Source organism: Symsagittifera roscoffensis, chromosome 2 (genome assembly GCF_963678635.1).
Source record: "Symsagittifera roscoffensis chromosome 2, txSymRosc1.1, whole genome shotgun sequence".
NCBI classification, from domain to species: Eukaryota; Metazoa; Xenacoelomorpha; order Acoela; family Convolutidae; genus Symsagittifera; species Symsagittifera roscoffensis.
Genome location: NC_087063.1, coordinates 17,810,237 through 17,954,415, shown reverse-complemented (window position 1 = coordinate 17,954,415; position 144,179 = coordinate 17,810,237). Strand labels below are relative to the sequence as shown.

The 144,179-nt window shown below is 33.3% G+C and overlaps 2 protein-coding genes across 2 annotated transcripts; one reads left to right on the top strand and one right to left on the bottom strand.

The window, feature by feature from the left end:
- The first annotated feature begins 12,054 nt into the window (after positions 1-12,054).
- Positions 12,055-34,100, top strand: LOC134840584 (uncharacterized). Its single transcript, XM_063856495.1, has 4 exons — positions 12,055-12,235; positions 12,689-12,861; positions 33,179-33,290; positions 33,792-34,100. Exons 1-4 carry the CDS (start codon positions 12,117-12,119, stop codon positions 34,090-34,092), a joined length of 705 nt encoding a protein of 234 aa, XP_063712565.1. The 5' UTR covers positions 12,055-12,116; the 3' UTR covers positions 34,093-34,100.
- Positions 34,101-72,312: 38,212 nt separating this feature from the next.
- LOC134839029 (Na(+)/citrate cotransporter-like) lies at positions 72,313-126,964 on the bottom strand. Its single transcript, XM_063854425.1, has 11 exons — positions 126,753-126,964; positions 126,421-126,530; positions 125,947-126,088; positions 116,354-116,545; positions 115,924-116,071; positions 115,054-115,204; positions 113,862-114,177; positions 112,485-112,611; positions 80,082-80,254; positions 79,556-79,738; positions 72,313-72,530 (listed from the first exon to the last, which is right to left on the bottom strand). Exons 1-11 carry the CDS (start codon positions 126,832-126,834, stop codon positions 72,397-72,399), a joined length of 1,758 nt encoding a protein of 585 aa, XP_063710495.1. The 5' UTR covers positions 126,835-126,964; the 3' UTR covers positions 72,313-72,396.
- Positions 126,965-144,179: the final 17,215 nt, after the last annotated feature.

Sequence of the window (144,179 nt, the reverse complement as noted above, 5' to 3'; positions counted from 1 at the left end):
TTGGATATGGTTTGTTTAATTGGCATGTTTTGCAATCATTGCATAATACTTTAAATCAAATTGGTGCATTTGGAAAGTAAAAACTTTGTATGAAAATGGAGTTTGTTTTTTTTCTGATCCTGAGTGTCCTTTAGTGTGTAATGAGTGGGAGGTATGAAAAGCTATAAGCTTCATACTTAAAGGTAGACAATATACTGTGAGATCAGATGTTTGGTATTCTAAAATATCTGTATTCTCGTTGATAGAGGTATTATTAATTTTTCTGAAATATCTAAGAAGGGTTTTATTTCCTAGAATAGCGATATCGGATTTAATTGGTTTGGTTTTATATTTGTTCCAAAATTTTAATTGTCTAATGACTGGTTCAAGACTTTGATGTTTCTGTAATAATTCGAGTGTTGTTTTTTGAGTTATTCTGAGGAAAATGTTTTCAATTTCTATTTTTGTAGAGGTATTGTATCTAGATGGCCATGGAGGTTAAAGACTTGGTTTATTGTATATTTTGAGTCATTATTTGGTGGGCCTGATAAATTTCTATTAGCAGTTAGGTTTTCTTTTTCTATTAAAGGGAATAGATCTGTTTTGTATAATTTTTGTTTGATTGGTTTTTGCTGTGTGTTGTTTTGTTCCATGATGAATATGGTATCGGTTTAAATGTAGATTTTCTTAGTAGATCTACTTCGTAGTTATTGTTTTGACAATCTAAACATAGTGGAAAATGTTGTAGATTAAGAATCTGTGATTGGTCTATGTCAGTTTTTACTGCATATTTGCATTGTAATCTTGGTGAAGTTTCATTTTTTGCAAAGAAAAACTTAATAATTTGTGGTATTTCGACTGTTGTTTTGCTTGTTAACAATTCAGGTGGTGTATTTTTACTTAGAGTATTGGGTACGCTATTACGGATATGCACTATTCATATCTGCTGTTGTGAAATATTGACCGTTTATTTTTGTGAGAATTAATTGAATTAGTTCAATAGACCAACTACATTTAGATTCTTCAATGACTGAATTGAGGTCTATTGCATCTAGAAGTATTTTTAATGATTCTTCCTTTGCTAAAATGATAACGGGGCTTATAAATATGTTACCTTTTGGCTGTTCTTCTTTCTTTACTGGAGAAATTATTTCATATTGTTCTAGTATGTCAAGTAATTGGAGGATAACTTTGTCTTGTAAGTGAATTGGGACTTTACTTGCTCGTTGTTTTTTGAAAACTGCATCAGGTTTCAGAGGTAAAATTAGTGGTGAATTTACTTTTCCAACATCAAATTTAGATGTTGCGTAAACTTTTGGGTATTTTAATAGTAGATCCGCTAATTGTTCAAATTCTTTTTGTCTTATCTGAGAGTGTTGAAAATTGAACATTGTTAAAAATTTTTGTTGTTCTTACGTGTATTTTGATTAAATGAAATGATGGTTTAAAGTAAGGTTTTTTCGTAAAATAGTCATTGCAAATTATGTTATTAATCGATAATTTTTCATCACGAATTGTTGATTGACGTATATCTAATAGTTGTAAAACATTATTTACTCTATACGCTACTTCCTTTGTGGGAGAATTTGTTCCGTTAGTTTCACAATAACCTAAGAGTCCTGGAGGTAGGGTTGTTTTATATGGAGAATTGTTATTTATATGTAAGGAAATCATGTCTGAGTTTGAGTTTTTCATGAATTTGATAAATGAAATTGTTACTCGGAAAAATTTATGACTTGGTCTGAATTCAAGGTCAGACATATAGAGAAGTTGCTTATTTTGTTCTTTATTGTAGTGATGAACTTGTTTGATTGAAAAATTATAAATATAACATGCTAGTGGCTTAAGTGTTTTCGTTACTGATTGTATGTAGGGTAAAATTTGGAGAAAAATGGTGGTTGTTTGTTTATTCTTTGAAAAATGTTAAGCTGTGTTTTTCATTCTTGGGTATTTATCTTTTATATGAATTTTGCTGTTTAAGATATTTATAGTTGGTATATATTTAGTAATAAATGGTATTCCACTGATATTATGTTCTATATCTGTGATGTGGAAGGTTTGTTTAAATGGTTTGCTCAAAAGTTTATTCTGTTCCATTGTTCGAGTGGGAACAAGGAAAAGTTTGATTTTTCCATAATTTGATCAGGTTGATCCTTGTGCTGTTGCTAGCCTGCTTGTTGTTTTGAAGGTATTAATTTTGAATGTAAATTTTTACTTCGTTCCAAGTCTGGATGTTGACAATATTTGATTCCGCTCCGGAATCTATTAAAAAATCAATTTCAAGGTCTTGTGTTTGATGTTCTTTACATTTTGAACTCTAAAAGGAGTGGGATTGTTCAATTTTTTTCTTTTGATAATTGCGTTTCTTCAGGTGTATTTTGATAAATGTTATTTGTGCTTGAACATTCTGTGGGTTTTTCTTCTGTTATTTTTCTACTATTTTTTCTACTGTTTTGTTAATTTTTATAGGTCTTGTATAATAATTTAAGAGGAAGTGATCATGATTTTGATAGATATGGGATTGTATTGGTTGTTCGTAATAGGTTCGTAGTCATTTCAACATGAATCATGTTAATTGAAATTGCATTGTCTGTGTCACTTTCACTGTCTGTGGATTCGCAATTTATGTGACTTAATTGCAATTCTGTGCTTTCGTTATTATCAATGCCAGGGGGGTTTGGTTGAATTTCTTCAGTTGTTTGTACTTGATTGATTTGCCTTTGATGTTTAGGTGTGCTACTTCTATAATTTTGTTGTGAATTTTGATAACGTGTGTTATTCCTATGTGGTGATTGAGAGTAGTTTTTTTGTCGGTTGTTATAACTTGAATTTCTGTTCTGCGAATTATCGCGTGATCTATTTTGATAGTTATTATATTTTGATCTTTGATAGTTTGATCTGTTGTTAGAATAATCGCGTGATCGATTGTTTTGATATCTATGACTTCGATTACTTGAATAGTTCCTATTCCTATCGTTGGAATAATTTTTTTTCTACTATATGAAGAGTTTCTAGATCGATCAATTGAAAAACATCTATTTCTAAAATTTGAGTGGGAACTAGCCTTGAACGAAAATTCAGGTCGGTTTGAATTTGATTTCGAATAGTTATTTCGATTCTGATTATTTCGACTGCTTGATCGAATATATCTGATTGGTGAGAATTTTCGTGAATTTCTTTGGTTTGGTGATCGTCCTCGATAATTAGGATTATAAGGTGAGTGTTGTCTAGAGTAATTTGAGTTATTTGGAAGTGGTTTTCTTGAACTATTATTACTATTAATGTTTTCGTCGGGTAAATTTTGATCTTTTTTCATGTACTGATGAAATGATTTTTTTGATTCTCTATATTTTTGTGGTTTATTTTGATTGTCTTGTTGTTTTTGTCTGCAATTGGCCATGCTGTTTCCGTATCTTCGGCAACAATTGCACCATTTTTTGAAGATGGTTTACCTTTAAATTTAGGGTTTTTCTAGTAGATGTTTAAAATTTCAGTGATTTTATCAGATAACTCTGAATCGGAGTCATGAATATGATTTATTTGTGAAGTAGTGGTTTGGATGTTGTTGACATATTGTAGCTTTAGGTTTTCTGTTTCTTCTAGTTTCATAGTGATTTCTGCTTGTTCTGATTTATCTACTAGTTTTCTAAAGTCTAAATCTGGTTCTCGGATTGAGGAAGGATGTGATGCTCTCTTTTTTATTGCTATTTTTCGCAATTGAGGTGTTAGAGTCATCATTAAGATTTCTGTCATGTTTGTGTTGTTATAATCATGGGTATTGAGTGAATATGCTTTTCGGACTAATGTTTCAATTCTTACTGAAACTTGTTTAATTGTTTCGTTTGGTAGTCTACAAATTTCCTTGCATAAAACTCTTTGATGTTGTTTGTTTCTTTCAGAATCAAACATTTTGAAATTCCTTTTGTGAATCTTTTCCAATCTGATTTTATTTCTATAGATAAAACTGAAAACCTTTTTTGGGCTGCGCCGTCAAGTGTGGTTTGGATTAAACTGTGCGTCTATGTATCAAATTTTGATGAAGCGGTGTATTTACTGGTTCAGTTCCTATATTTAAAATTAAATTTGCTGTGACTGCATTTAGGTAAGTTCTACAGAGTATTCAGGATCTGTGCCTGTAAAAACCATTAGTGGTTTTTTCGATGATATTGATGATCCTCCCATTAGATATGGATTCATATTCATTTGCTGTGATTCTGCGGCATTTAGCATTTGAGAAAACTTATAAGTTGACTTTTTGTGATTTTAGGTTGTAAATAATATGGCAATGGGATTTCGTTCTGCATTTTAATTGGTTGGTAAGATTGTGTACTAGATTTTGAGGTTGAAAATTATTATTGTATGATGTTGGATTATTTCTAGGTTGTCGTATTTGTTAATCTCTTGTGTATGGTTTGAAAATATCTGGTTGATCAAAACTGTAAGAACGAGGTCTTTCGCTTGAAAAAATTTTTTGATGATTTTGATTATAGTATTCTTTATCATCTGATGGAAAATAGTTAGTTGTAGAATAAGGAGGCTGATTTCTAGTCTGGTATCTATTTGTATTATTTTTGTTTGGTTGAAAAAATGAGTAATTTTCACTTTGATCTTGTGAGGATCGTGGTTGATCATTAAAATTTACTGAACTTGAAGTTGGTTGTGGTATATTGTGAATATGAGTAGTTCTGAAAATTCATATTAGAAGGTTTTGTTGTTTTTGACCTATTTACATAGTTATACTTCTATGTGATGTTTTTTGTTTTTATGATGGTTTTGTTTTGGTTGAAACGTTGGGTAATCCCTTTGTGAGTATTTTTGAGCAACAGAGGGTTTTACTGTGGGTTGTATAACTGTTTGTTGTAGCGTTTTGGAGTTGTAAAATTGTGTTGAATAGGTGAAATGCTTCGTTGTGCTTCTGTTGTTGTTATTGTTTCAACTATTTCTTTGTTTACGAAACGTGATGGGGTTTGTATATCTTGTTGTGTAAGATTTCTTGTTCCGTTTAAGTTGTCTGGTTTTATAAAAGTAGTGTTTTAGTTTTATTCTCCAGCTTTTTCAGGAAAGATTGATTTATAGTTCCAAGGTGTTGCGTCAATTGTAAGTGCGTATACTCTAACATAATCTTTATGATTAGAGATAATGTTAATTGCTTGACTTGATATGTCTGTTGGGATATTAAAAAAAATTATGAGACCATTCAGGGTCCCAAACATAATCTGATTGTTCTGCTAATACAGTTTCGTCATCTGTATTTTGTGGTCGAAAATTTTTTCTTGCTTTTTCAATAAAATCAAGATTGTGACTAAAATAATCGATTATGAACCATGCTAAGATTTTTTGTAAATCGGGTTTTACATGTTGTGTTATTTCATTTTTTTTGGATCTTCATGTATTGCATTTAAAAATTTTGAAAATATGTGTATTTCCTGTCGTACAATTGTATGTCGAGATGTTTGAGTTGGTGAATCGCCTTAGGTTCTTCCAATTCTAATAAAGATAAATAGCTATAGATAAGTGAAAATACTTCGTTCGTGAAAATTGAGTTTGCTCTTTGTGAGTTTTGATGTTGTATAGTTTTTATGTATTTTGTAAAAACTTTTGAAAATTCAATATCTACATTATCAGTTTTCGTAAAATGCGTTTGGTGATCTGATTTCTATTGTGTAGATTCCATATTGTGATGTGAGACTACATATGCCTTTGAGATAGTGATCAAGAAGTTGTCTTTTGATTTTTACATCAAGAAATTCTTTTTTGCATGGACTATCTCCTTTTTCGAATAAATTTGCGATTAAATTTTGACAACATTGTACCTCTCCTCGAGCTTCAGCTAGTGGATGAATTAAAATGGGAGAACTGAATCTTCTAGTTTATCTTCATTTCGAATCATTTTTGGGTTGTATCACTGGTAGCGTGTAATTTTCAATGTGTCTTATTGGTTGATTTCAATTGCCCAGACGTATTGGTTTGTTTTTGTAACAATTTTTTTATTCTACGTTTTCCTTTTATTGATGCTGGCGACGTGGTTTCTGAGTCAGTAAAATATATTTGATCATCAATTTGATGGTTTTTATTTATTGAGTCTTTTAGATTGTGGAGTTCTTGTATTGCGCTGAATTCTGATTCTGAGACTGCGTTTCTTCGCTTTGAAAATCGTTTCTTAATAATTTGTTTTTGTTTGTTAATAATTTTCTTTCTTAGTGTTTGTCTTTTTGTTCTTATGTATCTTATTAATTGTCTGTGTGGTTTGATTACGAGGTCGTATCTTTCGTCGTTAATTAAACAGTTGTGTAATGTAATTGTTTGTTTGTTTCCTAAATGGTCTCTTGACATAAAGCTTGCGATGATGGATGCAATATTTGGGTTAGTGATTTCTAATGTCTTAAACTGTTAGTTCTTACGGTTTTTTGTGGTTAGCTTAACTTGGGGCGTTTTTGTCGGGTTGGAGAGAAAAGCATATATCAATTCGTGAGAATGATTTTTACTTTCTCGTGAACAATTCTAAGTTAAGATAGACTTACCTAATCTTACTTAGGGGTTGTGATTTGTGATCACGCGTTGGAGGATAGTAAATCGATCCACAAGGTTCAGGTATAATTAGAACGCAAGTAATTTGTTAGATACTATTTTATGACTTACTAAATTTAAGTGTTTAAGCCTGGGTCATTCAAGAGAAAGACGATCAAGTGAAAGATGAGTAGCCGAAGTTCTTCACTGTTTATCCTAATTATAATGGTTAGCTATTTGAAAAATTTCTGTGAATTCCGAATCTTTAATAAGGGTTGGGTAGTGAATCGACGTTTGAGGTCGTTAGACACTTATTAATGTGGGAGGGGAGAACAAAATTGTTCTATTTGATCCAAGGATAAGCCTTGAGGATCAGAAATTTAGATATAGTTCAATTTAATTTGAAGTTCTAAGGGAAGCCTTGATGATCTTGTTATTTTAAATGAAATTAATTTAAGTGAAAACAAGGATAAACCCTTGATAGTTTATCGATAAAAGGTTAAGTTAAAAAGGTTCAGTTTTTAGTTTTGATGATTGTTAGTTTTTGAGATTTGCTGTTATGTTTTAGGTGATGAAGCTGGGATGAATGGATGATTTATATATACTAATAATTTATGATTTATACTTACTTGTTTTTGTATTTATATATTCATTTAACATATTCAATTAACAAGATGTTATTTAGCTTACAGCTGATTTAAAAAAACGACTTGTGTTGTTTTTATCGTTGGTTATTGTATACTTATTAGGTTTAGCGCCATGAAAGGTTATTGAGGATGTTTCTCCAAAATTCTATGTCAGTAAATGAAACTTTAAATTTACTGGTAGCAAAAATCTAAAATAAAAGTTTGATCTGGTTTTTGTCGTACGATCATGAAATCGATTGGTAGATTTCTCCTTAGTCGTATGTCGTCTCTTATTCGAGGTCTTCTTCCAATACCGTGTAGTTCTCGTATTGTTCGGAATATTGGATCTGATCTATTGAATCGTAGAGACATATCTTTTAAGTTTCGTCATGTAACATTTTTGAAATGTTGTATTTGTCTAATTCTAATCTAATTTTTGTCTAAGTCTACGTTAGTTAAGGTCTGTTCGAGACTTTTGGTCGCACCAGATGAGTAATGTATGATATACTATACTCATAGAGTAATTTCAGATAAGGTACACCGTCTGCTCGTCACGCTATCTTATTTTCGGCCGGATATATTCGTGCAACTTCTTAGTCTAATACCAATCTTAATCTTACTCTTATATCTCTCAGTCTCAGTAGATCTAGTGTACACCGGTTTGAACACTTACAATACCAATTTCTAGTACCAATCATAATCTTACTCTTATATCTCCTAGTCTCAATAGATCTAGTGTACACCGGTTTCAACACTTACAAATAAGTGGGTTGTTAGTTTGATGGAGTATGATTGGTTAGTATTCAATATTTTATAGAGATAAGATATCAGAATAATATCCAATAATAAATTCTAGTTTAGATCTCGTTCTACAACAGAGGGACTCTCCGTGTTACAACCGAGCATCGGGATCAGTATTCTTTGACCAATTGAAACATGATAGGTCTATACGTCAATTTTTTGGGACTTTTGGGATAGCTTTGTGTTTTGAAACCTTTGGGGCTGATTTTAATTTTTGGGACTCATGTGACCTGCCCGCTTTTACTTTTGAGACCAATTTGTACGCACTCTAGTTTGTAGTTCAGCTTATCAGGTTACTACAAACCAGTGCTATACAAGCTTGTTCAGCACAAATTGCAGTGAAAAAGCAATTTACGCCAAAAACATTGAACCAGCAATTGAACCAGAACCAATAGTTTTCGCGTAGCTTTTAATCGACTAAAAAAGCCGAAAATGTTCGTTTTTGGAGTGCCATTTTGGACCCCAATTTCGCAACTTAAATTGCTCCGAAATAATTCTACTGAATTTCCAATCAAGTTCTGTGTTAATGATTTTTTCTGAAGTTAACTAGTTTGAAAACAAGCGTGATTCAAATTTCAAGTTTTTTTTTCGTTTTATCCGGATAATTTAAATCAGCACTGTTCAAACTTAAGCAGTTTAGGCAAGATGCAAAATGCTAAATTCTGATTGTCGGTAAATTGAATGCTTTCATCCAATTGCATTGTTTTCACCCTAAATAGGTGGTTTTTTAAGGCCCAAATTATTTGCTCTCAGTAAAAAGGACAAAGTTTTAAAGAAATTTGTAAAAGAAAAAAGTTTTAGTTTTTTTGGTTTTCTCGGGAAATCTGTCGGTAGATTCTGTTCAAACCTTTGCAGCAACACTGGCTAACCTTGTTGAATGATCCAGGTTGCCGATACAGCAATACAAACGCTGGAATTAATCCAGTTGCCAAAATAGCTATATTGTAAGGCGCATTAACTGTATGGTCCCATAAAACTTACAAAATCATTCACTAGTCTTTTGTTCACAATCAGTGAACCGTGTATAACATTCCTCTGAAGAATCAAAATCTCATTTTAAAAACTTACAGACTAAGGTTATAAAAGATTTTGATGGAAAACCGCTTTTTAGTATGTATCGTTATCGCTTTCCTTTTCGAGTTTTTTGCATTAATTATTTACTGGAAAAATTGTCCATCGCAAATTAATACACCTTCCATAAGTGGGTTGTTAGTTTGATGGAGTATGATTGGTTAGTATTCAATATTTTATAGAGATAAAATATCAGAATAATATCCAATAATAAATTCTAGTTTAGATCTCGTTCTACAACAGAGGGACTCTCCGTGTTACAACCGAGCATCGGGATCAGTATTCTTTGACCAATTGAAACATGAAAGGTCTATACGTCAATTTTTTGGGACTTTTGGGATAGCTTTGTGTTTTGAAACCTTTGGGGCTGATTTTAATTTTTGGGACTCATGTGACCTGCCCGCTTTTACTTTTGAGACCAATTTGTACGCACTCTAGTTTGTAGTTCAGCTTATCAGGTTACTACAAACCAGTGCTATACAAGCTTGTTCAGCACAAATTGCAGTGAAAAAGCAATTTACGCCAAAAACATTGAACCAGCAATTGAACCAGAACCAATAGTTTTCGCGTAGCTTTTAATCGACTAAAAAAGCCGAAAATGTTCGTTTTTGGAGTGCCATTTTGGACCCCAATTTCGCAACTTAAATTGCTCCGAAATAATTCTACTGAATTTCCAATCAAGTTCTGTGTTAATGATTTTTTCTGAAGTTAACTAGTTTGAAAACAAGCGTGATTCAAATTTCAAGTTTTTTTTTCGTTTTATCCGGATAATTTAAATCAGCACTGTTCAAACTTAAGCAGTTTAGGCAAGATGCAAAAGGCTAAATTCTGATTGTCGGTAAATTGAATGCTTTCATCCAATTGCATTGTTTTCACCCTAAATAGGTGCTTTTTTAAGGCCCAAATTATTTGCTCTCAGTAAAAAGGACAAAGTTTTAAAGAAATTTGTAAAAGAAAAAAGTTTTAGTTTTTTTTGGTTTTCTCGGGAAATCTGTCGGTAGATTCTGTTCAAACCTTTGCAGCAACACTGGCTAACCTTGTTGAATGATCCAGGTTGCCGATACAGCAATACAAACGCTGGAATTAATCCAGTTGCCAAAATAGCTATATTGTAAGGCGCATTAACTGTATGGTCCCATAAAACTTACAAAATCATTCACTAGTCTTTTGTTCACAATCAGTGAACCGTGTATAACATTCCTCTGAAGAATCAAAATCTCATTTTAAAAACTTACAGACTAAGGTTATAAAAGGTTTTGATGGAAAACCGCTTTTTAGTATGTATCGTTATCGCTTTCCTTTTCGAGTTTTTTGCATTAATTATTTACTGGAAAAATTGTCCATCGCAAATTAATACACCTTCCATAAGTGGGTTGTTAGTTTGATGGAGTATGATTGGTTAGTATTCAATATTTTATAGAGATAAAATATCAGAATAATATCCAATAATAAATTCTAGTTTAGATCTCGTTCTACAACAGAGGGACTCTCCGTGTTACAACCGAGCATCGGGATCAGTATTCTTTGACCAATTGAAACATGAAAGGTCTATACGTCAATTTTTTGGGACTTTTGGGATAGCTTTGTGTTTTGAAACCTTTGGGGCTGATTTTAATTTTTGGGACTCATGTGACCTGCCCGCTTTTACTTTTGAGACCAATTTGTACGCACTCTAGTTTGTAGTTCAGCTTATCAGGTTACTACAAACCAGTGCTATACAAGCTTGTTCAGCACAAATTGCAGTGAAAAAGCAATTTACGCCAAAAACATTGAACCAGCAATTGAACCAGAACCAATAGTTTTCGCGTAGCTTTTAATCGACTAAAAAAGCCGAAAATGTTCGTTTTTGGAGTGCCATTTTGGACCCCAATTTCGCAACTTAAATTGCTCCGAAATAATTCTACTGAATTTCCAATCAAGTTCTGTGTTAATGATTTTTTCTGAAGTTAACTAGTTTGAAAACAAGCGTGATTCAAATTTCAAGTTTTTTTTTCGTTTTATCCGGATAATTTAAATCAGCACTGTTCAAACTTAAGCAGTTTAGGCAAGATGCAAAATGCTAAATTCTGATTGTCGGTAAATTGAATGCTTTCATCCAATTGCATTGTTTTCACCCTAAATAGGTGGTTTTTTAAGGCCCAAATTATTTGCTCTCAGTAAAAAGGACAAAGTTTTAAAGAAATTTGTAAAAGAAAAAAGTTTTAGTTTTTTTTGGTTTTCTCGGGAAATCTGTCGGTAGATTCTGTTCAAACCTTTGCAGCAACACTGGCTAACCTTGTTGAATGATCCAGGTTGCCGATACAGCAATACAAACGCTGGAATTAATCCAGTTGCCAAAATAGCTATATTGTAAGGCGCATTAACTGTATGGTCCCATAAAACTTACAAAATCATTCACTAGTCTTTTGTTCACAATCAGTGAACCGTGTATAACATTCCTCTGAAGAATCAAAATCTCATTTTAAAAACTTACAGACTAAGGTTATAAAAGATTTTGATGGAAAACCGCTTTTTAGTATGTATCGTTATCGCTTTCCTTTTCGAGTTTTTTGCATTAATTATTTACTGGAAAAATTGTCCACCGCAAATTAATACACCTTCCATTGATTTTGAATCTGAAACTGAGAACAGAACTGAGTTTCACGCTGAGGTGGACCACGATTATCTGCAATTAAACAAAATTTGTAGTAATTGGTCCAGCGAAACTATCAAAAATGTGACGAAATTTGTATTTTTCTTCGGTTTCAACCGATGTGGATCAACTATAACAGGAAATATAATAGACGCTCATCCGAATGCTTTAATAGCAAATGAGTACCTGCTCTGGAACAAGATGCATAATATTCAATTTTCAGTCATCGCAGCGGCAGAAAAGGGACTTTTTTCTGATTCTTTTTTTTGCTACCCAAAATTATTGCATTTCCAGTATCGGTTTTTAAGTTCGAATTTCTGCTCAGATTTAATTTTCATTTTTTATAGTTGTAATTAATAACCTCGAAAATCAAACGTGGAAAATCGGAATCAAAATTTACTCAGATTTGAAACTTAAGAAAAAAGTCCCTAGAACAGATATGTTCAACTTCAGTGCGGAGTTCGAGTAATCTTGGGAATCAAAAGGGGTTTTGGCATAGTATGGGTCGCTTTCAAGGAAATTTCCGACATCCTTTGAAAATCATTGGAACTCGGAAGTCTTATGAGACTATCGAATGGTTCAAAAACTGGCCTCGCTGGTTCGACGACGGCATAAACAGGTACGTTATTTTTGTTTGCAGACCATTAACAAAACAGTTACTGGGATTTTTTATTCCTGTTTTTTTTTCTGAAATTTGGTTATGTTTTTAATACATATTTTGTAGATTATTGGAAAGTGTGGCAACATTGATATTGACAACTATATCTGTGGTTAAAACTGTTCCATACTGAGCAAGAGTGCCATTTGAACCTTAAATTTTTTTTGATAAATTCGATTCATTTAAAATGATTAACATTCATATCCTTAAAAAACCATTTTGTCATAAGCTTTGACCTGCTTATTCCTGTAGATTCCGTTGATTCCGTTGACTGCTCTTTCCGAGTTTCTTCCAATAAATTTTCGATTGAGAAATCTCAGATTGTGATTAATTTATTTGAAAGAATTGATTCTTTCTTTCTTTCTTTCTTTCTTTCTTTCTTTCTTTCTTTCTTTCTTTCTTTCTTTCTTTCAGGTTACAGTTGTATGGCTTAGGAATCGTGGGCGTCATGGTAGTTAGAAACCCATTCGACATGATTGCGACGAGGTCCTCCAGGTACTATGTCCTTCAGTTTAGACACATTCGTACTGGTCAGATGACCTGGATCAACAGACAGAACTGCTCTAACGTCAAACCAAAAATAGAAGGCAAGTTAAAAGTGACCGGATAAGTTTAACAAACTGATCTGAACAAAAATTAAAAGAAAATAGAACCAGAACGATTTTTTTTCAGATTCGTGAACCGTGAATTTAAAAAAATACTCATCAAAATGAATATAAAAATCAAAAAACCGTCATTATCTGCTTACCTATTTTCCTGCCGAGCTCTGGAAAAGTTCTTGATTTTTATCTGCTTGACATTTAGTCAGTAGTTCTGTTTCGACTTTGCTTGTGCTCGGGGTGGCTTTTGTGAAAGTGAAGGAATGTTTGTGCTCGGGGTGGCTTTTTTTCTCAAGTGAGTTATGTCTGGAGTGTATAACTCATAGAGTAATTTCGGATAGGGTACACCGTCTGCTCGTCACGCTATCTTATTTTCGGCCGGATAGATTCGTGCAACTTCTTAGTCTAATACCGATCCTAATCTTACTCTTATACTATCTAGTCTCAGGTTGTTTAACTAGTCTCTGCTAGGCTCAATAGATCTAGGGTATACTGGTTTATTGCGGCTGCTGAAGTGCTCGGGAGAGTCCAACTAATTTCTAAGTTAAATTCAAATCTCTCTGGTGCTGAAATTACAAGTAACTTCAGCACTTACAAATAAGTGGGTTGTTAGTTAGATGGATCATGATTGGTTAATATTAAATACTTTACATTGGTAAAACATTTAATTTATCCAATCATAATATATAGTTTAGATCAGGTTCCACCCATCCGGGTTTTACAGAGTTTTTTAGAACAGTTCTTCTGTAATTCAAGGGTGGATGATGGACGTTGGTATTTGGCGAACATCATATTTTTCTTCCGCTTCTTCTTGTGACAACGACTGAGTCTTTGCAACAAAATCAATTCTGATTTCAGAATGGTTGGCTATGTCAGGTTTTTCTGTTCTTCGTGGAGAACTTCTTTTGTGTCTGATCTAGCTTGGGAATGGCGTGGAGATTGTGCGTGGAGGGGATGCCTGGTTACTCGGATCTGTACATACACTTGGGTCATCGAGGTGGTCATTGGTCTGATTCAATGAAGTCCTTTTCTGCGAGGTCAAGTCGTACTCTAAATCCTTTGAGTTGTGATTGTGAGCGGCATATCGATTGTAGTTGGTCATTCTCTCTCGAGTGTAGTGGGGTCGTCTTGTCTTTTGATGTTCGTCCTTGGTGTTGTATTCTGATCTATATATTGCATCATGTGATTTTACATTTTATAAAACTTTTATTAGTTTAATATTTTTTAATAATGATTTTAGTTAATTGTTTTCACAAAAGCTTTTTGTTTTAGTTCGGTTATTTTGAAGAGTTACTCACCCTTGAGTAGCTCTTATTAAAAATAAAGGTGTGGTCACAAAGCGTGGATGTAGCGCGGTGGGTTAGGCCGGCTATAGAGCATGCTCAGGACCTCCTTTCCTGGTGGGTTAGGCCAGGTGTGGGAGTATGATTTCATGCGGTTTTTGTGAGGGGTCCTGTTATGTGACAACGTTTTATGTTGGGTTTGTTGTGGTTTTACTTATGTCTTGTTGGTTATGTACTTTTTCCAAAAAGCAAATTGTTTGTGGTATGGGTTTGTCTTTCGACTTTTTTGTGTTTTATTATTTCTTTCTAAGACTTTGTAATAGTCTTCAAAAGAATAATTTATCCAGTTTTAAACTGGGTTAATCCGGTTTGGGTACCGTTGGTTTCCTTTTCTTAGTCATGCTGTTATTCTATGATTTGTGGTGTTTAGTAAGCTGCGTTGGTTAGTTTTGTTTAGTATATGATTCCTTTCCAACCGGGTTAAAGGAAAGTTTGAAACATGTTATTATATGTTAGAGTTGTTGAGTGTGAAAACTTGAAACTGAAATTCATTATTTTAAACAATTCTTCGTGGGCGAGCTGTGCGAGTGTGGATAGAATTTCTGTGCGAATGAATGAAAATATCAAAAGGTTAGTACTGCAATTGCATTTTATTAATTTACTGCATAGAATTTGGAAATTTACTGCTAGTAATGGGGGAATTTTAAGATACAAATTTTCATTATAATTAGATTTACTGCTTTTTGGGGGAAAATTTTATAAATTAATTTACTGCATTGGTATTATATTTATTTAATTGTTGGTGCAAAAGTTTAATAGAGTCTTAAACAGTTTTGAAGAAGTTTGCTATTTTTTATTTTTCTTTTGTGAATTTTTCAGATGATCTAGGATGAAGGCTAAAAATCTAAAGAAAACATGAATAAAGAATGGTGAGTTTTTCAATATTTTAATTAGTTGGTACTATTTACTTAATTCATACTTACCTGTTAGTCGTCGGGGAAAAAACCGTGGGGGAAGATGTCGTGAATTAGTTCTGAAGTTGTTAGTAGTTTAGCTAAGATGCGGATGATATTTTTAGTTTGAAGCAGTGGCCAAAGCAATTGAAGTGCCTTAATGGTGGTTAGTTCTTCAGTGCCTACTGCAAACTCATAAGGTGTGTTTTGGATTAAGTTATATAATTTGTGGTTAAATTTAGTGTTGTGGATGAATTCTAAAATGGGGATTTCTATAGGCTGTACAAACTCGTGCGGGATAATGAAGGGTCGGGATTCTTCGGCGTTGAAGGTCTTGGTGATGGGGCAGAAAATATACATTTGGGTTATGGGGTCATAATTACGAAGAATACCATGGAGGTTAGTGTCTTTAATACAATATGTGAAATTTAGGAAATACGGTGAAGTGTATTTTGAATTGATGAATTGAAAACGATGGTGTGGTTGTCTAGAGGGTGTGTGGAGGTCAAAGTGATTTTGGATGAAACGATAGTAACTGTATGTATGTGTTTGTTTAGTTCGCAACATAATATCGTGTGAGCAGTGTAAATCTCTTTCGTGTGGTGCAAGGAAATGAAAGGTTAGTGAAAAGATTTGGAAGCGTTCTTTAAAACTTTCGTATGCCTGTGTGTTTGTTAGTGCTTCTGAAATAATGTGATCAAACTTTCGGTCAAAGATGTTTAGTGTAAATACATATGGTGTCTTGATGAAAAATTTCTCGGTGATTTGTGGGTTAGCGAAGCGATCTTCGTCTAAGAATTGATCTTGGTTAGCTCTGATGATGTTGTGATCGTAGTATTCTAGTGTATATTCATTAGCTCTAGGTGCAGTGTGTATTTTTAGTGATTTTTTATATCCAACGTAAGTAAACTGTCTAGCGGTTAGTGGTGTAGTTAGTCGATATAGCATGTCTTTGTTTCGTTCTATATCGATGGAAGTGTTGGATAAAGGTAAGCAAAGAGGGTTAGTGAAATGATAATATGAGGTCCAAGAGAGAGTGGGCATTAAAACGTATTCATCTACAAAGTTGCGTGTTTCGTTAGCGTCGTGAGGGGTGTTTAAGGTGTATTGTGGAAATGAGGGTAAAGTGATAGCTAAAAATTCTTTAGTGTTAGTATGCTGGGGGTGGTTGATGTATTCACGGGCTGTTCCTGGTTTTGCTGGGAAAGGATGGTTGGGGAATTTTCTTTTAAAAGTGCGGTAAGCTCTATTAGTGTTTAGTGAAGATATAGTGGATGTGGATGATGGTGTTAATGATTCAGTATAATTTGAAGAGGGTGTAGGGGGATTGGATGAATTTGGAGTGGAGGAGATGTGGTTTATGGTCGGGGTGTTAAGGTGGTAGGGTTGTTGTTGGAGGGTAATAAAATTATCTAGCTCTGGGGAGATTCGGGGGGTGTCTGGAGAATGAGATGATTGGTCAGAATGGTATGAGGAGTAGGTTGGGGTAACTTGGGAAGCATAAGAGGGTGTGGGAGTGATGGGGTCAGGGTTATTGGATAATATGGGTTGAAAAGGGGGTTGAGAAAAATTAGAAGGGTTATGAAAATTATTGGATGGAGATGGTTCTGAGTCGGCAAATTCATCGGGGGTTTCAATATTCGGGTTATTGAGCTGTGAGATGGAGTATAAAACTGAAATTTGTGAGTTAGTGTCGGAATTCATGCCTGATGTTACATTGCTAGATGGAAAATCGGGTGGCGGAAAAGCGAAAAGTGGTATGATTGGGATTGGAGAGGTAAGATTGGTTGGATGGGAATTTGATCGATGTAGTGATCCAAGTTGGCGGCTCATCGTGGGCTAAAAAAATGATTATTTTGAGATTGAAAAGCGGTGGTATGGGGCTGTTCAATAATTTGTTCATAAGTATTATCATCTTGTGATTGATGTGTCATTATATGTTGGATGGGGCTTTGCGATGTGGTGAGTCGAAAATTTGGATTATGTGTGATTGCTAAATTTCGAAAATTTCGTGGGACTAGGGATAGTGGATGGTTATTTGGTAGGGGTGGTAATTGTGGTGCCGTTGGCTGTGTGTCGACATTGTTGTGTTCTTCGTCGTATGTATTTTGTCGTGTTGTTATTTTTGTGTTATATTCTTTTATTTGTGCGTCTAAAAGAATTTTGTTTATAGATGTAAAAAAAATTCCAAAAAATCCTGCAAAGAGTATGCGTGCTACGCTTGCTTGTCTTGTCTGTTTACTTGTGTGTGTATAGCACATGTATTGTAGATTCCTTTTAAGAGTGAGAAAAGAAATCCAATAAAGTTAAACATTGCGTATAAAATAGTCAATTTTTCTAAGATGTAGTAGGGCCATCCTAGAAAATCAAGGATTTCATTCTTGAGTGTAACAAAGCTAAAAATGTTGATTGGTGATATATCTTGGGGACGGTATTTTTCGCCGTTTAGATATATATAATCTTTAATGTCTTTAAAATATCCGCTATAGTCTTGCGTGTAGATATCGGCAAATCCTGCGGTTTCTGCAAGTTTGCGTAAATTTTGGTCTATTGATTGTCTTTGTATAGTGTCCATTTGTGTTAATAATTCTTGGAATTGTTGTGTTCTAATGTGATGTTGAATATCTGATTTTGAATAGATTCCTATTGATTGTAAGTCTATATTTGGGTTTCGAGCGATAGCGCGAATGCTTTCTGGTGAAAATTTTTTGAGTGATTGCATTAATGTGGGATATGGAGTGAGAAGATAATATTTATTTTCATCAGGGTCTAGTTGTACTACATTGTGGCTATTTTCTGATCCACATGGGACTGCGGTATCCCAGAAATAGGTTCTTCGTGAAAGTGTATCCACGAAATGTACTTTATTCTTATAAAAGATAGGGATTCTTTTATAACATCGTTTATCTTCAAAAACGTAGAGTGGTGATACTTTTTTGGTACAAGTATAAAACCATAAGATGTTTCCTTCGTAGTCTAAAAAATTTGATCTATTTCCTGATAATAAGTATCCTGCGTAGGGTATTTTTAATACTGCTAGTGCAAGTGATTGTAATATTTGTGTTCGTTCTAATTCGCATAGTTGGTGTAGTGTTTCTAATTCGGAGAGTGACATTTCTTGAAAAATGCGGCTAATTGTATAGTCTAGTTTCATATCCAAATGAATATCATAGTGGATATTACCGAAATATGTAGTATTCATTAGTGATAATTCTTGTAAGCGTGTGCTTCTGGTGTCATAAGGTTTTAGATGTCCACCAGGTTGTCCGTTGCTTTTTTGAAAATTTACTGGTATATAGGATGTTCCTTCGTTTGGAGGATGACCTGTGGCATATGGGTCGATTTTTACTTTTCCAGTGGTCATGTCGAATCCTTTTTCGTATTCAACTAATATTTCAGAGTATTGTGTTCTGTGAAGTGGATTCCTGTATTTACATGCAAGTTCTGTTTCTTGATATATTTGAAAACGTGTCAATTTATTTTCTATATTGTCTATGTTTCTAAAATCGGAACTTAGTTTGCGTGATGGATGGACTTGTTCATAAGGAATTGATTGTATGAAATATTTTTCGTGAAATTTTATCATACGAGCGTGTATTTTTGCTACTTGAAATGTTGTACATGTATCTTCGGGGAACCAAACAATTGTTGCTTGTGTTCTCGTTGTAGGGTCGCAATATCCTTGATCATTTTTACAAGGTAGTCGGATTCCTTGATAGATCATTGTATTATCAGATAAATCTCGTGTGAGTTGTATTTTTTCAAGTTGTATTTTCCAATCGAAAAACATTATTTCTTGGTATCCTTTATTTTTCGTGTCTGCTTTGCAGTTTGATGGGTTATTTATACCAATGTGTGGTATCCAATGTTTATCATGTAGGTCATAGGTTAATCGTCCGTGTGCGCCGTTATACGGGTATTTTTCGTCTAGTTTTATATGTCCTTGGTGTCTTTCAAGTTGTGATTGATGTACAGAGTCTGAAAAAACTTGAAAATTAACTAATTTTCTTTGGGAGTTTTTATTTTGTGTGATGTTTAGTCTAAGTAATTCATTTTTACAATCGTCGGGATTGAGATGTAAAAGACGTTCTATATTACTTTGATAGAATGATTCATGGTCAAGTCGGTTTTTGTTTCCGTTCGAGACTTGTGAACAATGTACTTTCTTTTCGGAAAATGTCGCTGTGAATTTATAACCTGTAACTGTTGTTGCTCGGGCTTTTGAATAGAGTGTTGCTATTATATCTGTGGTTTCTATAGCTTGTGGTTCTGTTTCACATTGTGATACTTGATTTATTGCATATTTATGTAGTGTTTTTTGTTCATTTTCTTCGCAATCGTAATGTGTTACTAATAAATCTTGTGGTCCTGTACGAGGAGAAGGGTTTATGTTTTGATTTGAGATTACTAGAAAAAGGAGTTGGAGAAAAATTAATAATTTTAGAATATACATGTGTATGATAATCCTGAGTATGGGTTATAAAATGTAATGTAACCAATTGTGTTTTTGGTGTATCTGTCGTATTTATATATTACTTCAGTAGTTATAAACGGTGGTGGTAGTGATTGAGCTGTTATGTTTGGTGGATTTAATGGGTAGGGATGTTGTGTAATATTGTTTAATTTAACTGTGATTTCAAACTTTAATTGTAAACTGTTTTGTTGGAGTATTTGAATATTGTGATCACGGATATCGTTGTGAATATCTTGGCGATATTGTAATCTATTAAGTGCCCAGTTATGAAGGCGGTTACTTTCTTGATGTTGTCCAAATAATGGTGGAGGTGCTGTGAATGTATTCCAATCTAGTCTTAAAGGAATATTTATTGATGATTGTTCTCGATATCTCGCGTCGAGATTATTTGGAAAATTTAAGTTAAAGGGTGGTGGTGAAAATTGGCTTATTGATGGTGTTGATGGTAGTGATAATGTTTCTGGTAGTGATGAGGATGTTGTTGTATCCGTAGAAATATCTATGGGGTCATTGACTAAATTTGGTTCACCTTGTGTGAATGAATGTGTAGTCCAATATGGTAGTCGTGATGTTAGGTTTGGGGGGTTAAAGGGATTTTCACGTATTTGTTCAGATGTTGGTGTTGAACCTAAGTAATCTGAGGGTAGACTTGAAGTGCTTCGTTGGGAAAAAAGTGTAGGAGTTTCTGGTGTGATACCAGTGGTGTTTTCTGGAGTGGTTTGTGATGGGGATTGAGGTATATCAAAATGAACTCGGGGAGTTTGAAAATTTCTATTTCGTCGAGGATGTATAATTTGTCTATTTATTTCTGTTGTATTTTGGTTTTGACTAAGGTTTCGTATTCTACTTAGTTCTTGTGGTAGTGTTGGGTAAAGATTATATGTTGGTTCACTTAGGGATGCTTGTCGTTGAACTGGTTCTAGTGGTTCAGATAAACGAGCGTGCCGTTCTTCAAAAGTGTATGGATTGTCTTGAAAAGAAATTCGTGTAGATGTTTGAGGATTTTGAGTAGTTGAAGGTGGTGTTGGATTATCTTGGGATGATGTCGGTGAAGACTGATTCTGTGACTGTTGGGTAGCAATTTTTGATGGATTTTTGAATTGTTACTTTAGTGGGAAGATTTATGTTTATTATAATATTCTTCCAAAAAAAGAATTAGAAGGATTGTTGCTAGGGCAAATGTGATGATTGCTTTCTTTATACATTTACATATTGTCAAAATGAGGGATGATAAAAATGTTATGAAAATTACAAACAATAAAAAAATATCAGTTCTACTGAAAATTGTTCGTATCATTTAGATAAGTTGTTAAAATCGTACCTGTGGATATATTCAAGGGTTTTGGAAAGTTGGAGGAATAGTTCAAGTATTGTGTAAAAAATTAAAAAAATGTTACAAAAAATGATTAAGATTATTAGAAAAGATTCGAGTATATCAAAAAGAAATATTATAAAAGCTTCAAGTATTGAAAAAAAATGTTTAAAATTTATAAGTATTTGAGCGACTGTTTGAGAGAAAAGCATTTAAGAAATGATCTCTTGGTCGAATATTTTTTGCTGTTTGAGGCGATTTTCTAGTGTGGTCGAATTATTTATTAGTTTTTTGACAAGTGGGTTGAGTTTTGTAAAAAATTGTTGGGGGCAATTTTCATGGTGACTGGGAGGTCGTCTTTTTCTTTATTTTTGTTTGTCAAATGATCCGGGGTATGGTGAGATTTTTATACTTTAGGCTAATTAAAATCTTCATTTTGATACTTTAGGCTAAGTTATCAAATTTGTTTTGGGGGTATTCGTGGTCTGAGTTGGGGAAATATTGTTGATCTTTGGGTTATTAGATAAGGGAGGGGTACGGTATTATGGTGATATTTATTTTAGTTGTCAAGTTGGAGTGGTTTGCTTATTTTTGACCTGGAGGTTGTAAAGTTATAGTTAGAGATGTGCCTGGAGTTCTAGATTATTCGTCTAATTGATCTTAGTTTGAGTTAGAGAAGGTGGCGGATTGGATGAATCCTATTGGTCTATTTTGAACTAGAATTATTGCGTACTTGTGAGCATGTTATTTTGAAAAATTGAAATGAAAAATGTTACGGAGGTTTCAAGATTGTGAAGTATAAAATCTTAAAATTACTTTTTAAATTCTACTTTCTTTAATATTTTAGATTGGGGGATGAACATTTTGTAATTTTTACGTGGTTGATTTCGGAGTCTTGTTGTTTTTCTATGTTCAGATTTGTCTATTTCTTCTTGGGGTATTATTTGTTCTGTCATTTTTCTATTTTTTCTTGGTTTTGGAGATTCTTTATGGTTTTGTGTATTGTTTTTGGTGGCGGTTGGTTTTGTGTTTTGATTTTCGGTGGGGTTATCATTTTGTTCTGTGTTTTTCAGATGTGGTTCATTTTGAATGATTTTTAATCCTGTGAAAGAATATAATTGAGTTAATTCGCGGAGTGCGTATTCTTTTGGGTAATAAGGTAATAGGTTGTTTCGATGTTGAACGATTTCTTTTTTGTTTGAGTCGATAATTTTATATGTGACATCAGTGGGTTTTGCAATTATTTGGTAGGGTCCTTTTCGGAGGGGTTGTAATTTTTTAGAAATTCCTTTTTGAGTATTAAAATTAGGTATTAAAACAAATGTTCCAATTTTTAAATCGGAAGCTGGTGTAAAACGTGAATTGATTTGTTCATTTATGTTTTGTCTTTGTAATAACTTTTTTGTTATTTTTTGGTAAATTTCATTGTGTTTCTTATCTCTATTTAAAATCCATTCGGTGTGTGTACCGGAGGCTAATTTAAGAATTTGTGGGTGATGAAAATGATCTTCATCGTGCGTATGTAATGGGAGGTTATAACAAATTGAGTCTTTATTTGGTTGACAATAACCTTGTGCGTTTTTATGGGAATTTGCTGTAAACATTATTGGTTTGCGTGGTTTTTGGTTAAAAACCATTTCATATGGTGACATTCCTAAAGTTGTCGTTATTTGTGAATTATATGCTAAGGGAAATAATTTTACATCTGCTGACCATTCGGTATATTTTGTATCATTTCCGTTGATGATACATCTGAGATATTCTTGTAGTGAACGGTTCATACCTTCGACTAAGCCGTTTGTCCAAGGTGCATGAGATGTACGTGGTTTGTGTTTAATGTTATATAAATGACATAGTGTTATTATTTCATTATTTATGAATTCTGTACCATTGTCTGTGACTAAAATTTCTGGTAGTCCGAATTTTGCTATCCAGTGTTCATAAAGTGTTGTGTATGCGTAATAAGCGTTATAATGTGGTACTGGGTTAAGTGCTACATAGTGTGTGAATGCGTCAACAATTACCATAATGTAGGAGTTTCCTTCTGATGAGGGTGAAATTGGTCCTTTAGTATCAAATGAGATACGGTGATTAAAGTATAAACTTTGTCCTTTAAAATCTTGTTTTTGTGCTATTTGTTTTTGATTTGGGTAAGGTTTATTTAGCTGACATACTATACAATCATTGCATATAACTTTTATCCAAATTGGTGCATTTGGGAAGTAAAAATTTTGTATAAAATTTGAATATGTTTTTTCTGATCCAGAGTGTCCTTTAATATTTTGTGTATGTGAAATATTAAAAGCGATGAGAATCATACTTATAGGGAGACATGGAACTGTAGATTCATTCAGGTTATACTCTAAAAGGTCTGTATTTTCGTTAATTGTTGTGTTGTTAAATTTGCGAAAGTATCGGAGGAGTGTTTTGTTTCCTAGGATGGTTGAATCTGCTTTGATAGGTTTAGTTTTATATTTGTGCCATGATTTCAGTTGTCTAATTATCGGGTCAAGATTTTGATATTGTTTCAGTGTTGAATTTGTAATCGTATCTGTTGGGGGGAGAAAAATGTTTTCAACTTCGAGTTTAGATAAGGGTATTGTATCAAGTGGGTCGTGAAGGTCAAAAACTTGATTTATTGTGTATTTTGAATCATTATTTGTTTGTGGTCCTGATAAATTTATTTTATCAGTTAAATCTTCTTTTTCAATTAGTGGAAAATGGTCTTTTTTAGGCGGGTGTTGTTTTGTTCGTTTTTGTTGGGTGTTATTTTTATCCATTGAGAATATGGGATTGGTTTGAAAGTTGATGTTCCAAGTAGGTCAACTTCATAATGATTATTTTGACAATCTAAGTAAAGTGGGAAATGTTGTAAATTATTTATTTGTGATTGTTCAATATCAGTTTTAACTGCATATTTGCATTCTAATCGAGGTGATGTTTCGTTTTCTGCAAGGTAGAATTTTATGTTTTTGGGTATTTCAACTGTTGTTTTTCGTGTAAGTAATTCAGATGGTGTATTTCGACTTAAGGTGTCTGGTAATGCAAGATTTTTTCCTGCAGTCCAAACTATATGTAAGTTTGGAAATTTCATTAGAATTAGTTGAAATCTGTAAACTCGGTGGTTTGGGTTAGATTTTTGTGTGAAAAGAAAGATGATTGGTTTATGGTCTGTGAATAGAACTGTTGGATGTTTTGATCCAAGTATCAGAAATTCATATTCTGTCAGTGTATATATTATGGCTGTACATTCTCTCATTAGAGTTGAGAGTCGTAGCTCTGCTTGAGTGAATAATCGAGAATTTGCTGATATCAAGTTCATTTTATTTGTACCATTATGTGATTGTAATAGTGCTGCGCCGATGCCAAAGTTCGAAGCGTCGCACATTGCATAAAATGGTTGATCAGGGTCTGGAATTGTGTTTGAAATTTGTTCAGTTAAAAGTTTCTTTATTTCTTCAAATCGTGCTTGATGTTCTGTATTCCATTCAAAATTATTTTGTTGTCTAAGGATGTTGTAAAATGGTCGTAGATATAATTGCATTTTATAAACATATTTACTTAAAAAGTTTAACATTCCAAGAAATTCTTGGATTTTCTTTTTATTTGTTGGTGGTTGAAGTTTTTGAATAGCGTCAATGCGTGATTTCAGTGGAGTGATTGTTGTTCTTTCTATGTTATGTCCTAAGAATTTAACTCTTGTCAAAAAGAAGTGTGATTTATCGGGGGCGGCCTTCAGATTTTCGTTCTGAAGTATTTGGTGATATTTTTCTAAAACGTTGAACATTTCGTCTTTTGTTTGTGATTGCATAAAAACATCGTCTAGATAGGTGATTGCGTTTTTCTTGAGTATTAGTGGTCTAAAAATTTTGCTCATAAAAGCTGAAAATGCTGCTGGTCCTATGGATATTCCATAGAATAAGCGGTTAAATTCATATTGTTGGTTTCCGATAACAAATTGTGTTAAACGTCGTGATTGTTCATCTAGTGGCATTTGATTGTATGCACTATTCATGTCGGCGGTTGTGAAGTATTTGCCGTTTATTTTTGTTAAAATAACTTGTATTGGTTCAATGGGCCAATTACATTTTGATTCATCTATGAGTGAATTGAGGTATCTAGCATCGAGAACGATTTTTAATGATTCTCCTTTAGCTAGAATGATAACGGGGTTGATGAATGTGTTGCCTTTTGGTTGTTCTTCTTTATTAACTGGTGATATAATATTATACTGTTCTAAAATATCGAGTAATCTGTTTACTTTATCATGTAAGTGAATTGGTACTTTACTTGCTCTCTGTTTTTTGAAAACTGCGTCTGGTTTTAATGGAAGATGTAGTGATGAACTGATTTTGCCAACATCGAATTTTGATGTTGCATAGACTGATGAATATTTAATTAGCTGTTTGGCTAACTTTTCGAATTCGTCTTGTGTTATTTGTGAATGTTGGAAATTAAACATTGTTAAAAATTTCTGTTGGTTCTCTGTGTAGTTACTGATGTTGAATGTAGGTTTGAAATATGGAGTTTTTGTGAAATAATCCGTGTTTCTGTTTTCGTTACTTTTTATATTATTTATAGATAATTCTTCATTAAGAATGGTAGATTGGCAAATATCTAGTAATTGGAGTATATTATTTACGCGATAGGCTTTTTCGTGTATTGGTGATATTGTAGCGTTGGTTTCACAATATCCTAAAAGTCCTAAAGGTAATGTTACTTGATAAGGTGTGTTGTTATAAACATGTAAGGAAATAATATCTGAATTCGAATTTTTCAAATATTTTATTGAAGAGATTGTGATTTTAAAAAATTTATGAATAGGTTTGAATTCAAAATCTGACATATAAAATTTTTGTTTGTTTTGTTCTTTATCATATTGGTGAACTTGTTTGATTGAAAAATTATAGATGTTTCCTGATAGTGGTTTCAGGTGTTTTCTTTGTTGGTTAAATATCGGATAAAATTTTGAAAAGAATGGTGGTTGTTTATTTAATCTTTGAAAAAATGTTAGGGATGTTTCTTTTGTTTTTGTGTATTTATCTTTGATTAATATTTTACTGTTTAGGATGTTAATTGTTGGTATATACTTTGAAATAAATGGTATTCCAATGATATTATATTTAATATCAGTGATATGGAATATTTGTTTAAATGGCTTGTTTAGAATTTTACTTTGTTCCATTGTTCTGGTGGGGAGGAGAAATAATTGGATTTTTCCGTAGTTTATCAATGTTGATCCTTGTGCTGTTGCTAGTTTACTGGAGGTTTCAAGAGGTGTTAGCTTTGGATGTAAAGTTTTTATTTCATTCCATGTGGGAATGTTTATTATGTTTGATTCTGCTCCTGAATCAATTAAAAAATCTATTTCAAGGTCTGGTGGTTGAAATTCTTTATTTCTTGGGCTTTCTAAGAGAAATGGTATTGTCCAAATTTTTTCTTTGGGTTGTTCTTTTTGTATATTTTGGTAGATATGGTTTGTATTCAAGCATTTTGTTTTGACATTTTGATTGGGTTGTTCTGTAGTATTTTTTGCATTTGTTTCTTGCGTTGTTGGTGTGGAATTTATGGGTGTAGTGTAATGATTTTGAAGAAATTCTGATTGATTTTCATATATATGTGATGGAAAGGGTTGTTCATATATGACAGATTCATAGTCATTTTCGACTTTTATCATATTGATAGAACGAGTGTTTTCAGTATCACTTTCTGAATCTGATGATGTACAGTTTATTTGATTGAGTTGTAACGCATCAGTTACTGTGTCATCAATACCTGGAGGGTCTGATGTAGTTTCTGGGTTAGATTGTATTGATTGATTTGCCTTTGATGTTTAGGTGTATTACTTCTGTGGCGATTATTAGAATTATTATAGTTATTATTATTCCTATGTGGTGATTGGGAATAATTTCTATAACGATTATTATAACTTGGGTGTCGATTTTGTGAATTATTTCGCGATCTGTTTTGGTAATTATTGTTTGGTCTGTTATAGTTTGATCTATTATATGAGTTATTTCTTGATCGATTGTTCGGGTAATTCTGGTTTCGGTTGTTTGAATAACTTCTATTTCTATTATAGGAGTAGTTTCTATTCCTATTGTATGATGAATTTCGTGACTGGTTGTTTGGATAGTAGTTATTTCTTGATTGGGAATTAGATCTAGAAACAAATCGTTGTGTATTTGAATTTGATCTGGAGTAGTTATTTCTACTATTTGGTCTATTGTAGTGATTTTGTGATGAATTATACGTGTTTCTTCGTTCTGGTGATCTTCCTCTATAACTTGAGTTATATGGGGATTGATTTCTTGTATAGCTTGTATTGTTCGGGAGTGGTTTTCCTGAACTGTTGTTGCTGTGAACTGTTTTGTTCGGTAAATTTTGATCTTTTTTCATGTATTGATAGAATGATTTATTTGGTTCTTTGTATTTTTGAGGTTTATTTTGACTATCTTGCTGTTTTTGTCTACATTCGGAAATACTATGTCCGTATCGTCGGCAATAATTACACCATTTTTTGAAAGATGGTTTGCCTTTAAAGTTCGGGTTCTTTTCGTAAATATTGAGTATTTCAGTGATTTTTTCAACGAGGTCTGTTTCTGATTCCTGTATATTATTAATATTAGTGGGAGTCGTTTCAATTTTGTTAACGTATTGTAATTTCAGATTTTCCGTTTCTTCTAGTTTCATCGTGATTTCTGCTTGTTCTAGTTTGTCTACTAGTTTTCTAAAATCTAAATCGGGTTCTCGAATTGAAGAAGGATGTGATGCTCTCTTTTTTATTGCTATTTTCCTTAATTGTGGTGTTAAGGTCATCATTAAGATTTCTGTCATCTTTGTATTTTTATAGTCATGTGTATTTAGTGAGTATGCTTTTCGAACTAGTGTTTCGATTCGTACTGCTATTTGCTTGATGGTTTCGTTTGGTAATCTGCGAATTTCATTACATAAAACTCTTTGTTGTTGTTTATTTCTTTCGGAGTCAAACATTTTTGAAAATTCTTGTGTAAATCTTTTCCAGTTTGATTTTATTTCTAGAGGTAGTACTGAAAACCATTTTTGGGCTGCGCCATCTAAGGTTGTTTGTATCAACGCTGTGCGTCGATGTATCCAGTTTTGATGTAGTGGCGTATTAATTGGTTCAGGTCCTATATTTAAAATCAAATTTGCTGTTACTGCATTTAAGTAATCTTCTACAGAGTATTCAGGGTCTGTTCCTGTGAAAACCATTAAAGGTTTGTTTGATGTTATTGATGATCCACCCATAAGGTATGGATTCATTGTCATTTGTAATGATTCTGCTGCATTTGGCATTTGAGAAAAATTTGAAAGTTGGTTTCTTGTTATTTCATGTTGTTGGAGATAATATGGTAGTGGTATTTCATTTTGCATTTGTGATGGTTGATAGGAGTGTGCAGTCATTGGATTTTGTTGTTGAATTGGTTGAAAAGATTGCGTATTAATTAGATTTTGTTGTTGAATTGGTTGTTGATGTTGTGCATCTATTGGTTGTGGAGAAAAATTTCTATGATTTGTACGTGTTCTCTGTATTCCTTGTCTACGATATTCTTGAGTATTTTGTGCAAATATATCTGGCTGTAAAAAATCATCATCTGAGGATAAATAATCCATTTGATAAGATGTTTGTTTTTTATTTTTATTTTGTTGAAAAAATGGGTAATTTTCACTGCGATCCTGTGGAGGATTTGGTTGAAAATTTTTGGAATTATATTGGGCCGTTGGGTTATCCCAGTTTCGAGGTTTTGTATATTGATTAAAATTCCTTTGTGGTTGATAATTTGTTTTTGACGGATGTGTATAATTATAATTATGGTCTGCAAAGTTGTTTCTAGTGAATGTTTTGCGTGTTTTTGATGGTATTGTCATGGGTCTGTATGTTTGGTAATCCATTTGTGAATATTTAGGGGCAACCGAAGGTTTAACGGTTGATTGTAAGGTTACCTGTGTTTGTGAAGGATTTGTATTTCTTGGTGTTGTTAAATTTGGGCGTATTGGTGAAATACTTTGTTGTGTAGTTGTTGTGTGTACAATTTCTTCATTTATGAAGTGTGATGGTGTCTGGATATCTTGTTGAGTAAGATTCCTAGTTCCATTGAGGTTTTCGTTGTGTATGACTGTAGAGTTTAAACTATTATTTTGTGTATCGGGTAAAAATGTATTATAGTTTAATGGTGTTGCATCAATTGTTAATGGTATTACTCTTACATAATCTCTTATGTAAGATATTGTACCTATTGCTTGACTTGAGATTGATTGTGGAAAGCTTATAAATGCGGGATGAGACCATTCGGGGTCCCAAACATAATCTGATTGTTCTGTGATAGCGGTATCATCGTTCGAATTTTGGGGTCTAAAATTTTTTCTTGCTTGTGCAATTAAATCAATATTATGTGTGAAATAATCTATTATGAACCATGCCAAAATTTTTTGTAGATCGTGTTTGGTATGTTGTGAAACGTCGTCTTTCGTGAAATTTTCTTTAATGATGTTTAAATAACTAGAGAGTAGTGTGATTTCATGTCGCACTCTTAAATGTTTAGATGTTTCTGTCGGTGAGACATTTGTTAATGGGAGTTCATTTTCTAATATCGAAATATAACTATATATTATTGCGAAAACTTCATTGGTGAAAATGGAGTTTGCTCTTTGTGAGTTATGGTATTGGATGCTTTTTATATATTCTGAAAAAACTTTTGAAAATTCTAAATCAAGATCGTCTGTTTGTATGGTATATGTTCTATTATTATGGTTTGGTGAGGTGAATTCTATAGAGTAGATTCCATACTGTTGTGTTATGTTGCATATATCTTTTAGATAGTGATCTATGATTTGTCTTTTGATTTTTACATCGGGGAACTCTGTTTTACATGGACTGATTCCGGGTTCAAATAAATTTACGAGTAAATTTTGACAAAATATGTGTTGTCCTCTATCAGTATCTGCGTCTACTATAAAGGGAAAGATTTCATCATCATCTGGAGTTTCGTCACCTGGGGTGTGCGTTGAGCTCATTTTTTCGTTCGATGACTGTTAATATGTAATTATTAATGTGTCGAATTGGTTGATTCCAATTGTATAGATGTACTGGTTTGTGTTTGTACTGCTTTTTTATTCTTCTTTTTCCTCTTTGTGATGAATTTGAAGTTGTTTCTGAGTCAGAGAAATATAATTGATCGTGAAGTGGGTAATTTTTATCTATTGATTCTTTTAGTTTGTAAAGTTCGTCTAAACTGTTGGTTTCTGATTCTGAAAATGCGTTTCGATTTTTTGAAAATCTTTTTCGTGTTATTTGTCTTTGTTTAGTTATTATTTTCCTCTTTAGTGTTTGTCGTTTTGTTCGAATGTATCCAACTGTTTGTGTATGAGGTGTGATTACAAGGTCGTATTTTTTGTTATCTATTTCACAATTGTGTAAAATGATTGTTTGTTTATTTCCTAGGTTTTTAAATGACATAAGGTTTAGAATGACGGATGCAAAAGGTTGTTAAATGATTTCTATTTTCCTAAACTGTTAGTTCTTACGATTTTTTGGTTAGCTTAACCTGGGTCTATTTGTTCAGGGTTGGAGAGAAAAGTATATCGATTCCGAAGAATGATTTTTACTTTCTCGTGACTAGTATAAGCTAAGGTGTTAACTTACTTAATCTTACTTAGGGGTAGTGATTGTGTTCAAGGGTTGGAGAATAGTAAATCAATCCACAAGGTTCAGGTATAATTAGAACGCGAGTAGTTCGTTAGGTACTATTTTAAACTTACTAAGTCTAAGATTTATCCTGGGTCTGGTAAGAGGGGGGGTCAAGTGAAGGATGAATAACCGAAGTTCTTCACTGTTTATCCTAATTTGAATGATTAGTTTTGTTTAAAAATTTCTATTAGTCTTGGGTCTTTAGAAAGGGTTGGGTAGTGAATCGACGTTTGAGGTCGTTAGACACTAATTAAGTGGGTGGGGGAGAACAAAATTGTTCTGTTTGATCCAAGGATAAGCCTTGATGATCAAATTTAAAATTTAATTAAGTAGAAAATGATTTAAGATCCAAGGATAAGCCTTGATGATCTGGTTTTAAAATTAAGTGACTTTAAATTTTAATAAAGTTTTAAATTTGTGTAAAGGAAAGATTTAGTGTTTTGATGATATTAGTGAGTTGATGATTGCTGTTATGTTTTAGGTGATGAAGCTGGAACAACAGGATGATTTATGATTACTAACCATTTATTGTCATGCTACTAATTTTTATTTTTATTTTCCAATAAATATTTTTCAAACATGTTTTGTATATTACTGCAGAGTTTTAGAAAAACGATCTTAGATCTTTTTATCAATCGTTATTGTATAATATTAATTTTGTTTAGCGCCTGAAATGATTTTGAAGAGTAACTTCAAGGTTTTATGTTTGCAAATGGAAATCTAAATTCATTGCAAGTAGTATTCGAAATATAAAAGTTTGTTCTGGCTTTTGCCGAACTATCATATAACTATACGGCAAGTTTCTACTTTGTCGTATGTCGTCTTTGGTTCGATGTCTTCTTCCAATTCCGGGTAGTTCTATTATGGTTCGGAATATTGGCTCTGATCTATTGAGTCGGAGAGACATTTCAATTAAATTATTGTCGTATAACATTTTGTAAATGTTTTTGTCTAATTTCTAATCTATTTTTGGTTAATTCTAATCTAGTAAGGTCTTGTTCGAGACTTATGGTCGCACCAGATGAGTTATGTCTGGAGTGTATAACTCATAGAGTAATTTCGGATAGGGTACACCGTCTGCTCGTCACGCTATCTTATTTTCGGCCGGATAGATTCGTGCAACTTCTTAGTCTAATACCGATCCTAATCTTACTCTTATACTATCTAGTCTCAGGTTGTTTAACTAGTCTCTGCTAGGCTCAATAGATCTAGGGTATACTGGTTTATTGCGGCTGCTGAAGTGCTCGGGAGAGTCCAACTAATTTCTAAGTTAAATTCAAATCTCTCTGGTGCTGAAATTACAAGTAACTTCAGCACTTACAAATAAGTGGGTTGTTAGTTAGATGGATCATGATTGGTTAATATTAAATACTTTACATTGGTAAAACATTTAATTTATCCAATCATAATATATAGTTTAGATCAGGTTCCACAAGACAAATTTCAACTTTTTAAATAGCATTCTTTAATATATTCTTTTAATGCCATTCAAAAGTCATCGTGGTCCTGAGCTCAATTTCTTCTGTGGTCCTGAGCTCAATTTCTCCTGAGCTCAATTTCTTCAAAATACTTCTTCTGTAGTTTTTTCGTAAAATTATGGGGGTTTAAAGATTGCCAAATTGGATAATTAGTGACATTTAACTGGCGATGTATTTCGAACTAACAACGCGTAAGCGAAGGTTTGATCCGTCATGAAACTGTTTCAACTTGATTTGAGTCATGCTCTTTGGTATATTTGATACTTTTCTATGTGCAAAAATTTGTGGAGGGATGATTTGCAAAAAAAAAATTACAGTTTTTTTGAAGGGAAGACTATTTCAGATACCTTAAAACGCAGTCGGATTATGCAGGGCTGCGCCCTGATACGAGTTGTTTTGCTATTCCGACTTTCAAAGAAAGTGCAAATATTCACGCTTGGGGTGGTTACTTTATTCAATCAACTTACAGCAATCAAAACAATAGTTTTTAACAAAAAAATCTACGCCCCATTGAAGATATCGACTCACTGAAATCAAATGAAAAAAGATATTTTAACCTCCAATCAATTTTTGAAAAACTCTGAGAGTTTGAAAACTGCCAAAATGGTCATGCTCCGGACTAGATTGGGCTCGATTTGATGATATTATTTAAAACGCTGAAAGCATAACAAAAATATTTATGCATGGCGAATTAGAGCTTTCAGAGCTTTGAACCAATCTAAAAGCAGTCTTGTTCGTAAAGTTGTGGGCGTTTGAAAATTTCTAATTCGGCGAATTTGGAATAATTAACTCGCGATATATTTCGTTCTTATAACACGTGTAATTGAAATAAGGTGGTAATATTCAATAGGATACAAGACGCTAAATAAATCTCATTGTGGCTTTTATTAGCGAGTGGGGTGCATATACAAAAAAAAAGACGAAAAATAATCAAGGCTTCGCCTTGATATACGATCAGTTTTGTTATACGGTTTGTTTTCGCCAGATTGCTAAAGACTTTTAAAGAAGCTATTTTCGATGTTGATTTTTTTTGCAAATACTCGTGTCTTAATTATTCGTAGTCTTCGTAGTACATCCGGTTTTTTCGCCTTTTAAGGATCTTGCTATGACTTTATTCGGATCTCCATGGCTAACGGGACAATGAACATCGCTCATAGCCGGGATGTAGACAAGGCCATCAGAGAGATCGCAAGTCATGCCAAATTAAGGTCAGCCCGTGAAAGTTCACTATCACTATTTGGCATCTTAAAACAACAACATTAAATAGTGCAGTGCGAATCGTAAAAAAAATAGGCAGCTAACTGGCCTTTTCGGTGTTCAAAGACAAGATTTTTTGGATAATTTTAGTTTTAGTAAGTAATCAAATATTTCCCTTTTTGAAAACAATAGATAATTTATGATAAATATCGCGATCAACTTTATAAGGTAGATTAGCCTAATTTCTGTTTTTTTTAAACTGATTCTGGATTTTGACGAAAGGATAGAAACTAACTAACCATAGATAGGCTGTACAGACTTTCATAGAGATACGTTGCAATTAACAGAAACCAAAATTATCTATATTGACCTTTTTCATTGTGACAAAAGGATTTAAAATATTCTTTTTTTCCACTTGACTTGAAGTAGAAAAGTTCCATTGCCTTTTCGGAGTATGACCTCCACTTTCAAAAATGGTAACTGTTTTGCTTTAAATTGTTTGTTCGTTTTAGTGATTTGTTGATGCGAACTTATCCTAATTTTAAATATATCCAAGTGCAACTGGAAGACCTGATTGCAAACCCTCGAAAACACGTCACTAACTTCTGTACAGTTCTCGATCTAGACTGCAATGAAGATTATATACAGGGAGTTTTGGAGGGCGTTTTGGACTCACCTAACCCATCCAGAAATGGAGTTAAATGGACCCCGGGTCAAATTAAGGCCGTGAACAATTTGGTTGACAACTTTCCAAGAATTTTCTCTATGCCAGAATACAGTAGAAGTAGCAAGACTTTAAATAATTTAGTGTAAATGCAATATGCGCGTTTGATTTGCTTGAAATTTTTAGTCAGTAATAATTTTGAGCTTAATGAACTATATTGAAAAAAAACTAATTGCAACAAACAAAATTAATACAGTTTTTTTGGATTAAGTCAAAATTATACCCCATCACATCAAAGATAACTTAGGTCTGAACATCCGTAACTCAATTTTTTCATTTCGACTCTAGAAGAAAGTGACGCAAATATTGTGCTTGGGGTGGTTTTTTCTCCAGACAGATGTTGATTATAAAATTACTCATTTTTGAATCTATTTTTTTATTCATCCAAAAGCTATTGTTTTCCTAAGCTTACTTAAAGTTATGTTTTACATGTGATCATTTCTGGTATCAAGTTATGAGGGTTGAAAATTGCCAATGTGGCCGATTCGGGACAATTAATGCTCGCTAGATTTTGCGCTAGTACCGCGGAAGCGGAGATTTAAACCGTCTTAGAAATTGTGTCAAATTATGGCTGAAGCAAACTATTTCCGTAATTGCTACAATATAAGAAGATAAATATATCTGTTGTACATTATAAGGCGTGCGGGGGAATATTATTTACAAAGTCCTTTTATCTTCCCTTAACTGTAAACAAGACTTCTCGTATCAGGACAAAGGCCTGAATGTTTCAACTATCTTCAACTGCTCGTTGAAGTGGTGTCCGCTCATAAAAATTGACGATTTTTTTAAACAACATGAAAATTTTGATTGTTATTTTCAAAAACCATTCCTTCACACGCTATGGTAAGTGGTACAAAATCCTCGTCGCTCAATAAAGTTAGAGTTTTCTTTGTTTCTTGAAAAATTGCGGTGCAAAACCAGAGCAAAAAATGATTTTAAAGCATTTCACTTGCATGTGATTTGCAAAAAATGTGCTTATTTCAGTAGTAGAAAAATCAGACACTGTAAACAATAATAGACATGAAAAATTAACCAATAGAAACAAATTTGATGGCTAAAATGGGAAAGAGCATTTTTTCGTATGCTCCCCAATTGAACTTCTTTCGAACACATGGTTGTTGGCCGAGGAACAATAATTAAATTTGGGTTTTCTTGAAGCCTTAAACAAAAACCGATGTTTTTTTAGAATTTTGAATAATCCGACTCATCTTTCGTTTGCCTTGATTTTTGCTGAATATTGATGTTGTAAACGCTACTCAAAATTTTTCTTGCTTCAAAGACAAAATATAACAAATCAGTTGGAAATATGAAATACAGGAAAAATTGGGGCATATGATTTTTCCCAATTTTTTTCCAAACAAAATCAGTACCACAAACAATCATCAATAAGGATCGAGTGATTTGTCACATCAAAGCCCTATCTGTTCCACTTTCGAAGAATGAGCGGAATTTTTCTGCTTGGGTGATTTTTTATTCGGTCAAACTTCGACTACTGAACTGAACTAAGTACTTTTGACGGAAACTTTTATGCCATCTGAGAGATTCAATAAATTAAAAATATAGAAAAAATTCAAAAAATAGAATCAATTATAATTATAAATCAATTATATTCTCTTAGTTTTCAATCTGTTTCTTATTCAATCATCACTTTTATCACAATTTCAATCATATTTTTTATTAAAAAATCAATTTCAAAAGTTTATAATCGACTATAATTCTTTTTGCTTGCCATTTCAATTTTCAACCTTACATCTGTCTTGCTTGCATTGTATGATTTTCATAGATGCTGAAATATTTGGAAAATTAAAAAAAATGTCATAGCAGTTTTAAAACCAGTTCAAGTTTATGTTTTTCTTACTTTTTCATTTTTTTGGCAATAATGGTTGTTTCAATGAACGCATTTATAGGTTTTGTATTAAGGAAAATATCAGCACATTGTTTTTTTCATGATTGCTTATAATTTTTATCCACTGTTAGAACTTTTTAACTAAATTTATTATAATCGATATAAAAATTTTTCTGTATGCACTAAACTCAACTAAAACGGACTAGAAGAGATTCTATTATCTTGGAAAATATCCTGATTTTATTTCCCGGGTTGACGTCCATAGAAAAAAAGCTTATTCAACAGTTTCATAAATGAAGTTTATGGGAAAAAGCCTGTCATACAAAACTCATACAAAATTTAAAATGTGTTTTAGAAATTTCTGGTCTATTTGCCTCTTTTGAAGCTTTTTGCTCAATATATTTTATGAAAAAAAAATTTTGCATGCAAATTTTGATTTTTTGTGTTTATAACGTAATCCAAGATGAGTTTTTCACCTAAAAAACCAAAAATCACAAAAAAGTGTTTTTTTTTGTGAACGCGATTATTATGTTTTTGTTTCATTTGCTAATTTAAAATCAAATTTGTAAGAAAAACAGGCCTTTTTTCTCATCCACCAAAAAAATTTTCAAACTAACAATTATTTAGCCACATACAAAAAGTTACATTTTTGGTATTTAATTCCTTGTGAAACTGTTAAAATTAACTTACAAGGCTAAAATTACCAAATGCAGTTTATCTGCGTAGTGACTGCCAGTTACACTCTAGATTTTCTCATGACAAAAATACTTGATTAGTGTTTCGGACGAAACACAAAATATCAAAACAAATATTTTAAATCATTTGTGGATGAAATGCTTGTCATACAATTTCATAGAACGGAAAAATGCTTATCATGCTTTTTTAAATTTTGGGGATAAAAAGATTGATTAAAAAGCTCAAACTTTAATTCCAGAGTATGGAAAAACACTACGAGGCCATACTGTGCACTGGATAGGCGCACAATTTTGTGTCTGTATGTTCCTGAATTCCAGAGACAAGTCTTTAAACATAGTAAATTTTGTCAGAACGATCAAAGTGAATGAACGAGCAAAAGAAGAACACAGGGAACGTCCCTGTTGCGGAATCCGCTTACAATGCATAAAATGCATAGTTTGGCCTCGTAATGAAGTGCTTGTTATAAAATTTCAGAGTATGGAAAAATTCTTATTTTGCTGTTTTCATAAACTTACTTTTGCTCTTTGAAATTAAATGAAAGAGCATGATCAGCGTTTTTTCCATATATGAGAATTGTATGATAAGCATTTTTGTCAACCCGGGTAATAAAAATCCTTGAAACAGCTAATTTTGATTATCATGATTAGATAGAATAGTCAAAATAAGCATTTCGTCGATTGCATAAGCCTTCGGGTTTTTTTTAGTGGATGCGGGTTTTTATTTTATGTCAATAAGGATGCTGCATACTGCGAAAGTACTAAGAAGCTAAAGGTACTAAGAATGCAATAGCTAGACAACATCTTGCAGGAATAAACTATTTCTACATTATCTTATTATCCAAAAACTCCTCGCATTTTGCTTTCATACACCATGTTAGTTATCAATTTCTGGATCTTTCATTCATCTTTCTGCAATTTTTATGAATATGCATTCGAAAGATTTGCTTCAAAGCTACGAGTTTTTGGCTATAAAAAGAACATTTGTTGGGGAATTCCAATATCATTTTTGTATATAAAAAGAAATATACCAAAAAGACGAAAACAAGTGTACTACTACAATGAATAATTGTTGTGCGAATAGAAATTTTAAAATTGCGAAGGTTATTAATTTGGCTTTACAAGCGTGGATTTTGTTTTGTGATGATCAACGTACAGAAAAAGAACAAAAAACACTCTGATGTAACCAAAGCGCACTGGCTAAGTGGCTAGAGCTCTGCCCAAAACAGCATTTGTAGAATTGCTATGGAAATTAAGGCCTGAAGTTTGAACAGATTTACAATAGAAAACATAAGTTTTTCTGTGGGTCTAGATAGATTCGATGAATCATCTTAACTTTTGGTTTTTCCGTTGAATCCTGAGCTCGGAAAGTGTTAAACTTTTTTGAAATTTGCAAAAATTTACGAACTTGTTTGAAAACAAAACAAAACAAGACTGCTCGTATATCACGGCAAACTCCCGAATGTTTCCGAATACACTTAAATCAAAAATTCTGTGGTTGAAAAAAAGACGAATTTTTTTTTTTTTTAAATCATGTTTTTTTTTCTTTTTCTCCGCTAAAGTAAACTAAAAGGGAATGTGTTTAGCAGGTCTAATCCAATTTTTAAGCGCAAATGACTTGCCTCAATTCAGCTCAAAAATTCGCTGCTTACGCGGGTCACAAGATTGCAATATATTGCGCGTTAAATATCTCCAGTTGGTCGAATCAATAATTTCAAACCCCATTAGCTCTACCAAAAATGATCGCAAGTGCAATTTCTTTAAATTTGAGCTCCAGACAATAAAATTTTTTACAAGATTTCTTCAAAAAAGCTCAGTTAAGAATTCGAAAATCGACAGAATAAATAACCGATTCTAACCGATCCAAGCATAATTATTCCGCACTTTGTTCGAAGGTCAGAACAATAACGCAATTTGGGGTGTTCTCAATCAGAAAAGCCCTCAAGTCAAGTGGCAAATTTTCTGCAAATAAAACGCTTTTGTAGGTTTATTGAAAAAGTTAAAGCTTGAGTTTTACACAGCTTTATGATAAAAACATAAGCTTTTCTATGGGGCTAAAAATTATACATCAAAAAATTGAAAACCGTGGAATTATTTTCTGTCATGTTTTGGTTTAATTTGCTCTTTGAAAGCAAAAAACAATAATAAAATTTGGTTCTTTTAGTCAAAAGTTCATTCTGGAATGTTTGCTTTTTTGCTTTCTAACAATCCTTGCTCAAGGACAAAAGTAATTTGTAGCGTTACTAAAAAATAACAAAAGGCTTAGGTAATTAAAACTGCTGATTTCCTGTGTTTCTTAGAAGGGTACTGGCTGGTGTCCAGACTTGGTTTTCACGTTTTTTTTTATCTGAGTCTTCGTGGCAGGGTTCCTGAATGGCTCCTGCCAGGAAGTCCAGGATTGACTTGGACTCTTAAGTTCCTAGCAGAAAGTGTCAAGATTTTCCTTGGCTGTGTAGCCCTGCAATCCTCTAACATATGTAAAAGATATGAGTGTAGATTCCAGAATCGTGATAACAAAAACTTCGGCAAAACTATAAAACCAAAAGCATGGAACCTTAGGGAGCACATTTGGTATTTTCACGTCCAGTCATCTTGAAAAATTTTCCAAGACAGCTGAGATGTTTTTCAAGATTTAGCGAGATTTTTCAATATTATGTTTTGAAGATATCAGAAATTGATGGATTTGGGAGATATAAAATCAGATCTCAGTCAACTAATCAAAAAGCTTCAGTACATTCAAAATTTTTGTTGATACGATATATATTTTTGCTTATCTGACTTCTTTATACGATATCTGATTATTCATTATAAAGTCCCTTGCAATGAATGCATACTCTTTAGAGTTTTGTTTTGATTGTTTTTGTTTCATGAAGTTTCAAGTGGCTGGTGCATAGAAAACACGACATTTCCCCAAGTGAATGCCCAACAAGTTGCAACTGTGAAGCAAAGAATATTCAACAATCATCCACACTTGACCATGTCACGCACACGCAGAGTACCTGAAATGAAGATCAAATCTCTCAGAGCTAGCTATCTATACAAAGCTTTAGACTGACCATTGTTTATTAATTAATAACCAAAGGTCAGTCTAAAGCTTTGATAAAAACCGCTTATGGCAAAAAAAAATTCAGTAGAGTGGGAACTCTTTTTCTCGATTTTTTATAGGTTTTCGCAGATGTCCTAAAACACTATAAAGACCGTATAATGCTTTTTTTTAAACTTAATTGTACCGCAGACGAAGTTTAATTAAAAAATGGACAAAAAACAGGCCAAAATTGCAAGAGAAACCTGAAAACATGCCGTGCTCGGCGCCTTGTTTTCCAATACAATACAGAGTTTTTTCTGTAGTTTATATTAAGTGTAACTCTGTAGCTAGTACTCGCTTGGAAACAAATTGTGGTTCTATCATTATTATCATGATTATTATGACTAGTGTTCTGATTACTTTTATGGTTATTATTATGATATTGTTATTCTGATTAATATTATTGTTCCGACTTTCGATACGAAAGTAACGGAATATTTTTAAGATTTTATCATCAGTATCATTTTAGTTATCATTTTTATGATTAATATTATGATTAATATGATAATTTTAATTTTTATTGATGATTTTATTGATATTATTCTTATGAATAATTTTTTTTTGTCTCAGCGAAATTTTTGAAACATTTTGATTCAAAAAATTGCCTTTTTCGCGCAGGTTCCTTTCCCATCTCCATCTCTAGAAGCATGTCCTTGTACTTTTTTTGGAGTTTAAAAGATAACAAGACTGCTCGTATCAGGGCGAAGCCCTGAATGTTCCGACTGCCTTTTAAAGTTTATGGAGCAGTAATAACATTGAAAAAATTCAATGAAATAAAACAAAATGAAAAAAATTTTTTCTAAAATTTGAAATTTTTTATGAAATCATCCCCCCACACGCCATTTAAAGTACGAAAGGATAGATTTCGCTCCTTGTAACAAACCAATTACAGCAAATAAGCTTCTTTCAACCAATTTGGAACGATTTCTAAGACGGATTAAATCTCCGCTTACACGTTAATAGCGCGAAAAATATCGCGCGTTAATTGTCCATAATTGGCCAAAATGTCAATCTTTAAACCCCTATAACTTTACAAAAAATAATCACAGGTGAAATATTTTTTGAAATTTGAGCTCAAGACAACAATACCTTTCGAATGGTAAAAAAAATTCCGTCAAAAATGGCTAGTTAAAAAGTCGAAATTTGTCTGAAGAAAAAAAAAACCCACCCCGAGCACAAATATTCCGTTACTTTCGTATCGAAAGTCGGAACAATAAAAGTACGAGAACCAGCTTGAATTCAATTTCTAAAAACTTGCCACTTGCAACACGTACGGTTAATAATAACGTTGCCCTTGACAGTCGCAGTATTAATAACAATTTCAATCAATTTTACTACAATAATGTAATATAAAGTGTCAAGTCTCAATTAACCTGCACGTTAAATTAGGTTCAATCATTTTCCTTCTGAAACCTAGTAGTACTGAAATCATTAATCCGTATTTAGTAAATATAGAAAATTTTTCTCGCCTCACGATCGCTTCATGAGTCCTTTGTAACTCCGCATTCACATAATCTACAATCATTTTAGTGTCTGGTTTTTTTCGGCTTTTCTGAATGGGTGCTTCCAGTACTTATAGACGGCAGTCGAAAACACCCATTGTAATTTACTGAACATCCGTAAACGACGGCACTCCTTTTGTGCGCTTCATGATCTTACGCAGTTTGTTCAACATATCAACAAAATACCCCTACACGTCCTCATCCAGTCTCTGAATATCATCCTGTTTTGTAGTCATCCCTCCAGTTAAACAGAAGTTTCTCCTTGTCAAAATAAGAATTATCCACACTCCCTTTTTTCGGGCTCGGTACATTTTTCGGGCTAATGATAACTTTTTTCTGAAAAAATTTTGTTCCTCAACATTTGCTTCCCCTCGTAGTCTGCTTTTTGTCTTTGACGACAACCCTACGCGCGCTCTGACCGGCACTTTGTTTTCATCTTCTTCTGGGCTTCGCTCAGTGCACGTTCACATGAGTCGCATCATCCCTTGACGATGTACTTGACTGTTCCTCTTTTACCCCCTTCGGTGAAGAAGGAATCACGCTTATCTTAGTTTCTGCCAACTATTCATTTTTATCCATTTCTTAGGCTTCCCTAGCGCATGGTTCTCTCTCACTAGTTTTGTCTTGCTCATCTTCTTCCACCTCGTCCGCTGACGAGAGCATACCTGGGCTATTTGAGGACCTGACAACGCTGTTTTCATGCGCACAACACTTTGGTCATCTGAGCAGGAGTAAGGTACTTTTTTTATCATTCATGCGGTTCACCCGTTTTACAACCGTCTCGTAGTTTGAGCTTCTTTGCTTTCAAAATTTTCCTCCGTATCAGGTTCCGCCAAAACAGGTCGTGCTATAATCGGGCTTTCAACTGTCATAGAGTTGTCGGAGGAACTGTCGATCTAAATCGTTTTAGTAACAGTCCGTGGGTATTGCCCGCTGCAATGATCTTAGGCGGTTTATTCATTATTCATAAAACCGTGGCATTCATTGCCGACTTTACGTCGTTTCGATTCTTTCGCATTTTTGACTGCCGTGACAACTGGGGTCATTGTTTTTGAACCTTAATTTATTGGTATATACAAACTGTGAATCACTTTTCGTAAAATTAAAGTGAGCGTATGATTGTTTCCCGAACAACTTTATAGGTGCGTTGTTTTCAGTGCTTCAAAAATGCAGTTCAGTACTTCGTTTGCTATAGTGAAGATTGCTCTTAAAACAAAGAAATCGGGCTCAACGAAAAGAATTAAGGGAACCATATTGTGACTGTGTGCTTCTGACTTTAGTCTATCTTGTTTTTTTCCAAAATTTTCTTAAAACTTCTCGTTGTGCCTTTAGCACAGACAAACGCTTTGTAAATAGCCCTATATTTATTTGAAAGAATTGATTCTTTCTTTCTTTCTTTCTTTCTTTCTTTCTGTCTGTCTGTCTGTCTTTCTTTCTTTCTTTCTTTCAGGTAACAGTTGTATGGCTTAGGAATTGTGGGCGTCATGGTAGTTAGAAACCCATTCGACATGATTGCGACAAGGTCCTCCAGGTACTATGTCCTTCAATTTAGACACATTCGTACTGGTCAGATGACCTGGATCAACAGACAGAACTGCTCTAATGTCAAACCAAAAATAGAAGGCAAGTTAAAAGTGACCGGATAAGTTTAATAAACTGATCTGAACAAAAATTAAAAGAAAATAGAACCAGAACGAAAAAAAAAGATTTTTTTTCAGATTCGTGAACCGTGTATTTAAAAAAATACTCATCAAAATGAATATAAAAATCAAAAAACCGTCATTATCTGATTACCTATTTTCCTGCCAAGCTCTGGAAAAATTCTTGATTTTTATCTGCTTGACATTTAGTCAGTAGTTCTGTTTCGACTTTGCTTGTGCTCGGGGTGGCTTTTGTGAAAGTAACGGAATGTTTGTGGTTGGGGTGGCTTTTTTTCTCAAGACAAATTTCAACTTTTTAAATAGCATTCTTTGATACATTCTTTTAATGCCATTCAAAAGTCATCGTGGTCCTGAGCTCAATTTCTTCTGTGGTCCTGAGCTCAATTTCTCCTGAGCTCAATTTCTTCAAAATATTTCTTCTGTAGTTTTTTCGTAAAATTATGGGGGTTTAAAGATTGCCAAATTGGATAATTAGTGACATTTAACTGGCGATATATTTCGAACTAACAACGCGTAAGCAAAGGGTTGATCCGTCTTGAAACTGTTTCAACTTGAACTGAGTCATGCTGTTTGGTATATTTGATACTTTTCTATGTGCAAAACTTTGTGGAGAGATGATTTGCAAAAAAAAATGCAGTTTTTTCGAAGGGAAGACTATTTCAGATACCTTAAAACGCAGTCGGATTATGCAGGGCTGCGCCCTGATACGAGTATTTTTCGAAGAAAGTGCAAATATTTACGCTTGGGGTGGTTACTTTATTCAATCAACTTACAGCAATCGAAACAATAGTTTTTAACAAAAAAAATCTACGCCCCATTGAAGATATCGACTCACTGAAATCAAATGAAAAAAGATATTTTTACCTCCAATCAATTTTTGAAAAACTCGGAGAGTTTGAAAACTGCCAAAATGGTCATGCTCCGGACTAGATTGGGCTTGATTTGATGATATTATTTAAAACGCTGAAAGCATAACAAAAACATTTATGCATGGCGAATTAGAGCTTTCAGAGCTTTGCACCAACCTAAAAGCAGTCTTGTTCGTAAAGTTGTGGGCGTTTGAAAATTTCTAATTCGGCGAAATTGGAATAATTAACTCGCGATATATTTCGTTCTTATAACACGTGTAATTGAAATAAGGTTGGTAAAATTCAATAGGATACAAGACGCTAAATAAATCTCATTGTGGCTTTTATTAGCGTGTGGGGTGCATATACAAAAAAAGACGAAAAATAATCAAGGCTTCACCTTGATATACAATCAGTTTTGTTATACGGTTTGTTTTGGCCAGATTGCTATAGACTTTTAAAGAAGCTATTTTTGATGTTGATTTTTTTTTTGCAAATACTCGGGTCTTAATTATTCATAGTCTCCGTAGTACATCCGGTTTTTTCGCCTTTTAAGGATCTTGCTATGACTTTATTCGGAACTCCATGGCTAACGGGACAATGAAAATCGCTCATAGCCGGGATGTAGACAAGGCCATCAGAGAGATCGCAAGTCATGCCAAATTAAGGTCAGTCCGTGAAAGTTGACTATCACTATTTGGCATTTTAAAACAACAACCTTGCGAATCGTAAAAAAAATAGGCAGCTAACTGGCCTTTTCGGTGTTCAAAGACAAGAATTTTTGGATAATTTTAGTTTTAGTAAGTAATCAAATATTTCTCTTCTTGAAAACAATATATAATTTATGATAAATATCGCGATCAACTTTATAAGGTAGATCAGCCTAATTTCTGTTTTTTATAAACTGATTCTGGATTTTGGCGAGAGGATAGAAACTAACTAACCATAGATAGGCTGTACAGACTTTCATAGAGATACGTTGTAATTAACAGAAACCAAAATTATCTATATTGACCTTTTTCATTGTGACAAAAGGATTAAAAATACTTCATTTTTCCACTTGACTTGAAGTAGAAAAGTTCCATTGCCTTTTCAAAGTATAACCTCCACTTTCAAAATTGGTAACTGTTTTGCTTTAAAATGTTTGTTCGTTTTAGTAATTTGTTGATGCAAACTTATCCTAATTTCAAATATATCCAAGTGCAGCTGGAAGACCTGATTGCAAACCCTCGAAAACACGTCACTAACTTCTGTACAGTTCTCGATCTAGACTGCAATGAAGATTATATACAGGGAGTTTTGGAGGGCGTTTTGGACTCACCTAACCCATCCAGAAATGGAGTTAAATGGACCCCGGGTCAAATTAAGGCCGTGAACAATTTGGTTGACAACTTTCCAAGAATTTTCTCTATGCCAGAATACAGTAGAAGTAGCAAGACTTTAAATAATTTAGTGTAAATGCAATATGCGCGTTTGATTTGCTTGAAATTTTTAGTCAGTAATGATTTTGAGCTTAATGAACTATATTAATGAGCTTAAAAACTAATTGCAACAAACAAAATTAATGCAGTTTTTTTGGTTTAAGTCAAAATTATACCCTATCACATCAAAGATAACTTAGGTCTGAACATCCGTAACTCAATTTTTTCATTTCGACTCTAGAAGAAAGTGACGCAAATATTGTGCTTGGGGTGGTTTTTTCTCCAGACAAATGTTGATTATAAAATTACTCATTTTTGAATCTATTTTTTTATTCATCCAAAAGCTATTGTTTTCCTAAGCTTACTTAAAGTTATGTTTTACATGTGATCATTTCTGGTATCAAGTTATGAGGGTTGAAAATTGCCAATGTGGCCGATTCGGGACAATTAAGGCTCGCTAGATTTTGCGCTAGTACCGCGGAAGCGGAGATTTAAACCGTCTTAGAAATTGTGTCAAATTATGGCTGAAGCAAACTATTTCCGTAATTGCTACAATATAAGAAATTAAATATATCTGTTGTACATTATAAGGCGTGCGGGGGAATATTTTTTACAAAGTCCTTTTATCTTCCCTTAACTGTAAACAAGACTTCTCGTATCAGGACAAAGGCCTGAATGTTTCAACTATCTTCAACTGCTCGTTGAAGCGGTGTCCGCTCATAAAAGATGATGATTTTTTTAAACAACATGAAAATTTTTATTGTTTTTTTCAAAAATCATTCCTTCACACGCTATGGTAAGTGGTACAAAATCCTCATCGCTCAATAAAGTTAGAGTTTTCTTTGTTTCTTGAAAAATTGCGGTGCAATACCAGAGCAAAAAATGAATTTAAAGCATTTCACTTGCATGTGATTTGCAAAAAATGTGCTTATTTCAGTAGTAGAAAAATCAGACACTGTAAACAATAATAGACATGAAAAATTACCCAATAGAAACAAATTTGATGGCTGAACTGGGAAAGAGCATTTTTCGTATGCTCCCCAATTGAACTTCTTTCGAACACATGGTTGTTGCCGAGGAACAATAATTAAATTTGGGTTTTCTTGAAGCCTTAAACAAAAACCGACATTTTTGTAGAATTTTGAAGAATCCGACTCATCTTTTGTTTGCCTTGATTTTTGCTGAATAATTATGTTGTAAACGCTACTCAAAATTTTTCTTGCTTCAAAAACAAAATATAACAAATCAGTTGGAAATATGAAATACAGGAAAAATTGGGGCATATGATTTTTCCCAATTTTTTTCCAAACAAAATCAGTACCACAAACAATCATCAATAAGGATCGAGTGATTTGTCACGTAAAAGCCCTATCTGTTCCACTTTTGAAGAATGAGCAGAATTTTTCTGCTTGGGTGATTTTTTATTCGGTCCAACTTCGACCACTGAACTAAGTATTTTTGACGGAAACTTTTATGCCATCTGAGAGATATTGTTGTACTGAGCTGATTTGAAAAAATAGGGTATCTTTGATCCTTTTTTGTACTGTTACAGGCTTTTGAAAATTGCTATATTGGTGAATTTGGGATAAACAGTATGCAATTTAATGCGTTCTTATAACAAGCGTTAGCAGTGAATTAATACGTTCCAAATTCAACCTAAGTCTGAATACGAGCTCAGCATTTAGTGCTTTTGAAACATTAACAGACGCTAAACATAACCCTTGTATTTTTATATGCTTGTGGGGGGACGTAATAAAGGAAAATCAGAAACAAAAAAATCTTTTTTTTTCTCGCACTTTGTGTCAATTAATCGCCGAAAAAAAAAATTTAAAATGATTTTTCTGGTGCTTGTGAAACTTTCAATTTTTCATTGAATGTTATAAAGTTTTCATTGACTCATAAAAAACTAAAAAATGATAGAAAAAAGGGATTAATAAGTAAATCAGTTACAACAATTATTCTAGTGTAGAAACGGTTTACTAAAAATTCAAAAAAAAACATCGTTGTGCAATAGAAACAAAAACAAAAAATGTTTGAAAGTATTCAGGATTAACGAGATAAACATTTTCAATTGAATGAAGCATCTTGCGAGTATCCCGTTGCGAATGTTCTAAAAGGATTTTGAAACTATTTTGAGAAAAATAATTTGAAAAATTGAGAAAAAATCAATTATAACCATTTGTTATTCAATCAAAATCTCTTTTTTGGAAAAAAAAATAGAATCAATTATAATTATAAATCAATTATATTCTATTAATTTTCAATCTGTTTCTTATTCAATCATCACTTTTATCACAATTTCAATCATAATTTTTATTAAAAAATCAATTTCAAAAGTTTATAATCGACTATAATTCTTTTTGCTTGCCATTTCAATTTTCAACCCTACATCTGTCTTGCTTGCATTGTATGATTTTCATAGATGCTGAAATATTTGGAAAATTAAAAAAATGTCATAGCAGTTTAAAAACCAGTTCAAATTTATGTTTTTCTTACTTTTTCATTTTTTCATTTGCAAAAATGGTTGTTTCAATGAACGCATTTATAGGTTTTGTATTAAGGAAAATATCAGCACATTGTTTTTTTCATGATTGCTTAAAATTTTTATCCACTGTTAGAACTTTTTAACTAAATTTATTCTAATCGATATAAATATTTTTTTGCATGCACTAAACTCAACTAAAACGGACTAGAAGAGATTCTATTATCTTGGAAAATATCCTGATTTTAATTTCCCGTGTTGACTTCCATAGAAAAAAAGCTTATTCAACAGTTTCATATATGAAATTTATGGGAAAAAAACCTGTCATACAAAACTCATACAAAATTTAAAATTTGTTTTAGAAATTTATCGTCTATTTGCTTCTTTTGAAGCTTTTTTTGCCCAAATATGTTTTATGAAAAAAAAATTTTGCATGCAAATTTTGATTTTTTGTGTTTATAACGTAGTCCAAGATGAGTTTTTCAACTAAAAAAACGAATACTGTTTTTTTTGTAAACACGATTATTATGTTTTTGTTTCATTTGCTAATTTAAAATCAAATTTGTAAGAAAAACAGTCCTTTTTTCTCATCCACCAAAAAAGTTTTCAAACTAACAATTATCTAGCCACAAACAAAAATTTACATTTTTGGTATTTAATTCCTTGTGAAATTGTTAAAATTAACTAACCAGGCTAAAATTACCAAATGCAGTTTATCTGCATAGTGACTGCCAGTTACACTCTGGATTTTCTCATGACAAAAATACTTGATTAGCGTTTCGGATGAAACACAAAATTTCAAAACAAATATTTTTTATCATTTATGGATGAAATGCTAGTCATACAATTTCATAGAACGGAAAAAAGCTTATCATGCTTTTTAGAATTTTGGGGATAAAAAGATTTATTAAAAAGCTCAAATTTTTTATTCCAGAGTATGGAAAAACACTACGAGGCCATACTGTGCACTGGATAGGCGCAAAATTTTGTGTCTGTATGTTCCTGAATTCCAGAGACAAGTCTTTAAACATAGTAAAGTTTTGTCAGAGCGATCAAAGTGAATGAACGAACAAAAGAAGAACACAGGGAACGTCCCTGTTGCGGAATCTGCTTACAATGCATAAAATGCATAGTTTGGCCTCGTAATGAAGTGCTTGTTATAAAATTTTAGAGTATGGAAAAATTCTTATTTTGCTGTTTTCATAAACCTACTTTTGCTCTATGAAATTAAATGAAAGAGCATGATCAGCGTTTTTTCCATATATGAGAATTGTATGATAAGCATTTTTGTCAACCCGGGTAATAAAAATCCTTTAAACAGCTAATTTTGATTATCACGATTAGATAGAATAGTCAAAAATTTGCATTTCGTCGATTGCATAAGCCTTCGGGTTTTTTTTAGTGGATGCGGGTTTTATTTTATGTCAATAAGGATGCTGCATACTGCGAAAGTACTAAGAAGCTAAAGGTACTAAAAATGCAATAGCTAGACAACATCTTGCAGGAATAAACTATTTCTACAGTATCTTATTATCCAAAAACTCCTCGCATTTTGCTTTCATACACCATGTTAGTTATCAATTTCTGGATCTGTCATTCGTCTTTCTGCAATATTTATGAATATGCATTTGAAAGATTTGCTTCAAAACTACGAGTTTTTGGCTATAAAAAGAACGTTTGTTGGGGAATTCCAATATCATTTTTGTATATAAAAGGAATTATACCAAAAAGACGAAAACAAGTGTACTATTACAATGATTAATTGTTGTGCGAATGAAGATTTTAAAAGTGCGAAGCAAGCGTGGCAAGCAATTTGGCTTCACAAGCGTGGATTTTGTTTTGTGATGCTCAACGTACAGAAAGTGAACAAAAAACACTCTGATGTAACCAAAGCGCACTGGCTAAGTGGCTAGAGCTCTGCCCAAAACAGCATTTGTAGAATTGCTATGGAAATTAAGGCCTGAAGTTTGAACAGATTTACAATAGAAAACATAAGTTTTTCTGTGGGTCTAGATAGATTCGATGAATCATCTTAACTTTTGGTTTTTCCGTTGAATTCTGAGCTCGGAAAGTGTTAAACTTTTTTGAAATTTGCAAACATTTACGAACTTGTTTTAAAACAAAACAAGACTGCTCGTATATCACGGCAAACTCCCGAATGTTTCCGAATACACTTAAATCAAAAACTCTGTGGTTGAAAAAAAGACGAACTTTTTTTTAAAAAAAATCATGTTTTTTTTTCTTTTTCTCCGCTAAAGTAAACTAAAAGGGAATGTGTTTAGCAGGTCTAATCCAATTTTTAAGCGCAAATGACTTGCCTCAATTCAGCTCAAAAATTTGCTGCTTACGCGGGTCACAAGATTGCAATATATCGCGCCTTAAATTTCTCCAGTTGGTCGAATCAATAAATTCAAACCCCATTAGCTCTATTTCTTTAAATTTGAGCTCCAGACAATAAAATTTTCTACAAGATTTCTTCAAAAAAGCTCAGTTAAGAATTCGAAAATCGACAGAATAAATAACCGATCCTAACCGATCTAAGCATAATTTTTCCTCACTTTGTTCAAAGGTCAGAACAATAACGCAATTTGGGGTGTTCTCAATCAGAAAAGCCCTCAAGTCAAGTGACAAATTTTCTGCAAATAAAACGCTTTTGTAGGTTTATTGAAAAAGTTAAAGCTTGAGTTTACACAGCTTTATGATAAAAATATAAGTTTTTCTATAGGGCTAAAAATTATACATCAAAAAATTGAAAACTGTGGAATTATTTTCTGTCATGTTTTGGTTTAACTTGCTCTTTGAAAGCAAAAAAACAATAATAAAATTTGGTTCTTTTAGTCAAAAGTTCGTTCTGGAATTTTTGCTTTTTTGCTTTCTAACAATCCTTGCTCAAGCACAAAAATAAATTGTAGCTTTACTAAAAAATAACAAAAGACTTAAGTAATTAAAACTGCTGATTTCCTGGGTTTCTTAGAAGGGTACTGGCTGGTGTCCAGACTTGGTTTTCACGTTTTTTTTATCTGAGTCTTCGTGGCAGGGTTCCTGAATGGCTCCTGCCAGGAAGTCCAGGATTGACTTGGACTCTTAAGTTTCTAGCAGAAAGTGTCAAGTTTTTCCTTGGCTGTGTAGCCCTGCAATCCTCTAACATATGTAAAAGATATGAGTGTAGATTCCAGAATCGTGATAACAAAAACTTCGGCAAAACTATAAAACCAAAAGTATGGAACCTTAAGGAGCACATTTGGTATTTTCATGTCCAGTCATCTTGAAAAAATTTTCAAGACAGCTGAGATGTTTTTCAAGATTTAGCAAGATTTTTCAATATTATTTTTTGAAGATATCAGAAATTGATGGATTTGGGAGATATAAAATCAGATCTCAGTCAACTATTCAAAAAGCTGCAGTACATTCAAAATTTTTGTTGATACGATATATATTTTTGCTTATCTGACTAATTTATACGATATCTGATTATTCATTATAAAGTCCCTTGCAATGAATGTATACTCTTTAGAGTTTTGTTTTGATTGTTTTTGTTTCATGAAGTTTCAAGCGGCTGGTGCATAGAAAACACGACATTTCCCCAAGTGAATGCCCAACATGTTGCAACTGTGAAGCAAAGAATATTCAAAAAGAATCCACACTTGACCATGTCACGCACACGCAGAGTACCTGAAATGAAGATCAAATCTCTCAGAGCTAGCTATCTATACAAAGCTTTAGACTGACCATTGCTTATTAATTAATAACCAATGGTCAGTCTAAAGCTTTTATAAAAACAGCTTATGGTAAAAAAAAATTCAGTAGAGTGGGAACTCTTTTTCTCGATTTTTTATAGGTTTTCGCAGATATCCCAAAACACTATAGAGACTGTATATTGCTTTTTTTGAACTTATGTGTACCGCAGACGAAGTTTAATTTAAAAAAGGACAAAAAACAGGCCAAAATTGCAAGAGAAACCTGAAAACATGCCGTGCTCGGCGCCTTGTTTTCCAATACAATGCAGAGTTGTTTCTGTAGTTTATATTAAGTATAACTCTGTAGCTAGTACTCGTTTGGAAACAAATTGTGGTTCTATCATTATTATCATGATTATTATGACTAGTATTCTGATTACTTTTATGTTTATTATTTTGATATTGATATTCTGATTAATATTATTGAGAATTTATCATCAGTTTTATTTTATTTATCATATTTTATGATTAATATTATGATTAATATGATAATTATAATTTTTATTGATGATTTTATTGATATTATTTTTATGAATAATTTTTTTTTTGTCTCAGCGAAATTTTTGAATCATTTTGATTCAAAAAATTGCCTTTTTCGCGCATTTTCTTTTCCCATCTCCATCTCTAGAAGCATTTTTCGTATGCTCCCCAATTGAACTTCTTTCGAACACATGGTTGTTGCCGAGGAACAATAATTAAATTTGGGTTTTCTTGAAGCCTTAAACAAAAACCGACATTTTTGTAGAATTTTGAAGAATCCGACTCATCTTTTGTTTGCCTTGATTTTTGCTGAATAATTATGTTGTAAACGCTACTCAAAATTTTTCTTGCTTCAAAAACAAAATATAACAAATCAGTTGGAAATATGAAATACAGGAAAAATTGGGGCATATGATTTTTCCCAAATTTTTTCCAAACAAAATCAGTACCACAAACAATCATCAATAAGGATCGAGTGATTTGTCACGTAAAAGCCCTATCTGTTCCACTTTCGAAGAATGAGCAGAATTTTTCTGCTTGGGTGATTTTTTATTCGGTCAAACTTCGACCACTGAACTAAGTATTTTCGACGGAAACTTTTATGCCATCTGAGAGATATTGTTGTACTGAGCTGATTTGAAAAAATAGGGTATCTGTGATCCTTTTTTGTACTGTTACAGGCTTTTGAAAATTGCTATATTGGTGAATTTGGGATAAACAATGCGCAATTTAATGCGTTCTTATAACAAGCGTTAGCAGTGAATTAATACGTTCCAAATTCAACCTAAGTCTGAATACGAGCTCAATATTTAGTGCTTTTGAAACATTAACAGACGCTAAACATAACCCTTGTATTTTTATATGCATGTGGGGGATGTAATAAAGGAAAATCAGAAACAAAAAAAAATCTTTTTTTTCTCGCACTTTGTGTCAATTAATCGCCGAAAAAAAATTAAAATGATTTTTCTGGTGCTTGTGAAACTTTCAATTTTTCATTGAATGTTATAAAGTTTTCATTGACTCATAAAAAACTAAAAAATGATAGAAAAAAGGGATTAATAAGTAAATCAGTTACAACAATTATTCTAGTGTAGAAACGGTTTAGTGAAAATTCAAAAAAAACATCGTTGTGAAATAGAAACAAAAACAAAGAAATGTTTGAAAGTATTCAGGATTAACGAGATAAACATTTTCAATTGAATGGAGCATCTTGCGAGTATCCCGTTGCGAATGTTCTAAAAGGATTTTGAAACTATTTTGAGAAAAATAATTTGAAAAATTGAGAAAAAATCAATTATAACCATTTGTTATTCAATCAAAATCTCTTTTTTGGAAAAAAAATAGAATCAATTATAATTATAAATCAATTATATTCTATTAATTTTCAATCTGTTTCTTATTCAATCATCACTTTTATCTCAATTTCAATCATGTTTTTTATTTAAAAAAATCAATTTCAAAAGTTTATAATCGACTATAATTCTTTTTGCTTGCCATTTCAATTTTCAACCTTACATCTGTCTTGCTTACCTTGTATGATTTTCATAGATGCTGAATTATTTGGAAAATTAAAAAATTGTCATAGCAGTTTAAAAACCAGTTCAAATTTATGTTTTTCTTACTTTTGCATTTTTTCATTTGAAAAACACTACGAGGCCATACTGTGCACTGGATAGGCGCAAAATTTTGTGTCTGTATGTTCCTGAATTCCAGAGACAAGTCTTTAAACATAGTAAAGTTTTGTCAGAACGACCAAAGTGAATGAACGAACAAAAGAAGAACACAGGGAACGTCCCTGTTGCGGAATCTGCTTACAATGCATAAAATGCATAGTTTGGCCTCGTAATGAAGTGCTTGTTATAAAATTTTAGAGTATGGAAAAATTCTTATTTTGCTGTTTTCATAAACTTACTTTTGCTCTATGAAATTAAATGAAAGTGCATGATCAGCGTTTTTTCCATATATGAGAATTGTATGATAAGCATTTTTGTCAACCCGGGTAATAAAAATCCTTTAAACAGCTAATTTTGATTATCACGATTAGATAGAATAGTCAAAAATTTGCATTTCGTCGATTGCATAAGCCTTCGGGTTTTTTTAGTGGATGCGGGTTTTATTTTATGTCAATAAGGATGCTGCATACTGCGAAAGTACTAAGAAGCTAAATATACTAAAAATGCAATAGCTAGACAACATCTTGCAGGAATAAACTATTTCTACAGTATCTTATTATCCAAAAACTCCTCGCATTTTGCTTTCATACACCATGTTAGTTATCAATTTCTGGATCTGTCATTCATCTTTCTGCAATATTTATGAATATGCATTTGAAAGATTTGCTTCAAAGCTACGAGTTTTTGGCTATAAAAAGAACGTTTGTTGGGGAATTCCAATATCATTTTTGTATATAAAAGGAAATATACCAAAAAGACGAAAACAAGTGTACTACTACAATGATTAATTGTTGTGCGAATGGAGATTTTAAAATTGCGAAGCAAGCGTGGCAAGCAATTTGGCTTCACGAGCGTGGATTTTGTTTTGTGATGCTCAACGTACAGAAAGTGAACAAAAAACACTCTGATGTAACCAAAGCGCACTGGCTAAGTGGCTAGAGCTCTGCCCAAAACAGCATTTGTAGAATTGCTATGGAAATTGAGGCCTGAAATTTGAACAGATTTACAATAGAAAACATAAGTTTTTCTGTGGGTCTAGATAGATTCGATGATGCATCTTAACTTTTGGTTTTTCCGTTGAATTCTGAGCTCGGAAAGTGTTAAACTTTTTTGAAATTTGCAAACATTTACGAACTTGTTTTAAAACAAAACAAGACTGCTCGTATATCACGGCAAACTCCCGAATGTTTCCGAATACACTTAAATCAAAAACTCTGTGGTTGAAAAAAAGACGAACTTTTTTTAAAAAAAAATCATGTTTTTTTTTCTTTTTCTCCGCTAAAGTAAACTAAAAGGGAATGTGTTTAGCAGGTCTAATCCAATTTTTAAGCGCAAATGACTTGCCTCAATTCAGCTCAAAAATTTGCTGCTTACGCGGGTCACAAGATTGCAATATATCGCGCCTTAAATTTCTCCAGTTGGTCGAATCAATAAATTCAAACCCCATTAGCTCTACAAAAAATGATTGCAAGTGCAATTTCTTTAAATTTGAGCTCCAGACAATAAAATTTTTTACAAGATTTCTTCAAAAAAGCTCAGTTAAGAATTCGAAAATCGACAGAATAAATAACCGATCGTAACCGATCCAAGCATAATTTTTCCGCACTTTGTTCGAAGGTCAGAACAACAACGCAATTTGGGGTGTTCTCAATCAGAAAAGCCCTCAAGTCAAGTGGCAAATTTTCTGCAAATAAAACGCTTTTGTAGGTTTATTGAAAAAGTTAAAGCTTGAGTTTTACACAGCTTTATGATAAAAACATAAGCTTTTCTATGGGGCTAAAAATTATACATCAAAAAATTGAAAACTGTGGAATTATTTTCTGTCATGTTTTGGTTTAACTTGCTCTTTGAAAGCAAAAAAACAATAATAAAGTTTGGTTCTTTTAGTCAAAAGTTCGTTCTGGAATTTTTGCTTTTTTGCTTTCTAACAATCCTTGCTCAAGCACAAAAATAAATTGTAGCTTTACTAAAAAATAACAAAAGACTTAAGTAATTAAAACTGCTGATTTCCTGGGTTTCTTAGAAGGGTACTGGCTGGTGTCCAGACTTGGTTTTCACGTTTTTTTTATCTGAGTCTTCGTGGCAGGGTTCCTGAATGGCTCCTGCCAGGAAGTCCAGGATTGACTTGGACTCTTAAGTTTCTAGCAGAAAGTGTCAAGTTTTTCCTTGGCTGTGTAGCCCTGCAATCCTCTAACATATGTAAAAGATATGAGTGTAGATTCCAGAATCGTGATAACAAAAACTTCGGCAAAACTATAAAACCAAAAGCATGGAACCTTAAGGAGCACATTTGGTATTTTCATGTCCAGTCATCTTGAAAAAATTTTCAAGACAGCTGAGATGTTTTTCAAGATTTAGCAAGATTTTTCAATAATATTTTTTGAAGATATCAGAAATTGATGGATTTGGGAGATATAAAATCAGATCTCAGTCAACTATTCAAAAAGCTGCAGTACATTCAAAATTTTTGTTGATACGATATATATTTTTGCTTATCTGACTAATTTATACGATATCTGATTATTCATTATAAAGTCCCTTGCAATGAATGTATACTCTTTAGAGTTTTGTTTTGATTGTTTTTGTTTCATGAAGTTTCAAGCGGCTGGTGCATAGAAAACACGACATTTCCCCAAGTGAATGCCCAACATGTTGCAACTGTGAAGCAAAGAATATTCAAAAAGAATCCACACTTGACCATGTCACGCACACGCAGAGTACCTGAAATGAAGATCAAATCTCTCAGAGCTAGCTATCTATACAAAGCTTTAGACTGACCATTGCTTATTAATTAATAACCAATGGTCAGTCTAAAGCTTTTATAAAAACAGCTTATGGCAAAAAAAAATTCAGTAGAGTGGGAACTCTTTTTCTCGATTTTTATAGGTTTTCGCAGATATCCCAAAACACTATAGAGACTGTATGTTGCTTTTTTTGAACTTATGTGTACCGCAGACGAAGTTTAATTTAAAAAAGGACAAAAAAAGGGCCAAAATTGCAAGAGAAACCTGAAAACATGCCGTGCTCGGCGCCTTGTTTTCCAATACAATGCAGAGTTGTTTCTGTAGTTTATATTAAGTATAACTCTGTAGCTAGTACTCGTTTGGAAACAAATTGTGGTTCTGTCATTATTATCATGATTATTATGACTAGTATTCTGACTACTTTTATGTTTATTATTTTGATATTGATATTCTGATTAATATTATTGAGAATTTATCATCAGTATTATTTTATTTATCATATTTTATGATTAATATTATGATTAATATGATAATTATAATTTTTATTGATGATTTTATTGATATTATTTTTATGAATAATTTTTTTTTGTCTCAGCGAAATTTTTGAATCATTTTGATTCAAAAAATTGCTTTTTTCGCGCATTTTCTTTTCCCATCTCCATCTCTAGAAGCATTTTTCGTATGCTCCCCAATTGAACTTCTTTCGAACACATGGTTGTTGCCGAGGAACAATAATTAAATTTGGGTTTTCTTGAAGCCTTAAGCAAAAACCGACATTTTCGTAGAATTTTGAAGAATCCGAATCATCTTTTGTTTGCCTTGATTTTCGCTGAATAATTATGTTGTAAACGCTACTCAAAATTTTTCTTGCTTCAAAAACAAAATATAACAAATCAGTTGGAAATATGAAATACAAGAGAAATTGGGGCATATGATTTTTCCCAATTTTTTCCAAACAAAATCAGTACCACAAACAATCATCAATAAGGATCGAGTGATTTGTCACATAAAAGCCCTATCTGTTCCACTTTCGAAAAATGAGCGGAATTTTTCTGCTTGGGTGATTTTTTATTCAGTCAAACTTCGACCACTGAACTAGGTATTTTTGACGGAAACTTTTATGCCAACTGAGAGATATTGTTGTACTGAGCTGATTTGAAAAAATAGGGTATCTGTGATCCTTTTTTGTACTGTTACAGGCTTTTGAAAATTGCTATATTGGTGAATTTGGGATAAACAATGCGCAATTTAATGCGTTCTTATAACAAGCGTTAGCAGTGAATTAATACGTTCCAAATTCAACCTAAGTCTGAATACGAGCTCAATATTTAGTGCTTTTGAAACATTAACAGACGCTAAACATAACCCTTGTATTTTTATATGCATGTGGGGGGATGTAATAAAGGAAAATCAGAAACAAAAAAAATCTTTTTTTTTCTCGCACTTTGTGTCAATTAATTGCCGAAAAAAAAATTAAAATGATTTTTCTGGTGCTTGTGAAACTTTCAATTTTTCATTGAATGTTATAAAGTTTTCATTGACTCATAAAAAACTAAAAAATGATAGAAAAAAGGGATTAATAAGTAAATCAGTTACAACAATTATTCTAGTGTAGAAACGGTTTTAAAAAAATTCAAAAAAAAACATCGTTGTGCAATAGAAACAAAAACAAAAAAATGTTTGAAAGTATTCAGGATCAACGAGATAAACATTTTCAATTGAATGAAGCATCTTGCGAGTATCCCGTTGCGAATGTTCTAAAAGGATTTTGAAACTATTTTGAGAAAAATAATTTGAAAAATTGAGAAAAAATCAATTATAACCATTTGTTATTCAATCAAAATCTCTTTTTTGGAAAAAAAAATAGAATCAATTATAATTATAAATCAATTATATTCTTTTAATTTTCAATCTGTTTCTTATTCAATCATCACTTTTATCTCAATTTCAATCATGTTTTTTATTTAAAAAAATCAATTTCAAAAGTTTATAATCGACTATAATTCTTTTTGCTTGCCATTTCAATTTTCAACCTTACATCTGTCTTGCTTACCTTGTATGATTTTCATAGATGTTGAATTATTTGGAAAATTAAAAAATTGTCATAGCAGTTTAAAAACCAGTTCAAATTTATGTTTTTCTTACTTTTTCATTTTTTCATTTGCAATAATGGTTGTTTCAATGAACGCAATTATAGGTTTTGTATAAAGGAAAATATCAGCACATTGTTTTTTTCATGATTGCTTAAAAATTTTTATCCACTGTTAGAACTTTTTAACTAAATTTATTCTAATCGATATAAATATTTTTCTGCATGCACTAAACTCAACTAAAACGGACTAGAAGAGATTCTATTATCTTGGAAAATATCCTGACTTTAATTTTCCGGGTTGACGTCCATAGAAAAAAAGCTTATTTAACAGATTCATATATGAAATTTATGGGAAAAAAGCCTGTCATACAAAACTCATACAAAATTTAAAATTTGTTTTAGAGACTGTATTTTGCTTTTTTTGAACTTATGTGTACCGCAGACGAAGTTTAATTAAAAAAAGGACAAAAAACAGGCCAAAACTGCAAGAGAAACCTGAAAACATGCCGTGGTCGGCGCCTTGTTTTCCAATACAATACAGAGTTGTTTCTGTAGTTTATATTAAGTACAACTCTGTAGCTAGTACTCGTTTGAAAACAAATTGTGGTTCTATCATTATAATCATGATTATTATGACTAGTATTCTGATTACTTTTATGTTTATTATTTTGATATTGTTTTTCTGATTAATATTATTGAGATTTTATCATCAGTATTTTTTTATTTATCATGTTTTATGATTAATATTATGATTAATATGATAATTATAATTTTTATTGATGATTTTATTGATATTATTTTTATGAATAATTTTATTTTTTTTTGTCTCAGCAAAATTTTTGAATCATTTTGATTCAAAAAATTGCCTTTTTCGCGCATTTTCTTTTCCCATCTCCATCTCTAGAAGCATTTTTCGTATGCTCCCCAATTGAACTTCTTTCGAACACATGGTTGTTGCCGAGGAACAATAATTAAATTTGGGTTTTCTTGAAGCCTTAAACAAAAACCGACATTTTTGTAGAATTTTGAAGAATCCGACTCATCTTTTGTTTGCCTTGATTTTCGCTGAATAATTATGTTGTAAACGCTACTCAAATTTTTTCTTGCTTCAAAAACAAATTATAACAAATCAGTTGGAAATATGAAATACAGGAAAAATTGGGGCATATGATTTTTCCCAATTTTTTTCCAAACAAAATCAGTACCACAAACAATCATCAATAAGGATCGAGTGATTTGTCACATAAAAGCCCTATCTGTTCCACTTTCCAAGAATGAGCGAAATTTTTCTGCTTGGGTGATTTTTTATTCGGTCAAACTTCGACCACTGAACTAAGTATTTTTGACGGAAACTTTTATGCCATCTGAGAGATATTGTTGTACTGAGCTGATTTGAAAAAATAGGGTATCTGTGATCCTTTTTTGTACTGTTACAGGCTTTTGAAAATTGCTATATTGGTGAATTTGGGATAAACAATGCGCAATTTAATGCGTTCTTATAACAAGCGTTAGCAGTGAATTAATACGTTCCAAATTCAACCTAAGTCTGAATACGAGCTCAATATTTAGTGCTTTTGAAACATTAACAGACGCTAAACATAACCCTTGTATTTTTATATGCATGTGGGGGGATGTAATAAAGGAAAATCAGAAACAAAAAAATCTTTTTTTTTCTCGCACTTTGTGTCAATTAATCGCCGAAAAAAAAAATGATTTTTCTGGTGCTTGTGAAACTTTCAATTTTTCATTGAATGTTATAAAGTTTTCATTGACTCATAAAAAACTAAAAAATGATAGAAAAAAGGGATTAATAAGTAAATCAGTTACAACAATTATTCTAGTGTAGAAACGGTTTAGTAAAAATTCAAAAAAAAACATCGTTGTGCAATAGAAACAAAAACAAAAAAATGTTTGAAAGTATTCAGGATCAACGAGATAAACATTTTCAATTGAATGAAGCATCTTGCGAGTATCCCGTTGCGAATGTTCTAAAAGGATTTTGAAACTATTTTGAGAAAAATAATTTGAAAAATTGAGAAAAAATCAATTATAACCATTTGTTATTCAATCAAAATCTCTTTTTTGGAAAAAAAAATAGAATCAATTATAATTATAAATCAATTATATTCTATTAATTTTCAATCTGTTTCTTATTCAATCATCACTTTTATCTCAATTTCAATCATGTTTTTTATTTAAAAAAATCAATTTCAAAAGTTTATAATCGACTATAATTCTTTTTGCTTGCCATTTCAATTTTCAACCTTACATCTGTCTTGCTTACCTTGTATGATTTTCATAGATGCTGAATTATTTGGAAAATTAAAAAATTGTCATAGCAGTTTAAAAACCAGTTCAAATTTTTGTTTTTCTTACTTTTTCATTTTTTCATTTGCAATAGTGGTTGTTTCAATGAACGCATTTATAGGTTTTGTATTAAGGAAAATATCAGCACATTGTTTTTTTCATGATTGCTTAAAATTTTTATCCACTGTTAGAACTTTTTAACTAAATTTATTCTAATCGATATAAATATTTTTCTGCATGCACTAAACTCAACTAAAACGGACTAGAAGAGATTCTATTATCTTGGAAAATATCCTGACTTTAATTTCCCGGGTTGACGTCCATAGAAAAAAAGCTTATTCAACAGTTTCATATATGAAATTTATGGGCAAAAAGCCTGTCATACAAAACTCATACAAAATTTAAAATTTGTTTTAGAGACTGTATATTGCTTTTTTTGAACTTATGTGTACCGCAGACGAAGTTTAATTAAAAAAAGGACAAAAAACAGGCCAAAACTGCAAGAGAAACCTGAAAACATGCCGTGGTCGGCGCCTTGTTTTCCAATACAATACAGAGTTGTTTCTGTAGTTTATATTAAGTATAACTCTGTAGCTAGTACTCGTTTGAAAACAAATTGTGGTTCTATCATTATAATCATGATTATTATGACTAGTATTCCGATTACTTTTATGTTTATTATTTTGATATTGTTATTCTGATTAATATTATTGAGATTTTATCATCAGTATTATTTTATTTATCATGTTTTATGATTAATATTATGATTAATATGATAATTATAATTTTTATTGATGATTTTATTGATATTATTTTTATGAATAATTTTATTTTTTTTTGTCTCAGCGAAATTTTTGAATCATTTTGATTCAAAAAATTGCCTTTTTCGCGCATTTTCTTTTCCCATCTCCAACGTAGTCCAAGATGAGTTTTTCAACTAAAAAACCGAATACTGTTTTTTTTGTGAACACGATTATTATGTTTTTGTTTCATTTGCTAATTTAAAATCAAATTTGTAAGAAAAACAGGCCTTTTTTCTCATCCACCAAAAAAATTTTCAAACTAACAATTATTTAGCCACATACAAAAAGTTACATTTTTGGTATTTAATTCCTTGTGAAACTGTTAAAATTAACTTACAAGGCTAAAATTACCAAATGCAGTTTATCTGCGTAGTGACTGCCAGTTACACTCTGGATTTTCTCATGACAAAAATACTTGATTAGTGTTTCGGACGAAACACAAAATATCAAAACAAATATTTTAAATCATTTGTGGATGAAATGCTTGTCATACAATTTCATAGAACGGAAAAATGCTTATCATGCTTTTTTAAATTTTGGGGATAAAAAGGTTGATTAAAAAGCACAAACTTTAATTCCAGAGTATGGAAAAACACTACGAGGCCATACTGTGCACTGGATAGGCGCACAATAAGCATTTCGTCGATTGCATAAGCCTTCGGGTTTTTTTTAGTGGATGCGGGTTTTTATTTTATGTCAATAAGGATGCTGCATACTGCGAAAGTACTAAGAAGCTAAAGGTACTAAGAATGCAATAGCTAGACAACATCTTGCAGGAGTAAACTATTTCTACATTATCTTATTATCCAAAAACTCCTCGCATTTTGCTTTCATACACCATGTTAGTTATCAATTTCTGGATCTTTCATTCATCTTTCTGCAATATTTATGAATATGCATTCGAAAGATTTGCTTCAAAGCTACGAGTTTTTGGCTATAAAAAGAACGTTTGTTGGGGAATTCCAATATCATTTTTGTATATAAAAGGAAATATACCAAAAAGACGAAAACAAGTGTACTACTACAATGACTAATTGTTGTGCGAATGGAGATTTTAAAATTGCGAAGCAAGCGTGGCAAGCAATTTGGCTTCACAAGCGTGGATTTTGTTTTGTGATGCTCAACGTACAGAAAGTGAACAAAAAACACTCTGATGTAACCAAAGCGCACTGGCTAAGTGGCTAGAGCTCTGCCCAAAACAGCATTTGTAGAATTGCTATGGAAATTAAGGCCTGAAGTTTGAACAGATTTACAATAGAAAACATAAGTTTTTCTGTGGGTCTAGATAGATTCGATGATGCATCTTAACTTTTGGTTTTTCCGTTGAATTCTGAGCTCGGAAAGTGTTAAACTTTTTTGAAATTTGCAAACATTTACGAACTTGTTTTAAAACAAAACAAGACTGCTCGTATATCACGGCAAACTCCTGAATGTTTCCGAATACACTTAAATCAAAAACTCTATGGTTGAAAAAAAGACGAATTTTTTTTTAAAAAAAATCATGTTTTTTTTTCTTTTTCTCCGCTAAAGTAAACTAAAAAGGAATGTGTTTAGCAGGTCTAATCCAATTTTTAAGAGCGAATGACTTGCCTCAATTCAGCTCAAAAATTCGCTGCTTACACGGGTCACAAGATTGCAATACATCGCGCCTTAAATTTCTCCAGTTGGTCGAATCAATAATTTTAAACCCCATTAGCTCTACAAAAAATGATTGCAAGTGCAATTTCTTTAAATTTGAGCTCCAGACAATAAAATTTTTTACAAGATTTCTTCAAAAAAGCTCAGTTAAGAATTCGAAAATCGACAGAATAAATAACCGATCGTAACCGATCCAAGCATAATTTTTCCGCACTTTGTTCGAAGGTCAGAACAACAACGCAATTTGGGGTGTTCTCAATCAGAAAAGCCCTCAAGTCAAGTGGCAAATTTTCTGCAAATAAAACGCTTTTGTAGGTTTATTGAAAAAGTTAAAGCTTGAGTTTTACACAGCTTTATGATAAAAACATAAGATTTTCTATGGGGCTAAAAATTATACATCAAAAAATTGAAAACTGTGGAATTATTTTCTGTCATGTTTTGGTTTAACTTGCTCTTTGAAAGCAAAAAAAACAATAATAAAATTTGGTTCTTTTAGTCAAAAGTTCGTTCTGGAATTTTTGCTTTTTTGCTTTCTAACAATCCTTGCTCAAGCACAAAAATAAATTGTAGCTTTACTAAAAAATAACAAAAGGCTTAGGTAATTAAAACTGCTGATTTCCTGGGTTTCTTAGAAGGGTACTGGCTGGTGTCCAGACTTGGTTTTCACGTTTTTTTTATCTGAGTCTTCGTGGCAGGGTTCCTGAATGGCTCCTGCCAGGAAGTCCAGGATTGACTTGGACTCTTAAGTTTCTAGCAGAAAGTGTCAAGTTTTTCCTTGGCTGTGTAGCCCTGCAATCCTCTAACATATGTAAAAGATATGAGTGTAGATTCCAGAATCGTGATAACAAAAACTTCGGCAAAACTATAAAACCAAAAGCATGGAACCTTAAGGAGCACATTTGGTATTTTCATGTCCAGTCATCTTGAAAAAATTTTCAAGACAGCTGAGATGTTTTTCAAGATTTAGCAAGATTTTTCAATATTATTTTTTGAAGATATCAGAAATTGATGGATTTGGGAGATATAAAATCAGATCTCAGTCAACTATTCAAAAAGCTGCAGTACATTCAAAATTTTTGTTGATACGATATATATTTTTGCTTGTCTGACTAATTTATACGATATCTGATTATTCATTATAAAGTCCCTTGCAATGAATGTATACTCTTTAGAGTTTTGTTTTGATTGTTTTAGTTTCATGAAGTTTCAAGCGGCTGGTGCATAGAAAACACGACATTTCCCCAAGTGAATGCCCAACATGTTGCAACTGTGAAGCAAAGAATATTCAAAAAGAATCCGCACTTGACCATGTCACGCACACGCAGAGTACCTGAAATGAAGATCAAATCTCTCAGAGCTAGCTATCTATACAAATCTTTAGACTGACCATTGCTTATTAATTAATAACCAATGGTCAGTCTAAAGCTTTTATAAAAACAGCTTATGGCAAAAAAAAATTCAGTAGAGTGGGAACTCTTTTTCTCGATTTTTTATAGGTTTTCGCAGATATCCCAAAACACTATAGAGACTGTATATTGCTTTTTTTGAACTTATGTGTACCGCAGACGAAGTTTAATTTAAAAAAGGACAAAAAACAGGCCAAAATTGCAAGAGAAACCTGAAAACATGCCGTGCTCGGCGCCTTGTTTTCCAATACAATGCAGAGTTGTTTCTGTAGTTTAGATTAAGTATAACTCTGTAGCTAGTACTCGTTTGGAAACAAATTGTGGTTCTATCATTATTATCATGATTATTATGACTAGTATTCTGATTACTTTTATTTTTATTATTTTGATATTGATATTCTGATTAATATTATTGAGAATTTATTATCATTATTATTTTATTTATCATATTTTATGATTAATATTATGATTAATATGATAATTATAACTTTTATTGATGATTTTATTGAAATTATTTTTATGAATAATTTTTTTTTGTCTCAGCGAAATTTTTGAATCATTTTGATTCAAAAAATTGCTTTTTTCGCGCATTTTCTTTTCCCATCTCCATCTCTAGAAGCATTTTTCGTATGCTCCCCAATTGAACTTCTTTCGAACACATGGTTGTTGCCGAGGAACAATAATTAAATTTGGGTTTTCTTGAAGCCTTAAACAAAAACCGACATTTTCGTAGAATTTTGAAGAATCCGACTCATCTTTTGTTTGCCTTGATTTTCGCTGAATAATTATGTTGTAAACGCTACTCAAAATTTTTCTTGCTTCAAAAACAAAATATAACAAATCAGTTGGAAATATGAAATACAGGAGAAATTGGGGCATATGATTTTTCCCAATTTTTTCCAAACAAAATCAGTACCACAAACAATCATCAATAAGGATCGAGTGATTTGTCACATAAAAGCCCTATCTGTTCCACTTTCCAAGAATGAGCGGAATTTTTCTGCTTGGGTGATTTTTTATTCGGTCAAACTTCGACCACTGAACTAAGTATTTTTGACGGAAACTTTAATGCCATCTGAGAGATATTGTTGTACTGAGCTGATTTGAAAAAATAGGGTATCTTTGATCCTTTTTTGTACTGTTACAGGCTTTTGAAAATTGCTATATTGGTGAATTTGGGATAAACAGTATGCAATTTAATGCGTTCTTATAACAAGCGTTAGCAGTGAATTAATACGTTCCAAATTCAACCTAAGTCTGAATACGAGCTCAATATTTAGTGCTTTTGAAACATTAACAGACGCTAAACATAACCCTTGTATTTTTATATGCATGTGGGGGGATGTAATAAAGGAAAATCAGAAACAAAAAAATCTTTTTTTTTCTCGCACTTTGTGTCAATTAATCGCCGAAAAAAAAAATGATTTTTCTGGTGCTTGTGAAACTTTCAATTTTTCATTGAATGTTATAAAGTTTTCATTGACTCATAAAAAACTAAAAAATGATAGAAAAAAGGGATTAATAAGTAAATCAGTTACAACAATTATTCTAGTGTAGAAACGGTTTAGTAAAAATTCAAAAAAAACATCGTTGTGCAATAGAAACAAAAACAAAAAAATGTTTGAAAGTATTCAGGATTAACGAGATAAACATTTTCAATTGAATGGAGCATCTTGCGAGTATCCCGTTGCGAATGTTCTAAAAGGATTTTGAAACTATTTTGAGAAAAATAATTTGAAAAATTGAGAAAAAATCAATTATAACCATTTGTTATTCAATCAAAATCTCTTTTTTGGAAAAAAAATAGAATCAATTATAATTATAAATCAATTATATTCTATTAATTTTCAATCTGTTTCTTATTCAATCATCACTTTTATCTCAATTTCAATCATGTTTTTTATTTAAAAAAATCAATTTCAAAAGTTTATAATCGACTATAATTCTTTTTGCTTGCCATTTCAATTTTCAACCTTACATCTGTCTTGCTTACCTTGTATGATTTTCATAGATGCTGAATTATTTGGAAAATTAAAAAATTGTCATAGCAGTTTAAAAACCAGTTCAAATTTATGTTTTTCTTACTTTTTCATTTTTTCATTTGCAATAATGGTTGTTTCAATGAACGCAATTATAGGTTTTGTATTAAGGAAAATATCAGCACATTGTTTTTTTCATGATTGCTTAAAATTTTTATCCACTGTTAGAACTTTTTAACTAAATTTATTCTAATCGATATAAATATTTTTCTGCATGCACTAAACTCAACTAAAACGGACTAGAAGAGATTCTATTATCTTGGAAAATATCCTGACTTTAATTTCCCGGGTTGACGTCCATAGAAAAAAAGCTTATTTAACAGATTCATATATGAAATTTATGGGAAAAAAACCCTGTCATACAAAACTCATACAAAATTTAAAATTTGTTTTAGAGACTGTATTTTGCTTTTTTTGAACTTATGTGTACCGCAGACGAAGTTTAATTAAAAAAAGGACAAAAAACAGGCCAAAACTGCAAGAGAAACCTGAAAACATGCCGTGGTCGGCGCCTTGTTTTCCAATACAATACAGAGTTGTTTCTGTAGTTTATATTAAGTATAACTCTGTAGCTAGTACTCGTTTGAAAACAAATTGTGGTTCTATCATTATAATCATGATTATTATGACTAGTATTCTGATTACTTTTATGTTTATTATTTTGATATTGTTTTTCTGATAAATATTATTGAGATTTTATCATCAGTATTTTTTTATTTATCATGTTTTATGATTAATATTATGATTAATATGATAATTATAATTTTTATTGATGATTTTATTGATATTATTTTTATGAATAATTATATTTTTTTTTGTCTCAGCAAAATTTTTGAATCATTTTGATTCAAAAAATTGCCTTTTTCGCGCATTTTCTTTTCCCATCTCCATCTCTAGAAGCATTTTTCGTATGCTCCCCAATTGAACTTCTTTCGAACACATGGTTGTTGCCGAGGAACAATAATTAAATTTGGGTTTTCTTGAAGCCTTAAACAAAAACCGACATTTTTGTAGAATTTTGAAGAATCCGACTCATCTTTTGTTTGCCTTGATTTTCGCTGAATAATTATGTTGTAAACGCTACTCAAAATTTTTCTTGCTTCAAAAACAAAATATAACAAATCAGTTGGAAATATGAAATACAGGAAAAATTGGGGCATATGATTTTTCCCAATTTTTTTCCAAACAAAATCAGTACCACAAACAATCATCAATAAGGATCGAGTGATTTGTCACATAAAAGCCCTATCTGTTCCACTTTCCAAGAATGAGCGGAATTTTTCTGCTTGGGTGATTTTTTATTCGGTCAAACTTCGACCACTGAACTAAGTATTTTTGACGGAAACTTTTATGCCATCTGAGAGATATTGTTGTACTGAGCTGATTTGAAAAAATAGGGTATCTGTGATCCTTTTTTGTACTGTTACAGGCTTTTGAAAATTGCTATATTGGTGAATTTGGGATAAACAATGCGCAATTTAATGCGTTCTTATAACAAGCGTTAGCAGTGAATTAATACGTTCCAAATTCAACCTAAGTCTGAATACGAGCTCAATATTTAGTGCTTTTGAAACATTAACAGACGCTAAACATAACCCTTGTATTTTTATATGCATGTGGGGGGATGTAATAAAGGAAAATCAGAAACAAAAAAATCTTTTTTTTTTCTCGCACTTTGTGTCAATTAATCGCCGAAAAAAAAAATGATTTTTCTGGTGCTTGTGAAACTTTCAATTTTTCATTGAATGTTATAAAGTTTTCATTGACTCATAAAAAACTAAAAAATGATAGAAAAAAGGGATTAATAAGTAAATCAGTTACAACAATTATTCTAGTGTAGAAACGGTTTAGTAAAAATTCAAAAAAAACATCGTTGTGCAATAGAAACAAAAACAAAAAAATGTTTGAAAGTATTCAGGATTAACGAGATAAACATTTTCAATTGAATGGAGCATCTTGCGAGTATCCCGTTGCGAATGTTCTAAAAGGATTTTGAAACTATTTTGAGAAAAATAATTTGAAAAATTGAGAAAAAATCAATTATAACCATTTGTTATTCAATCAAAATCTCTTTTTTGGAAAAAAAATAGAATCAATTATAATTATAAATCAATTATATTCTATTAATTTTCAATCTGTTTCTTATTCAATCATCACTTTTATCTCAATTTCAATCATGTTTTTTATTTAAAAAAATCAATTTCAAAAGTTTATAATCGACTATAATTCTTTTTGCTTGCCATTTCAATTTTCAACCTTACATCTGTCTTGCTTACCTTGTATGATTTTCATAGATGCTGAATTATTTGGAAAATTAAAAAATTGTCATAGCAGTTTAAAAACCAGTTCAAATTTATGTTTTTCTTACTTTTTCATTTTTTCATTTGCAATAATGGTTGTTTCAATGAACGCAATTATAGGTTTTGTATTAAGGAAAATATCAGCACATTGTTTTTTTCATGATTGCTTAAAATTTTTATCCACTGTTAGAACTTTTTAACTAAATTTATTCTAATCGATATAAATATTTTTCTGCATGCACTAAACTCAACTAAAACGGACTAGAAGAGATTCTATTATCTTGGAAAATATCCTGACTTTAATTTCCCGGGTTGACGTCCATAGAAAAAAAGCTTATTCAACAGTTTCATATATGAAATTTATGGGAAAAAAGCCTGTCATACAAAACTCATACAAAATTTAAAATTTGTTTTAGAGACTGTATATTGCTTTTTTTGAACTTATGTGTACCGCAGACGAAGTTTAATTAAAAAAAGGACAAAAAACAGGCCAAAACTGCAAGAGAAACCTGAAAACATGCCGTGGTCGGCGCCTTGTTTTCCAATACAATACAGAGTTGTTTCTGTAGTTTATATTAAGTATAACTCTGTAGCTAGTACTCGTTTGAAAACAAATTGTGGTTCTATCATTATAATCATGATTATTATGACTAGTATTCCGATTACTTTTATGTTTATTATTTTGATATTGTTATTCTGATTAATATTATTGAGATTTTATCATCAGTATTATTTTATTTATCATGTTTTATGATTAATATTATGATTAATATGATAATTATAATTTTTATTGATGATTTTATTGATATTATTTTTATGAATAATTTTATTTTTTTTTGTCTCAGCGAAATTTTTGAATCATTTTGATTCAAAAAATTGCCTTTTTCGCGCATTTTCTTTTCCCATCTCCAACGTAGTCCAAGATGAGTTTTTCAACTAAAAAACCGAATACTGTTTTTTTGTGAACACGATTATTATGTTTTTGTTTCATTTGCTAATTTAAAATCAAATTTGTAAGAAAAACAGGCCTTTTTTCTCATCCACCAAAAAAATTTTCAAACTAACAATTATTTAGCCACATACAAAAAGTTACATTTTTGGTATTTAATTCCTTGTGAAACTGTTAAAATTAACTTACAAGGCTAAAATTACCAAATGCAGTTTATCTGCGTAGTGACTGCCAGTTACACTCTGGATTTTCTCATGACAAAAATACTTGATTAGTGTTTCGGACGAAACACAAAATATCAAAACAAATATTTTAAATCATTTGTGGATGAAATGCTTGTCATACAATTTCATAGAACGGAAAAATGCTTATCATGCTTTTTTAAATTTTGGGGATAAAAAGGTTGATTAAAAAGCACAAACTTTAATTCCAGAGTATGGAAAAACACTACGAGGCCATACTGTGCACTGGATAGGCGCACAATAAGCATTTCGTCGATTGCATAAGCCTTCGGGTTTTTTTTTTAGTGGATGCGGGTTTTTATTTTATGTCAATAAGGATGCTGCATACTGCGAAAGTACTAAGAAGCTAAAGGTACTAAGAATGCAATAGCTAGACAACATCTTGCAGGAATAAACTATTTCTACATTATCTTATTATCCAAAAACTCCTCGCATTTTGCTTTCATACACCATGTTAGTTATCAATTTCTGGATCTTTCATTCATCTTTCTGCAATATTTATGAATATGCATTCGAAAGATTTGCTTCAAAGCTACGAGTTTTTGGCTATAAAAAGAACGTTTGTTGGGGAATTCCAATATCATTTTTGTATATAAAAGGAAATATACCAAAAAGACGAAAACAAGTGTACTACTACAATGACTAATTGTTGTGCGAATGGAGATTTTAAAATTGCGAAGCAAGCGTGGCAAGCAATTTGGCTTCACAAGCGTGGATTTTGTTTTGTGATGCTCAACATACAGAAAGTGAACAAAAAACACTCTGATGTAACCAAAGCGCACTGGCTAAGTGGCTAGAGCTCTGCCCAAAACAGCATTTGTAGAATTGCTATGGAAATTAAGGCCTGAAGTTTGAACAGATTTACAATAGAAAACATAAGTTTTTCTGTGGGTCTAGATAGATTCGATGATGCATCTTAACTTTTGGTTTTTCCGTTGAATTCTGAGCTCGGAAAGTGTTAAACTTTTTTGAAATTTGCAAACATTTACGAACTTGTTTTAAAACAAAACAAGACTGCTCGTATATCACGGCAAACTCCTGAATGTTTCCGAATACACTTAAATCAAAAACTCTATGGTTGAAAAAAAGACGAATTTTTTTTAAAAAAAAATCATGTTTTTTTTTCTTTTTCTCCGCTAAAGTAAACTAAAAAGGAATGTGTTTAGCAGGTCTAATCCAATTTTTAAGAGCGAATGACTTGCCTCAATTCAGCTCAAAAATTCGCTGCTTACGCGGGTCACAAGATTGCAATACATCGCGCCTTAAATTTCTCCAGTTGGTCGAATCAATAATTTCAAACCCCATTAGCTCTACAAAAAATGATTGCAAGTGCAATTTCTTTAAATTTGAGCTCCAGACAATAAAATTTTTTACAAGATTTCTTCAAAAAAGCTCAGTTAAGAATTCGAAAATCGACAGAATAAATAACCGATCGTAACCGATCCAAGCATAATTTTTCCGCACTTTGTTCGAAGGTCAGAACAACAACGCAATTTGGGGTGTTCTCAATCAGAAAAGCCCTCAAGTCAAGTGGCAAATTTTCTGCAAATAAAACGCTTTTGTAGGTTTATTGAAAAAGTTAAAGCTTGAGTTTTACACAGCTTTATGATAAAAACATAAGCTTTTCTATGGGGCTAAAAATTATACATCAAAAAATTGAAAACTGTGGAATTATTTTCTGTCATGTTTTGGTTTAACTTGCTCTTTGAAAGCAAAAAAAACAATAATAAAATTTGGTTCTTTTAGTCAAAAGTTCGTTCTGGAATTTTTGCTTTTTTGCTTTCTAACAATCCTTGCTCAAGCACAAAAATAAATTGTAGCTTTACTAAAAAATAACAAAAGGCTTAGGTAATTAAAACTGCTGATTTCCTGGGTTTCTTAGAAGGGTACTGGCTGGTGTCCAGACTTGGTTTTCACGTTTTTTTTATCTGAGTCTTCGTGGCAGGGTTCCTGAATGGCTCCTGCCAGGAAGTCCAGGATTGACTTGGACTCTTAAGTTTCTAGCAGAAAGTGTCAAGTTTTTCCTTGGCTGTGTAGCCCTGCAATCCTCTAACATATGTAAAAGATATGAGTGTAGATTCCAGAATCGTGATAACAAAAACTTCGGCAAAACTATAAAACCAAAAGCATGGAACCTTAAGGAGCACATTTGGTATTTTCATGTCCAGTCATCTTGAAAAAATTTTCAAGACAGCTGAGATGTTTTTCAAGATTTAGCAAGATTTTTCAATATTATTTTTTGAAGATATCAGAAATTGATGGATTTGGGAGATATAAAATCAGATCTCAGTCAACTATTCAAAAAGCTGCAGTACATTCAAAATTTTTGTTGATACGATATATATTTTTGCTTATCTGACTAATTTATACGATATCTGATTATTCATTATAAAGTCCCTTGCAATGAATGTATACTCTTTAGAGTTTTGTTTTGATTGTTTTTGTTTCATGAAGTTTCAAGCGGCTGGTGCATAGAAAACACGACATTTCCCCAAGTGAATGCCCAACAAGTTGCAACTGTGAAGCAAAGAATATTCAACAAGAATCCACACTTGACCATGTCACGCACACGCAGGGTACCTGAAACGAAGGTCAAATCTCTCAGAGCTAGCTATCTATACAAAGCTTTAGACTGACCATTGCTTATTAATTATTAACCAATGGTCAGTCTAAAGCTTTTATAAAAACCGCTTATGGCAAAAAAAAATTCAGTAGAGTGGGAACTCTTTTTCTCGATTTTTTATAGGTTTTCGCAGATGTCCTAAAACACTATAAAGACCGTATATTGCTTTTTTTGAACTTATGTGTACCGCAGACGAAGTTTAATTTAAAAAAGGACAAAAAACAGGCCAAAATTGCAAGAGAAACCTGAAAACATGCCGTGCTCGGCGCCTTGTTTTCCAATACAATGCAGAGTTGTTTCTGTAGTTTAGATTAAGTATAACTCTGTAGCTAGTACTCGTTTGAAAACAAATTGTGGTTCTATCATTATAATCATGATTATTATGACTAGTATTCTGATTACTTTTATGTTTATTATTTTGATATTGTTTTTCTGATAAATATTATTGAGATTTTATCATCAGTATTTTTTTATTTATCATGTTTTATGATTAATATTATGATTAATATGATAATTATAATTTTTATTGATGATTTTATTGATATTATTTTTATGAATAATTTTTTTTTGTCTCAGCGAAATTTTTGAAACATTTTGATTCAAAAAATTGCCTTTTTCGCGCAGGTTCCTTTCCCATCTCCATCTCTAGAAGCATGTCCTTGTACTTCTTTTTAGAGTATAAATGATAATAAAAGTACGAGAACCAGCTTGAATTCAGCTTCTAAAAACTTGCTACTTGCAACACGTACGGTTTATAATAACGTTGCCCTTGACAGTCGCAGTGTTAATAACAATTTCAATCAATTTTACTACAATAACGTAATATAAAATATCAAGTCTCAATTAACCTGCAGGTTAAATTAGGTTCAATCATTTTCCTTCTGAAACCTAGTAGTACTGAAATCATTAATCCGTATTTAGTAAATTTAGTAGATTTTTCTCGCCTCACGATCGCTTCATGAGTCCTTTGTAACTCCGCATTTACATAATCTACCATCATTTTAGTGTCTGGTTTTTTCGGCTTTTCAGCATATAGTGTAAAGACGGCAGTCGAAAATACCCATTGTAATTTACTGAACATCCGTAAACGACGGCACTCCTTTTGTGCGCTTCATGATCTTACGCAGTTTGTTCAACATATCAGCAAAATACCCCGACACGTCCTCATCCAGTCTCTGAATATCATCCTGTTTTGTAGTCATCCCTCCAGTTAAACAGAAGTTTCTCCTTGTCAAAATAAGAATTATCCACACTCCCTTTTTTCGGGCTCGGTACATTTTTCGGGCTAATGATAACTTTTTTCTGAAAATTTTGTTCCTCAACATTTGCTTCCCCTCGTAGTCTGCTTTTTGTCTTTGACGACAACCCTACGCGCGCTCTGACCGGCACTTTGTTTTTATCTTCTTCTGGGCTTCGCTCAGTGCACGTTCACATGAGTCGCATCATCCCTTGACGATGTACTTGACTGTTCCTCTTTTACCCCCTTCGGTGTAGAAGGAATCACGCTTATCTTAGTTTCTGCCAACTATTCATTTTTATCCATTTCTTAGGCTTCCCTAGCGCATGGTTCTCTCTCACTAGTTTTGTCTTGCTCATCTTCTTCCACCTCGTCCGCTGACGAGAGCATACCTGGGCTATTTGAGGACCTGACAACGCTGTTTCCATGCGCACAACACTTTGGTCATCTGAGCAGGAGTAAGGTACTTTTTTTATCATTCATGCGGTTCACCACATGTTTTACAACCGTCTCGTAGTTTGAGCTTCTTTGCTTTCAAAATTTTCCTCCGTATCAGGTTCCGCCAAAACAGGTCGTGCTATAATCGGGCTTTCAACTGTCATAGAGTCGTCGGAGGAACTGTCGATCTAAATCGTTTTAGTAACAGTCCGTGGGTATTGCCCGCTGCAATGATCTTAGGCGGTTTATTCATTATTCATTAAACCGTGGCTTTCATCGCCGACGTTACGTCGTTCCGATTCTTTCGCATTTTTGACTGCCGTGACAACTGGGGTCATTGTTTTTGAACCTTAATTTATTGGTATATACAAACTGTGAATCACTTTGTGTAAAATTAAAGTGAGTGTGTGATTATTTCCCGAACAACTTTATAGGTGCGTTGTTTTCAGTGCTTCAATAATATACTTCAGTACTTCGTTTGCTATAGTCAAGACTGCTCTTAAGTCAAAGAATTCGGGCTCATCGAAAAGAATTGAAGGAACCATATTGTGACTGTATGCTTCTGACTTTAGTCTATCTTGTTTTTTCCAAAAATTGCTTAAAACTTCTCGTTGCGCCTTCAGCACAGACAAACGCTTTGTAAAAAGCCCTACAAATTTTTTCCCGACGTGCTCTGGGCGTTTTTGTCTGCCTCCGGCTCTGGTGCTGAGGAATGCTCAACTCTTTCATACGTCTCTATTGTCGACTCATCCACCAGTAACGCGCCGAGAAACACTTTTATTGTTTTACCTAATCAAAGAACTGGATTTTTCTTAATCCATTTTTCATACAACGCTTTTTGTCTGACCGTATGTCATGTTGTATATGGTTTTCTGCCAAAATGAGTCAAAAAGCGTGATCATTCGGTCGATTGATGAAATGTTTCCCGATCAAAAAGTATAATTTTGTTTGACACCTCTTTCAACGTAGGTTTTGCTTTCTGGAAAAAAACACGCCATTAATCTTTCCCATAATGTTCTCGTACAAGTTACAACCAGTCCGGTTGACTTTGGTTCCTCATTAGCGCAAACTAAAAATTTTGCAGCAAATGTCATAGGACATCTAACTCTAGTTCTTAATTAAATTCCTTCGTAGGTTTTAATTTCGTTACGTTGTTTTCCATTTTGACTAATTTTAAATGCGTAACCAATTTGCTGCACCCCTTAAAATTTACTGTAGTGAACCGATCTTAAAGTAGTTTCTAGCAAGTTTCTCTTTTGAAACATCCCAGAATTGTCTTTAAGCAACCTCATCATTATCGGTGCTCGTAACTGCATTGGCACTACCATCTTACCCTCCATAAAAATGATGCCATTGGATGTATGGAGTTATTAGGTGTAATTCCGGAAAAAGAATTCAAATCAATGATAACAACATAAAAAATTATTTTCAATGCTTCATTAATGCAGTTCAGTATTTCCTTTGCTATAGTCAAGCTTGTTCAAAAGTCAGCATCAAAAAACTCGGGCTCATCGAAAAATTGAAGGGGTCCCGGGTTATTGAAAGATTCATCAGTTCTTCAGTCTTCTCCAACGGATAATTCAATTCGCATTTTTTGCAATCTTCTGTACGTTGTTGTTTCTCAATGCAAATTTTGTTCAATGGTTACTTTTTGAAATGCGTTGATAGGTTTCTTCGCTTCGCATTCTTTCCAATTACGTAAAATGCATTCAGATTTTGTGTCGCTTAAGATGTCATATTGAGAATTCGTTAGCTCATCCTTTCAATAGCCGACGATGCTATTAAACAATTAGTTGCACTCACATGAGGAACCACGTATGCATTATACAAGTCTGAGTTTTTATGCTGCCGTTTCTATGGGTTTTATCAACTCTATAATTTTTCTCGGTATATGTTCAATCTCGCAGTTTCAAGCCAACCTGTCAACCCAACTGACTAATCTCGAGTGAGTCGTTTTTGGGTTTTTTTTTGTTCAAAGACACAAGTAAAGCATTATTATCAGTGATTATTTTGAATGGCGTCCCAAACTAACAATTTAGGTTCTAAGCCATTGCCCACGATAGTGCATCTAACTTCAAAGTTTTTCATGCTTTACTTTAGTATAGCCTCAGTCAAAAATTTTGGCAAATTTGAATGGGGTTTTAACCCGTTCATGTATAGTTATTCTGCCTGAGGAATTTTTTGACGTGTCGCACCTAATTCTTGTTTGCTTTTTTGCGCAAAAATGGTATTTTGCACAAATTTTTTCACGAGTTTTTTCATTAATTGGAACGCTAAAGTAAGTTTCTGTTTCCAATGAATACATGAACCTGTGGTAGACGACCCATGGGTTCGTGGTGGACCACGTGTTCGTGGTAGACGAACCCGTGGAATATATGGCGTAGTTGACAGGATAAAGCAAATCCTCTTTACGTTATGTCTTTCATTTAACAAAATATCGATTGTTTCTTCGACATTTGGCAACACATGGACGAGGACTCTCTTATGTCTCCCAAAATATGACTCTCAAAATATGTGTGTCTCTCAAAATATGTCTCTCAAATTATGTTCAGTATGTTTACGTTGTACTGGTGAAAATTGAACCCTGGTTTTAGATCTTCGTTTCCCAAGTTGTCCAAGTTTCTGAAGTTGTCTCGTTGTCCTCTTTCCGTGATGAAAAATTCCGCGCCCTTGGTTAACCAACCTTCCAACTCCCCATTCACAAACATGTAACCAGTTTTATTAATTTTATCATTTGTCGCGTTATAAAAATTGCTTTGAATTTCTACTGGTATATTTTCAAAAGCCAGTAAGTTTGGTTTGGCCGTAGTTCCTTCGGATCTTTTTGACTTTCATCACCAGCCCTGTCCCATACAATCCTAATAGAAAACACTACAAAGTCTTCTTCCTCGTTTTTCTCTTCAAAAATCCTGATAATTTTTGTTTTGTATTGTCAAACTTCATGCACTCAATCCCTCGGTCTCAACAATTATTAGAGACAAAAATTTTTGCTCAATAGTATTCTCTGTGGTTCGATTTTGATGGATTACCAAAAATGTGATATATTTTGTCAGTAATTTTTACTCATTTTTTAAACTTGTTTATTTTTCCCCATTTACTCCGTTTACCGGTTTTCGGTTTATGTTTTCCCCATTTTGCCTAGGTGCGTCTCACTGGTTTGAACAAATTTCTCCCAAACTTTGAAAGGCCTCCGCTGATTTTTTTTGTACATGATCTTTTGTACACATCAAAGAGCCCATTTTTCCTTTAAACGACAGATTCTTCCTTTAGTTCAAAGTTGCACCCCCGGGTCAAGTCATTCGGGTCTGCAAAAAATGGTCCCAAAATTTCAAACATTTTTTTTCAAGTAGCGGGAATCTTCTACTGGTTTCGATCGGTTCCTTCATGAGTGCATCCGATGCCAATTTGAACATTTCAATACTTTTGATTTGGATAATTTTTCGATGCCGATAATTCTGGTAAATATATCCTCGACCTAGATTTTCCAGGGATAAAATAACTTCAATTGCAGCCGTTTATCTACTTCACCCCGGGTGCTTCCTTCAATTTTTATGCTCTCAACATTCGCTCGGCGGCTTCCTTTGTCCCTCCATGCATGCAGTTAACGCCGCTACGTTTCTGCCTTTCCTTTCCGTTCTCATTGGCTGATCTTCTGTTGTTCAGACGTTGGATACGTGTTTTCCGGTAAAACATTCTCTATCAATAGATCACTCATGCTCGTTTCCTCCTTCGCTATCACCACCAGCTATGTTTTTTGGACCTTGTCCTCCCATTGTACCAATGGTTCCTGTGATGGGCCGTTCCAAAAAATTCTAGGCCGCGTTAGCTGGATTCAATTTGTGACAGCGCCATGTGGAAATATGCACGTGTCTTAATTTCTAGTGTAACGTTGATATTAAAAAAAGAAAGACAGTGGATATTAAAACGTGGATTAACCAGCCAGAATTCACTAGCTTAAAAATTATCAATGGGGGAATATCTAATTTATGCAAGATGAAAAATAAAGAAATCTGAACGCATATGTTAATCATTCCTCATATCAATTTTTTTTCACCTGACCATAATATCATGCATAAGTAGTACCAAAAAATGCAATTAGGACGGAAAAATCTTCTGATTTTCGTAACTCTTTTTGCCCGTGGGCTCTCTGAACGCGAAGAATAAACGCGGAGGATATTACGATCCAGTGTATGTTGATTATGTTTTTCACATTGATGAAGATGGAGCCCGGATCGAGGTGCTGGACTTTGAAAGTCGAGCAAGTGCAGTTTTGCGGCTGAAATTACGAGAAACAAATTTTAAACTGAGCACAAAGTAGAAACATACCCGATTTCGGTCTAGAAAGTCGAAACAGAGTTCGAGAAAGTCAAAATATAGGTCGAGAAAGTCAAAAAATAAGTCGATAAAGTCGAAACACGGGTCGAGAAAATTGAAGTACACCCATTTTTGGTCGAGAAAATTGAAACACGTCTATGCGGGGTCAAAAAAAAAAATTTTAAAAATTATTTGAAAATAATTTAAAAGAACTGCAATAAGTGGAAACAAATTCTACAAACAAAATCGATTATTTTGAAAATAAAAATGGATTTTAATTGATCATAATGGATCGGAGGTGGATAAAATAAGTTTAGAAAAATTGTTCTTATCTAAGCTGGGTCGAAGAAACAAATTTTTTAAAATTGTCGGTCGAGAAAGTCAAAACATATCCAATTTATGTCGAGAAAATCGAAACAAATCTATGCGGGATCGAACAACCAAAGTTTTAAAAAATGTCGGTCGAGAAAATTGAGAGAGTCGAAACATACCGAATTTTGGTAGAGAAAGTCGAGACATATCTGAACTGGGTCGAACACAATTGAACATTTTTCTTGTTGGTTCAAGAAACTTTGTCGAGAAAGTCGAAAAATAACGAAATTCGGCCGAGAAAGTTGAAACATTCCAAGTTTTGGTCGAGAAAGTCGAGACAAAATCCGAGCACCTCGAACCGGGGGAAGAGCCGCTTTAGTTTTTATTTGTGTAAATATTCCTCCATCCGCCCTTTGAGAAATAATTTTTTGTCTACCTTCACTGAAAAAAAATTATATTAGATTTGATATAAAATTATAACTTGACATATTTGTAGTTATCTTTTGTTAATGATAAACCTACTGAAAAAAGCTAACGGAATGGTAACGGAACGAGGTTTATATGAAACAGTTGTAACTATCCTTTGTTAATGATAAATCTACTTGAAAAAAGCTAACGTAGTAGTAACGGAACGACGTTTATTAACCAATTCTTGTAATTTATATCTTATGGCTAGCATACCTTCGCTGAATACAATTGCGTTGGGTGGTGTGGCCACTGGGAAGCAGAATGCGAAGGAGCATGCCACTGTGGTGGGGACCATGAGGAGCAGGGGGTTCACCCCAAGTGCCCCCGACAGACTGGACATGATCGGCTGCACTATGGACGCGGTGGAGGTGTTCGAAGTGAACTCGGTCAGGAAACCTGCAATATTAACTTAATTAGCTGCTAATTCAATTGACTTAAATATTGATAACTTGTTAGTTTTTAGTTTTGCCGTCTTTTTTTTAGTTTGTAATTTCCAATGTAATTTCCGGTATAAAACCTCGATTATTTTGCCCATAGCAATACACACAATCATATCCTTTGGTTATAGACAAGTTATAATCATTAAAAAGTTTTTATTCGAGATATTTTAATATTACTTTTTGTACCGAGTTATAATCATTCAAAAGATTTTATTCGAGATATTTTAATATTACTTTTTGTACCGAGTAATTTGGCAGTGATCAACCAGTTCAATTCTTGGTACTTTTATGATCCTTACCTACTACACACACGATAATGAGCAGTAAGAAGAACGGGGGAATGCCATCTAGATGTTTGAGCGCATTCATGACCACTGTGTCCAGTCCTGAGCTCTGAACTCCAGAGGCCATGGCGAACCCTCCCCCAATTAGGAACAGAACACTCCACGACATCTTTTTCTGGACTGTGTCCCTAAATTTTAAGAGAGTTCGATTATTGTTCCACAGCTGGACAACTGGTCGACTGGGTTAGGAAAGTTAAATTGTGATACTAAATGACTTAGCTGAACAAGATTTGAAGGGTTGAGTTTAACTGAAATTAACTGACTAAAAGGTAACTTAAAGAGATGATGCCCGGGTTGGCCAAAAAATGCAATCTTCATATATGGCTCCAATATAATATTTTCCAATATAATTTAGAAGTCATAGTAAAGCTTCAAAGATGTTACGAATAAGGGATTTTTGGTGACTGTTATCAGACTCTTAAAATATTTTGAAAAAGCTCAATCCAAATGGTATCTAAGTTATTTATTTGCCATGGCAAGCAGCTGTTCAACGCAATCTAAATAAACGTTCCGCAAGGCCAGAAACACGATGATCACCCACTGGACTCAATGAGATCAATTTTGAATTTTTGGCGGAATCTTTGATCGGCCCTTATCGTTTGCTGTTTTCCATGTGAGGTTGTACAATCACCACGAAGCATTTTACCGTTTCTGAAGAGGCAAGCACGAGAGGTTATTTGAGCCAATGGAAGTTTTGAAAAATTGACGGTAACGGATCATATTTTTAAATATATTTTAAGTAGCGGCCCTGTAAAATTAGTTCCTTTTCTTTGCTGAATTCGACTACCATTTGTAGTACTGTGAGGTCTGAACTCTTTTTATTGGTGTAAAGTTTTGTCTGTTTTTACGCACTTGTTGCAGTTGGTACTATGTACTTGTAATTTTTCTTTTATCTTCGCGTACCGGATGTTTCGAAGCTAAATTCACTGAGACAAATTAGCCAAGTTGCGCTTCGTGCAATCTTTCGAGCATGACGCTTTGAAGACATCTGATTAATTAATCAAAGTATGAGCATCCTAGACTACCGTATGGATTGCCGGATAGCACTTCAGCTAGTACTTCAGTTAGTAGTTTCTGGAATATTCTAATCATTCGTGATCTTTCCGTTGTCGTCCAAAAAATTAGTTTCAATCTCAGGTTTGTTTAAACTTAGTCTTGAACTTAGGTATGAGCACTCCTCAATTCAATCAAACATTGTATCAAGGACCGGTTTTCCTGGACCAAGGTCATCTTAGCGGTTTTCTTCTGATGACGCCAGGTCGAGCTGCGAAATCACCTGTTTGTCAATGCTTTTGAATTTTAAACCTTACAGTTTTGCTTATTACTCAGCTTTGAACATCTTATTGGAAACAGATCTAAACTAGAGTTTATTATAGGATATTATTCTGATATTTTATCTCTATAAAATATTGAATGCTAACCAATCATATTCCATCTAACTAACAACCCACTTATTTGTAAGTGCTGAAATTACTTGTAATTTCAGCACCAGAGAGATTTGAATTTAACTTAGAAATTAGTTGCCTCTCCAAGAGAACTTCAGCAATCGCAATAAGCCAGTATACTCTAGATCTATTGAGCCTAGCAGAGACTAGTTAAACACCCTGAGACTAGTAGATATAAGAGTAAGATTAAGATTGGTATTAGACAAGAAGTTGCACGAATCTATCCGGCCGAAAATAAGATAGCGCGACGAGCAGACGGTGTACTTTATCTGAAATTACTCTATGAGTTTACTAAATGACATATTAACTCATCTGGTGCGACCAAAAGTCTCAAACAAGACCTTAACTAACTTAGATTAGAAACATTAACCAGAACATTAGATTAGAATTAGACAAATACAACATTTAAAAAAATGTTATATGACAAAAATCTAGTAGAAATGTCTCTACGACTCAATAGATCAGATCCAATTTTCCGAACAATACGAGAAGTACTCGATTTTGGAAGAAGACCTCGGACAATAGACGACGTAAGATTAGGAAGAAATCTACCATTCGATTTCACGATTGTACGACAAAAACCAGATCAAACTTTTATATTTAGAATACTTTCAGCAGTAAATTTAGGTTTTCATTTATTGACATAAAATTTTGAAGAAACATCTTCAATAACCTTTCATGGCGCTAAACGTAATAATTATACAATAACGAACGATAAAAACAACACTAGTCGTTCCCCTTAAAAAATCTGCAGTAAATTAAAAACATCTTGAAAGAAAAAAATTTATTGAAAATGAGGGTACAAAAATTAGTTAGTAAAAAGCATAAATTGTTAATAATATAAATCATTCCTTCATCCCAGCTTCATCACCTAAAACATAACATCAAATCTCAAAAACTAACAAACATCAAAACTAAAAATTTAACCTTTTTAACTTAACCTTTATCGAAATATTATCAAGGCTTATCATTGTTTTCACTTGAGTTAAATTCATTTAAAACAGCAGATTATCAAGGCTTCCCTTGAATCTTTAAATTAAATTAAACTAAATCTAAAATTCTGATCATAAAGGCTTATCCTTGGATCAAATAGAACAATTTTGTTCTCTCTCTCCCATATTAAAAAGTGTCTAACGGCCTCAAACGTCGATTCACTATCCAACCCTTATTAAAGACCCAGAAATAACAGAAAGTTTTCAAATAGCTAACCATTCTAATTAGGATAAACAGTGAAGAACTTCGGTTACTCATCCTTCACTTGATCCCCTTCCACTTAAGTGTCTAACGGCCTCAAACGTCGATTCACTATCCAACCCTTATTAAAGACCCAGAAATAACAGAAAGTTTTCAAATAGCTAACCATTCTAATTAGGATAAACAGTGAAGAACTTCGGTTACTCATCCTTCACTTGATCCCCTTCCACTTAAATGACCCAGGCTAAAACACTTTAACTTAGTAAGTCATAAAATAGTATCTAATGAACTACTTGCGTTCTAATTATACCTGAACCTTGTGGATCAATAACTATTCTCAAACCCTTAATCACAAATCACAGCCCCTAAGTAAGATAAGGTAAGTCTATCTTAACTTAGAATTATTCACGAGAAATTAAATATCTTTTACACTTTTCTCTCCAACCCGACAAATACGTCCTAAGTTAAGCTAGCCACAAAAAATTGTAGGAACTAACAATTTAAGACACTAGAAATCACTAACCCCAATATTGCATCCATCATCATAAACCTTATGTCAAGAGACAATTTAGGAAACAACTGTATAATTAACGACAAGAAATACGACCTCGTAATCACACCACACACACAAACAAAAGGATACATAAGAACAAAAAGACATACGCTAAGAAAATTATTAACAAACAAAAACAAATTATTAGGAAACGATTTTCAAACGAAGTAACGCAATCTCAGAATCAGAAACATGCGCAATGCAAGAACTCCACAATTTAAAAGAATCAGTAAAAAAAAACATCAAATTGACGATTAAATATACTTTTCTGACTCAGAAACAACGTCACCAGCATCAATAAAAGGAAAACGTAGAATAAAAAAGTCATACACAAACAAACCAATACGTCTGTACAATTGAAATCAACCAATAAGACACCTTGAAAAATACACACTAACAGTGATACAACACAAAAATGATCCAAAATGAATAAAAACCTAGAAGATTCAACACTCCCATTTTTAATACATCCACAAGCTGAAGCTCGAGGACAGGTTCAATTTTGCCAAAATTTAATCATAAATTTATTCGAAAATTGAGATATTCCATGCGCAAATCAATTTCCCGATGTAAAAATAAAAGAACAACTTCCTGACCACTATCTTAAAGGCATATGTAGTCTCACATCACAAGATGGAGTCTACACAATAGAAATCAGTTCACCAAACGCATTTTATGACAAATATCTCATTCAAACTGATGACGTAGATATTGAATTTTCAAAAGTTTCTTCGGAATACATCAAAAATATACAACATCAAAACTCACAAAGAGCAAATTCAATACTCACAAACCATGAATTTTCTTTTATCTATAGCTATTTATCTACATTAGAATTGAAGGAACCTCAAGGCAATTCACCAACTCAAAAATCTCTACATACAACCGTACGCCAAAAAATACATATAATTTCTAAATTTTTGATTGCAATCAGTGAAAATCTAACTAGTAACGAAATAACACAACACGTTAAACAAGATTTACAACAAATCTTAGCATGGTTCATAATCGAATACTTTGTTTATAAAATTGATCTTATAACACTAGCAAAAAAAAATTTTAGACCACAAATACAGATGACGAAACCATATTAGCAGAACAAACAGATTATATTTGGGAACCTGAAGGGTTTCATGATTTATTTATTAATATACCAACAGATATATCAAGCCAAGCAATTAGCACAATCTCTATTCACAAAGATTATGTTAAAGTATACTCACTTACAATTGACGCAACACCTTTAAATCATAATCCATTCTTTCATGAAAGAGCAGGAAATAATAGTCTAAACTCTACTTTCATAGAACAAGACAAATTAAAAAGAACAAGAAAACTCACACAACAAAATATACAAACCTCATCACCTTTCGTAATTGAACAAATAATTGAAACAATAGCAACAACAGAAGGATAACAAAGTAATTCATCTATTGAACCCAATTTTAAAACTCCAAAACCAAAAAAACCCAACGTTTCAGCAAACAGTTATACAATCCACGGCAAAACCCTCGGTTGCTCAAAAGTATTCACAAATGGATAACCAAACGTTTCTACCAGTAACAAAACCATCATATAAACAAAAAATAAATTATCAAAAAATAATTTCGCAGAACATAATTATAAATATGTAAATAGATCAAAAACAACAAAACCTTCGAATATGAATAATCAAAACTACTCATATTCACAAAGTCAAAGTATACCACAACCATCCTCAAACTCAGTAAACTTTAATGATCAACCACGATCTTTACAAGATCAAAGTGAAAATTAGCCATTTTTTAACAAAATAAAAATAATACAAATAGATACCATAATAGAAATCAACCTCCTTATTAAACAGCTAGTTGTTTTCCATCAGATGATGAGGAAAATTTTGATCAAATTCTTCAACGATTTTAATTAAGCCAAAGACCTCGTTCTTACAGTATTGATCAACCAAATGTTTTCGAACCATTTACACGAGTTGAACAAATAAGACAACCTAAAAATACTCCAACATCATACAATAATATTTTTCAATCACAAAACCCAGTCAATACATACTCTTACCAACCAACTCAAATTCATAACGAAATCTCACTGCCATGTTATTTACAACAACATGGAATAACAAAAAGTCAACATACAAACTTTTCGCAAATGCCAAATGCCGCAGAATCACTACAAATGACTATGAATCCATACCTAATGGTTGGATCATCAATATCATCGAATAAGCCACTAATGGTATTTGCATGCACAGATCTCTGAATACTCTGTAGAAAAATATCTAAACGCAGTCACAGCAAATTTGATTTTGAATATGAACCTGAACCAGTAAATACGCCGCTTCATCAAAATTGGATACATAGACGCACAGCCTTAATTCAAACCACACTTGACGGCGCAGCCCAAAAATGATTTTCAGTTTTACCTATATAATTTAAATCAGATTGGAAAAGATTCGCACAAGAATTCTCAAAACGTTTGATTCTGAAAGAAACAAACAACATCAAAGAGTTTCATGCAATGAAATTCGAAGACTACCAAATGAAACAAATAAAGAACTTGCAGTAAGCATTGAAACATTAGTCCTAAAAGCATATTCACTCAAAACCCATTTTATAAAAAATACAAAAAGATGACAGAAATCTTAGTGATGACTCTATCACCTCAATTACGAAAAATAGCAATAAAAAAGAGAGCATCACATCCTTCCTCAATCCGAGAACCAGTTTTAGACTTTACAAATTTTTAGGTAAACTAGAACTAGCAGAAACTACTATGAAATAAGAAGAAACAGAAAACCTAAAGCTACAATATCTAAACAACATCCAAACTACTACTTCACAGATAAACAATATCAACGACTCTGATACAGAATTATCAGAAAAAAGCAATGAAATCTTAAACATCTATGAGAAAAACCCTAATTTTAAAGATAAACCATCATTCAAAAAAAGGTGCAATTATTGCCGAAGATAAAGACACAGCCTTGCCGAATGCAGACAAAAACAACAAGACAATCAAAATAAACCACAAAAGTATAGAGAACCAAATAAATCATTTCATCAGTACATAAAAAAAAGATCAAAATTTACCCAACAAAAACATTCATAGTAATAATAGTTCAGGAAAACCACTTCCAAATAACTCAATTTACTGTAGACAACAATCATTTTATATTCCGAATTATCGAGGACGATCACCAAGCTAAAGAAATTCACGAAATTTCTCACAAAACAGATATAGTCGATCAAACAGTCGAAATCATCAGTATCGAAATAACTAGTCAAGATCAAATTCAAACCGACCTGAATTTTCGTTTGATACCAGTTCCCATTCAAGTTCGAGAAATAGATATTATTCAAATGATCGATCTAGAAACTCTTTATATAATAGCAATAGAAATTATTCCAAAGATAGGAATAGAAACTATTCAAATGATCGAAATCATAAATATCAAAATAATAGATCACGCGATAATTCCAACAACCGATTAAACTATCAAAGATAAAAATTTAATAACTATCAAATTAGATCACGCGACAATTCACAGAACAGAAATTTAAGTTATAAAAACAGACAAAGAAACTACTCTCAATAGGAATAACACACGTTATCAAAATTCACAACAAAATTATAGAAGTAGTACACCTAAACATCCAAGGCAAATCAATAAAGCACAAACAACTGAAGAACTTCAACCGAATCCCCCTGGTATTGATAATACGAAAAGCCCAGAATTGTAATTAATTCACATAAAATGCGAATCCACAGACAGTGAAAGTGAAACAGACAATGCAATTTCAGTTAATATGATACATGTTGAAAATGACTACGAACCTATTATATACGAACAACCAATACATTCTCATATCTATCAAAATCATAATCACTTCCTTTTAAATTATTATAAAAGACCTATAAGCAGTAACAAAACAATAGAAAAAATAGTAGAAGAATTAACAGAAGAAAAAACCACAGAATGTTCGAGCACAAATAACATTTACCAAAATATACCTAAAGAAACGCAATTACAAAAATAAAAAATTTGGGCAATCCCACTCCTTTTAGAAAGTCCAACATGCAAAGAACTTCAAATACCAGAACTTGAATTTGATTTTTTAATAGATTCCGGAGCGGAATCAAACATCATTAACCTCCCCATTTGGAATGAAATAAAAATTTTACATCCAAAATTATTACCCTTCAAAACAACAGGCAGGCTAGCAACAGCACAAGGATCAACCTTAACAAATTATGGAAAAATCCAACTTTTTCTTGTTCCCACTCGAACAATGGAACATAATAAACTTTCGAGCAAACCATTTAAACAAACCTTCCATATCGCAGATATAAAACATAATATCATTGGAATCCCATTTTTTACTAAATATATACCAACTATGAATTACTCAAACAGCAGAATCCATTTATAAGATAAATGCACAAGAAATAAAAACACAGCTTCAACTTTTTTTCAAAGCATGAACAAACAACCACCATTTTTCTCCAAATTTTACCCTATATACAATCAGGAACGGAAACACCTGAAACCACTAGCAGATTATATTTATAACTTCTCGATCAAACAAGTTCACCAACACGATAAAGAACAAAAAACACAACATCTCTATATGTCTGACCTTGAATTCAGACCAATTCATAAATTTTTCCGAGTAACATTTTCATCTATCAAATACATGAAAAACTCAAACTCAGACATGATTTCCTTACATGTATATAACAATTTTCCATATAAAATAACACTACCTCTAGGGTTCTTAGGTTATTGTGAAACTAACACAACACTTTCTCCCACAAAAGAAGTAGCGTACAGAGTAAATATTATTTTACAACTATTAGATATATGTCAATCAACAATTCTTGACGAACAATTATCGATAAAAAATACAATAAGCAATGGAAAACGAAACACAGACTATTTCACGAAAACACCTTACTTTGAACTAACGTTTCAAATATCAAAATACACAGAAGAACAACTAAAATTTTTAACAAATTTCAATTTTCAACACTCTCAGATAACACAAAAAAATTTGAACAATTAGCTGATTTACTTTTGAAATACCCAAAAGTTTACGCAACTTCTAAATTTGATGTTGGAAAAGTAAGTTCACCACTATATTTACCTCTAAAACCTGATGCAGTTTTCAAATAAACGAGCAAGTAAAGTCCCAATTCATTTACAAGACAAAATTAACCAATTACTGGACATACTAGAACAATATGAAATCATTTCTTCAGTAAATAAAGAAGAACAGCCAAAAGGTAACACATTTATATACCCCGTTATCATTTTAGCAAAAGGAGATTCATTGAAAATATTTCTAGATACAAGATACCTCAATTCACTCATTGATGAATCTAAATGTAATTGGCCTATTGAACCAATTCAAGTAGTTCTCACAAAAATAAACGGTAAATATTTCACAACAGCAGATATGAATAGTACATATAAACAAATGCCATTAAACGAACAATCACGACAATTAACACAATTCGTTATTGGAAATCAGCAATATGAATTCAATAGATTATTCTATGGAATTTCCATAGGACCAGCAGCATTCTCAGCATTCATGAGTAAAATTTTCCGAACACTCATACTCAATAAAAAAGCAATCACATATTTAGACGATGTTTTTATGCAATCACAAACCACAGACGAATATTCATTGTCTTAGAAAAATATCATCAGATATTAATACACGAAAACATGCAAGCAGCCCCGGATATATTCCATTGTTTTCTAACACGTGTAAAAGTTCTTGGAATTATAGAAACAAACACAATGACTCCATTAAAATCTCGCATAGATGCAATCCAAAAACTTCAACCACCGTCCAGAAAAAAAGAAAATACAAAATACGAGAATGCACAGGCATAATATATACACTCACAAAAAAATGAATTTTTAATACTTGGATCAAAACATCCAACAGTTTTATTTACAGATCATAAACCCATAAGTTTCCTTTATACACAAAAATCAAACCCAAACCATGGAGTTTATAGATTTCAACTAATTTTAATGAAGTTCTCAAACCTAACCATAGTTTGGGCAGCAGGAAAAAACCTCGCACTACCCAATATATTAGTAGAAATACACCACCTGATTTATTAACAAGGAAAACAACAGTCGAAACACCACAAAATATTTATTTTTTCCTTGCAAAAGATGAAACTTCACCAAGATTACAATCCAAATATGCAGTAAAAACTGATATAGACCAATCATAGATTAATAATCTACATTATTTTCCACCATAACTAGATTGTCAAAACAATCACTACGAAGTAGATCTACTAGGAAAATCTACATTTAAACCATTAACATATTCATCATGGATTAAATACAATAAACAGCAAAAACCAATCAAACAAAACTCATACAAAACAGATCTGTTCCCTTTAATAGAAAAAGAAAACCTAAGTGATGGTATAAATTTATCAGGCCCACCAAATAAAGAATCAAAATATACAATAAACCAAGTCTTTAACCTCCATGACCCTCTAGATACAATACCTCTATCAAAAATTGAAATTGAAAACATTTTCCTTCCAATAAAAAAAAAATAACACTTGAATTATTACAGAAACATCAAAAACTTGACCCGGTTAATAGACAATTAAAATCTTGGCACAAATATAAAACCAAACCAATTAAAGCCGATATCACCATTCTAGGAAAAAAACCCTTCTTAGATATTTCAGAAAATTTAATAATACCTCTATCAACGAGAATAAAGATATTTTAGAATACCGAACATCTGATCTCAAAGTATATTGTCTACCTTTAAGTATGGTGCTTATAGCTTTTCATACTGCCCACTCATTACACACCAAAGGACACTCAGGATCAGAAAAAAACATACTCCAATTTCAAACAAAATTTTTACTTTCCAAATGCACCAATTTGGATTAAAGTATTATGCAAAGATTGCATAACAAGCCAATTAAACAAACCATACCAAAACCAAAAACAAATAGCAGAAAAACAAGATTTTAAAGGACAAAGTCTATACTTCAATCACAGAATTTCATTTGATACAAAAGGACCAATATCACCATCCTCAGAAGGAAACTCACATTTAATGGTCATAGACGACGCATTTACACACTACGTTGCACTTAACCCACTACCCCATTCTAATGCTCATTATGCATATACAACAGTTTATGAACTCTGAATAGCAAAATTCGGATTACCCGAAATCCTTGTTACAGACAATGGCACTGAACTTATAAACAACGAAATTATCACACTATGCCACTTATACAATTTTAAACACAAACCACGTACATCTCATGCACCTTGGACTAATGGATTAGTCGAAGGCATGAACCTTTCATTACAAGAATATATCAGATGTATCTTTAACGGAAATGACACACGATATACTGAATGGTCAACACATGTAAAACTATTCCCCTTATCTCATAAATCACAAATCACAACACTTTTAGGACTGTCACCCTATGAAATGAGTTTCAGTCAAAAACCACGAAAACCGATAATGTTCACAGCAAATTATTTAAAAAATACGCAAGGTTACTGTCAACCAAACAAAGATTTAATTTGTTATAATCTACCCTTACATACCCATGATGAACACCATTTTCATCATCCACAAATTTTAAAATTAGCTTCCGGTACACATACCGAATGGATTTTAAATAGAGATAAAAAACACAATGAATTACACCAAAAAGTAACAAAGAAATTGTTACAAAGGCAAAATATAAACAACTAAATTATTTCACGCTTCATGCCAGCCACCGATTTAAAAATTGGAACGTTGTTTTAATACCCAATTTTAATACACAAAAAGGAATATCCAAAAAACTACAACCACTTCGAAAAAGACCATACCAAATATTTGATAACCCTACTGAAGTAACATACAAACTTACTGATTCTAGCAAAAAAGAAATCATTCAACAACGAAACAATCTTTTACCTTATTATCCGAAAGAGTACGCTCTTCGCGAACTGACTCAATTATATTCCTCTACAGGACTCAAAGTTTTCTAAAATAACTCTGATGAACAAAATAAAAAAGAACTTAACAAACAAACATCTAAAATTTTAATCATAAAAAGATAACTCAAACAGAAAGAAAAAATCAAAACTAAGAAGACAAAATTCTACCACAAGTACAAAAAGAAAAACTTCCACATAGACAATCATCGCGATTTCGAAATCAGCCACGAAAAGATTATAAACATTCATTCCACAATCTAAAATATTAAAGAAAGTTAAATTTCAGAAAACCACTCTAAAATTAATTAATATTTTCCCCTCTTGAAAGACCTTTTCATAATCCGTACATTTTCTCAAAATTCATGCTGAAAAGCACTTGAACGAACTAGTTCAAATTCAACCAAAAAGAACCTTTTGGAGTCATCACCTCATTTTTGACACGGCCTCTTTAGTCGACAAACAATCACCTTCAAGCAAATCTCTAACTATAACTAAAAAACTTCTAAGTCAGAAATAAGCAAACCGCTAAAAATTGACACCTGAAATAAACAAAGTCTCAATATTACAACCTTCCCCCTATCAAGTAGAACAAAGATCAACAATATTGTCCCAACTTAGATCTCAAAACACCCTCAAGAAAAAATTTTAAATTATCCTAAAGAACAAAATGGACATGATCATTTAGCCTAATGAACAAATATCTCTTAGATACCCCCAATCATCCAATAAATAACAACAAAACTAGGAAGATCCTTAAGAGCCTTCAGAACTTCCCTTCACCACAAATTGCCGAAACCCAACCCACTTGTCAAAAAACCAATAAAGAATCCGACCACATGCAATAAAATTAATTTGACGGAATGAATCATTTCTTCAATTGATTTTTTCAAAAAACAGTCAGCCATATTCAAGATATACTTTCAAACTTTTTTTCAATAATTTCAATTTTTTTCAAACTCTGTATAATCCTAATAGCCGATACCCTAGAAATATTCATCCTCCTCCTGATAATTTTTGCAATTTTTTCATCATTTTCTATTCTCTAGTCCAAACCTACATTAGTTTGTCAAAAACCCTTGACCACCTCTTCAGGTACGATTTTTTAATAACTATCTAAATGTTCCAACATCTATTCAGTAGGACAGATGTTTATCTTCTTTTTATGATATTTCTCCCATTTCTGACATCCCTCATAATGACAATATGCAAATGTTTAAAAAAAGCATTCACATTTTTTGCATTAGCAACGATATTTTTAATCTTTTTCATCGAAGAATATTTCAATAAACAAAAATTTCTTCGTGAATAAATAATTTTGAAAAATTTTCCAAAATTGCTAATCAACAACCCCCACACAGGTCCCCACCAACAGCATCCCAAGAACCTCCAACAACACCAACAAATAATCAAACAAAAAAACCCCCAATCATCAACACGCATCTCTTTTCAAGACAATCCATATAATTTGAAGAGAGACACTTACGATCGTCCGAACCACCAGAACCAGTGATTTGCCAAGCACCTCTAAGCAAACCCCATTATGAACCAGTATATAATATATACCCCACTCTCCAACAAGATCATAATATAGCAAGACACCAAGGTCAAAATCAAAACACGCTCGAAATAAACAGACAAATTATACATCCAAGACGAAATAGAAATTTGCAAACCCCCAGAGTTCAATTCAATGCCTCATTCACCAATAGCAAATCTTATAGACCTCTACACTAGTACAATTCAAAGTACTCCCCAGACCGCATCACAACAAAATACATCAAACATCTCATCAAATTTTTTAGGTTCAACCCCTACATCTGAAACAATTCAAGAAAATCCTTTTAACCCCCCAGCTACTACAGAACAACTCCCATATTGGATGACACAAGTTTTCACTCAGAGTGAACCAATTTTAGTAAACGATCCAATAGACGTTTCATCTGACACACCTTTGTCACTACCAAAAACACTTTCACTCCCCTCAACCCCTTCCTTAAGTCAAATCTCACCAACACCATTTCCTCTAAATTTTCATACAAATCTTGCCGCTAGATATCGAGAACATTCAACCAATAACATACCCCTACGATTAGACAGGAATACATTCGTAGCACCCCCTCCATTAACTGGGCACTAAACAGATTACAATACCGACAATATATCCAAAAAGATATACAAGAACATAAGAAACAATTACTTACACAGGATAATCTGACACTGAAATTTGAAATCACAGTGAGACTAAATAATATAACTCACCATTCCTTACCCCTAGCCCCTCAAATATAACAGCTCAATTTTAACCATCCCCATTTATAACCACAGAAATCATCTACAAATACGATAGGTACACAAAAAAGACAATTGGATATATAACTTTTATAATCCATACTGAGGACTATTATACACATGTATCTTCTAAAGATACTAATTTTCCAGAACCTTCTCTTCTTAGTTTCTCAGAACCCGATCATAACAATCTTTCCCCCCGAACAGGACCCCAGGATTTACTAGTCACACACTATCAGACTCCCTTGCAAAAATGACCAAGGATACTGCGATCCTACTACACGAACACAAACAACAGTTGTTTGGTTTCCTGAAGACACATGTACCACATTTCAAGTAGCAAAAAACTTAAACCCTGAAAAAATCAGACAGAGTAATTATAAATTTAGAAACATTATTAATATAGAAATTAAATTGACACGTTTCCAAATTTACCCAGAAACGGAACTTGCATGTAAATACAACAAACCACTTTATAAAACGCAATATTCAGAAAATCTTGTCCATTACGAACAAGGTTTCAACAAGAATACAGGAAAAACAATCATAAATCCCCATGCAGCACATCACCCAACTAGCGACGAAAATTCATACATCCCAGTACACCTCCTAAAAACACAGGAAACACTGGTGGAAAAATAAAACCACAAGACAAAGACAGTACACGTTTACAAGAACTATCACTTATGAACAACACACATTTTGGCGCAATTTATTATGACAAACACCTAGACAAGAAACTAGACTATACAATAAATAGAATTTTTCAAGAAATGTCTTTAACAGAACTTGAAACACTTCATCAATTATGCGAACTTGAAACAACACAAATTCTACAATCACTTGCACTAGCAGTCTTCAAAATCCCTTATGCAGGAGATTTATTGTCAGGTAACAGATCAAATTTTATTGACTACGAGTATTCCATCGATCACTACGGCCATCACATCCAAAGACCAAACGAAGACACCTTTCTGAACGACGATAAGTTTGCTAACCCAAAACTAACAGAAAAATTTTTCATTAAAACACCATACGTTTTCACCCTCAAAACTTTAGATAAAAATACGACCAAGTTATTTCAGCAGTACTTCGTGATATTCAAGCCTATGATTCATATTTTAACAAATTTAACAACTTCTCACTAACCTTTCCTTTCCTCACACCCAAAAATCGTGATTTGCACTGTTCACGCGACATCATGTTACGAACTAAACAGACACACACTTATACTTACTATAACTTCATCCAACAACCTTACACTCATAATACACCAGCACGACAAATTCACCACAGATATCATTACATTAACTCCAAATATACCTCACCATTTTTCTTAACTTCACTGATTGTAATAACGATACTAACCTAAAAGGCATCCTCCGCAATTATGATCTCATCAACCAGGTGTATATATTCTGTCTCTTAACCAAAACCTTGAACGTAGACGAATCCCGCCCACTAATCGTCCCCAAAGAATTCCTACAACCCGTTGAAATCCCGATACTACAATTCATCCATAACACTTGATATAACCATAAACTTTTTACCCTCATCCAAACACACCTTCTGAACTCTCACCTAGCACTGAAGAGCATAAAATCATTAAAGCACTCGAACTGCTTTGGCAAATTCTCCAAACTAAATAAATCATTCATTTGATAGCTAAATTACTAACATCATAAGAAATCATCCACGACGTTTTACCCCACGGATTCTTCGCAGACAAATAAGGTAAAATAAATTAAATAAATTAGACTAACTAATTAGAACAAAAACTAACCATTCTCGATAAAGTTTTTCTCTTTTTCTCTAGTCTTCACAGGCACAACCATCAATCATCTACAAAAAAGAAAAATAAAATAATAAAAAACAGAAAACTTTTTTCTAGAATCATAAACTTATTTTGACCAAATGCAATAAATGAAGCAGTAAAATTTACCCCAAAACAGCAATAAATTGATATATAAACTCTTTTCCCATATGCAGTCAAAATTTTTAAAATGAAAATAAATTAATAATTTCAATCCTCCCAAATAAAGCCGTAAAATTAATAATTTAAAAGTAGTAAATTAATAAAAGTTGCCTATAAAATTAAAGCAGTGCTAACCTTTGCAAAGACGCTTCTTTATAGTTTTAAATATTCACTCGCCCACAATCCTATCCACAATCGCAGAACTCGCCCACGAAAAAATGTTTAAAGTAATGAATTAAAGTTTTAACTTTCACTGATAACAACTCTAACCAGTTTTAACACAATTCAAAACCAAAAAAACCCAACGTTTCAGCAAACAGTTATACAATCCACGGCAAAACCCTCGGTTGCTCAAAAGTATTCACAAATGGATAACCAAACGTTTCTACCAGTAACAAAACCATCATATAAACAAAAAATAAATTATCAAAAAATAATTTCGCAGAACATAATTATAAATATGTAAATAGATCAAAAACAACAAAACCTTCGAATATGAATAATCAAAACTACTCATATTCACAAAGTCAAAGTATACCACAACCATCCTCAAACTCAGTAAACTTTAATGATCAACCACGATCTTTACAAGATCAAAGTGAAAATTAGCCATTTTTTAACAAAATAAAAATAATACAAATAGATACCATAATAGAAATCAACCTCCTTATTAAACAGCTAGTTGTTTTCCATCAGATGATGAGGAAAATTTTGATCAAATTCTTCAACGATTTTAATTAAGCCAAAGACCTCGTTCTTACAGTATTGATCAACCAAATGTTTTCGAACCATTTACACGAGTTGAACAAATAAGACAACCTAAAAACACTCCAACATCATACAATAATATTTTTCAATCACAAAACCCAGTCAATACATACTCTTACCAACCAACTCAAATTCATAACGAAATCTCACTGCCATGTTATTTACAACAACATGGAATAACAAAAAGTCAACATACAAACTTTTCGCAAATGCCAAATGCCGCAGAATCACTACAAATGACTATGAATCCATACCTAATGGTTGGATCATCAATATCATCGAATAAGCCACTAATGGTATTTGCATGCACAGATCTCTGAATACTCTGTAGAAAAATATCTAAACGCAGTCACAGCAAATTTGATTTTGAATATGAACCTGAACCAGTAAATACGCCGCTTCATCAAAATTGGATACATAGACGCACAGCCTTAATTCAAACCACACTTGACGGCGCAGCCCAAAAATGATTTTCAGTTTTACCTATATAATTTAAATCAGATTGGAAAAGATTCGCACAAGAATTCTCAAAACGTTTGATTCTGAAAGAAACAAACAACATCAAAGAGTTTCATGCAATGAAATTCGAAGACTACCAAATGAAACAAATAAAGAACTTGCAGTAAGCATTGAAACATTAGTCCTAAAAGCATATTCACTCAAAACCCATTTTATAAAAAATACAAAAAGATGAAAGAAATCTTAGTGATGACTCTATCACCTCAATTACGAAAAATAGCAATAAAAAAGAGAGCATCACATCCTTCCTCAATCCGAGAACCAGTTTTAGACTTTACAAATTTTTAGGTAAACTAGAACTAGCAGAAACTACTATGAAATAAGAAGAAACAGAAAACCTAAAGCTACAATATCTAAACAACATCCAAACTACTACTTCACAGATAAACAATATCAACGACTCTGATACAGAATTATCAGAAAAAAGCAATGAAATCTTAAACATCTATGAGAAAAACCCTAATTTTAAAGATAAACCATCATTCAAAAAAAGGTGCAATTATTGCCGAAGATAAAGACACAGCCTTGCCGAATGCAGACAAAAACAACAAGACAATCAAAATAAACCACAAAAGTATAGAGAACCAAATAAATCATTTCATCAGTACATAAAAAAAAGATCAAAATTTACCCAACAAAAACATTCATAGTAATAATAGTTCAGGAAAACCACTTCCAAATAACTCAATTTACTGTAGACAACAATCATTTTATATTCCGAATTATCGAGGACGATCACCAAGCTAAAGAAATTCACGAAATTTCTCACAAAACAGATATAGTCGATCAAACAGTCGAAATCATCAGTATCGAAATAACTAGTCAAGATCAAATTCAAACCGACCTGAATTTTCGTTTGATACCAGTTCCCATTCAAGTTCGAGAAATAGATATTATTCAAATGATCGATCTAGAAACTCTTTATATAATAGCAATAGAAATTATTCCAAAGATAGGAATAGAAACTATTCAAATGATCGAAATCATAAATATCAAAATAATAGATCACGCGATAATTCCAACAACCGATTAAACTATCAAAGATAAAAATTTAATAACTATCAAATTAGATCACGCGACAATTCACAGAACAGAAATTTAAGTTATAAAAACAGACAAAGAAACTACTCTCAATAGGAATAACACACGTTATCAAAATTCACAACAAAATTATAGAAGTAGTACACCTAAACATCCAAGGCAAATCAATAAAGCACAAACAACTGAAGAACTTCAACCGAATCCCCCTGGTATTGATAATACGAAAAGCCCAGAATTGTAATTAATTCACATAAAATGCGAATCCACAGACAGTGAAAGTGAAACAGACAATGCAATTTCAGTTAATATGATACATGTTGAAAATGACTACGAACCTATTATATACGAACAACCAATACATTCTCATATCTATCAAAATCATAATCACTTCCTTTTAAATTATTATAAAAGACCTATAAGCAGTAACAAAACAATAGAAAAAATAGTAGAAGAATTAACAGAAGAAAAAACCACAGAATGTTCGAGCACAAATAACATTTACCAAAATATACCTAAAGAAACGCAATTACAAAAATAAAAAATTTGGGCAATCCCACTCCTTTTAGAAAGTCCAACATGCAAAGAACTTCAAATACCAGAACTTGAATTTGATTTTTTAATAGATTCCGGAGCGGAATCAAACATCATTAACCTCCCCATTTGGAATGAAATAAAAATTTTACATCCAAAATTATTACCCTTCAAAACAACAGGCAGGCTAGCAACAGCACAAGGATCAACCTTAACAAATTATGGAAAAATCCAACTTTTTCTTGTTCCCACTCGAACAATGGAACATAATAAACTTTCGAGCAAACCATTTAAACAAACCTTCCATATCGCAGATATAAAACATAATATCATTGGAATCCCATTTTTTACTAAATATATACCAACTATGAATTACTCAAACAGCAGAATCCATTTATAAGATAAATGCACAAGAAATAAAAACACAGCTTCAACTTTTTTTCAAAGCATGAACAAACAACCACCATTTTTCTCCAAATTTTACCCTATATACAATCAGGAACGGAAACACCTGAAACCACTAGCAGATTATATTTATAACTTCTCGATCAAACAAGTTCACCAACACGATAAAGAACAAAAAACACAACATCTCTATATGTCTGACCTTGAATTCAGACCAATTCATAAATTTTTCCGAGTAACATTTTCATCTATCAAATACATGAAAAACTCAAACTCAGACATGATTTCCTTACATGTATATAACAATTTTCCATATAAAATAACACTACCTCTAGGGTTCTTAGGTTATTGTGAAACTAACACAACACTTTCTCCCACAAAAGAAGTAGCGTACAGAGTAAATATTATTTTACAACTATTAGATATATGTCAATCAACAATTCTTGACGAACAATTATCGATAAAAAATACAATAAGCAATGGAAAACGAAACACAGACTATTTCACGAAAACACCTTACTTTGAACTAACGTTTCAAATATCAAAATACACAGAAGAACAACTAAAATTTTTAACAAATTTCAATTTTCAACACTCTCAGATAACACAAAAAAATTTGAACAATTAGCTGATTTACTTTTGAAATACCCAAAAGTTTACGCAACTTCTAAATTTGATGTTGGAAAAGTAAGTTCACCACTATATTTACCTCTAAAACCTGATGCAGTTTTCAAATAAACGAGCAAGTAAAGTCCCAATTCATTTACAAGACAAAATTAACCAATTACTGGACATACTAGAACAATATGAAATCATTTCTTCAGTAAATAAAGAAGAACAGCCAAAAGGTAACACATTTATATACCCCGTTATCATTTTAGCAAAAGGAGATTCATTGAAAATATTTCTAGATACAAGATACCTCAATTCACTCATTGATGAATCTAAATGTAATTGGCCTATTGAACCAATTCAAGTAGTTCTCACAAAAATAAACGGTAAATATTTCACAACAGCAGATATGAATAGTACATATAAACAAATGCCATTAAACGAACAATCACGACAATTAACACAATTCGTTATTGGAAATCAGCAATATGAATTCAATAGATTATTCTATGGAATTTCCATAGGACCAGCAGCATTCTCAGCATTCATGAGTAAAATTTTCCGAACACTCATACTCAATAAAAAAGCAATCACATATTTAGACGATGTTTTTATGCAATCACAAACCACAGACGAATATTCATTGTCTTAGAAAAATATCATCAGATATTAATACACGAAAACATGCAAGCAGCCCCGGATATATTCCATTGTTTTCTAACACGTGTAAAAGTTCTTGGAATTATAGAAACAAACACAATGACTCCATTAAAATCTCGCATAGATGCAATCCAAAAACTTCAACCACCGTCCAGAAAAAAAGAAAATACAAAATACGAGAATGCACAGGCATAATATATACACTCACAAAAAAATGAATTTTTAATACTTGGATCAAAACATCCAACAGTTTTATTTACAGATCATAAACCCATAAGTTTCCTTTATACACAAAAATCAAACCCAAACCATGGAGTTTATAGATTTCAACTAATTTTAATGAAGTTCTCAAACCTAACCATAGTTTGGGCAGCAGGAAAAAACCTCGCACTACCCAATATATTAGTAGAAATACACCACCTGATTTATTAACAAGGAAAACAACAGTCGAAACACCACAAAATATTTATTTTTTCCTTACAAAAGATGAAACTTCACCAAGATTACAATCCAAATATGCAGTAAAAACTGATATAGACCAATCATAGATTAATAATCTACATTATTTTCCACCATAACTAGATTGTCAAAACAATCACTACGAAGTAGATCTACTAGGAAAATCTACATTTAAACCATTAACATATTCATCATGGATTAAATACAATAAACAGCAAAAACCAATCAAACAAAACTCATACAAAACAGATCTGTTCCCTTTAATAGAAAAAGAAAACCTAAGTGATGGTATAAATTTATCAGGCCCACCAAATAAAGAATCAAAATATACAATAAACCAAGTCTTTAACCTCCATGACCCTCTAGATACAATACCTCTATCAAAAATTGAAATTGAAAACATTTTCCTTCCAATAAAAAAAAAATAACACTTGAATTATTACAGAAACATCAAAAACTTGACCCGGTTAATAGACAATTAAAATCTTGGCACAAATATAAAACCAAACCAATTAAAGCCGATATCACCATTCTAGGAAAAAAACCCTTCTTAGATATTTCAGAAAATTTAATAATACCTCTATCAACGAGAATAAAGATATTTTAGAATACCGAACATCTGATCTCAAAGTATATTGTCTACCTTTAAGTATGGTGCTTATAGCTTTTCATACTGCCCACTCATTACACACCAAAGGACACTCAGGATCAGAAAAAAACATACTCCAATTTCAAACAAAATTTTTACTTTCCAAATGCACCAATTTGGATTAAAGTATTATGCAAAGATTGCATAACAAGCCAATTAAACAAACCATACCAAAACCAAAAACAAATAGCAGAAAAACAAGATTTTAAAGGACAAAGTCTATACTTCAATCACAGAATTTCATTTGATACAAAAGGACCAATATCACCATCCTCAGAAGGAAACTCATATTTAATGGTCATAGACGACGCATTTACACACTACGTTGCACTTAACCCACTACCCCATTCTAATGCTCATTATGCATATACAACAGTTTATGAACTCTGAATAGCAAAATTCGGATTACCCGAAATCCTTGTTACAGACAATGGCACTGAACTTATAAACAACGAAATTATCACACTATGCCACTTATACAATTTTAAACACAAACCACGTACATCTCATGCACCTTGGACTAATGGATTAGTCGAAGGCATGAACCTTTCATTACAAGAATATATCAGATGTATCTTTAACGGAAATGACACACGATATACTGAATGGTCAACACATGTAAAACTATTCCCCTTATCTCATAAATCACAAATCACAACACTTTTAGGACTGTCACCCTATGAAATGAGTTTCAGTCAAAAACCACGAAAACCGATAATGTTCACAGCAAATTATTTAAAAAATACGCAAGGTTACTGTCAACCAAACAAAGATTTAATTTGTTATAATCTACCCTTACATACCCATGATGAACACCATTTTCATCATCCACAAATTTTAAAATTAGCTTCCGGTACACATACCGAATGGATTTTAAATAGAGATAAAAAACACAATGAATTACACCAAAAAGTAACAAAGAAATTGTTACAAAGGCAAAATATAAACAACTAAATTATTTCACGCTTCATGCCAGCCACCGATTTAAAAATTGGAACGTTGTTTTAATACCCAATTTTAATACACAAAAAGGAATATCCAAAAAACTACAACCACTTCGAAAAAGACCATACCAAATATTTGATAACCCTACTGAAGTAACATACAAACTTACTGATTCTAGCAAAAAAGAAATCATTCAACAACGAAACAATCTTTTACCTTATTATCCGAAAGAGTACGCTCTTCGCGAACTGACTCAATTATATTCCTCTACAGGACTCAAAGTTTTCTAAAATAACTCTGATGAACAAAATAAAAAAGAACTTAACAAACAAACATCTAAAATTTTAATCATAAAAAGATAACTCAAACAGAAAGAAAAAATCAAAACTAAGAAGACAAAATTCTACCACAAGTACAAAAAGAAAAACTTCCACATAGACAATCATCGCGATTTCGAAATCAGCCACGAAAAGATTATAAACATTCATTCCACAATCTAAAATATTAAAGAAAGTTAAATTTCAGAAAACCACTCTAAAATTAATTAATATTTTCCCCTCTTGAAAGACCTTTTCATAATCCGTACATTTTCTCAAAATTCATGCTGAAAAGCACTTGAACGAACTAGTTCAAATTCAACCAAAAAGAACCTTTCGGAGTCATCACCTCATTTTTGACACGGCCTCTTTAGTCGACAAACAATCACCTTCAAGCAAATCTCTAACTATAACTAAAAAACTTCTAAGTCAGAAATAAGCAAACCGCTAAAAATTGACACCTGAAATAAACAAAGTCTCAATATTACAACCTTCCCCCTATCAAGTAGAACAAAGATCAACAATATTGTCCCAACTTAGATCTCAAAACACCCTCAAGAAAAAATTTTAAATTATCCTAAAGAACAAAATGGACATGATCATTTAGCCTAATGAACAAATATCTCTTAGATACCCCCAATCATCCAATAAATAACAACAAAACTAGGAAGATCCTTAAGAGCCTTCAGAACTTCCCTTCACCACAAATTGCCGAAACCCAACCCACTTGTCAAAAAACCAATAAAGAATCCGACCACATGCAATAAAATTAATTTGACGGAATGAATCATTTCTTCAATTGATTTTTTCAAAAAACAGTCAGCCATATTCAAGATATACTTTCAAACTTTTTTTCAATAATTTCAATTTTTTTCAAACTCTGTATAATCCTAATAGCCGATACCCTAGAAATATTCATCCTCCTCCTGATAATTTTTGCAATTTTTTCATCATTTTCTATTCTCTAGTCCAAACCTATATTAGTTTGTCAAAAACCCTTGACCACCTCTTCAGGTACGATTTTTTAATAACTATCTAAATGTTCCAACATCTATTCAGTAGGACAGATGTTTATCTTCTTTTTATGATATTTCTCCCATTTCTGACATCCCTCATAATGACAATATGCAAATGTTTAAAAAAAGCATTCACATTTTTTGCATTAGCAACGATATTTTTAATCTTTTTCATCGAAGAATATTTCAATAAACAAAAATTTCTTCGTGAATAAATAATTTTGAAAAATTTTCCAAAATTGCTAATCAACAACCCCCACACAGGTCCCCACCAACAGCATCCCAAGAACCTCCAACAACACCAACAAATAATCAAACAAAAAAACCCCCAATCATCAACACGCATCTCTTTTCAAGACAATCCATATAATTTGAAGAGAGACACTTACGATCGTCCGAACCACCAGAACCAGTGATTTGCCAAGCACCTCTAAGCAAACCCCATTATGAACCAGTATATAATATATACCCCACTCTCCAACAAGATCATAATATAGCAAGACACCAAGGTCAAAATCAAAACACGCTCGAAATAAACAGACAAATTATACATCCAAGACGAAATAGAAATTTGCAAACCCCCAGAGTTCAATTCAATGCCTCATTCACCAATAGCAAATCTTATAGACCTCTACACTAGTACAATTCAAAGTACTCCCCAGACCGCATCACAACAAAATACATCAAACATCTCATCAAATTTTTTAGGTTCAACCCCTACATCTGAAACAATTCAAGAAAATCCTTTTAACCCCCCAGCTACTACAGAACAACTCCCATATTGGATGACACAAGTTTTCACTCAGAGTGAACCAATTTTAGTAAACGATCCAATAGACGTTTCATCTGACACACCTTTGTCACTACCAAAAACACTTTCACTCCCCTCAACCCCTTCCTTAAGTCAAATCTCACCAACACCATTTCCTCTAAATTTTCATACAAATCTTGCCGCTAGATATCGAGAACATTCAACCAATAACATACCCCTACGATTAGACAGGAATACATTCGTAGCACCCCCTCCATTAACTGGGCACTAAACAGATTACAATACCGACAATATATCCAAAAAGATATACAAGAACATAAGAAACAATTACTTACACAGGATAATCTGACACTGAAATTTGAAATCACAGTGAGACTAAATAATATAACTCACCATTCCTTACCCCTAGCCCCTCAAATATAACAGCTCAATTTTAACCATCCCCATTTATAACCACAGAAATCATCTACAAATACGATAGGTACACAAAAAAGACAATTGGATATATAACTTTTATAATCCATACTGAGGACTATTATACACATGTATCTTCTAAAGATACTAATTTTCCAGAACCTTCTCTTCTTAGTTTCTCAGAACCCGATCATAACAATCTTTCCCCCCGAACAGGACCCCAGGATTTACTAGTCACACACTATCAGACTCCCTTGCAAAAATGACCAAGGATACTGCGATCCTACTACACGAACACAAACAACAGTTGTTTGGTTTCCTGAAGACACATGTACCACATTTCAAGTAGCAAAAAACTTAAACCCTGAAAAAATCAGACAGAGTAATTATAAATTTAGAAACATTATTAATATAGAAATTAAATTGACACGTTTCCAAATTTACCCAGAAACGGAACTTGCATGTAAATACAACAAACCACTTTATAAAACGCAATATTCAGAAAATCTTGTCCATTACGAACAAGGTTTCAACAAGAATACAGGAAAAACAATCATAAATCCCCATGCAGCACATCACCCAACTAGCGACGAAAATTCATACATCCCAGTACACCTCCTAAAAACACAGGAAACACTGGTGGAAAAATAAAACCACAAGACAAAGACAGTACACGTTTACAAGAACTATCACTTATGAACAACACACATTTTGGCGCAATTTATTATGACAAACACCTAGACAAGAAACTAGACTATACAATAAATAGAATTTTTCAAGAAATGTCTTTAACAGAACTTGAAACACTTCATCAATTATGCGAACTTGAAACAACACAAATTCTACAATCACTTGCACTAGCAGTCTTCAAAATCCCTTATGCAGGAGATTTATTGTCAGGTAACAGATCAAATTTTATTGACTACGAGTATTCCATCGATCACTACGGCCATCACATCCAAAGACCACACGAAGACACCTTTCTGAACGACGATAAGTTTGCTAACCCAAAACTAACAGAAAAATTTTTCATTAAAACACCATACGTTTTCACCCTCAAAACTTTAGATAAAAATACGACCAAGTTATTTCAGCAGTACTTCGTGATATTCAAGCCTATGATTCATATTTTAACAAATTTAACAACTTCTCACTAACCTTTCCTTTCCTCACACCCAAAAATCGTGATTTGCACTGTTCACGCGACATCATGTTACGAACTAAACAGACACACACTTATACTTACTATAACTTCATCCAACAACCTTACACTCATAATACACCAGCACGACAAATTCACCACAGATATCATTACATTAACTCCAAATATACCTCACCATTTTTCTTAACTTCACTGATTGTAATAACGATACTAACCTAAAAGGCATCCTCCGCAATTATGATCTCATCAACCAGGTGTATATATTCTGTCTCTTAACCAAAACCTTGAACGTAGACGAATCCCGCCCACTAATCGTCCCCAAAGAATTCCTACAACCCGTTGAAATCCCGATACTACAATTCATCCATAACACTTGATATAACCATAAACTTTTTACCCTCATCCAAACACACCTTCTGAACTCTCACCTAGCACTGAAGAGCATAAAATCATTAAAGCACTCGAACTGCTTTGGCAAATTCTCCAAACTAAATAAATCATTCATTTGATAGCTAAATTACTAACATCATAAGAAATCATCCACGACGTTTTACCCCACGGATTCTTCGCAGACAAATAAGGTAAAATAAATTAAATAAATTAGACTAACTAATTAGAACAAAAACTAACCATTCTCGATAAAGTTTTTCTCTTTTTCTCTAGTCTTCACAGGCACAACCATCAATCATCTACAAAAAAGAAAAACAAAATAATAAAAAACAGAAAACTTTTTTCTAGAATCATAAACTTATTTTGACCAAATGCAATAAATGAAGCAGTAAAATTTACCCCAAAACAGCAATAAATTGATATATAAACTCTTTTCCCATATGCAGTCAAAATTTTTAAAATGAAAATAAATTAATAATTTCAATCCTCCCAAATAAAGCCGTAAAATTAATAATTTAAAAGTAGTAAATTAATAAAAGTTGCCTATAAAATTAAAGCAGTGCTAACCTTTGCAAAGACGCTTCTTTATAGTTTTAAATATTCACTCGCCCACAATCCTATCCACAATCGCAGAACTCGCCCACGAAAAAATGTTTAAAGTAATGAATTAAAGTTTTAACTTTCACTGATAACAACTCTAACCAGTTTTAACACAATTCAAACTTTCCTTTAACCCGGTTGGAAAGGAGTTATTTAATAATCCAAACTAACCAACGCAGCTTTTTAAACACCACAAACCTAAGAGCATGACTAAGCAAAGAAAACCCACGGTACCCAAACCGGAGTAAAACCAGCTTAGAACTGGACAAATTATTCTTTTGAAGACTACTTTCAAGTCTGAACACAAAAGAACAAAACACAAAAAAGTCGAAAGACAGACCCAAAACAAACAATTTGAGTTTTGAAGAAAAGGACACAACCAAGACAAAAAAGGAAAAAAACCAGTATTAAAAAAGGCACGAAAGGTTGAACACAAAAGGACCCTCCAAAAAAGAGAGCATGAATTTACACTCCACTCCTGGCCTAACCCACCAGAGAGGACGTCCTGAGCATGCTCTATAGCCGGCCTTACCCACCGAGCTACATCCACGCTTTGTGACCCACACTCTATGTTTTTGACGAGAGTTACTCAAGGGTGAGTAGCTCTTAAAAATAACATAACTAAACAAGAACGCTTTTGCGATAAAAATTAATACAAGATCATAACTAAAAACAAAATTAACAAAAATTTGTATATGTAAAAAATACAATGCAGTATATAGATTACAGACAGCCCAAAGACGAGCAGCAAGGATCTTGACAACCCAATCACACTCCAACTACGGAATGGCAAAACACACCCGACATACTGCCTACAGTCTCTACACTCAAAGGATTTAAAGTACGACTTGGCATCGCAGCAAAGGAAACCCATTGCAACCGAACAATGGCCATCTCGATTTTCAAGTATACGTACAGATCCAAGTCACCAGGCACTTCATCCAAGGTCAAACTACATCCCACTTCCAAACGAGATTGGAATGTTGCTATTCTCTAATAAATCAAATCAACACTCATCACAACCGATCAGAAGTCATGATACGATCTCCCGAAACGACCGTGATAACAATCCTTCTTCCTAAACGAAAGAAAAGAATATGCTCGCAACTTCTAAAGAAAGACACCATCATCCATCCTCCACTACAGTAGAACACTGAAGAACTAAAACTCTCTAAACCCCGGATGGGTGGAACCAGATCTAAACTAGAATTTATTATTGGATATTATTCTGATATTTTATCTCTTTTAAATATTGAATACTAACCAATCATGCTCCATCAAACTAACAACCCACTTATTTGTAAGTGCTGAAATTACTTGTAGTTTCAACACCAGAACAATTTGAATTAAGCTTAGAATACAGTTGTTCTCATTCTGGAACTAACTCGCATAAACCGGTGTACACTACATCTATTGAGACTAGGAGATATAAGAGTAAGATTAAGATTGGTATTGGACTAAGAAGTTGCACGAATCTATCCGGCCGAAAATAAGATAGCGTGACGAGCAGACAGTGTACCTTATCTGAAATTTCTCTATGAGTTTACCAAATAACATATACACTCATTATTGCGTTGTTTCATGCTGTCGCCAGTTGGGTAGCCATATCAGATTCTCTATCGAGCTCGATCTCTGGTGTTGTAACATCCCAGGTTGCCCACCATTGAAGATAATGCGCAACCATGCACATCCATGCATGATTTGCATGGAAAATGACTAATCATACGTAGCACATTCGAAAACCCTCAAAATAGCTTTTTTTACGGAGTAAAATAGTAATAAAATGGTTTCTCATCGTTATGCAAGCTGTTGGTAAAATATCAAAAATTTTCACCATGCAAATCATACGTCGCGCCATGCATGGAAACTGTGTTATTTTAACATAAAAATACGTCGGCAATTTTTCATGGCTTCCATGGAACCATGCATGGTGCGACGTATGGTTGCACATTTTGGTCAAACCGGGATTCTCACTTGGCGGGTCGATCACAACATGTTACGAATCGTTGGCTATGATGGTAAGCAAGGTTTTTCAGCCCCATAATTTTGTCCCCAGCGGGATTTCATTTGACGAGTTGTTCCATACAAAAAAGGCTTTTCGTTGCTTGCGCTATGTAAAGCGCTCTTTTTGTGGGTCTCAGCTGACAGTTGATGAACAGAGTTTGATTGTTAATAATAGTAAGGCAAAATGTTTAAGAGGTGATAGGTCAGTAAACTGATGTATCAGTAACCCGAAAGCGGAATGATTAAATCAGAGAACCGAAATTGAAATTAACTGATTGGTAAACCAAAAAAAAAAAATTCAAAGTCGGCGACAATTTGACTTAAACTGATCTAAAAACAATGAAAGTCAATCGCATCCGATAAAATTGAGTTTTTCAACTTTTTCATCAAATTCCTAAAAATTGTTACGCTGGGTGTGCGGCAATTTTTAGGGTCCGAAATGCAATCCAAAGAGAAAGGTTGTTTCTAACCATTTGGCGCCTCCATTAGTATTCCAGGATTTGCAAACTGTTGTCGTTTGCAACAATGAATCGCGATTTAAGACATTCCAGATAAAAATTGATAATTCATCGTTACTGATCCATTGTTGTTCACGTCAGCAAAAACATTACGAGGCCAAACTGTGCACTGGATAGGCGCACAATTTTGTGTCTGTATCTTCCAGGATTCCAGAGACAAAGTCTTTAAACATGTTGAAAATTTGTCGGAACGATCAAAGGAAATGAAAGAACAAAAGAAGAACAAAGGGAGCGTCCTTGTTGCGGAATCCGCTTACAATGCACAAAGTGCACAGTTTGGCCTCGCAATGAAATTTTTAAAAATTTTCTGAAGTAGTCAATCGGATGCTGAATGCGCAATGTCGATAAGCCCCAAAAATTCGCGTGGAGTTTACGGCGCAAAAAAAAAACTAAACTACCCGCACCGAGCCCCCATGGATTCTAATCGATTATAATGGATTCCCGAGACAAAAATAATCGATTATAGTCCATTACGGATGTAAAATTCAGACCACAAAATTGATTATCTAGCCATTATAATCGATTATTTTTGAACAAAAATAATCCATTATAATCCATTATAATCGATTAGTATCCATTATTTTTGTCACTGAAATCGATTAGTTTTGCCAAGATAATCCATTCTAATCGATTATTTTGAAATGAAAATCCATTATAATCCATTATGATGATTATATTCCATTTCATTTTTAGAACTAAATTCGATGATTTTTGCAAAATTTTGCAAATTTTGCGAGAAGTTTGCAGAATTTATGCCCTGTCTTTTACTAAATGCCATGTCTCAACTTCGTCCCCTCGCCCCCTCAAGCTTTTTATCCCCCCTCCCCAACTAAAGGGGCAGGGTAAACTGGAGGGGGGGGGGTAAATGGTGGGAGGGGGTAAACTGGGGGTGGGGCTAGTAAACTGGTGGGTGGTAGTATACTGGGGGCTTAACTGGCTGGGGGAGGGGGGGAGGGGGTTGCTGAACTGGGGGGGGGGGGGGGGGGGGGGAGGGGGGTTGTGGTAAAAAACAGTAAAATGAAGTGTTAAACTGCGATGAATTAGAAAAAGTAGAGACAAACAAAATATAAATTTTTTTCTGAAATGTAACATTTTATGAAACATAACACGTAGCAACTACACTAAACAGGAAACGAAATAACTTCGATCAAAATTTTGAACTTCATGAATAACCCCTCGAAAAAATCCATTATAATCGACTATAATCGACTATAATGGATTTTATTGGGATAAAAATATTAGGATTATAATCCGTTTTTAATGGATTATAATCGATTATTTTGTCATTTTATAGATAATGACCATATTATGACATTATAATCGATTATGATCCATGGGCGCTCGGTGCGGGTAAACAGACGGCCATACAATTTTTGAAATTCCAGGCTGGCACGATCTTTGGTGTGCCTCAAAAATATTTTTTCTAAAAACTTTTCAAAAAAGCCACCTATATGCTGCACTGTTGTCATAGTCCCACAAAAATAAATTTTCAGTAAAGAAAAGCCTAAGCTAACCGAAATTTGTCATTTTCCTTAACAGCAAAGATAACATGAACTTAAACATACGTGCCAAGAATCACTTAAAAAGCCGCAACAATTTATCATTGCAATTTCGGCTATATAGCGCAACCCTACATTATCGTGCAAAACAGCCATTCCTTATTTTTCGTCGAGGTCCTAATGTAGCAAAAGACGTTTTGATAAGTCATCGCTGTCCACTGTTTCAATAAGTTTGTCGAAAACAAGTTTGAGGCTTTTGTTATCGAATTTAGGACATTAGATCAAAAATCCACATTCTTTTTCTTTGTCAGATAAATAATTTGTTATGGTAGCGGTACCGCTAAAACGCCCACAAAACTGGGTTTTACTGTCATTCTCGATCCAAAACTATCATTGCCATACTTCAGGTAAACTCTGTCGACCATTTCTTGTTCATGGTAAAAACATAGTTGTCGTAAGCAACGTTTGCGCCCCTAAACTTCAAAGGTATTATGCGCATTTTTTTTAAAAATTAGGTTATACTGCTATGGAAGTGAAATATTCCTATCATTTGTTTTAAAAATTTTCAAATATGTTCAAATATATTTTGTTGCTTAATTTTCAAATATATTCGTTGTTGCTTTTGATTTAACCTCAATAACTACTTAAATGACGTAACCAGATATATCAGTAATTTTTCGTAATTGTTTCCTATAATTTGATTCACTATTTTTAGAGTTGGTGGCCAAAGTTGATGTCGTGAAATAGGACCAAAGAGGTGACACTTCAATCAGTAAAAGCAGAGGCGGATTTGGGGGGATGAGAATGGCGGACTTCTGTTTTTCAGGGATTTGGCCCTCTCACCAACCAAATGGTCCCCCCTTTGGTATTATTGTATGACATCCATTTAAGGTCGATCAGCCCTAAAATTTTTAAAAGCACCTTTGGCGCCAATGTCTTTCTAATTTTGAAGGGTAGCGTCGACAGTGCGAAACTGATTCCCTGGTGTTGTTACTGACTTCGTGGTGTTGTTACTCCAGTTACTTCTAGAGACTTTCTGGTCCTTATAAATTCATTAAAGGATTGGGAAGAAGTTCTCGTCTTTTAATTTGTCGCGCAAAGTAGACTTGTCACGGAAACCGCAACATGGCTACTTTACTTTCCATAAACAAATAGCTAAAACACTGTACCAATCGAAACAGCTCAAAAAATATGCGAATTTGCGAAATCCGCATCAGTATTTCGGAAGCCAGGACAGTTTATGGAATCCACAAATAATTAATAGAATAAAGGTGTAGTAAAACTGATCTGTTGCAAAATCCGCAACTTTAAGCGGAATCCGAACTTTGTTTAAGGATTCCAGTAACATATATTTTAAATTAAATCTATTTTCGTGGGTCATCAGCAAGACTGTCCAACAGTTCAAACACATTAATTGTCAACAGTTTGAACTCACAAGCCAAATCTCAAATACTGAAAGAATGATAAGATTTTCGATCTCAAGTACGGAAAGAATGAACACTTTCTGACAAAATTTACGTAACAGGTATTTGTACGGGGAATCCACGGAAATTTTTATTACGCAATTTAAGATGCCTCAAATATTCAAAGCAACAAATTTGCTAAAAATGTGTGGGAACTTATACCAGGTGAGTATGGTTTTGTCCTCTGATTTGTTCTGTGAGAAGGAGGGACTAGCGAAGAGGACAAAGACGATGACCATCACCACCGAGGCATCCGAGATCTTACTCAGCCCCAACAAGTCAGCCCAGCCTGAAATAAAAACATGAAACAATTTAAAAACCAGTGTACAAAAACCAGTGCAAAAAACTAGATGCAAATCAGTTATCATTGCAAATAATTTGATGCAAACTAGATGAAAAAATTTGAATTTTTGAAATTAATTTCTCAAGTGTGATTGAACCTGCTAGTGATAAATCCGCAAATTATGTAACTTTTTAAAGGCATACTAATCCGCTATTTATCTCATAGAAGCTGAAACCGCTCATTTCGAATAAAAACAGATATGTTTTCTAAAATATCAATTTCGAACGTGTTTTGTTATTAATTCATGGTTTCTATTGCTTTTTCAAAAACGGAGCGAATTAAGGAAAGTGGAAAAAAAATCCATTTTAATGTGATTTTCTACTTATTACAATGGAATTATAATGGATTTCAAATTAATTAGAATTCATTTTAAAACAAAGCAAAACAAGGAAATTGAAAAAAAAAATCCATTTAAAAAAAATGAATTTGAATCCATTTTTAGTCCAATTTTGTTGTCTGAGCGTAACATGGAATCGATTATCTTTACAACATTCTAGACCACGAAAATCCATTATAATCGATTTGTCTTCACTTTTCTTAAATGCGGGAGAAATTCTCCGCCTAGAGAAAAAAAAATTTACGCTTTTCGCTAAATCTGAATCTGTATAGCTACAAATTCTGAATTTCGAAACTGAGAAAGTGTTTTGAATTATATCTTTAAAGCGGGCCTCGACTGAAAGGTTTTTTTAGCAGGTTTTAGCAGGTTCAATCACACTTGAGAAATTAATTTCAAAATTTCAAATTTTTTCATCTAGTTTGCATCTAATTATTTGCAATGATAACTGATTTGCATCTAGTTTTTTGCACTGGTTTTTGTACACTGATTCGACCCCCTGCCGACCCTAAGGGTCCGCCTTTGGTACGTTTTAAGAAATCCATTTTTTGCCGACCGACCTTAAAATTTATCTAAAGGCGCCTTCGCCTTCGGCGCCAATATAGACTAACTTTGAGGGGGATTGCGCGCCAAAAAAAACGCACTTTTTTGTCAAAATGTTTCAAAAAGTGCCTGAAAACGGCTTTTTTGACCTATTTTTTCAAAAAATTGCCTGCGGCGCAGAAAATTTGGCCAAAACAGGGACTTTTTAGTGCTTAAGAAGAGCTCGGAAAATCAATTTGGTCGACCTAAAAAAAAAAGGTCGTCAAAATTTTTGAAAATCCGCCTACTAAAATTCATCAACTTAGTAAAATAAAATTACCTGGTATGCACTTTGGTGACCTAAAGATCCAAAGAAGGGCCAAGGTCACAAAAGCCACAGTTACTATCTTTTCAGCCGGTTTCCAACATCCCAAGTCTCTATAATGTTCGTTTATAACCTCCTTGAACGATCTTTCATGACCTTCGGGTGAGCCAACTTTTAATTCAAGCTGCGTATTAAGTTCAAGGTCAGTTGAGTTTGCTTTAGTGAAATTGTGCATTTGGACAGTGTAGAGTAGAGTCCACGCGACGAACAAGCAGATTAATGATTCGGGGAAAGAATACATCATGAATGTTCCAAAGTTGAATCCAGTGGTCTAAAATTTAAAAGCATGCATACTTCTGAGCTACAATGGAGACCTACAAGAAAGCCGAAGGGGAAAATTTGGAAAAATTTGGCAACCAGAACTGACGGAAGAGAGATGGTCATCCATTCTCAAAGTCCCGCTACACACTGGTATAGTTTTATTTAGTATGGCAAATACCGATATACATCATTTTAAACAATCGTATTTAAAACCTTTTCAATGAATGCTACACAAGGACCTTACGACGAGCAAATTTCTCTGAGGTAATGCCCTAGGAAAATGACAGTAATATAGAAGGAAAAACTCCAAACAGAAGCATACACACAATCACAGAATCGTTTTGGACTAAATTTTTTGAACCTAACTAACATGGTGGAGGTATTAGATATGCCCTTAAACTTAAGAGAGGCGAAATATGGGAGCGTCGAGTCAAAATTTGGGTCTTTTCTGTTATGGGGTCCAAAACTGGCTGATTCGATTTTTGCTTGAAAAATGAAGCATAGTGTTTTTTGGATCTCTTTGGTTGAAAACAATTACTACGTAAGGCATCTGAAGCTAATTTCATAAAGAAATTGGTTTTGACAATTTTTTTTCGGACCGTGTAAGAGAAAAAAAACCCTATAATTTTCCAAATCAATTAAATACCCCCCCCCCCCCCCCCCAAAAAAAATACCAAGTTAAGTTCGTCCGCACCACCATTTAATTTTATCAAAATTGGTTAGCGTTCAAGTACTCGATTCTGCTTGGCTGAAACATACAAATAAGAATCAAGTTAAAATCATCTCCCTAAAACGGTCGTCAAGGATAACTTTTGTCTTTTTTTTTATCTCTGACACTTTTAGTGACCAATTTTTTGGGAGAGAATGTCAACTTGGTTCAGTTTACCTTTCCATAGAAGTCTTCAATGTTTCCCAATAAGAGTGCATTGGGGGCTGTGCCTGTGATAGTTGCAGTACCTCCTATGCTACACGAGTAGGCCACACCCAACATGAGACCCCGCTTGAATTTCAGGAACTCCGAATCTTTTGCGTCATGACTGAAAAAAATAAAACCAAACTGCTTGTTTGAATTTTTTGGATTTCATTCTCTGGTACTCTTGCGTTATAGCCCCTTAGTAAATAATGCCTTAGTAAAACAAAAACAAGCAAAATTATCGACTTACCACAGATTGGGAGGGCGCTATTAAACCTGAAGGTCAGTTTTCAAGCGCCTCGAGCTGAAAATAGTGAAAATAACGAACGTTATGCGCGCATAGCAAGATATGTTGATGACCGGAAATTTACGTAAGTTTGGGCTTATAAATTTGGAAATATAACTTGGAGTTAATTAGCAGAAAGACCTTTTCAGGTAGCTTTTGGAGGGTTTTGAAGAGATAAATCAACTTTTTTCGGCGCTCGCTCCCCCCTCAAAATTAGTATAACGTTGGCGCTAAAGGCGCCTTTGGAAAACTTTTAAAGGTATCAAAGTAAATTCACTACTGAACTTGCCCCATTGTCGAATCAAAAAATACTTAGACAAGATCAAATTTTTTCTCAACACAAGTTATAAATCGTATTAATTTATCAGAATGTGATCTTGTATCACAGAACCAAGATCTTATAAAAAAACGGAGAATACTAAAATTTGATATTTGTTTCTCGGTGTAATTATGTTCTATAGTCGAAAACGATCTTCTTGAAAACAGGTGTAATATGACTTTCTAACATTAATGATTTTTAGCTACAAGTTTGACAAGCATTTACGAAGAAAACTTACGAATCAATAGTTGTTTCTGTGACTTCGTCCAAATTGCCGGCTGCAAGTTCACCGACCTCGCCATTAATGACAATAACATCACTGTGTCTGTCGTATTGCACTCTTTTTTTCTCGGGCTGTTCATGCTCGCTCGTATCAAGATTTAGTCCTTAAGATAAACAATATTTTTACGGAGCGTCGACTAACAACTCTTCAACATATACAAATACTATGAACTTGCTTAAAAAAACTATCATATATTTTTTTTCAAATGCAAAAGCGATACTTTTTGTTTGCTTATTTGATTTTACCATTTATTGTATACCATTTGAAAATACCATTTATTCTTGTGAACTAATTTTTATAATTAATTCTAATTGTTTTTTTTTGATAACGCAAAACTAGCCCCATGGTTTCAGTGTCAGAAACCTGTGAAACAGTTGAAAATTACCTTGTTTTTCCTTATTCTTTGTCATTTTTTTCTTCTGGTTCTTCGGGTCCAGTTCATTGGCTACTGCAGCGGCTATGGGCACTAGCATTGAGGTAGTGGCAGTGTTACTGATCCACATGGACAGGAACCAGCCAATCAGCATGAAGCTCATCAATACCATGCCCTTGTGACCCCCGAATACTGACAGAGTGGCTAATAAACACAGAGATGGTTTCAATTATCCCATCAGAACGAATTAAACTAAAGTTTGGTTTTTTTCTTTAGTTGAGCCAGTTTAAGACAAACGTGATGAGGGCTATAGTTTCTGACACCAAACGGTGCAAATAGTTTTGCAAAAATTGGACCCAAAACCTTTTCTCTAAAAAAACTGTGGCTTTCTGACTTGGTTTGCTCGATCAAAATTGCCCAAAAAGACATAATTTTTATTTACAATGCGAATAATTTTTTTTTGATTGTTTGCGGTTTTCTTGTTAAATATTGGTTGCCAATCACCTCACGTGATGGGTAGGTCGAAAATTAAATTGGGATAAAATTGGATAAAGTTTTCGTTTAAAAGCTTAGAACCGATATAGGATCCATATCTATGGCTTCAGATGACACCCCCCCCGTTGTATGCAGTAAACGTGTGAGGGCGGGGTTGCAAGCAAGGAGGTTTAAGCAGGGGAGGGTGGGTGGAAAAAAGGGGCATATACTGGAGGGACGACACGGCAAGACACAGGGAGGGAAAATAAAGATCATCAAAAAAATAACTAACAATTTATGAGAGAAATTGTGAAACAACAGATTTGAAAACATGATTTTTTAAACAAATCAAATCTGGTTTTATCTGTAATTTGTATCAAGCCAGAAGCAACTGTTCAGTTTTGATTTTTATTCCGACTTTTTATACGAAAGTAACAGAAAAATTGTGCTCGGGGTGGGTTTTTTTTTCTTCAGACAAATTTCGACTTTTTAACTAGCCATTTTGGACAGAATTTATTTTTTATCATTCAAAAAGTGTTGTTGTCCTGAGCTTAAATTTGAAAAGATATATCACCTGTGATCATTTTTTGTATAGTTATGGGAGTTTTAAGATTGCCATTTTGGCCAATTTGAGACAATTAACACGCGATATATTTCGCGCTATTAACGCGTAAGAGGAGATTTAATCCTGTTTAGAAATCAATCCAGATTGGTTGAAAGAAGCTTATTCGCCAAAACTGATTTGTTAAAATGAGCGAAGTTTTTTCTTTTGTACTTCAAATAACGTGTAGGCGATGGTTTCATGAAAAATTTTCAAAATTTAGATTTTTTTAAAAAATTTTTTATATTACATTTTAATTTTATTTTTTACCACTGCTCCATAAACCTTAAAAGGCAGTCGGAACATTCAGGGCTTCGCCCTGATACGAGCAGTCTTGTTTGTCATAAATGACTTGTACAAGGAGCGAAATCTATTCTTTTGTACTTTATATGGGGTGTGGAAAAAAATTTTCATTTTTTTTACATTTAATTTTTTTATGTTATTACTGCTCCATGAAACTTAAAAGGCAGTCGGTCTTCTCTCTGATACAAGCAGGCTTGTTAGTTAATTAGTTGCTATCAAATGTATAAACGTCCTGCTTTGTACAACACATCCACCAACAAATGACATGATGAAGGAAAACTACCGTTTGATAGACCTCAAACAATCCTATCTCTTAATTTTCAATTTGTACTCCTATGAGAAATATTGAAAACCAGCCGATCTGAATTTTTTGTTCCAAATGTATAGAAGACTAATTCAAATTCTAATCAATCACTGAGATAGCATTCAGAATGAAAATTATTGATAGATCTTAGAACAAAATACAATAGTTCAAAAACATATGTTCATAAATAGAGAGTATTCCATGTCGGGTAAAAACTTTCCCCCGAAGACTCTTTTGATTACGGAAATACTTACGGAGATTCGAAAAATAATTTCTGAATTATGAAATTTGGTTGAAAAGTTTTATAGCTATAATAACCATAAACAAGATTTTCATTTTGCAAAACGGGTTTGATAATTGATTTGTAATAGCTTATCAAATGATCTCGCGAAACATATTGCCTTTTTGTACATAAAATTTTGATTGTGAGTTGGAATGACAATTTTGATTCAATATAAAAATCTAAATAATTGCAACTGTGCTCACGCTTCATAGGAACACCTGCCAATTCCAAAATACGAGTCGTTCTGCACCCTGGAGTAGGCTGAACTGTTTTATTGAGGTTTAAGGCCAGGTGATTTGCAGATAACCGGTTATCAAGATAATCAAGATCAGTATCAGTACTAGAAAACCCAGAGCCCAGTGTGCTGATATTTGTATCGCTTGCAAAAAGAAACACCCGTGCACTGTTGCATGCGGCAAATCGTTAAAACAAATCAAGAATAACACAGGTCCTAAAATGGATCCTTGTGGTACTTCATAAGGAAGAAATCGCCACGATTAAGTAATATTTGCTATTTCAACACTTTGCTTACGATTACCCAATCAGTTCTCAAACTTTTTAGTGCAAAACCATTCGTTCCGTGAAAAGTTAGTTTTGTTGAGAAGAATTTGATGACCTAGGGTATCAAACGTTTCATTGAAATCATGAAAAAACGAAGATTTTTTTCCATAGACGAAAGAACTCTACCGGTGTAAAGTTTGAGAGCCTTTTACTTCATTTCTTTTTTCAATTTTCGTTTTAATGACTATCTCATTCCCCGCCTCCTATCTTGATTTACTCTTTTCCTTTTTTCTTTCACTACGACAATGATTACCCTGCTTATAGCTCTAGTTTTTCACCTTATGTGCATTTATATAAATCCAGGCATCAACTATGAATCAAAACCGAACCCCAGTGGTTCAAGTCTCAGATGTTAGCCATAATACCATGAACCCTAAGGAAATGATGAAACTACTCGATATTCGAATCAATGTTTTCCAAAAATATTCAACTCTGAAAACATGGGCTATGTATACAATTTCGTTTTCTGTTCATTTACTATTTATGTTATCAAACGCTTTATTGAGATCATAAAACAAAAACATGAGTTTTACCGCTAAACTAAAACACTCTGACAGCGTGAATTTGATAGCCTTATAATTCAATTTTTTTTTGGGTTTTTTTATGATTATTCCAATCCCCACCTCCTATCCTGCTTTAATCTTTTCCTCTTTTCGTTTCCGTACGACCCTGATAACCTTGCTTATAGCTCCGGTTTTTCATCTTTTCCATCTTTATCCAGGCATTAGCTATCAATCGAAACCGTATCCTATGGATTTAAGTCTAATGAGGTGTTAGACACTATATCATGAATCCTTAACAAAAGATAAAAAACCACGACTCCTTTTTTTCAAAATTATTTATTTCTGAAAACATGGGCTATGTCTATATTTTCATTTCTGTTAATTGTTTAATGTTATAAAGTAGCACTCCATTTGACTGTAGGTAAAGCTTCTTTGAACAATTTTCCAGCTTCTTTTGAAGTTTCTTCAAAATTTTTTATAGGCCCCACAGGTTAAATACTTAAGTTTTCAGATTTTAATGAATCATTGAGATAGCATTCAGAAAGAAAGATATTGATAGTTCAAAAACATTTGTTCATAAACAGAAAGTATTCCATGTCGAGTAAAATTTATTCGATATGGATTAAGGGGCAATTCGAATCTTTTCGTTTATGGAATTAAAGGAAGTTTGACTCAATTTTAGGCAGTGAGAAAACTTTTGCTTTCGATAGTTCCTCAGGAAAAATGCTCTGTGTAAAAAACAGGTTAATGAGGTGATACCTGGTGCAACGCAAACGTTTGAAGACTTAACTAGGATATTGCAAATGATACCATCACCAGATAAAGCTTTGTTAGGTATGTTTTTACGCAATTTGAGACTTCATTAAAAGTAACCTTACTCAGGGAGAACAAAAAACCCTGCGGTTAGTAATCGATAGACTCTAACAGTTTCAGATTTTTGCGACGTCCAAAACAACAGTTGTAGAAAATTTTTTAAGTTTCTACTACCTTTTGCTTCCAGAAAAAACTTCTGGACTCAGCGCACGCTATAGCAGGAAATAATTCAGGTTTAATTGATCAACCCTTCAGATCGTTTAACAACGTAAACGCCTGTCTTGAGTTTCCGATGTAACTTTTAAACTTATTTTGTTTCAATGTTTCTTAGCTATCTTAATCTTTTTTTTTTTCAAAGTTGAAACTCATTATCTCTATTTTCACCATCAAGATTTTGTGCAACCGATTTTTTTTAGTTCTTAAATTTTTCATGCGGTTTGTGAACCATTTTGGTAATGTTTTCTCTGACACAACTTCTATTTAACTGGAGCACAATTATTTACTGCTTCAGGGAAAACTGTTAATAAGTTTTGAACAATGGAATTACATAGTCCGATACGTTGTGTTGTGGTAAAAAAAAACGACATTCAATTTTTTCAAGCTTTTGCAAAAGGAACTTCTCTAGAAAGTTCAGATGGACTCTTAAATATATAATCTATACAAAGGGTGGGCAAAAATTTTTGACAATGATTGCTCAAACTTTCAGGTTTCAAAATTGTCCGAAATGCATTATTTCGTTTTTGATGGCAAAGTGGTCAGTTAATGTAGCTGAATGATTTTAGGTACTGGCGTCGGCTCCTTCAATTAGAAATCAAAACCTTTCGATTTGATTGTTTTAGTGGAACTGTTTGTGGTGAGATTTTGTTTTGGCATTTCAATGTGGAATTTTCCTCACAAAATATGCTGTATGGACTCTAATGAAAAATTTTCTTGTAGGTCATCCATATCTTCAACAAATTACACGTTGATGTTTCTTGTTTTTTCTTTGTAAATTGTCGTTGAGTTTAAGCTTAAATCTTTTACATTCAAGTTACTAGATAATGAATCGTCCAATGATATAGATTGGTCTTTCAGAATCCAATCTCCTTCAAGTGTTTATATTACTACAACCCCCCTATGTAGTCATGTGTCTTAAGCCTAAGCTCCTTATAATCTATTACAAGGGAGACTAGAAAGAGATTACTAGCGCCTCTTACCTTCAAATATTTTCTAAAAAGATCTAATCTTCACATGCATCAATGATAGTTTAGCACCAGGACAACTATCATTCTGATCCTTATTTTTAATTACAGGGGTTGTCATTTTGGGTTAAGAGATCGTCTTTGGCTTGAGTGCTGCTTCGAGCTACATTTTTTGCTGGTTGTAGTGCGCTGATGATGGTATGTGCCAATTCTTTGTTGATTCTCTATGTTAACTCTTTCTGAGGAGTGAGAATGCGTACTTTTTTTTGCATTACTAAAATATGGAATATTGCCTAGTTTTTGATATATATGGTTGAAAATTTTGGTTTCTCTAGACAGTCCTTCCAGTTTGTGATATCCATTGCGTTATTGTCATTTTCTTTTTTTCCACAGTTAGACGATGAGGTAGTTCTTCATGGACAGTATTCGGCACAAACGAGTTTAGTTCATAGAGAGTTTTTATTTGCACTGCACCATTAGAAGGGTTAACTGGATCTCTGGCGTAAACATTTGTTTGTGGGTGTACAGCAGTACTCCCAAACGCCTCGCACTTACTCATTTCTGTCTGTCAGGTGGTGCAAGTTATTCTTCAAGCATAATTGGCACAATCCGTGAAGTTTGTAGTGAAATCAGCCACAATTTTTCCTCCATATAATATCCCTGATCGCAGGGAAAATAAATTCAAGAAAAAACGATGATTTGTTGTTGCTACTCCAGAGATAACAGGCTGTAAAAATTGAAGTATTGAGATTTTTTTCAGTTGATTTCTTAGTAACTGCAGAACATCGGACAGATGATGTGGTCCATTTACTAAGTTGACAAACATCAAGCACATCTCCCGTGAAAATTTCGCTAACTCTACACATCGTGATTGTTGTTCACATTATCAACTAATTTTGACACTATTTTACTCTGCTTCTCTTCTAGTATTTGAGTTTCTGATTGTTAAAATTCAATGAGGTTCAGTAGTTTTCTTATTCTATCGAGAAAATTCATTTCTTGAGGTTTAAAGAAATACCATCACCAGATAATGCTTTGTTAGGTATGTTTTATACGCAATTTGAGACTTCATTAAAAGTAACTTTACTCAGGGAGAAGAAAAACCCTGCGGTTAGTGATCGATAGACTCTAACAGTTTCAGATTTTTCGCGACGTCCAAAACAACAGTTGTAGAAAGTTCTTTAAGTTTCAACTACTTTTTGCTGCCAGAGAAAACTGCTGGACTCAGCGCACGCTATAGCAGGAAATAATTCAGGTTTAATTGAGCTACCCTTCAGATCGTTTAACAACGTAAACACCTGTCTTGAGTTTCCGATGTAACTTTGAAACTTAATTTGATTCAATGTTTTTTAGCTATCTTAATCTTTTTTTTTCAAATTTGAAACGCATTATCTCTTTTTTCGCCCTATCACTATCAAAATTTTGTGCAACCAATTTTTTTTAATTTGTAAATTTTTCATGCGGTTTGTGAACCAATTTGGTAATGTTTTCTCTGACACAACTTCTATTTAACTGGAGCACAATTTATTACTGCTTCAGGGAAAACTGTTAATAAGTTTTGAACAATGGAATTACATAGTCCGATACGTTGTGTTGTGGCAAAAAAACGACATTCGTTTTTTGCAAGCTTTTGCAAAAGGAACATCTCTACAAAGTTCAGATGGACTCTTAAAAATCTAATCTATACAAAGGGTGGGCAAAGATTTTTGACAATGATTGCTCAAACTTTCAGGTTTCAAAATTGTCCGAAATGCATTATTTCGTTTTTGATGGCAAAGTGGTCAGTTAATGTAGCTGAGTGATCTTAGATACTGGCGTCGGCTCCTTCAATTAGAAATCAAAACCCTTCGATTTTACTATATTAGTGGAACCGTTTGTGGTGAGATTTTATTTTGGCATTTCAATTTGGAATTTTCCTCACAAAATATGCTGTATGAACTCTAATGAAAAATTTTCTTGTAGGTCATTCATATCTTCAACAAATTACACGTTGATGTTTCTTGTTTTTTCTGTGTAAATTGTCGTTGAGTTTAAGCATAAACCTTTTACATTCAAGTTACTAGATAATGAATCGTCCAATGATATAGATTGGTCTTTCAGAATCCAATCTCCTTCAAGTGTTTATATCACTACAACCCCCCTATGTAGTCATGTGTCTTAAGCCTAAGCTCCTTATAATCTATTACAAGGGAGACTAGAAAGAGATTACTAGCGCCTCTTACCTTCAAATATTTTCTAAAGAGATCATCTAATTTTCACATGCATCAATGATAGTTTAGCACCAGGACAACTATCATTCTGATCCTTATTTTTAATCACAGGGATTGTCATTTTTATGTTAAGAGATCCTCTTTGGTTTGAGAGCTGCTTCGAGCTACATTTTTACTGGTTGTAGTGCGGTGATGATGGTATGTGCCAATTCTTTGTTGATTCTCTATGTTAGCTCTTTCTGCCTATTTTGATCAAGGAGTGACAATGCGTACTTTTTTTTGCATTACTAAAATATGGAATAGTGCCTAGTTTTTGCTATATGGTTGAAAGTTTTGGTGACTCTAGACAGTCCTTCCAGTTTGTGATATCCATTGCGTTGTTTTCACTGTCTTTTTTTCCACAGTTAAACGATGAGGTAGTTCTTCTTGGACAGTATTCGGCACAAACGAGTTTAGTTCATGGAGAGATTTTATTTGCACTGCCCCATTAGAAGGGTTAACTGGATCTCTGGCGTAAACATTTGTTTGTGGGTGTACATCAGTACTCCTAAACGCCTCGCTCTTACTCATTTCTGTCTGTCAGGTGGTGCAAGGCATTCCTCAAGCATAATTGGCAAATTCAGTGAAGTTCGTACTGAATTCAGCCACAATTTTTCCTCCATATAATATCCCTGTTCGCAGGGAAAATAAATTCAAGAAAAATCGATGATTTTTTGTTGCTACTCAAGAGATAACAGGCTGTAAAATTTGAATCATTGAGATTTTTTTCAGTTGATTTCTTAGTAACTGCAGAACATCGGACAGATGATGTGGTCCATTTTCTAAGTTGACAAATATCAAGCACATCTCCCGTGAATTTTTCGCTAACTCTACACATCGTGATTGTTGTTCACATTATCAATTAATTTTGACACTATTTTACTTTGCTTCTCTTCTAGTATTTGAGTTTCTGATTGTTGAAATTCAATGAGGTTCAGTAGTTTTCTTTTTCTATCGAGAAAATTCATTTCTTGAGGTTTAAATTGATAGCTTCTCTGATTTCATGAACTTCGGGAAATTCAAATTGATGATCATTCATTTCTGGAACTATTTAATAGATTTATCACAGCAATTACGCTAATAAGCTTCCTTTTAGTTTTTGTAAAACTCTGGGAATTTGGAAGAAGCCACTTTGGCATTGTTCTGGAATGGGTAGCTTTCATTCATAAAGCTGAGGGCGTAACGCAAAATTTTTTTGAGTGTTGAATTATCCCGCACAACAAAATCGTTTTAAATTTAAATGAGGCGGCAGGTTAATTGGTCGTGTTAAGTTTGTACAACTCAAACTTTCACTCATGTTGTTTGATACTGGTATATTTTTTCAAATTTTTTTGTACTAAAAATTATTCGATATGGATTAAGGGGCAATCCGAATATTCAGGGTTTTGCCCTGATATTCGAGTAGTCTTGTTTTTCCTTCTAATCTTTTGGTTAAGAAAATGGTTTTTTGATTAAAAACAAAATCCAGTTTTACCTGTTTTCAGGCGCGAATTTAGAGGATTGCGAGAGGGGGATGCAGACGCTCCTCCTTCTCAGAGATTCGACCACCTGAGCAACCAAAGGAACCCCCCTTTTTGAATTATTTAGTGAAGTCCATTTTTGGGCGACAAGCCTTTTCTTTTTTTTGAAGGAGCCTTGGTTGCCGATATATACTAAGTTTGAGGAAGCCGAGTGAAAAGAAATACGGGTTTTTGGTCAAATTTTCCAAAACCGGCCTTCATTGAGGTTTTCGAGGCAATTTAAGCCATTTGGTACTTTTTAAAGGCACTTAAGTCAATTTTGATGTCTGTTAGGACCTGTGACAAAACTCTCAAATTTTTTTTCTTCAGTTATTCGAAAGTTTGAAGAAAAAATTTGTTTAAAAAAACGATTGAAAACATAGATTTTTAGCGTAGATTTTAGATCGTTTTAAATTGATTTAAGTTTGATCTAAATCCATCTGATTTTTTTATGATCAACGTACTTTTTAACACTTGAATCGATCTCAATTTAATCTGCTTAAATTTTTTATGCTACAATCGGTTTCAATCAATTTTTGTGCGGGCCAGCTTTTTAGGAAAAACTTTTGAAAGTTACATGTAATTCTTAATTCAGGGCCCAACAGCGGTTCTTCAGCAAAGTTCTTTCTCTTGCGGATAAATCGTCTTAATTCATAAGAAATGTTTGAATCCCACAACTTAAAGTTTGTTGTAATAATCCTGAATGATTTCGACAAAAAAAACTTGTAAGATTCTAACAAGAAAAGCTCTAGGCTGCAAGCTTTGCAAGTTTTGGTCAATCTGGGTATACCTACTCGATTCTATGTTGAGATAACAATAATAACTAGATCTGACCTAGGGCAATACGCTTGTGTACATTCCAGTGTTCAATTGAGACCGCGAACATTAACCCCCCAAATAGGAGGACAGTTGTGTCTTTGAGGTATTGTGTCGCCACTATCTTTGCATCCGAAATTTCCAACACCGGAAACAACACCTGAAAAAATAAATTGGAAAGAAAAGTGAATCTCAAAAAACAATCTGAAAATTTATTAGCTGAATAAAAAATTGGTTCAAAAAGGATAGACTGCTCTTTTTTAACAATTCTGTCCAACTAATTTTTTAGAGATATACCCATATATGATTCCATAAAACATTGAGAACAAACATGTGAATTTTTTGCTTTGTTTCAGAAAGCTTGTGACCCTTTTGCCTTTTTCAAAATTTTGCGCTGGTTGTCAATATTTTTGGTTTCGATTAGATTTTTTTCTGCAATTTGTCTCGTATGAATGATGAATTGCTCCAAAGTTGACTGTGTGCTGAACTAACCAGAGGAAGCATGGCTGTGAGTGGGAGGGGTAACAGCTCGAACATCCAGAGGCAGGACATCAACAGCACTACAAGACCACATCTAATTTCCAGGTGGGGGGTGGCCAGACCTAATTATTACCAATTAAATTTACCAATTAAGTTATTGCCAATAAAACCTTAAAAAAGTTATAGCAAAACGCATCAGTTTTGTGTGATGGGAAAATTTGGAGTAAATATTTAAATTAAGTTTTTCTTAACATATACTTTTTAAAAGGCGCCTCTTTGAAACGATTAAATAGTGAATTAAATAGTAGGAAAAAGATAAAAAGTCAAGTTATTAAAAAGCAAACCTGAAATTATGACGGTTATGACACTCAAAACATTGAAAATTAAAATGGAAAATTCTTTGTTTTTTTTAATGAAACTCATCATCTCTGAAAAAGACAGTTTGTTTTATTTTTTTCAATAGCCGAATTAAGGTTTTTGTTTCAAATTCAATTTCAGGTACAGAATTTTGATAGTAATATTGCACTAAATATAAAGATGGAGTTTGATGTCGTTATCGTAATAACAATTGCAAACAAAAAGCTTTATGAACACATCTGGATAACAAGATTTTCATAAAATTGGAATCTAGAAACAACTTAAAATACTATAATCTTAAAATAAGAATACTATAATCCTCATATAAAACTCTATAAACTTCAAACAGCTCTTATCGGACTAAATCCTAAAGTCAATGGGTTTTGTGTATGTTTTGAGCCGTTTCTAATCACACATCGATATGAAAAACCAAAAAATTGATCTTAACTTTAACAGAATGAAAACAAAACACACTTCGAACAGTTAAAATCATTTATATCCTGATTGTACGCATTTATTCACGTGATTTTAATTATTTGCACCTAGTTCTGGTTTGCTTGGCCACAAGCTATTCATTTGTTAGGTCCAGTAAATATCTTGCTCGAGATCAATTTTAAACGTTTTGTATTTAAGAAACGAAACGGTCACAAAACAATTTCCACAGGGTAAAAACCGGCGCAAAAAATCCCACTCTGACAAAGATGCGGCCCTGGAACATAAAATCGAACATTGACAATTTGTTTTTCTACTTGTGAAGAAGGTGATTGAATATTTGTGCTCCTGGGTGGTTTTTTCTCCAGACAAAACTCCCTTTTTGACTAGCTATTTTGAAGGTATTGTACAAAATTACCTTTAGCAAGCTATTCGATTTTTTTATTGATATGTTGCTAGATGTTGATTACCTTACTTCTTACTTTGGGTACATAGCCTAGGTTGGGGGGGGGGGGTGATTTGATAGTAAAAATCTGAAGAGTTTCTGACATTACGAGCCCAAACTGTGTATTTTGTGAATTGTAAGCGGATTGCGCAATATGCTAAAAACAGAATTGTCGCAGAACCCTCAACATTGCGATTTTTCTTTGCTCTTCTTTGCCATTTTGAATTCCACGGACAAATATTTAAATCACCGTATTGCTCCAAAAACAGGCATTTTTGCTGAATCTACAACACAATTTGTGTTATCCGAGACAAAATTTGCGGAATCCGGAACAGTTTGTGGAAAGCATAATCACATAAAAAAAATTTCTTTTTAGTAAACTCAAGCTGTCGTAGAATCCGCAATTGTAAGTGGAAATCGCAAATAGTGCTTAGAGTTGAGATATGCGGCCTTGTCACAAAAATCAGGTTTGACACAAAAATTAGAGCTAAGATCCGTCATATCTAAAACGACAAGTAAATATAATATGGGTTCATGATGACTTCAAATTAGTTTTCTGCTATAATTTCTGATAGGGTACCTTGTATCGGATAAGTTAACTCTTAGTCTGTTCTTATTTTTTTGAATAAATCATCAATGCAGCATTTGATGTTACCTTTTCATTGAACTAAATTTGGTTTTCATATGATAGAACTCTTATCAAAATTGAGAATCTAATTGAACTCTTAACTCAAAATTATGTTGTATCAATCAAAATCAAAAATTTCAATCAAAAATCAAATTTCCACCAAAAATGTTGGACATTTCCTATTAGGAAAAAAGTTTGTTAGCTAGCATAAAATAGTAAGAAAATAATACATGCTGGCTTTGTCCATCAAGCCCAATACCGGAAAAAACAGGGGTGGTATAGAAGCATAGTTATTGTTTCCAACTCTTGTAACAGTTACTACAGGTTAGATGACGTCAAAAACGGAGAACTTGTCGAGTAGACCTCAATGGAGGATTTTCATAAAGTTGTCTGTGCAAGCTTAGTTTTGATTTGCCAAAACTGGTGAAAGCTAGAAAAAACATTGCAATTGTTAAATTAGAAATTTTTACTGCCAGTGGTGAAGTCGTTGTTTCTGTCAAATTTTGAGGACTAGGAGAAAAACTCAGTCAATACCTAGTTGCCTGGAGTATTCAATTTGCAAAATCGATGCAGAATTACTTTTTTTTTCGCGAAATTTCTTGGCTCCAGTCTGGAATTTTTAATAATTTTTGGCCTTTGATTAAATTGAATACTTTCAATACAAAACTTCAAGTTATCTTTCTGGCTTTTAAAAAAGTTTCACTTCATTGAATTTAGCATTTAACAATGTCAATCGCTTCGTGTTTTTTCACTTTTTGTAGTTATCTCAAAACGTCAGTAAAATTGAAAAAACCCATAGTGTTTGGCAGCATACGTTTAAGATAGATTCTCATCAATTGTATAGATCAAAAGTTAAATGTCTAGAAATTCTGATTTCTCGTTTGCATCAATTTTTTGTTACTAGTTGTGATGTTTCTCGTGTAATTGCTTAAATAGCGATAATGTGTCCAGCAAAACAAAACAATTGACAAATGGCTAGAGAGACTTTTTGTGATCAGAAAAGTTGTCAAAATTATTGATTCCAATGTCGCCCTAAAACACCAACTTGAATTGTAAATCGATTCTATATCCGTTAGGTTCTCAATTTTAGAAAAGTGTTTGTGTGTTGCGTTGCCCACCACTACAAAAGTGAAAAACAGTTGATTGTTTTTGCACTAAAATGCGTTCCACTGATTGACAGAAAAATTGTAACAATTTCAGTTCCATCTATCAATTTTTATTTTCCATAGACTTACCTCGAAATTTGAAATTCATATTTGTGCTTTTTCACATTCAAGCTAGAAAGCGAACGAAAACGTTTTCACTTTTTTTCACTTTTTTCACGTTTTTCTCCTTAGCTAACAATGTTACTGGATTTGAAAACTTCTCAAATTATGAATGAAATTTGGCCATTAATTAGAATGCGACTGATAAGTGTTCTAGTGCTAAATTTAAAATTTCTCCGTAAACAGCAAAAGCAGTTAAAATTTTGCTTCTAAAAAATTTTTGTTAGAAGGCTAAGAATCTCAGCTAGATATTCATATTAGATTTTTGTTACTTAAAAAGGAATACAGATAGCTACTCAGCTACAAAAAAAAGAGTAACTCCAATTTTGTGCATTTTACTATATACAGTGCTGAGTTTTCGGTCAATTTTTGTCTAAGAGACTAATTTTGTTCTTTTTAATGCGAAACATAAACTGAGGACATGAGGACCTAGTGAGATGCTCAACATCTCAACGAATACTTTTAAATCCGAAGTTTCGAACTGCTTTTGCTGTTTACGGGCAATTTCTGGCATACAAACAATTCCCTGACGCCTTCTAATTATGTGGCCAAACTGCGCCTCAAAAACAGTTTTCAAGATTTTTAATTCAACTAGTGTCTAAAAAATAGCGTCATCCATCGTATATCAATTGTTGAAACGTGAAATTTTGTTAGTTCTTGAGAAACGGGACAAAAGTTAAAAAACATTCATTTTCTTGCTTGAAGCCTAAAAGAGGCAACTTCTATTTTTAGTGACTGTAGAATAAACAGCTGTACAAAAAACGTTAAATAAGTTACATATGTTGCAGCCGCAGTTGAGTTATTAGTACGTCTATATGGACTGTGGGCTTTTGCTCATGAAAAACAAAGGTGCATAACCAATTAACTCATGCAAAATTCTTACTTTTTGCAAATAAAAACGTGCAAAAAAGGTTATTATTAAAAGCTTTTAAACAATCAATGTTAGGACTAAAAAGATCTCATTAGAAAGAATTGAAAAACTGCTTTATCCGAGAAGCGTGCCACTCGGTATTAAAATTTAGCGTTTGATTGAATATTTTGTAACACTGTAATTACTTTTCTGTAGGCGCATTTTGTAGTGAAAGTTTAGCTGTAATCAATTTTTTAATCAAATTTTGCTCTTTGCAGCTTCCCTGTAGAGCAATTTTATCCTGATTTTTTTTACGAGGCCAAGCTTTGCACTGTACGCACAGTGTGGTGAGTGTAGGTCTTTGAAATCCAGAGAAAAAACTTTGATTTTGTTAAAATTTTATCAGAATGATCAAAGAAAACGGAAGATTAAATAGAAACAAAGATGCGGAATCAGATATTCACAAAACCCATAGTTTGGCATTGTAATAATTTACGAACCACAGTTTTTGTTGAAATTTAACTTTGAAGGGCTTCTAGCGCACCAGGTTCAAAAAATCTTCCTATTAAGAGCTGTTTTGGATAATCATTTTGACTAACGAAATTCCTAGCAATGATTTTTATAATCAATTTTTTTTCTGCCACTCTTAATCATTTTTGGAAAAATTTTGATTACCTATGCCATCTTAAGCTAAATTAGTTCATTCAAGTTCAATCAGTCTTCAACTGTCATTCATCTGCCTATCTCATGATTCTATTATTATTCAGGCAGGTACCGCTCTTAGGCGCAGTTTGTCACCTTGTTGGTTGACCTTTAGAACATAATTCTTGCCAAACTTTGAGAAATTCATTTGGTTTTGTTTTATTTCAATTGTTACTGAGCTCGTTTTAACCTGGCACAGCCAACACTTCTAACAACGGAAAAAAATCACCTGGGATTACATCCTTCTTGCTTCCTAGTTTTACAGAACCACACAAGATGTAGAAAATTTGGATCAACCGGTTTTAATGGGGGATTTTCGCGAAGCACGGAAGAAACCCACAATTATTTTAATACGACGGAGCCCTTACAACCGAACAAGTAACCGCGTTAGCCACTGAGGTGGACGGAAAGTATTTGCATAGATGGCAAACAAATACTAATTTCGAATCTCTACAACTTACCTTGTGAAAACGCGCTACCCAAGGCTTCGAAAATCCAAAATTAGAAGAAACAAATAAAATTGAAAAGAACGAAACGTTTCAATTCTCTTGTCTCGAAATTGAAGTCGTATATGGAATCAATTCACAGTCTGCATAAGTACCTACCGGCATTGTTCGCATATTTTGCAACACTTAGGTTACTATTTGGAAGAAAAAAATGGTTACACAAAAATGTCAAATGTCGTACGAAAATATGAAAAGACAAGTTGCTAATATAGTTGAAATAAGACACTATGACATATTCAAAGACATTAGAAAAATGTGTGCAATTTTTTTGGGACATTGGCCACTAGGTATGACGGCCGATATCATTTGCTTCGAGATATTCAAACACAGCGTAGAACAAACTTTCGACTAATGAGCTCGAAATGTTGGCGGTCGCTTTGGGGGTAGAAAAACTCCAAAACTGTCTTAGCCCACAAATTGTGGGTGATTACTGATAATAAAACGCTAATTATGTATGAGAAGTTTGTGAGAAAAGTGTGAGTCGAACGAAAACCACAAGCGAAATCATACTGGTTGATAAATAATCGAGAAACCCGAACAATGACACTACAACTATCAGCACAATCAGCACATATGATAGTATAATAACTAAAGCTGAAATTAATTCAACTGATTCTCAAAATGCTCCAAGGGACTAAATAACGGAGCTAGTAAGCCGCCAAGCAAGCAAACTACAGTTTGCAAATATTAATTTCAAATTACGCCAGCAGAAAGATTCTCGTCATGAAGGAAGAAATTAGCCAATCACAGGCCGAAAACTTGCATACACGGAAAATCATGCTAATAGTGAATTGGAAGGAAGAATCTTGAATTTCAAAGCCTTGACAAAAACAAATCCTGAAAAAATTGACAAAAAAGTCCCAGAAAAAAAAGTTTTTTGAAAAGTTCTTCCAGCCTAAAATTTAGGGACAATGAAACTGAATTATAACAAACGCCAATAATGCTGAACTCCATTACCAGAGAAACCCGAAACAATAAAATAAACACCATCTCCTCAATGAAACAACATTGAAGGGCGAAATGGTAACTTAGCCATGTCACTTCTAACCCGAGGTTATAAATTGATTAGCCACCCATTATCGTTACCAGACCGATTTAACTTGCATTTCGTAGAATCCCAGAAGGTGCACGCAGTGAACTAAAACAAGGCGACGTTTATGAACAATTTTTAAGTCAAAGAAAATGTTTTTTTTGAATGGATGATAAATTAGTTATCCTCACAAAGATGCCCACAGCAGGAAACAATCGGATCCAATTTTAGCATCACGAGAAGACGAAAATGTTTACCACTGCTAAAGACAAATAGTACTATTACGTTAACCGTTCAATTGCCTAGAGAACAGCAGGGTATAATCTTGCCGGTGAGAATCCCGAAAAGCTTTTCAAAAAAGCGCGATTTTGGATTAAACCCGAACCAAGGGCGCCAATTGATTCAAAACAAATAGATTTTTAGGGACCCATTAACTATTCAAATGAATGAAGAAAATTTTTTCCAAATAGCACTGTACCATTTTTCTTGCTGGCCCTCGGCGGTAGTTTGCGGAAACAACCACCACCCGCTAGCATAAATTAAGTTTTTAAAACGTGTTTATTCAGGCACAAGGTCACGAGAAAATTCCACATCCACCAAGGAACTGATTTTGTTTCGCTTGAAATGGAGCAATTTTGTGAGGAATTTTTGTGGATAAACTTTTTTGCCAGTTGACGATCACCGCCGCGCCGATTGTTAAAAAAAAACGGTAACCTCAAAAAATCCAAATTAACCTACGCGAAAGAGGAAAAACAAAAAAAGCTTCAGAAAAGGTTAGAAAGGGCCCTCGAAGCGCTAAGGTTGTCATATGATGCAGCATGGACTTTCTTTCCGTTCGAAACAGCGCATCAGGGTTAGGAAGCAAATACGAAATTTGAATAAGTTTCATTAAATCTTACTAAAAAGTCTTCTCTAGGAAACGTAAGCTGGACAAACGAAATACGGCTAAATATGCCTGTTTCGATGAAAGTGATCCAGAAGCTGAGGAAAAGCCGCACCCATTCCACACAAAATGGGTAGTTTGCTCAGCCATAACATACTTAAGGACAATAAGAGAAGTCAACCGCTAAAATTGATAGAGGAGCAACAGACAAACCAAGGGAACAAACCACCTGTTCGCAAACATTGGCGGCAGCAAAAAGACTCCAGCTGCACTGGACCATCAGAAAGGGGTTTGTCATCTAACCGAAATGTACACCGAAATGTAGCTAAAAAACGGTGATGTACTAACGAAGTTGGGAGTCGCAATGGCGAAAACGACGACCACCAAGAGAAAGTCTTCTGGTGAAATTGCAATGTCAACCTAAATGACCCCCTTGACCCGGGTCGAGGTCCCAGACTCATGTCCAGACTTTCGCGACAAAATTTTGGCATGTCCAGACTTTCCAGACCAAAATTAGGCATGTCCAGACTTTGGCGACCATGATGATCCGTCGCGACTATCGCGACCGAAGCGGAGGTGGCGCGACCAAAACATCGCGACTCATATTTGGTATGTCCAGACTCTCGCGACCAAGAGTTGCCATTTCCGGATTTTCGCGACCGAAAAACTAAGGCGCGACTTTCGCGACCGAGGCGGATATGGCGCGACCCTGCGGCTCAGGAAATGGCGTGACCGGCGCGACCAAACTTAGCTATTTCCAGACTTTCCAGAACAAGATGGAAACGGCGCAACTTTCCAGACCAACATGGAGACGGCGCGACTTTAAAAAAGTTTTTCAGGTCTTTCTCGACCGAGGTGGAGACGGCGCGACTTTCGCGACCAAGGTGGATACGGCGCGACTCAGGAAACGGCGCGACTCCAAAGGCAACGGCGTGACCGGCTTGGCCAGCGCGACCAAAATGTGCACTTTCAAGACTTTCGCGACCGAGATGGAGACGGCACGTCTTTGCAGACCGAAGCGGAGACGGCGGGACTTTTCAGACCAATGCGGAGACGGCGCGACTTTCCAGACCGAGGTGGAGACGGCGCGACCAAGATTATATTCCTCGCGACTGAGGTGGATACGGTGCGACTTTCCAGACCAAGGTGGAGACGGCGCGACTTTTCAAACCAAGGCGGAGAGGGCGCTTTTTTCCAGACCATCACGGAGACGGCGCGATCAAGAAGTCATTTCTCGCTACCAAGGCGGAGGCGGCGCGACTTTCCAGACCAAGGCGGAGACGGTGCGACTTTTCAGACCAATGCGGAGACGGCACGACTTTTCAGACCAAGGCAGAGACGGCGCGACTTTCCAGACCGAGGTGGGGACGGCGCGACTTTCCAGACCGAGGTGGAGACCATCAAACCTCGAGCAAACCGGAAACGTAAATGAAGAAGCCAATAAGACTCGAAGCTCGAATAACGAATAAATAGCAAGGCAAAACGAATCGAAACCGATAACGGTTTGGACGGCAAGGGTGGCAGTAAAATTTTCTTGGATCCAGCGGCGAAATTGACACCGAAAAATTGAGCGACACCTTTTCTTAATTGACAACCACCTCAAAGCAACCCCGGACGAGGTGATGAACAGCCCCAGACATATCACGAACCGACGACAAGGGAAACGAGGGGGAAAACCAAAAGCGAAACCGAAAACTGCACACGAGACCCAAACGGCCCAAATAAGAAAGACGAGAGCAAGAAATCAGTACAAAATGAAGAACGAGAAAAAAAACAAACGATGACGAGTTTCAAACAGCTTGAGCGAGCCGATAGTCCCACCTGTGGAGACTAAGAAACGCGTCCATCATCAACGGCTGATCTCGTGTAGTAGCCGGAACTTAAGCAGCCTAGATGAGAATGCATTACGTCGAAGCGGATGAAAAATACAGCGGTAACTAAGATGATGGGGAAAATGTGATAACCGAAAAACAAGAAGAAAGGACAAAAAAAAGAAGCAACTGAAAAACTTTATTCACAAACTGAAAATTGTTATTGATTAGGGAGATATTTACCTCTCTCTTTTGCCATTACGTTGGTCGTTTCGTTCCAAGCTTACTAAGCCTTATCAACTGTTTATTTATTCGGTCTGCAAATTTTATTTCAACATTCCAGCATTTGGCATTTTTCATTTTCTTTCATCGTAAGAATAGCTATTTATTGTAATCCTTCTGACGCTATTTAAAATAAACTTTATGGCGCCCAGTCACAGATTTTATTAAATGTTTATTAATTCAGTCTTTAATTATCAGTTCAACAGTCCAGCAATTAACAATTTTCTTTTTTGAAATTCAATTTTAGTCAATTTTCAACATTCAAACAACTGTCCGTCGCTTGATGCTAATTTGATTACGGTAGGTGCAGGATTATAGCGCAGTCTCTACTTTGACCCCTAGAACATAACTCGTGCTAAACTTTAGAATATTCGCTTGGTTTTTACATCGGAAAATGTTTGTTGCCGAACTGTTTTAAAAGTTAGGGTATGCCGCTCTCAAAAATTTTAAGCTAGATGAAAACCTAGGAGAAAATCATTTACAGTTTAAATTTTACTTTAAGATTTAAGCTTTTAGTTTTTTGCATTAACTAAGCAGGAAAATATTGGGTGGTAGGTGTTCAATTACAGGTGGGCTGGAATCTGCTAAGTTACCGTTTTATAGGTTCTTCATTTCTAAAAAAAGCTCAGACTTGCTTAGGAGCTGTTCTCTTTGCAGAGCATCGGCACACGCCTTCTTCTTAGTGTTAAAACACAACAGTTTTACGAGAAAAGTTTCTTGTGGCTACTTACTGTCTTTCCAGGATTTGAACTTTTTAGCGATATCTAACATTCAAAAAAGGTCCTTATGGCTACTTAGAAAAGGTCCTAATGGTTACGTTCAGTTTTTCTAGAATTTGAATTTTTTAGAGATATCTACCATTCATACAAAATTTACACCGTAATTGGGGACTGGATGTAGTGAAGGTCTTTTTGTCAAGAAAAAAATGTTTGCTGGATTTTTTATAAATTCAGTTCAAAGTAAACGGTTTGAAATTGAAGGGGATCAACCGGACAATTCTCTCCAATTAACTAAGGGGGATGAAAACTGGTTTTTTGTATATCAAATTTAATGGCAAATTATATTGTTCTAATTCATCGAATAATTTAATTCAAAAAATAATTTTGCATAATAATTTGGTTAACCAGCAGTTTAAAAAAAGTATTCCTTTTGAAAAGTTTTCTCAGGCAGTCTACTCTGCGCTTTTGTTTGAAAAGAACTCTTCATACGAAAACAATTTTCAAAATTAAGACAAGGCTAGAGAGGAGACTCTAGTTTTTTCACTTAGGGGGGTAATCCATTCAAGGATTTAGTTTCAAAACACTAAAAATTCTATGCCAAAATATACCTGCACCGACAGCAAACCTTTAGAAAATTAAATATAAAAGTGTTTTAACAGTGTTTGATGGGCAAATCACACGGGTTGGACGCCATACGTCAAAGAGCTTTTTATACAATTCCATACTTCAAGTGTATGGAAAAAGGTTTGTCGTACAATTTTTCAAAAAAATGGTTGAAAAAGAGACAATTTAATTTCTGCGGCTGTTTGATTATAACGAAAAAGTCTGGTGATGAAGAAAACCGAGGATTTTTTTGAGAAAAATGGTCAATATCATACAAGTCTTATATATGAAAACTGTATGCTAGTCTTTTTTGATATTTTTCTTTCAAAACTGATATGAAAACGAAGTTCAGAAAAATTCATATGAGGTAAAAGCGTTTATTGTTCAAGGAAAGTGCTTTGCTTTGGTCATCAAAACAAAGATGGCATTTTCGAGGGGGAAAAATGCTTATCATACCAATCCCATATATGGAAATTGTATGAGAGGCATTTTTTGATAAACGTTTTTAGATATTTTGTAAAAAGGTTGTTTGCTCCCCTTGGTTTGATGCAACTATTTTTAGAAAAACAAGTTTTTCTTAATTTTGACGGCACAAGACAGCCAATATGGGCAAGCGTTTTGATGACCTAGCAAAGGCACAAAAAATAGTAAAGGCTTTTTTTGCTAGTAGTTGTTTTTCTCGTCTGTTTTTCTGAAATAAAAATTTTAGTTTTTCCAAGAAAAAAAAATTCAAATTTTTCTTGGAAATGGTTATTTCTGTCTCACTCTCTTTTTGGTAGCTTCGAAAGCTACGCTTTTGTTGCATGGCATAAGATGCCAAATTCCGCTTTGCCTCTCTGTTTCTAATATTGTATAAAGCTTTAGTAAATAATAATTATTATTTTAAAGTCTTAATGATTAGGTTGCGCTTCTGCGCGCTCTTAAGACTTTTTGATATTTGTATATGTTATCTGATGTTTTTTTTCAGGTATCTAGCTTATGTTATTGTTTTTTCAGGGTATCTTTTGCTGGCTCACTGGTAGGGACAGTATTTCGTCTTCGGATACAAAAATTCTGAACCTTTCTGTTGACTACCTCTTCATTCAGGCTCGATCAAGACAATTTTTTAAATTTTAAGCAAGGTTTGCAGGCATTTGCCTATTTTAATTTTCTTTTGACAATTTTCTACTCATGAAAATTTCTTGAGAAGGAAATTTCGACTTTTACAATGTTCAGATACCGAAAATTGTTTATAATAGACATTTCAAGCAATTCACTGTTCGTATGGAATTGTATGAATTTAAAACCAATATTACCAGTCCAATTTATGTGCTTTTTTGGTTGTAAGCTAATTCCGCAACAGGCTTTAATCGGATTTGTCGCGGAATCCGCAAAAATGCATCTTTACTTTGATGATGTCTGTTGTTTTGGTTTTGACAAACAGATAGCTAAAAACTTAACTGAACCGCTCAAAATCCTTCCAAAAATTTACGAGTGTGCGGAAACCGCAACAGTAGTTGAGTTTTTGCGGAATCTAGCATTTTGCCGATTCCACAAACAAAAATAAGACTTGGGTATATTAAGATTGAGCTACCGCAACTGTAGGCGGAGTCCGCAAATTGTAAGTTGAATCCGAATTTTGTTTTCGCATTCCAGTTACATATGTAATAGCGTTCTATATTGTTTCTTTTTTGGATAAATTATATCACCAGCTACCAATTGAAATACAAAATGTTCGCTCTCAATTCCTGTAGTAAACTTACACCTAAACTCTCAATTCCTAACTTCTCAACAATCTCAATTCCTGTCAACACCCAACTTCGATCTCAATTCCTGTCAATTACCCAGTTTTGGTCTCACTTTGTGTCAAACACCCCATTTTGATCTCAAATCTTGTCATAACTTAGTTCCAACTTCGCTCTCAGTTCCTATCAAACACCCAAATTCGGTCTCAGTTCATGTCAAACACTCAACTTCGATCTCAATTCCTGCCCATTTCGATCATAATTAGTGTCAACTGAACAGACTGAAGTAAGCTAGTCCAGCAGATGGTACTGATGATGATTTCTGGACCAGATAATGAACCAAACACTGATTTCAGTCGATGATTGATTTTCCAACGATCCCGAATGTTGAAGAAAAACCCTCAACTGAGGCCGTTTTTCGGGTGCTCGATACTTAAGGTTGGCATCCACCGATTTAGGTAACCAGTTTTTCGGACTTGTTAATATATATATATATAATAATTCCAGCTCCAGCTTTTAATTAAATATATGCAAGTTCAGTAATAAGCAAAATTGCGGATTCCACTTACAATTTGCAGAATCGGCTTACACTTTGCGGAATACATTTACAATTGCGGAATCCAGAACAACTAACTATATTCGCTTGTTGCGGAATCATCAACAAAACAAATGTGCCGACAAAATTAACTTAATGCTATTTGGCATCCAGTTGCATTTTGGAACGTGTCTAGAGTTTTGTCTCTAGTAACAAACAGACACAAAAATTTGCGCCTATCTAGTGCTCAGTTTGGCGCCATAATAAAATTTTTCTCATATATGGAAATTGTTTGACAAGAAGATTGGTCAATCCGGACAAATCAAAGTTGCTTCAGCATGCTGCATTAAATTGGGAATATACAGCGCTGTAAAAAAAAACTAAAAAACCACATTTTTGCGCCATCCTTTCGTATAAATTCAAACCGGTTGAAATTTTTCAGAGTTGAATTCCTTAAGAAGCCAAAATGTGTTTTGTATGAATTGTAGATCTTTTGGACAAAATTTTGACATGCTTAAAGATTTGTTTCTGGAATCCAGGAGAATACAGGCACAAAATTGTGCGCCTATCTAGTGCACAGTTCGGCTTCGTAATGTTGTAAGTAAATAAAATACTTACAAATAAGTAATGTTGTAAGTAAATTGTAAGTAAATAAGTAAATAAAATAGGTAGCATTATTGAAAACGGTTTATAGTTTTGTTTTTGAATTTCAAATTTAGCCTTTTGTTTTTTCTACTTTTTTAAATATCTGGTCAGAGCTAAATTGAAACTTGCAGTTAAAAGTTGGCAGTTTTAGTGAAACACAATTAAAAAAGACCTGATTTTCATTAAAAGGCCAATTCCGGCTGTTTTAGTTTTTTTATTTGTCTTTCGTAGACATTTATGTAAAAACAGAATGTTAACCTAATGAATAATTGTTCGAAGTTTTGTGCTTATTTTTGACTAATAAGAATCGATTTTTGATCAAATTTGAAAAAAAAAATATTTGTAAGCTTAATATCAAAAAGTTCAATATTAAAATATCTTTTGAAATCACGCGTATTAAGGATATCTTCGAGTCTTAAAGCAAATTTAATTTTAGAAAAATAAGTTTATTGCCAGCGCTGCTGATCAATATGTTTGCCTTTTTTCTGGCTAAGTTTAATAAGTTTAGTTGCAAAATGGAAGTCTTTTTTTAGCTTCAGTTCCACTTCATTTCATCTCTGCTGTTGCGTCATCTACATAGTATCCACGTTTGAGCTTTCTGGAAAATACAAGTTTATGAAATACGACCCCATGTCTTCCGTGGAAATTGAAGCGACATATTTTCAGCTCGAGTGTACTTGAAGAGCAAAATTTATTTCGCGGCGTGTCACATAGGATACATTTTTCCAATATTTTTTCTCCTGGCCTATGATTTTTTCCTGGACTAAGAATGTAAGTTCAGATAACAATTTCGATACTTTTACCATAAATATCGCATGATAAATTTTCGAATCACCCGCTCTAACGGAAAGAAAACTGAAAAAGATTTAAGGGTATATATTGAACAAATTACAATGAAAATTGTATATTAATGTATATTAATATTGTTGTATTAATATTATTTAATAATATTGTATATTAATAACATCGTTACCTCCATTAGTAATCCCTTTTTGAGTGAATCATTTTTTTCGAACTGACTTTTGCGATAAACATCTCTTTTTCATAAATCAAACAATTAAAAACTAAAAAACCCAATCTTACTACTGATGAGACAGCCACAAAATATAAAGTAAGTGTGGCTACAATGAAAGCAGTGTGGCTACCAATTGCACCGATGGCCAAATAGACCCTCCCAAACAAAAAACAACAGAGACAATTTTAAACATGAACAGCCGGTTACTGTGCATGTAGCACAGGATGTTCCACACAAACTTTTATTCTTTCAAAATAGTGTTGATAAAAGGAATGAAAATATAATATATATGAATATACAAATATCTTACATAGATGAATATTATATATAAGAAAATATATAAAAAATCAATATAGGCAAATGCTTAGAAGGGAGACAGTAAAATAATATTTTTAAGCTTTGGAGAAAGATAACTTTCTGAGTCAAACAGTTCGCTCTTTTCTGGAAAAAAAAATACTGTGCGAAAAAGAAACTTTTTTCTCTTCGTTATATGTGGATGGAAGTGAGGGTCGGAAGGTTGAGCTAAGTTTTTGCATCAAGATAATCAATAGCATCTTGAAAAAAAAACAAAGCTCAATTTTTTCAAAAGTGAAGAAAAAATTACGCCAATAAAGGTTTTGCAGTTTTCTTGATGCCCAAAGAATTAAACCTATTGAAGTTCTTCGATAGCCTTCGATAGCTATCAATTCAAATGCTTAACAACGCCAAACGTTGCAAAGCCAGAGCGATCATGAGATGATGTTCTGCTTCCACCAAACTTTAAAGCAAACTATTTAGAGGTTAGTTAACGTTGAAAGAAAGTGAGTTATAACCGAGTTGGTTAACTCATAGAGTAATTTCGGATAGGGTACACCGTCTGCTCGTCACGCTATCTTATTTTCGGCCGGATAGATTCGTGCAACTTCTTAGTCTAATACCGATCCTAATCTTACTCTTATACTATCTAGTCTCAGGTTGTTTAACTAGTCTCTGCTAGGCTCAATAGATCTAGGGTATACTGGTTTATTGCGGCTGCTGAAGTGCTCGGGAGAGTCCAACTAATTTCTAAGTTAAATTCAAATCTCTCTGGTGCTGAAATTACAAGTAACTTCAGCACTTACAAATAAGTGGGTTGTTAGTTAGATGGATCATGATTGGTTAATATTAAATACTTTACATTGGTAAAATATCTAATTTATCCAATCATAAAATGTAGTTTAGATCAGGTTCCACCCATCCGGGTTTTACAGAGTTTTTTAGAATAGTTCTTCTGCAATTCGAAGGATGGATGATGGACGTTGGTGTTTGGCGAACATCTTATTTCTTCTGTTTCCTTTTTGTTAAAGAAGTTCCAGGAAGCTGGAGTTAGAGACATAAGACGTTGTGTCTTCTAGTGACAACGACTAAGTCTTCGCAACAAACTCAAATCTGATTTCAGAATGGTTGGCTATGTCAGGTTTTTCTGTTCTGCGTGGAGAACTTCTTTTGTGTCTGATCTAGTTTGGGAATGGCGTGGAGATTGTGCGTGGAGGGGATGCCTGGTTACTCGGATCTGTACGTATACTTGAACATCGAGGTGGTCATTGGTCTAGTTCAATGAAGTCCTTTTCTGCGAAGTCAAGTCGTACTCTAAATCCTTTGAGTTGTGATTGTGAGTGGCATATCGATTGTGGTTGGCCATTCTCTCTCGAGCGTAGTGGGGTCGTTTTGTCTTTAGATGTTCGTCCTTGGTGTTGTATTCTGATCTATGTATTGCATAATGTAATTTACATTTTATAAAACATTTATTAGTTTAATATTTTTTAATTATGATTTTAGTTAGTTGTTTTCACAAAAGCTTTTTGTTTTAGTTCGGTTATTTTGAAGAGTTACTCACACTTGAGTAGCTCTTATTAAAAATAGAGGTGTGGTCACAAAGCGTGGATGTAGCACGGTGGGTTAGGCCGGCTATAGAGCATGCTCAGGACGTCCTTCCTGGTGGGTTAGGCCAGGAGTGGGAGTATGATTTCATGCGGTTTTTGTGAGGGGTCCTGTTATGTGACAACGTTTTATGTTGGGTTTGTTGTGGTTTTTCTTATGTCTTGTTGGTTATGTCCTTTTTCCAAAAAGCAAATTGTTTGTGGTATGGGTTTGTCTTTCGACTTTTTTGTGTTTTATTATTTCTTTCTGAGACTTTATAATAGTCTTCAAAAGAATAAATTATCCAGTTTTAAACTGGGTTAATCCGGTTTGGGTACCGTTGGTTTCCTTTTCTTAGTCATGCTGTTATTCTATGATTTGTGGTATTTAGTAAGCTGCGTTGGTTAGTTTTGTTTAGTATATGATTCCTTTCCAACCGGGTTAAAGGAAAGTTTGAAACATGTTATTATATGTTAGAGTTGTTGAGTGTGAAAACTTGAAACTGAAATTCATTATTTTAAACAATTCTTCGTGGGCGAGCTGTGCGAGTGTGGATAGAATTTCTGTGCGAATAAATGAGAATATCAAAAGGTTAGTACTGCAATTGCATTTTATTAATTTACTGCATAGAATTTGGAAATTTACTGCTAGTTATGGGGGAATTTTAAGATACAAATTTTCATCATAATTAGATTTACTGCTTGTGGGGAAAATTTTAGAAATGAATTTACTGCATTGGTATTAAATTTATAAATTTATAAGTGTAAGAGATTAATAAAATTTTTGAAATCTGTTTGATGAAATTTGCGATTTTTATTTGTCTTTTGTGGTTTTTGTAGGTGATCGTCGGATGAAGGCTAAAAATCTAAAGAAAACATGAATAAAGTATGGTGAGTTTTTAATATTTCAATTAGTTAGTTATATTCATTTAATTCATACTTACCTGTTAGTCGTCGGGGAAAAAACCGTGGGGGAAGATGTCGTGAATTAGTTCTGAAGTTGTTAGTAGTTTAGCTAAGATGCGGATGATATTTTTAGTCTGAAGCAGTGGCCAAAGCAATTGAAGTGCCTTAATAGTGGTTAGTTCTTCAGTGCCAACTGCAAACTCATAAGGTGTGTTTTGGATTAGATTATATAATTTGTGATTGAATTTAGTGTTGTGGATGAATTCTAAAATTGGGATTTCTATAGGTTGTACAAACTCGTGCGGGATAAGGAAGGGTCGGGATTCTTCGGCGTTGAAGGTCTTGGTGATGGGACAGAAGATGTACATTTGGGTTATGGGGTCATAATTACGAAGAATACCATGGAGGTTAGTGTCTTTAATGCAATATGTGAAATTTAGGAAAAATGGTGAAGTGTATTTGGAATTAATGAATTGAAAGCGATGGTGTGGTTGTCTAGAGGGTGTGTGTAGGTCAAAGTGATTTTGGATGAAGCGATAATAACTATATGTGTGGG

What these genes read in the sequence shown, in the direction of transcription:
- LOC134840584 (XM_063856495.1), top strand. Translation starts at nt 12,117, where the DNA reads ATGGGTCGCTTTCAAGGAAATTTCCGACATCCTTTGAAAATCATTGGA. An exon ending in CGTCAAACCAAAAATAGAAG is followed by an intron (nt 12,862 to 33,178) that starts GCAAGTTAAAAG and finishes TCGCCTTTTAAG; the next exon opens with GATCTTGCTATGACTTTATT. An exon ending in GCAAGTCATGCCAAATTAAG is followed by an intron (nt 33,291 to 33,791) that starts GTCAGCCCGTGA and finishes TGTTCGTTTTAG; the next exon opens with TGATTTGTTGATGCGAACTT.
- LOC134839029 (XM_063854425.1), bottom strand. Translation starts at nt 126,834, where the DNA reads ATGATGAGTTTCATTAAAAAAAACAAAGAATTTTCCATTTTAATTTTC. An exon ending in CATTATCGTGTGTGTAGTAG is followed by an intron (nt 79,739 to 80,081) that starts GTAAGGATCATA and finishes TTAATATTGCAG; the next exon opens with GTTTCCTGACCGAGTTCACT. An exon ending in CGCAATTGTATTCAGCGAAG is followed by an intron (nt 72,531 to 79,555) that starts GTATGCTAGCCA and finishes CCTTCGTTTCAG; the next exon opens with GTACCCTGCGTGTGCGTGAC.